Raw genomic sequence first — 144,179 nt, 5'->3', positions numbered from 1 at the left:
TGGCCATGGAGGCAGTAAGTCACCGGAGTGAGGAAAACACGGTGAGTGTTCAGAATAGACTGACATCTCTGGAGGAGCAATGGTCAGCTATTGAACAGAGAAACCAAACCTTCATGGAAGTCCTTCTGAATAGGACTTCCAGTGCAGATATGGGTCCCCATGGCCCCCCTGATGTGCAGCAAGATGCTCTCAAGCCACTTGCAAGCGCTGAGGGGGACCTGACCTATGAGAGGGAAGTTGGTGGCAGACATCAAGGAAGTGGGAGCTCCTCTCCAAGTGCTCACACTTCCATGCCACTGCAGAGCTCTCGGTCAGAGCCCCACCAGAGTCCCCAGCCAACTGAGATCGGCGTCTCAACCCCTGCACAGCCGCAGGAGCAGCAGACTGTTGACGAGCCCTCACAGGCTCACAACACCAGAGGACGCCCGCCAAAGATGTCGAGGCAGGAGCAGCAACAAAGTGAGCAAGGGGCCTCCACATCTGCTGAAGCCACAGGGGAAGCACCACGTAGGAGCACGCGTAAAAGAAAGATAATGCACAAGTAGTCACAAGGGTAGTCACTTGGGTGTAATTTTGTGTTTATTTTTAACATGCCATCAGTTGCAGATTGTCATAAAAAATACTGATGGGAAACTGTTGCAGTTGTGGCGTCTGTTATTTCGCAAATGGGACTTCCACATTGAGGGCTTAGGGTGACTTGTAATTGTCAGTATGGTGGTCAGAGTAATAGGAATCCGTAGGCTCTTGGCCATTGTCGATGTTCTGATAAGAAGCTGCGAGGCAAAAGTGTTTCATTGTGCAGGCTAAGCAAATCTGGCCAAGTGCCTCCCTTGTATCCCGGGCAGCAATGTGGTCGCACGCTGTCGCCTTCTGGCCTGTGCAGCTTCAGGTGGGTGAGCAGCAGCTTGGCACTCCTGTTGATGCTGCTGCTGTTGGTGGTGCTGTTGTTCATGGTTCTGCTGCTGCCACGGCTGGTCTTTGTCTGAATCTGATGTCCAGGAGGAAAGGAAATAAATGGTTCCCATGCTTCTGGTATATGCCTCAGTTGAGGAAGCGCTCAGTCAAGGTGGGGAGAGGGGTTTCCCAGGAGGTCACACTGGAGATGGGTGTCAGGCTCCAAACTTCCAGAACAGTGGGGTCGATTTTCCTGGAGCCATCAGGCGGGGTTTCAGGCGTGTGGGGGGGAAAATCCCGAATTCGGGGGTCCCGACACCATCCCGCCCAAAACCCCACTCCATGCAAGTTTCGGAGGCGATGGGTACCCGCCCTGCAGTGGGACCCGCCGACCCCAGGCGGGAGGGGATTAGTGCCAATTAACTGCCTGTTAACAGGTAGTTAACAGGCAGTTTTTAGCCTAATCCCTATTTTGAGGGGTGTCATGTGGGATTCCCGACGGCTCCAAACCACGCCAGGCTAGAGCAGGCGGGCCGTCGGGTTGAAGGAGTTGGAGGGGTCGCGATGTCGGTGTTCAGGTGAGTGATGGGTGCATGAGTGCAAAGGTAAGTGTGTTTGGTGTGTCTAAAGTGTGTAAAGAACTTTTACTTACCTGTACATACCTTACAGCCTTTTTTCCTGTAGGCGTCGGGAGCGCATCACTCAGCCGGCACTTAAAGCTGAATGGCTGCGATCTGTGAAAAGTGACAGCCTTCAGCTTTGATTGCTGCTGAGAGTTCTAACTGAGTCTGTGCAGAAGGACTCATGTCAGAACTCAGACTGTCAGTGTTTGGCAGCTTCAAACAGCTATGAAACACTGATATTTCATCTGTCAAGAACTCTTGACAGATGACATTTCAGTCTGTGACGTCACCTGTTGCCGGGTGGCCCTTAATTGGCCTGCTGAGCCCGCTGGGTGGGCTCAACAAGGTCAATCAAGGGAAAATCGCGCGGGTTGGCTGGACGTCGATGTAGGCGGGTCTAAAACCCGAAAGTTGTTGTCCCGCCTTCTTTCCAACAGCTTCGGGAAAATCGACCCCAATGAGTAGGCCTGTTAAAAGTTCCCCCAGACCTGAGACAACAAAGTTCTGCCACCTGCAAATGAAGATTGCTGAAAACTCCTTTTTAATGGTGGAGCTGCAGCTGTTAGTAAACAATCCACTTGTGCGGCCGCCAGATTTCACTGGCGTGTTTCAGAGGAGGCGTGAAGCGCGTGGGAAAAGTGTTAAAATCAGAAAGGCCTCTCAAAATGGGATTATAGAGGCACTTAACTGGTTGTTAAGGGCCTTAAGGGTCTATCCCGCCTCTTGGAGGTGGGATGGAGACGGGGTCAGAAAATTCGCATGTGGGAAAATTGCTTGGAGGCGGGATGGAGGCGGGATCGGGCCCGCCTGCCAGTTTTTGTGATTTTAACACCTCACACGCCTCCATTCCCACCTCCTCGGGCCTGGTAAAATCGAGCCCATAGAGTACAAAAGTGTGGAAATTATGATGAACCTGTATAAAACACTGGTTCGGTCCCAACTGGAGTATTGTGTCCAATTCTGGGCACCAAACTTTACGAAGGATCTGAATGCCTTGGAGGAGGTGCAGAAAAGATTTACGAGAATGGTTCCAAGAATGAGGGACTTCAGTTACATTAATAGACTGGAGAAGCTGGGGTTGTTCTCCTTGAAGCAGAGAAGATTGAGAGCAGATTTGATAGAGGTGTTCAAAATCGTGAGGGGTCTGGACAGAGTAGATAGAGGGAAACTGTTCCCATTGGCAGAAGGGTCGAGAAACAGAGGACACAGATTTAAGGTGATTGGCAAAAGAACCAAAGGCGATGTAGGAAAAACTTTTTTATGCAGCGAGTGCTTAAGATCTGGAATGCACTGCCTGAAAGGGTGGTGGAGGCAGATTCAATCACAGCTTTCAAAAGGGAGTTGGATAAGTATCTGAAAGAAAGAAATTTGCAGGGCTACGGGGAAAGGGCAGGGGACTAGCTAAAGTGCTCTTGCAGAGAGCCGGCACAGGCTCGACGGGCCAAATGGCCGCCTTCTGTGCTGTAACCATTCTATGATTCTATGTACTCCAAAACACCCCATTACATAACCATGGTATCGCCCTAGCCAGAGCTGTCTCATGAGGTCAGCCTTAGTGTCAGTCTAATGACCATCAGCGACCATTGACTAGAACGTAACACGGTATGAGGGCCCATTTGGCTTCAACAAATTTGCCCAAAGGCAGTGATTATTTTGAAGAACTGAACAGACTTGAGTAACTTCTCTAAAGTTGAAGAGGAGAAGGGAAAAGGAGAAAATATGGAGCTGGAAGTACCTCAGACAACCGCTTCTGAGCTTGACTACCTTTCTGACTCGATGCATAATTCTTTTGATGTATACAATGCAAAGATTTCTTCTTAGAGGTTCAACCACAAGTGCATTCAGGAGCAAAAAAGGATGCTGCTATTAAGTTTATAGCTATCTCCGCAAGCTGTGTATTTGCAATGTTTCAATTACCATTCCCTATGTGCGCAGCTACAATGTCAATCTGGGAAAATTTGTTCCAGATATAATGGGGTTTATCATATTCGCATGTCAATATGGGGTTTCTGTTTACACAGCCACTCACATCCCGTCTTTCAAACACAGACAAAATACAGTAATTTAGGAGAAAAATGTAAACCTATGTCTGAGTACTCTATTGAATATTGACAATTTTAAAGAGGTAACATTGAGGGAAGATTTCTTCTGTTCACTATTTGCAGTGAAATTATAAACAAATGTATAAAGAAACTTTTACAATGTTGCCACAAATAGCAAACAGATTAAATTGTTGGTTTACTTTTCAAACATTGAAGGCAATCAAGTGCCAAAGATTGAGAGCCGCGGGTTGGTAACCCCTGCTTCAATGAATAAGTGGGGCCAAAGTTTGTGCTGTACAGAGTAAAATTCTCAGTTTTAAAAAATAAGACTCCAATAATAGCATTGGAGAAAAGAAGGCAAATACTAGAAGAGGAAAAATAATAATGTAGAGGAAAAGGTATTAGAGTATCACACAGGTCTAATGGGCAAAACGGCTAGCTATGCTGAAATAACTTTGATTCACTATGTGTGTGTGTTGCTGTCAGGTGGGGACAGGATCAGGCAAGGAAAATGTAGGCCTCCCCTGCCCTGGGCTCTCCACCCTCCAATCAACTTATCTGAATTTGGAATATACAAAGAAACTCCCTCACCACAGAAAATACCTTGGCCTAGAAATTCAGTATCGCCACGTTTGGGGCGCTACAGCCAGGCGTTCGCTAAGTTTAGCGCCCGGCACAACTTAGCGCCACCTTCGCCGAAATTGAGTTGCATCGCCCCAAGAGGTTGCTGCTGTGCTAAAGCAGGCGGTGCACGACTATCATAAGGCGCTAAGCCGGCGAGCTGAGGCACTACCACCGAGGGTGGGCGCAGCACAGGTGCAGCGAGTTATCGATTGCAGGCAGACACGCTGGCGCCGGTCAGCTCTTAAAGGGGGAGGGTCGATTTGGTTTGCAGCCATGCCCTGCACACTGCAGACCTGCTTCGACAATGCAATGCCCACGACCATGGAGAAGGCCAGGGAGCAAGCGCAGCGCTTTAGTGAGGCTGCCCTGAAGGTTCTGGTTCGCGCAGTGGAGCGCCGGCAACCTACCCTATTCCCTGACAGTGGCAGGAGGCCGCTGCCCAGCGAATACAGGAAAGCTTGGAGGGAGGTGGCACACAGAGTGACCTCCAGCAGCATGGTCCCTAGGACCCCAACGCAATGCAGGAAGAAGTTCAACGACCTCACTCGGGTTGTCAGGGTGAGTACCCTTTCCAGTATCCTCTTCATTCCTGCATGTGCACCTCACTTTCTGGCCAAAGGGTCCTGAAAGCCCCAATACCCAGCCCTCATCCAACACCTATGGGACGCTCATGAAAATCACATGCACATTCACCACTTTACACACTGTCAGGGCTATTTCACCATGGGAGGCAATGCAGGCAAGATCAGGGCTTGACACTGTACTCCGAGCCCGTCCTTTCTCTTGCAGGGCAAGCTGGCCCACAATAGGAGGCAGCAGCTACGGACCGGGGGAGGCCGTCCTGAACTTAAAGACCTCAGCAACCTGGAGCAGCGAGTGGAGCGGATTATGGGAGGCCGGCTGATTGGCCCCGTCGCCACTGGAGATGCCGACCCCGTTCTGGACAGCAATGGTAAGGTCCTCACCTTTTTGACCTCTTTCTTTCCACTTGTGTCTCACACCAGCATCCTTTGCCACTCTCGAACCAATGCACTGCATTGCAGCACTCATGCCTCCCTCGCTGCCGCCCTGTCCTCACTCTAAAGCAACAATTGTGCCTCCCTGCTTTCAGATGCTGATTCGCCAGGTGAGGAGGCGGGCCCTCAAGCTGGCACTGTGAGTGAATCAGAAGGCGAGGAGGAGGAAGAGGAAGCCGGACCATCAGTGGCACCCTCAGCCGAGGCAGCCCATGGCCATGATGGGGACACGTCTTCCCTGGAGGGGAGCAGGGGGGAAGGGTCTGATGAGGGTGAAGCTCCGGGGCCCAGCGGGCTGCAGCAACGCGGGAGGGGTAGGGAAGCTCGGCGGCCTTCTCCCCGGAGGGTGAGTGTGGCCTCCAGTCCTGCTACAGTGAGCGCAGAGGAGGTGCGGCTCCTTGGTGAAATGGGTGCCCAGGCTGAGCACAGGCACATTGAGCTCATGGCTGCAGTGGCAAGGATGCCTGACTCCATAGAGTCACTGGCAAGGAGTGTGCAGGAATTCGGGGCAGCACAGGCCAGGAGTCTGCAGGAATTAGGGGCAGCACGGGCCAGGAGTCTGCAGGACTTCGGGGCAGCACAGGCCAGGAGTCAGCAGGACGTCGCTGCATCACATGCGGCTTCCAGCCAAGTGCTTAGTCGTGCCATGCATTCACTGGCTGGTCTGATGCAGACACAGATCAGGACCCCATGGGCACTAACTGCTGCCACCCTCGCTGGATCGGGCAAGAATCGCCGGGGCCCTCGCCGCGCCACAGCAGCTCAGCAGTCTGTGCTTCAGCAGATTGCTGCGCATGCTTCAGTGCTGGTCCATGCGAGTGCCAGTGTCTCGGCCGACCAGGGAGTGCCTGTGCTCTGTCACGTTGGCAGCCTTCCTGCTGCCAACACTGTCACTCCTCCACTGCAGCTGCCACCACCTGTAGGACAGACTGCTGCCACCCAAGCAGAGTTGGAGCAGTCAGCAGCCGGGCCCTCCAGGCCCAGAGCTGGTCCAGGCCGTCCCCCAAGGGCATCTGACGACTTACTATCTAACCCTCAGCAGCCTTCCCCCAGCGTTGCTGCAGCCACTGGGGTCCCTTTGAGGAGGAGCTGCAGGGCGGGAAGGGGCCAATCGAGCAAGTGAGGAGGATCACCCTCGCAGGCCAAAAAGTAGGAGGTGTGGCCAAATGTTGTGTTTTTTATGAAGGCCGAGAATATTGTGTTTGTTTTTTATGAAGGCCGAGGATGTTGTGTTTGTTTTTTATGAAGGCCGAGGATGTTGTGTTTGTTTTTTATGAAGGCCGAGGATGTTGTGTTTGTTTTTTATGAAAGCCGAGGATGTTGTGTTTGTTTTTTATGAAGGCCAAGGATGTTGTGTTTGTTTTTTATGAAGGCCGAGGATGTTGTGTTTGTTTTTTATGAAGGCCGAGGATCATGGTCATTTTTGTTTAACTGTTTTGTTCATTTTCTCCAGGTTGTGAGAGCCAGTTATGTGTCTGACTGTTTTTTGGGAGGTTTCTCTGTATTTGTTTGTCATGCGGGAAAGGCACAGAGTTTGTTAAATAAAAAATTGTCCTTATTCAGATTGTCCATGTTTGCACTTTGAACTATTTGTTGCCTTGACCCACCTCAGGGTTTGCGGAGCGGCTCCATCATGTTCTTTCAATGGCACAAGCCATGCCCTGAGAGGGGGCCTAGAACCAACTTGCAAAAAGCCGCTGATGGACGGCCCTTGCACTTTGTGCCTCCCTCCCGTCTTGGTGCTCCTCCTCCTCCTCTGGTGGTGCTCCAATGTCTGCTGGCAGTGGCTGAGTCCTGAGGATAGCCAGGTTGTGCAGCATGCAGCACACTACAACGAAATGGGAGACTCGCTCAGGCGAGTACTGTAGGGCTCCCCCGAAATGGTCCAGACAGCGGAACCGTTGCTTCAGCATGCCGATTGTGTGCTCAATGATGTTCCTGGTCGCTTGATGGCTGTCATTGTATCGTTCTTCAGCAGGGGTGGTGGGCGCACGGAGCGGGGTCATCAGCCAGGTACACAAAGGATAGCCCTTGTCCCGGAGAAGCCAGCCTCCTGGGTGAGCCGGGGTTTCGAAAATGTCTGCCACAGAAGTCTGGCGCAGGATGAAGGCGTCGTGGCTGCTGCCTGGAAAGCGGGCATTGACAGCTAGTACGAGCTGCCTGTGGTCACACACCAACAGCACGTTCAGCGAATGGTAGCCCTTCCAGTTGCGGTAATCCTCGGCATTCTCTAGAGGCGCCTGCAAAGCCACATGCGTGCAGTCAATGGCGCCCTGGACCATGGGGAAGCCCGCTATTCTTGCAAATCCCATTGCACGCTCTTGCTGCTTGTCCAGGGTCATGGGGAAGGAAATGTACTGACGTCTCCTTCTGAAGAGGGCATTCGTGACCTGGCGGATGCAGCAATGCACCACGAACTGTGAGATATTGGCAATGTCCCCAGTAGCGGATTGGAAGGAGCCGGTGGCATAGAAGTTGAGAGCCACTGTCACCTTCACTGCCACCGACAGAGACGTCCTGCTCCTCAGCTGAGGCTGCAGATCTCTCTGAAGCAGGTGGCAGATCTCAGTGACCACCTCCCTTCTGAATCGAAGCCTCCGAATGCACTGCTCCTCAGACATGTTGAGGTAGAAGAAGTGCTGGTGGTATACCCTGGGAGGGTAAGGCCTCCTGAGCCGAAGCCTGTTGGCCCTTCTCCGTCTGGCCATGATTGGCACTCTCTCTCGGCATCTCTGAGCCCTTTCAATGCAATGCAGAAACCCAACGTTTCCACCCATTGCAGCCCCCATTATATGTGGCCACTCAAGGCTATGGCACTGAAAAATAAATCCAACTGCAAAACTCTGGCCTGAAGCCAGAAGTACCTGTGCGAGCGCTGAGTCAAAGCAGAAAGCTCTCTCCCTTTGTCTCTCTCCAAATCTCTCTCTCTCACACAGAAGGAGTGGAACAAAATGGCTACCACAAAGAATGCAGGAAGAGTCCCCTTTAAATAGCGCCCCCCCAGCCCCACAGTGACTGGGAACCGTTCCACTCAACCAGTTGCTGGGAGCGCCAGGCGCAAAGAAGGGGGGCGCCACTGAAGTTCCAGTTCGGGGCGCACCAAGGGCGTTGCACCATGAAATGACGTCAGGATCTGCGCGCGCAGCTGAGCGGGCGCTGCGATTTTGCGCTGCCGCTAATTTTTGACTCAAGTTCGCGAGAGGCGCAGATCGCGCCGCGCCTGACCGCTAGCCGCTTCGTGCCCCACTTCTCACCCTCTTAAAGCGCTAGCAGCTGGCGCTAACAGCTGAATTTCTAGGCCCTTCTAGGAGTCTTTGTCTGTTGCCTATAATTTTAAAAATAACATTTACACTTAAAAATGGAAATAGAGTGCATCCTGAAAAGTAATTAAAATCAGATTGATCTCACCCTGCAGTTTCTTCAACAAATAATTCAACTCCAATTGATGGGATACTCTGTTTATTAGCAACAATTTAAAAGGACACAATGCCATCTTAGCAGCAGAATAATACATTGTGTATTACATGGTAAAACGCTCAAGTTTGAATAAAGCTAGCTTCCATCTGTGTCAGAAGCAGGTAATAATGAAATTCATAACCTACCTTTTCAGTGAATGAATATTAAGAATACGTATTTCTTAAATTTATGTGCAATTATCATTTGTCATCTTCGTCACATCACAATTGTTCTACGCCTTCATTATTTTGTATCACTTCAAAACTGCATTATTTGAATGCAGTATTGTAATATGATGCAACAAATGTCAAAGGAGTTTTATTAAAATTAGAAGAGCATCAGTGATCTTGCTAAACAATAATATACAACTTCATCTGAAAGGTGCTTGATTGATGGAAGGGCTTGCCTTTTGAGGAGGGCTCACATATCTAAATCATTAATCAGATGCCAGAATTGTGTAATAGGTGGAGATAAATTAATTTATGCACCACAAAATATTCATAATTATCTACTGAACCATGGGATAGAGATTTCAAACCTGCTCACATTAATTAATAATAATACATAATTAAGTTTATGAGAGAGAAAAATTTATGTCATGAAAATGTGGAATATGTATGCATAATGATTAAGCATATTAGGACTAATTTTGCAATCCTTCCAAAATGGACCCAGGAACGGCTAGCTGCTAATGTAAAGCTAGCCAAGAGTGTACTGAGCTGACTGCCTGAAAATTTCCATGGTCAGCTCATTTCATTAAATAGTATATGCTCACAGTGCAGCTTTGAACATAAGAACATAAGAAATAGGAGCAATAATAGGCCACTTGGCCCCTTGAGCCTGCTCCGCCATTCAATAAGATCATGGCTGATCTAGGGCTCAAAGCCACTTCCCAGCCCGCTCCCCATAACCCTTCACCCCCTTATCTTGCAAAAATTTGTCTATCTCCACTTTAAATGTATTTAATGACCCAGCCTCCACAGCTCTCTGGGGCAGAGAATTCCACAAATTTACGACCATCTGAGAGATGTAGTTCCTCCTCATCTCAGTTCTAAAAGGGCGACCCTTTATTCTGAGACTGTGCCCCCGAGTTCTAGATTTCCCCATGAAGGGAAACATCCTCTCTGCATCTACTCTGTCAAGCCCCCTCAGTATTATATATATAAATCGGTCGATCTGTCTGTCCTTCTGTCCTTCTGTCTGTCTGTCATCACGTGTGCATCTGGCGGGCTATGCGCTCGAAAGTTACAGGGCGTACCTACGCGTGCGTTACGTCGAAAGAAAGCTTACCTTTCCAAAACGGTCTGAAGCGTATTTACGTTTCGGCCGGGCTAAAATCGCGCCCGCGGTATCCGAAAAACCTTCAACATTCTGCTCATTAGCATCTCATTATCCGCTCATTAGCGACAGAGTGACCTCGAGGTCGACCAATCGTACGCCGGGTTGCTGCCGCGTGCGGCCAGGCCCTCCTACAGTCGAGTGACGGGACGATTGACCAATCCTACACTTTGGTCACCTGACGGTCGACCAATCGGTGCATGTGTGGGCGGGCCTTATCGTTCTGAACTGAGGTGAGCGGCCGCCATCTTTATTCTCACCTTCTGTGTGTTTATTTGTTAGGAGCGATTTTTTTTTAATGTGTAAAACATCAAAACACAATGTCTAAAACGTTAAAACACAATGAAGATGGTGTCCCATCTTCATAACAGCCGTTTAAAAAAAAATAACTTTTGGTGTTTTCAGCAAGAATGCGCGTTCCTTCTCCGTGGCAGCTTTTTAAAAACATTAAAAAACTTTCAAGATGGCCTCCCATCTTCTTAACACCCGTTTATTAAAAAAAAAAAATTTTAAATTTCTGTTGCTTTCACAGACTGCGCGTTCCTTCTCCGTGGCAGCTTTAAAAAAAAAAAAAAATTTTCTCTTGCTTTCACAGACTGCGCGGGTTACCCCGGCAACCGGGCCCGCCGGCCGTCTCTCTCAGCCGCAATCGGTGGACTTCAAGCCGGCTCGGCCGGGGGGGCGGGGCTCGGAGAGCGGGGCTCTCGGGAGTGCGGGGCTCGGAGAGCGCGGCTCTCGGGAGTGCGGGGCGGGGCTGGGCGGCTGGGGCTCGGAGAGCGGGGCACTCGGGAGTGCCGGGCGGGGCGGCGCGGCAGGGTTACCCCAGCAACCGGGCATGGCCGTGGCCATCTCTCAGCCTCAAGACGGCTCACGCCTGTTCTCGGCTCGGGAGTGCGGGGCGGGGCGGCTGGGGCTTGGAGAGCGGGGCTCTCGGGAGTGCGGGGCGGGGCGGGGCGGCGCGGCAGGGTTACCCCGGCAACCGGGCATGGCCGTGGCCGTCTCTCAGCCTCAAGCCGGCTCACGCCTGTTCTCGGGGCTTGGTTCCATTTGCGGCCGCGGGCCACTCGTCCTCTCTCTCTCCTTCCCTCTGTCTCTCTCCCCCTCTCCCCCCCTTCTCTCCCACGCTCCCCCCTTCTCTCCCCTTCTCACCCCCCTTCTCTCCCCCGCTCCCGCCTTCTCTCCCTCCCCCCCTCCTCCCCCTCCCTGCCCCCTCCCTGCCCTTGCCCGCCCTCCCTCCTCCCTTCCCCCCCCGCCCTCCCTTCACCCCCGCCCTCCCTTCCACCCCTGCCCTCCCTTCCCCCCTGCCCTCCCTTCCCCCCCGTCGCGCGCTCTCTTACCCCCCGTCGCTCTCTCTCTTCCCCCCAGTCGCTTTCTATCTTCCCCCCAGTCGCTCTCTCTCTTCCCCCCAGTCGCTCTCTCTCTCTCTTCCAACAACAACATGCCCTCGAAAAAGCCTCGGCACCGCCGGGCACTCCAGCTAGTCTTATATGTTTCGATAAGATCACCTCTCATTCTTCTAAATTCCAATGAGTATAAGCCCAGCCTGCTCAACCTTTCCTCATAAGTCAAACCTCTCATCTCTGGAATTAACCTAGTGAATCATCTCTGAACTGCCTCCAATGCAAGTATATCCTTCCTTAAATAACGAGACCAAAACTGTATGCAGTACTCAAGGTGTGGTCTCACCAATACCTTGTACAGTTGTAGCAGGACTTCCCTGCTTTTATATTCCAACCCCTTGAAATAAAGGCCAACATTCCATTTGCCTTTTTGATTACATGCTGTACCTGCATGCTAACCTTTTGTGTTTCATGCACAAGAACGCCCAGGTCCCTCTAAACTGTAGCCTTACACTGGGAGCTAGCCTAATGGGGAATGTGGAATATCTGACTGGCAGCTCAAATTTAAAGGGATGTCCCCACTTAAAGATAAGTGCCAACAAATGGCGGATTCTTTTAGTCTTTATAACGGTGCCTGGGAAAGAGAGTGTTTGAAGACTAGGGCCTCAAACCCAGCACTAAGCTCATGGTCTACAGAGCAGCAGTGATACCTGCCCTGCTGTATGCCTCGGAGACATGGACCATGTACAGCAGGCACCTCAAAGCACTGGAGAGGTACCACCAATGCTGCCTCCGCAAGAGCCTGCAAATGCATTGGCAGGACAGGCGCACCAACGTCAGCTCAGGCCAACATCCCCAGCATCGAAGCTTTGACCACGCTCAATCAGCTCCAATGGACGGGTCGCATCGTCCGCATGCCCAATACGAGACTCCCAAAACAAGTGCTCTACTCGGAGCTCCGACACGGCAAGAGAACCCCAGCTGGGCAGAGGAAATGCTTCAAGGACACCCTCAAAGCCTCCTTGAAAAAGTGCAACATCCCCACTGACACCTGGGAATCCCTGGCCCAATACCGCACAAAGTGGAGAAGCATCAGGGAAGGCACTGAACACCTCGAGTCTCTTCGCCGGGAGCAAATGGAAGCCCAGCGCAAGCAGCGCAAGGAGCGCATGTCAACCCAAGCACCCCACCCACCCGCCCCTTCAACCACCGTCTGCCCTGCCTGTGACAGAGACTGTTGGTCCCACATTGGACTCATCAGTCACCTGAGAACTCATTGTTAATGTGGAAGCAAGTCATCCTTGGTTCCGAGGGACTGCCTAAGAAGAGAAGAAGAAGCTAAAGGCTCAAAATGGATTATAAATATTTGTCAGCCTTTGCCAAGGCTGGGAAGTGGGAGGAGGGAAGAAGTATAGAAGAAAAGGGTAGTGGACCCACAAATGGAGTTTGTGTGCAATTTATGGATTTATGCAGCAGCACACGGTTTGATAAATGGCAAAGTGAACATACTATGTGAGGTGGGCGTAAGGAGGGCACCCTCACCAGAGAACAGAAATGCACTTTGCTTTCCTGGAATTGGCAACCAGGCCTAATGGTCTGTACAGTACCTCCAAGACCTGTGAATAGAAGCTGGAAAAAAATGCATGCTTTTAAGAAATGTGCCACGGTAACTTTATTGAATCACTCACGAGGTCAAATGCGCAAGATTAAATCATAAACTATTGCCAGTCAACTTGTTCCATATTTACTGCTTGCTTTCACACAACTTCACAGCTCTTTCATTACATCTCATGCATACTTATGTTTCTGCATGGCATACATTCAAGATGTAACACATAATTGATAGCCTTGTCATATCTTCCAAAAACATCATGTATTAAATCATAGAATCATAAAATGGTTACAGCATGGAAGAAGGCCTTTCGGCCCGTCGAACCTGTGCCGGCTCTCTGCAAAAGCACTTCAGCCAGTCCCACTCCCCCGCCCTTTCCCCGTAGCTCTACAAATTTCTTTCCTTCAGCTACTTATCTAACTTCCTTTTGAAAGCCCTGATTGAGTCTGCCTCCACCACTCTTTAAGGCATTGCATTCCAGATCCTAACCACTCGCTGAGTAAAAATGTTTTTCCTCACGTCGCCTTTGGTTCTTCTGCCAATCACCTTAAATCTGGGTCCACTGGTTCTTGACCCTTCTGCCAATGGGAACAGTTTCTCTCTATCTACTCTGTCCAGACCCCTCATGATTTTGAACACCTCTATCAAATCTCCTCTCAATCATCTCTGCTCTAAGGAGAACAACCCCAGCTTCTCCAGTCTATCCACATAACTGAAGTCCCTCATCCCTGGAATCATTATCATAAATCTTTTCTGCACCCTCTCTAAGGCCTTCACATCCTTCCTAAAGTGCGGTGCCCAAAATTGGACACAATACTCCAGTCAAGGCCAATCCAGTGTTTTATACAGGTTCATCATAATTTCCACACTTTTGTACTCTATGGGCAGGATTTTCATTGGGCCGTGGAGGTGGGATTAGAGGCGTGTGGGGGGTTAAAATCCCGAAATCGGGGGGGGGGGCACGAACCCATCCCGCCCCCAACCCGCCTCCATGCCAGTTTCAAAGGAGGCGGGTACCCGACCCGCACTGGGACCCGCCTCCCCGAGGCGGGAAGGGGATTAGTATCAATTAACTGCCTGTTAACAGGTAGTTAACAGGCAGTTTTAGCCTAATCCCTATTTTCATTGGTGAAATGTGGGATTCCCGACGGCTCCAAACCACGCCAAGTTAGCGAGACGGGCTGTCGGGATGAAGGGCTTGGAGGGGGTCGAGATGTCCGGTGTTCAGGTGAGTGATGGGTGCATGAGTGCAGAGGTAAGTGTGTTTGGTGTGTGTAAAGTGTTTAAAGAAGTTTTATTTACATGTACTTACCTTTACAGCCTTTCTTCCTTCAGGTCTCGGGAGTCCCCCAAATCACCGGAACAGAAAGCAGAATGGCCGCGAGCTGTCGAAAGTTCCAGCATTCAGCTTTCTGTTCCGGGGAGATCTCTAAATCATCCTGAGAGGAAGGAATTAACCTGGAGTACAGACTGTCAGTGTTTGACAGCTTCAAACAGCTGTCAAACACTGATATTTCATCTGTCAAAAAGTCTTGACAGATGAAATATCAATCTGTGACGTCACCTGTTGCCGGGTGGCCCTTAATTGGCCTGCTGAGCCCGCTGGGCGGGCTCAACAAGGTCAATCAACTCAAAATCACGTGGGTTGGCTAGAACTCGATGGAGGCGGGACTACAACCCCGAAAGTTGTAGTTCCACCTGCTACTCGCCTCCTCAATGAAAATCCAGCCCTATACCTCTATTCATGAAACTCAGGATCCCGTAAGCTTTGTTAACTGCTTTCTCAACCTGCCCTGCCACCTTCAACGATTTGTGCACATATACCCCTAGATCTCTCTGTTCATGCACCCCCTTTAGGATTGTACCCTTTAGTTTATATTTCCTCTCTTCATTTTTTCTACCAAAATGTATCACTTCATACTTTTCTGCCTTAAATTTCATCTGCCACGTGTCCGCCCATTCCACCAGCCTGTCTATGTCCTCTTGAAGTCTATCACTATCCTCCTCACTGTTCACTATACTTCCAAGTTTTATGTCATCTGCAAATTTTGAAATTGTGCCCTGTACACCCATATCCAAGTCATTGATATATACCAAGAAAAGCAGTGGCCCTAGAACCGAACGCTGGGGAACACCACTGTATACCTTCCCCCAGTCCGAAAAACAACTGTTCACCACTACTCTCTGTTTCCTGTCACTTAGCCAATTCCGTATCCATGCTGCCACTGTCCCTTTTTCTTCCATGGGCTTCAAATTTGCTGGCAAGCCTATTATGTGGCACTTTGTCGAACGCCTTTTGGAAATCCATGTACTCCATGTCAACCACATTGCCCTCATCAACCCTTTCTGTTACCTCATCAAAAAACTCAATCAAGTTGGTTAAACACGATTTGCCTTTAACAAATCCATGCTGGCTTTCCTTAATTAATCCACACTTGTCCAAGTGATTGTTAATTTTGTCCCTGATTATTTTTTCTAAAAGCTTCCCCAGTATCAAGTTTAAACTGACTGGCCTGTAGTTGCTGGGCTTAGCTTTACACCCTTTTTTGAACAATGGTGTAACATTTGCAATTCTCCAGTCCTCTGGCACCACCCCCATTTCTAAGGAGGATTGGAAGATTATGGCCAGTACCTTTGAGATTTCTTCCTTCACTTCCCTCAGCATCCTAGGATGCATCCCATCTAGTCCTGGTAACTTATTTACTTTAGGTACAGACAGCCTTTCTAATACCTCCTCTTTATCAATTTTTATCCCATCCAGTATCTCCTCTACCTCGTCCTTCACTATGTCTATGGCAGCATCTTCTTCCTTGGTGAAGACAGATGCAAAGTACTCATTTAGCACCTCAGCCATACCTTCTGCCTCCATGCGTAGGTCTCCTTTTTGATCCCTAATCGGCCCCACTCTTTCTACCCGTTTACTATTTATATGCCTATAGAAGACTTTTGGATTACCTTTTATGTTAGCTGCCATTCTATTCTCATACCCTCTTTGCCCCTCTTATTTTCTTTTTCACTGCTACTCTGAGCTTTCTATATTTAGCCTGATTCTCAGATGTATTCTCGACCTGACTTCTGTCAGACGCACTCTTTTTCTGCTTCATCTTACTCTCTATCTCTTTCATCATCCAGGGAGCTCTGACTTTAGTTGCCCTACCTTTCCCTCTAGTGGGAATGTACCTCGACTGTACCCGAGCTATTTCTTCTTTAAAGGCAGCCCATTGTTCCATTACAGTTTTGCCTGCCAATCTTTGATTCCAATTTACGTGAGCCAGGTCCATTCTCATCCTACTGAAATTGGCCTTCCTCCAATTAAGTATTTTTACTCTAGATTGCTCCCTGTCCTTTTCCATAGCTAATCTAAACCTTATGATACTGTGATCACAGTTCCCTAAATGTTCCCCTACCGACACTTGCTCCACTTGACCTACCTCATTCCCCAGAACCAGATCCAGCAATGCCTCCTTCCTCGTTGGGCTAAATTGTTATAACGCGACTTAGCTGTAAGATCAGTTACTGACACACAGGCTTTTCTGCAGTTTGAACACATTTGCCACTGTGCATCCACTATCTCAATTTACTTCTAAGATTACTTCTCTTCTTTTATGGCAAGATGATGCAAAATTCAAGGCGACATGTCCCAATTGCAGAAAGGCCCACAAGTCAAATGCCCTTCAGTCTTTGGAGAAAGCCACCCTGATCATTCTGATGTATTAGAGCATGAAGGAAGTAAGAAAAGGTGAACCAGCAGGCAGTCCCCTAAGCTCAGGCCAAGTATCATCCTGCTCATATGTCTTGGCCCTACTCTCATTGATTCCCACACAGACATACACACATCCATATAAACATTGTACACATTGGCCCCGATTTTAACTCTAGGTCAGTTTTCGGCTGGTGAGTTTTGTTTTAAGTTTAAAACTCACCCACTGCAGCTAAACCCAGACTTGGGGTATTTCAACACCCGGGCATCTCACCAGCAGGATTCCAACTGAATTGGCTGACCCAGCCAGAAACACGTAGTTTCGGGCGGGTCTACCAGAGGCCTATTTAAAGCGGGAATGTATGTTTTAAAACAATGTTGCATTCCCTTCAGGCTTCTTTCAAGATGCTGGAAGAGGAATCTTCTCTGAAATGAGCTGCAGGCAAACCCCCAGATTCTCATAAGCCTCCCTGGAGGTGTTTGTGGAAGGGGTGAGGGCAAGGAGGGAACTCCAGTTTCCCAGCTGTGCCAGGAGCATTGTCAAGCACGCTGTCCACCAGAGAAATTTCAGAGGTCATCAGCTATAGGAAAATCAACCCCAGGATCTGCATACAGTGCAGGAAGCACTTCAATTACTTCACTAGAGTAGCAAGGGGAGTACTGCTCTTCATTTATCCTCTCTCTACAACATATGGCAGCAGTCCTTCACACCCTTCCCCAGAACTCTCAACAATTACATTCCCTCTATCACATCTTTCACCACCCAATAAAAGGCCATGCCACACCACTTCTCATTCTCATTACAAACACACATTACCTCTTCCTTGCGCCCTACACACCAGCCACTAGTGCCATTTTTCTCACTTGCTAGCCTTTGCACAATCACCAATTCCTCTCAGGACTCCTTCCTCACTTCATACTCCAGACACTTGCTTCCCGGCATCGCACCATCCTGCTTGCATCTTGCTTCATCTCCCTAGATGTACTACCAGCATAAGCCCCACATATCCACACTCTTATTTTCAGTAGCCACTCACTAATTCTGGCACTATCTTTCTGCAGGACAAAACAGCCGATAATAATCATGAGGAGCAAAACCAGGGGAGGACCTCATGATCCTGAGTGAGCTGAAGTAGCAAACCATGGAAATTTCATAGCCTGCCACAGCAGTGCGCATCAGGCATTTTGTGGCTGGGGACTTCACTGAACAGGGTCTCTGACAATTACTTGTACCCCTTTATAAAGCACTGGAAAAATGCACATTAAGCCAGCTTGACTACATCAAATTATATTGTGATGCATGCCTTCTGCAACTGTGTAACCTCCCAATGCCATCCTAACTCTTTTTTCCTCTTTCCTCCAGGTCCTGCTCAACAGCCAGAGCCGCCACCCGCTACCCCTGAAGAAGACACCTCAGAGGAGGAGAATTCTTCTGAGGAGGCACCATACTCTATCACTCTCAAGCACAGATATTGGCATCACACTTGGGTTAGAGAGTGAAGTAGAGGGGTCTACAAATGGTGATGCACCTAGCACTAGTATGCAGGAGCAGGCACTGGTGGCAGGGACAGCTCAGGAGACAGTTCGCCAGAGGGAAAGGTCCTCCCCCAGCTATGTTAAGGAGGACAGAGTTGAGGTTTTCAGGGGCACTGCAATGAGAAGGAAATGTCTTGCCTCACACAAGCAGCTGCAAGAGGTATTAGAAGTCCTGACAAAGAGTTTCACCACCATGAATGAAAGTGTGGAGGAGTCTGCTCCCAGTCTGAGTGGTGTCATCCCACATGGTATCAGCGTCTGCAGTCTACCTTGGAGTGTGTGCCCACCTCCAGGGATGCTGCAGCCGGGCCCTCACAACAGGTGGAAGCTCAGGCGGCTGCCACGCAGACCCTGGGCTCAAATCTGTGCTCTGCCTTAGATAGACAGACATTGGTGGAGCAAGTGGATAGGGCGTTCAAAGGAGTCATTCACCTTCTGCATGCTACCATTCTGCAGATCAGTGAAAGCACCACACTTTAGGAAGGATGTGAAGGCCTTAGAGAGGGTGCAGAAAAGATTTACAAGAATGGTTCCACGGATGAGGGACTTCAGTTATATGGATAGACTGGAGAAGCTGGGGTTGTTCTCCTTAGAGCAGAGAAGATTGATAGAGGTGAAACACAAAAAGTTAGCATGCAGGTACAGCAAGTAATTAGGAAGGCAAATGGCCTTTATTGCAAGGGGGATGGAGTATAAAAGTAGGGAAGTCTTACTACAACTGTACAGGGCGTTGGTGAGACCACACCTGGAGTACTGTGTACAGTTTTGGTCTCCTTATTTAAGGAGGGATATATTTGCATTGGAGGCAGTTCAGAGAAGGTTCACTAGGTTAATTCCTGAGATGAAGGGGTTGTCTTATGAAGAAAGGTTGAGCAGGTTGGGCCTATACCCATTGGAGTTTAGAAGAATGAGAGGTGATCTTATTGAAACGTATAAGATTCTGAGGGGGATTGACAGGGTGGATGCTGAGAGGATGTTTCCCCTAGTGGGGGTATCTAGAACTAGGGGGCATAGTTTCAGAATAAGGGCGCACCCATTTACAACGGAGATGAGGAGGAATTTCTTCTCTCAGAGTGTCGTGAATCTTTGGAATTCTCTACCCCAGAGAGCTGTGGAGGCTGGGTCATTAAATATATTTAAGGTGGAGATAGACAGATTTTTGAACGATAAGGGAGTGAAGGGTTATGGGGAGCGGGCAGGGAAGTGGAGTTGAGACCAAGAACAGATCAACCATGATCTTATCGAATGGCGGAGCAGGCTCGAGGGGCCAAATGGTCTACTCCTGCTCCTATTTCTTATGTTCAAAATGTTCTAGACAGAGTAGATCGAGAGAAACTGTTCCCATTGGCAGAAGGGTCGTATTAAATCCGTGTGTTAATGGAGACACGGAATGCAGGAGTTGGTTTAACAAGTCTTTACTGAATGGAGACAATCTGGAAACTGAAACTACAGAAGCCTGCTAGGGCCTTTTATACAGGGGTGGTCACTGCCGGTACTGCAGTCTGAGACCAGTTATTCCCTTAAAGGGACATACACAACAGGTCGAAGACACAGATTTAAGGTGATTGGCAGAAGAACCAAAGGCGACATGAGGAAAAACTTTTTTATGCAGCGAGTGGTTATGATCTGGAATGCACTGCCTGAAAGGGTGGTGAAGGCTAATTCAATCGTGGCTTTCAAAAGGGAATTGGATAAGTACCTGAAGGAAAAAATTTGCAAGGCCACGGGGAAAGGGCAGGGTTTGGGACCAGCTGAAGTGCTCTTGCAGAGAGCCGGCACAGGCTCGACGGGCTGAATGGCCTCCTTCTGTGCTGTAACCATTCTATGGTTCTAAAGTGATGAGCCCCAGCCCCGTGGGAATGACAGCAACCAAAAATCTCTCAAGGTATCAGCACGTTTGCTCCCTTCCCACCCGAGTGGGGGGCAGGGAAGATGGCACATTTCTTGCCAACAAAAGGCAAACATTTGGGAATTGGCTGATTGTAGGTCAAGACTCAAAAATAGTGTGGTAAACCACTGTATTGTATATTGCCACCTCTGGGTGGCGCTGTGTATGGAGGCATGCCTCAGCTGACTCCACCCACCACTGTGTGGGTTTCGTTCAGACTTGTTCAGTCACTCACGAAGAAGCATGGTCTCTTCTTAGCTAATAAAAGCCTTATTCATCTCTTCTTTCGACTCATCATCTCTTCTTCGACTCATCACCTTTTATGAAGTAATTGATAAGCGTATCAATTTTATTAGCTAAAAGTTAAATGGCGACACCTGAGGAGCAACAACAGCAACGGATACAGCAGACATTGCTGAGAGCCCTCAGACCACCACGCCTGGACCTCGACCCTCAAGATGTGGGTGCATCAGCCAAGTTTGAACACTGGCTGAGCTGCTTTGAATCCTTCCTCGCAATCTCACAGGTTACAGAGGAGGATCACAAACTGAAAATTTTGACCGCCCAGGTGAGCCATCAAGTATATATGCTAATCCGGGACTCTAATACGTACGTGGCGGCCCTCGAGCTACTAAAAGGGCAATATACGCGCCCAGTGAACACAATTTACGCCCGACACCTCTTGGGATCCCGCAGGCAGCAACCGGGAGAATCGGTAGGGGCATTTGCACGGGCGCTACTGGCACTCTGCAGAGACTGCGATTGTAAAGCGGTAACGGCTGTGGAGCACGCGCAGGGACTCGCCTGTGATGCCTTCGTCAGGGGCCTCCAGTCAGACCACACCCGGCAGAGACTGCTAGAAAGCAAGGAACCCGACCTGAAGACGGCCATTGCCCTTGCGCTCTCGTTAGAGGAGGCCCACCGAAACCTCGAGGCATACCCCCGTAACGGCGCCGAGACATGGCAATCGAAACCGTGGGACACGGGACCGCCGCCCCCGGCACCAACCGCTGCAGCGACCCAACCGAGACAGCAGCCTCCGGTAAGAACTGCTTCGATGCCCAGTAACCAGGCCCAAAAATGCTATTTCTGTGGCCAGTTAAAACATCCCAGAGCGCACTGCCCAGCTAAGACAGCTACCTGCTCGGGCTGCGGGAAGAAAGGCCATTACGCTAACGCCTGCAAGGGGAAGCCAGCCAGCAGCGCAGCGTGCGGGCCGTGGGAGCAGCCATCTTATCCGCCATTTTGTGTACCCCCGGCCGCATGGCATCCGCCGCCATCGTATCCAACGCACTCAACCGCCATTTCGTCACCGGAACCGACCACCGTCTCGGCGGATGACTATAGTGACTCACTAAGCCACATACTGGCCTCCGTGACGCTGGATCAAGCCCTCCCTCACCATCTATCCAGCTCCATGATGGATATTGCGGTAAACGGCCGCGCCACCAGTTGCCTGATCGACAGCGGGAGCACAGAGAGTTTCGTCCACCCCGACACGGTACGTAGCCACTCCCTCACGATTCTGCCAACGCACCATCGCATTTCTATGGCGTCCAAGTCCCAGTCAATGGACATCAGCGGCTACTGTGTGGTGACCCTGTCAGTAGGGGGCACTGAATATCAAAAATTTAAACTGCTAGTCCTGCCCCGTCTTTGCGCTGCCGTCCTGCTAGGGTTGGATTTTCAGTGCCACCTTAAGAGTGTCACACTAGCATACGGTGGACCCCTCCCCCCACTCACAGTCTGCAACCAACAACTTTTAAATCGCCCGCTGCAAACCACCTGCAGCCTTTCCACATTAAAAGTCCCCCCCCCTCCCCTGTTCGCTAACCTCACCCGCGACTGTAAACCCATCGCTACCAAAAGCAGGCGGTACAGTGCCGGGGACAGAGCTTTTGTCAGCTCTGAGGTGGAGCGGCTCTTGAAGGAGGGCATTATCGAAGGTAGCACTAGCCCCTGGCGAGCCCAGGTTGTAGTCGTTAAAACCACTGCAAAACGCCGCATGGTAATCGACTACAGCCAAACCATAAACCGGTACACCCAGCTGGACGCGTACCCCCTCCCTCGCATATCTGATATGGTCAATCAGATTGCGCAATACAAAGTATTCTCCACCATCGACCTTAAGTCAGCGTACCACCAGCTGCCCATCCGCCATGAGGACCGCCAGTATACTGCCTTCGAGGCAAACGGCCGCCTCTACCACTTCCTTAGGGTCCCCTTCGGCGTCACCAACGGGGTTTCGGTCTTCCAAAGGGAGATGGACCGAATGGTTGACCAGAACGCGCTGCGGGCAACCTTCCCCTATTTGGATAACGTCACCATCTGCGGCCACGACCAGCAGGACCACGACGTTAATCTAGCAAATTTCCTCCGTACGGCCCAACGGCTGAACCTAACGTACAATAAGGAAAAATGTATGTTTCACACCAAGCGCCTGGCCATCCTCGGCTGCGTGGTGGAGAACGGAGTCATCGGGCCCGACCCCGACAGAATGCGCCCCCTAATGGAGCTACCCCTTCCCCACTGCCAAAAAGCACTGAAGAGATGCCTGGGGTTTTTCTCCTACTACGCCCAGTGGGTGCCCCTCTATGCAGACAAAGCCAGGCCCCTCATCAAAGCCACCTCCTTCCCCCTGACACCAGAGGCGTGTGCAGCCTTCACTCTTATCAAGAACGATATCGCGAAGGCCGCAATGCACGCGGTGGATGAGTCCATCCCCTTCCAAGTGGAGAGCGATGCCTCCGACTTCGCCCTAGCCGCGACCCTTAACCAGGCGGGCAGACCCGTGGCCTTTTTCTCAAGGACCCTCCAGGGCCCCGAGACGAGACACTCCTCCGTCGAAAAGGAGGCCCAGGCTATTGTAGAAGCGGTGCGTCACTGGAGGCATTACCTGGCCGGGAAACGATTTACCCTGCTCACTGACCAGCGTTCAGTAGCTTTTATGTTTAATAATAAGCAGAGGGGTAAAATCAAGAACGACAAGATCTTGAGGTGGAGAATCGAACTCTCCACCTACAATTATGATATCTTGTATCGGCCAGGGAAACTCAATGAGCCCCCAGATGCCCTATCACGTGGTACATGCGCCAACGCGCAGAGTGATAGGCTGCAGTCCCTCCACAATGACCTCTGCCACCCGGGGGTCACCAGGTTTTTCCATTTTATCAAATCCCGTAACCTGCCCTACTCCATCGAGGAGGTCAGGACCATGACCAAGAGCTGCCAAATCTGCGCCGAGTGCAAACCGCACTTCTATAGGCCGGACAGAGCAAGCCTGATCAAGGCCACCCGCCCCTTCGAACGCCTGAGCGTCGATTTTAAAGGGCCCCTCCCCTCCGCTGACCGCAATGTGTACTTCCTCAACATAGTTGATGAGTACTCCCGTTTCCCCTTTGCCATCCCTTGCCCAGACATGACCAGTACCACGGTCATCAAGTGTCTGAATGACATCTTCGCTCTGTTCGGGTTCCCCAGCTATATACATAGCGACAGGGGCTCATCGTTCATGAGCGACGAACTTCGGCAGTACCTGCTAACAAGAGGTATCGCCACGAGCAGGACCACCAGTTACAACCCCCGGGGGAACGGCCAGGTGGAAAGGGAGAACGCGACGGTTTGGAAGGCAGTCCTCTTAGCACTAAAATCTAAGGGCCTTCCGACCTCCCGCTGGCAGGAGGTCCTCCCTGCAGCGCTCCACTCCATTCGGTCACTGCTTTGTACTGCCACTAATGCGACCCCTCATGAGAAAATGTTCGTTTTCCCCCGGAAGTCTACATCGGGAACCTCGCTACCGGCATGGTTGACTTCTCCTGGGCCCGTCCTACTGCGGAGGCACGTGAGGACGCATAAAACGGACCCCCTGGTCGAGCGGGTGCACCTCCTACACGCCAACCCCCAGTATGCCTGGGTGACATACCCAGACGGGCGGGAGGACACGGTCTCCATACGAGATCTCGCACCCTCGGGTACCCCTGAATTACCACCGTTATCCCCCTTACCACCGTTATCCCCCTTACCACTGTTATCCCCCACCACCCCTCCCAACCCAACCCTTGCAGACGGCATGCCAAAGCCCCAGGAATCTTCGCCAACCACCCAGACACCAGACCCGACGTCGGATGCTGTAACACCACCGCCGCCACCACGACGATCAGGACGTCAGACAAGGCCTCCTGATAGACTTAACTTGTAGTACCCTTCACCCCGCCGGACTTCACATTAAACAAGGGGTGAATGTGGTAAACCACTGTATTGTATATTGCCACCTCTGGGTGGCGCTGTGTATGGAGGCATGCCTCAGCTGACTCCACCCACCACTGTGTGGGTTTCGTTCAGACTTGTTCAGTCACTCACGAAGAAGCATGGTCTCTTCTTAGCTAATAAAAGCCTTATTCATCTCTTCTTTCGACTCATCATCTCTTCTTCGACTCATCACCTTTTATGAAGTAATTGATAAGCGTATCAAATAGGAGTTTTTTTTTTAATGCTATTCACTGAAATGAGAAAAGGGGTCTCTGTGTTTAAAGAGTTCATAACTCCACAGAGTTTTAAAAGTTTGACTGGAGTTCAAAGATAATTCGGGTTCTTTTTAAATGTGAACGATAGTGGAAGAGGGAGACTTTTTAGAAAAGTGAATGGCTGACAGAAGGGCAGAGAGAACCTGTATCGAATGTTGGTTAGACCACATTTAGAGTACTGCGTACAGTTCTGGTCGCCATATTATAAAAAGGATATAGAGGCGCTGGAGAGAGTGCAAAGATTTACAAGGATGATACCAGAAATGCGAGGGTATACATATATCATGGAAAGGATGAACTAATCTGGGTCCCTTTTCTCTTGAAAAAAGGAGGCTGAGGGGTGACCTAATAGAGGTCTTTAAAATTATGAAAAATTTTGATAGCGTGGATACAGAGAGAATGTTTCCACTTGTGGGGAAGAGCATAACGAGAGAACATCAATATAAGATAATCACCAAGAAATCCAACAGGGAATTCAGAAGAAACATTTTTACCCAAAGAGTGGTGAGAATGTGGAACTCGCTCCCACAGGGAGTAGTTGAAGCGAATAGCATTTAAGGCGAGACTAGACAAGCATATGAGGGAGAAGGGAATAGAGGGTTATGCTGATAGATTTAGATGAGGCAAGACGGGAGGAGGCTCGAGTGGAGCATAAACGCTGGCATGGACTGGATGGGCCAGATGGCCTAATTTTGTGCCGTATATCCTAGGTAATGCAATGTAACTGAGCTTCTGACTTAGGGATTTTTTTTAGATAAATTTTTCAAAAGGATGAATAACCAATATAATTGCACCGACCTGCCAGTTATACTAAAGTACAAACAAAGTAACTCTCCCACCCAAAGAAACTAATACTTATTTACACTATCCAACAACAGAAATCTTTCAATTTCCTTTCTGAGAGCCTCTACCCAATAAATAATGAGCTTCATTAAATTAGGTTAAATTATGGTCAAAACCGTAAGTATTGAGGGGGGGCCCAGGGGGAGGAGTTGAGGGGGGATCCCTGGGGGGAGGAGCTGAGGGGTGCCGGGGGGGGGGGGGAGGAGCAGGGGGGGATCCCGGGGGGAGGAGCTGAGGGGTGCCGGGGGCGGGGGGAGGAGCAGGGGGGGATCCCGGGGGGAGGAGCTGAGGGGTGCTGGGGGGGGGGAGGAGCTGAGGGGTGTCGGGCGGGAGGAGCTGAGGGGGATCCCGGGGGGAGGAGCTGAGGGGTGCCGGGGGGGGGGAGGAGCTGAGGGGGGGGGCCCAGGGAGGGGGAGGGGCGGCCGGGGTGGGGCTGAGGGGTGGGCCCGGGGTGGGGCTGAGGGGGGCTTGGGGAGGGGCTGAGGGGGGGCCGGGGAGGGGCTGAGGGGGGGGCCGGGGAGGGGCTGAGGGGGGGCCCGGGGGAGAGGCTGAGGGGGGCCTGGGGAGGGGGAGGGGCTGAGGGGGGGCCGGGGAGGGGCTGAGGGGAGGGCCCGGGGAGTGGCTGAGGGGGGGGCGGGGAGGGGGAGGGGCTGAGGGGGGCCGGGGAGGGGCTGAGGGGGGGGCCCAGGGAGGGGCTGAGGGGGGGCCGGGGAGGGGCTGAGGGGGGGGAGGGGGAGGGGCTGAGGGGGGCCAGGGAGAGGCTGAGGGGGGGGCCGGGGAGGGGCTGAGGGGGGGCCGGGGAGAGGCTGAGGGGGGGGCCGGGGAGGGGCTGAGGGGGGGGCCCGGGGAGGGGGAGGAGCTGAGGGGGGGCCGGGGAGGGGCTGAGGGGGGGTGGGTGCCGAGGAGGGGAGGGAGGGGCTGAGGGGGGCCCGGGGAGGGGGAGGGGCTGAGGGGGGCCGGGGAGGGGCTGAGGGGGGGGCCCGGGGAGGGGGAGGAGCTGAGGGGGGGCCGGGGAGGGGCTGAGGGGGGGTGGGTGCCGAGGAGGGGAGGGAGGGGCTGAGGGGGGCCCGGGGAGGGGGAGGGGCTGAGGGGGGCCGGGGAGGGGCTGAGGGGGGCCCGGGGAGGGGGAGGGGCTGAGGGGGGCCCGAGGAGGGGGAGGGGCTGAGGGGGGCCCGAGGAGGGGAGGGGCTGAGGCGAGGGAGTCCGAGCTGGAGCGGGGATGGCGGCTGTTCGCTGCGTGGCTGCTGGCGCTGAGTTGGACGATTCAGACGACGGCTGGTACCTGGGCTGTGAGGGTTTTGATGACCTCAACATAACGGTGAGGAGAGAAAGAAACACCCATAGAGAGAGAGAAAAACCCAGAGAGAGAGAAACGCCGAGAGAGAGAAAGACCGACCCATAGAGAGAGAGAAAAAGACCCAGAGAGAGAGAGAGAGAGAGAGAAAGACCCAGAGAGAGAGAGAGACCCAGAGAGAGAGAGAGGGAAAGACCCAGAGAGAGAGAGAAAGACCCAGAGAGAGAGAGAGAGAGAGAAAGACCCAGAGAGAGAGAGGGAGGGAAAGACCCAGAGAGAGAGAGAGGGAAAGACCCAGAGAGAGAGAAAGACCCAGAGAGAGAGAGAGGGAAAGACCCAGAGAGAGAGAAAGACCCAGAGAGAGAGAGAGAGAGAGAAAGACCCAGAGAGAGAGAGAGAGAGAAAGACCCAGAGAGAGAGAGAGAGAGAAAGACCCAGAGAGAGAGAGAGAGAGAAAGACCCAGAGAGAGAGAGAGAGAAAGACCCAGAGAGAGAGAGAGAGAGAGAGAAAGACCCAGAGAGAGAGAGAGAGAGAGAAAGACCCAGAGAGAGAGAGAGAGAGAGAGAAAGACCCAGAGAGAGAGAGAGAGAGAGAAAGACCCAGAGAGAGAGAGAGAGAGAGAAAGACCCAGAGAGAGAGAGAGAGAGAGAGAAAGACCCAGAGAGAGAGAGAGAGAGAGAAAGACCCAGAGAGAGAGAGAGAGAGAGAAAGACCCAGAGAGAGAGAGAGAGAGAGAAAGACCCAGAGAGAGAGAGAGAGAGAGAAAGACCCAGAGAGAGAGAGAGAGAGAGAAAGACCCAGAGAGAGAGAGAGAGAGAGAGAGAAAGACCCAGAGAGAGAGAGAGAGAGAGAAAGACCCAGAGAGAGAGAGAGAGAGAGAAAGACCCAGAGAGAGAGAGAGAGAGAGAAGGCCCAGATGTCAGGAAAACAAATACCAGTTTACCCTCAGTGATATCACTATAGGACACACTATGAGCTACACCTACCTTGGTCTAACTATTACAGCATCAGGGAGCTTCAGCATAGCAGTGAATGCACTAAAAGAAAAAGCCCGAAGAGCCCTATGCAATAAAAAGAAAATTCTACAACATCCAAATCCCAATCAAAATCTGGCTCAAAATATTTGACAGCATAATCCTGCCCATTGCACTGTACGGTAGTGAAGTATGGGGCCCGCTAAATCACCAAAGCTACACTAAATGGGAAAAACATACAATAGAAGCCCTACATGCAGAATTCTGCCGAAGCATCCTTCGCACCCAAAGGAAAACGCCAACAAATGCATGCAGAGCCGAACTAGGCAGATACCCACTGATAATAAACATCCAAAAACGAGCACTAAACTTCCTAAATCACCTCAAATCTAGCTCCCCAGACACCCTTCATTTCAAAGCCTTTCAGACCCAAGAGCTAAACCCAGAAAAGAGTCCCCTGAGTCAGCTGCTACGGAAACTAAGTACTCAGCCGGACCCTGACCAGCCCCAGACCAACACAGCCGTCCAAACACCAATCCGAGTGAACCAAATCATTAAAAAATGCAAAGAAACCTACCTGGAACATTGGAACAAAATAACCGAAAGCCAAAGCAGATTAGAATGTTACCGGGCCCTAAAAAGAGAATATAAACTGGCAGACTACCTCACGACCATCAGAGACACAAAACAGAGACAGACCCTCACCAGGTACAGACTAAGCGACCACCAACTGGAAATTGAAAAAGGCAGATACAAGAAATCCTGGCAGCCTAGAGAGAATAGAATATGCGATCAATGTCTGGCTGGCGAGGTTGAAACAGAAATGCATTTCCTCCTAAAATGCGAAAAATTCAACACATCAAGAAACATATTATTCAACAAGCTAAGCCAAACAACCCCAGATTTCAAGGAATTGGATGATCTGTCAAAATTGAGATTAGTCCTAGGAGAAGGAGACAGACCATACCTTGGGGCCAAATATGTAACAACATGTCACAACCTGAGGACTGTTTAAAATTAAGACTGTTTAAAATTAATATTGAACGTACCAAATGAAGTACAAAGACTGTTTAAAATTAATATTGTTTAAAAGTAATATTGTATGTACCCAACAAATGTCAAATCGATTGACACCTACAGAATGTTGGAAAACTGTACCTTTTTGCTATGTAAGCTTTGGCAATATGGTTCTCTGTAAACTTTCATGCCAATAAAGCATTTTAATTGGAATTGGAATTGGAGAGAAAGACCCAGAGAGAGAGAGAGAGAAAGACCCAGAGAGAGAGAGAGAGAAAGACCCAGAGAGAGAGAGAGAGAAAGACCCAGAGAGAGAGAGAGAGAAAGACCCAGAGAGAGAGAGAGAGAGAAAGACCCAGAGAGAGAGAGAGAAAGACCCAGAGAGAGAGAGAGAGAAAGACCCAGAGAGAGAGAGAGAAAGACCCAGAGAGAGAGAGAGAGAGAAAGACCCAGAGAGAGAGAGAGAGAGAAAGACCCAGAGAGAGAGAGAGAGAAAGACCCAGAGAGAGAGAGAGAGAAAGACCCAGAGAGAGAGAGAGAGAAAGACCCAGAGAGAGAGAGAGAGAGAAAGACCCAGAGAGAGAGAGAGAAAGACCCAGAGAGAGAGAGAGAGAAGACCCAGAGAGAGAGAGAGAAAGACCCAGAGAGAGAGAGAGAAAGACCCAGAGAGAGAGAGAGAGAGAGAGAAAGACCCAGAGAGAGAGAGAGAGAGAGAAAGACCCAGAGAGAGAGAGAGAGAGAAAGACCCAGAGAGAGAGAGAGAGAAAGACCCAGAGAGAGAGAGAGAGAGAGAGAAAGACCCAGAGAGAGAGAGAAAGACCCAGAGAGAGAGAGAAAGACCCAGAGAGAGAGAGAAAGACCCAGAGAGAGAGAGAAAGACCCAGAGAGAGAGAGAAAGACCCAGAGAGAGAGAGAAAGACCCAGAGAGAGAGAGAGAGAGAGAAAGACCCAGAGAGAGAGAGAGAGAAAGACCCAGAGAGAGAGAGAGAGAAAGACCCAGAGAGAGAGAGAGAGAAAGACCCAGAGAGAGAGAGAGAGAAAGACCCAGAGAGAGAGAGAGAGAAAGACCCAGAGAGAGAGAGAGAGAAAGACCCAGAGAGAGAGAGAGAGAAAGACCCAGAGAGAGAGAAAGACCCAGAGATTATTAATATTGTTATCTTATCAGTATTATTACTATTATTAGATAGCTATATGTGCATGCCTCATGAAATTTATACTAAATCATCATTTAGCATTATAGAAAATAGTGTTTCCACACTCATCCCACAAAATAGGTCCATTTTATTTCGTTTTTTTTTAACTATATAAATGCGTTCTTTCCACATAAGCTGCTGGAATATCCAGGGCCTCCGCTCCTCAACTTTTGGGATGAAGAGTACTTCCTAAAAGCTATAAAAGACATTGATATAATTGTGTTAACAGAAACATGGTGCCAAAAGGACGTGCCGACCCACTGTCCTCCAATGTACCATGAAATCATTGTGCCCTCAGTAAAGAACACTAAAACATGCAAGGGCAGAACCTCCGGGGGAATATTGGTGTGGTATAAGGGAGAACTGGACAAACACATCTCACCGGTAAAACAGGGAAAATCACACGTATGGCTAAAACTAGATAAAAATATAGGAATATCAAAAAAAGATGTTTACTTATGTGCGATCTACATACCTCCAATAGAATCGCCATATTTCGAAGAGGAGTTCTTTGATACTCTCCACATGGAAATCAGCCATTTCCAGGCCCAAGGAAAGGTGATAATATGTGGGGACCTAAATGCAAGGACCGGTTGTGAACCTGACTTCATAGACCCACAGGGAAACAACCATGTGTTTGGCCAGACCCCTCTAGATGTCACACCAGCCATCGCAAATCGGAACAACCTTGATCGTGAAATAAATAAAAGCGGTAGGGAGGTAGTGCAACTCTGCCGAGCCTTAGGCCTGTACATAGTTAACGGTAGGTTCAGAGGGGACTCCCTAGGGAGGCTCACATACTCCTCAACTCTTGGGTCTAGTGTGGTGGACTATACAATCACTGACCTGGACCCCTGCGATATCAACTCATTCACTGTCAGGCAGCAATCCCCCCTCTCAGACCATAACCAAATAAATATGTACCTTAAACTTTCTGCCCAAACTACAGACACAAAAAAGGAACCCAGTAAGCTCCATAAAATAAACCAGACATACAGATGGGCCCCAGACAGTGGAGAAAAATTCATCACAGCACTAAAGTCACCTGATCTCACAAGTAAAATATCAAAATTTAAAGAAAACCCATACGAGATCACCAGAGATGGTGTAAACATGGCCATAGAGGATATAAATATGATCTTCCATGAGGCAGCTGTAAAAGCCGACCTTGTGAAACAGAAGAGGAAGCGTCACAAAAGACAAAATAAAAATAAGAAATGGTTTGACCACGAATGCAAAAATGCCAGAAAAGACCTGAGAAAAATATCAAACCAAAAGCATCGCCAACCAAACAATCCGGACCTACGTACTAGATACAATGAAACCCTCAAAAGATATAAACACACCATTAGGAACAAAACACAAAACTATACCCACAAAATACTCGAAGAAATTGAAAACTCCACCAATCCAAAACAATTCTGGGAAATGTGGAATAACCTGAGTACAACACAATTACAAGCATTACCAATCCAAGATGGCGACATCTGGAGAACACATTTTGAAAACCTCTACAAAGACATCCCAATAAACGAAACAAACCCAAGTCAACATCAGGTCACAGAAAAACTCCACACATTAGAAGCAACAATTAAAGACAACCAAAACCCTCTAGACTCCCCAATCACATGGAAAGAACTGGCCACAAAAACAAAATCTCTCCACCTAAAGAAAGCCTGTGGCCCAGACAACATCAAAAATGAAATGCTCAAGTTCAGCAATATGGAGATGCAGGGTGCGGTACTCAAATTATTCAACATCATATTACGTTCAGGCTGTTTTCCCGATATCTGGTGCCAAGGACTAATCTCCCCCATATATAAAAGTGGAAACAAATCAGACCCAAATAACTACCGCGGCATCTGTGTCAACAGTTGTCTAGGGAAGTTATTCTGCAGTATTCTAAATAGTAGATTACTTGATTTTCTTAACAAACATAATATCCTCAGAAAAAACCAAATAGGCTTTCTTCCAAAACACCGCACCGCCGACCATATCTATACCCTTCACACCCTCATTGAAAAACATATACACCAAACAAAAAATGGGAAAATATTCGCCTGTTTCATCGACTTCAAGAAAGCCTTTGACTCTATATGGCACGAAGGGCTCTATTATAAACTTCTTCAGTGTGGAATAGGGGGCAAAGTCTATGACCTTATTAAATCAATGTATCTGAAAAACAAATGCGGGGTCAAAATTGGAGACAAACGCACCGATTTCTTCACCCAGAGAAGAGGCATCCGGCAGGGCTGCAATTTGAGCCCGACCCTGTTCAACATATACATAAATGAATTAGCAGACATGCTGGAGCAAAGCGAGTCACCAGGTCTCCGTCTCCTGGATGGAGAAGTGAAATCCCTGTTCTATGCGGACGACCTGGTTCTGCTGTCTCCCACAGAACAGGGATTACAGCAACAACTAGACCTACTCGACAAATACTGCCAAAATTGGGCTCTAACAGTAAATCTAAAAAAAACCAACATCATGATTTTTCAAAAAAGGCCCAGATGTCAGGAAAACAAATACCAGTTTACCCTCAGTGATACCACTATAGGACACACTATGAGCTACACCTACCTTGGTCTAACTATTACAGCATCAGGGAGCTTCAACATAGCAGTGAATGCACTAAAAGAAAAAGCCCGAAGAACCCTATATGCAATAAAAAGAAAATTCTACAACATCCAAATCCCAATCAAAATCTGGCTCAAAATATTTGACAGCATAATCCTGCCCATTGCACTGTACGGTAGTGAAGTATGGGGCCCGCTAAATCACCAAAGCTACACTAAATGGGAAAAACACACAATAGAAGCCCTACATGCAGAATTCTGCCGAAGCATCCTTCGCATCCAAAGAAAAACGCCAACAAATGCATGCAGAGCCGAACTAGGCAGATACCCACTGATAATAAACATCCAAAAACGAGCACTAAACTTCCTAAATCACCTCAAATCTAGCTCCCCAGACACCCTTCATTTCAAAGCCTTTCAGACCCAAGAGCTAAACCCAGAAAAGAGTCCCCTGAGTCAGCTGCTACTGAAACTAAGCACTCAGCTGGACCCTGACCAGCCCCAGACCAACACAGCCGTCCAAACACCAATCCGAGTGAACCAAATCATTAAACAATGCAAAGAAACCTACCTGGAACATTGGAACAAAATAACCGAAAGCCAAAGCAGATTAGAATGTTACCGGGCCCTAAAAAGAGAATATAAACTGGCAGACTACCTCACGACCATCAGAGACACAAAACAGAGACAGACCCTCACCAGGTACAGACTAAGCGACCACCAACTGGAAATTGAAAAAGGCAGATACAAGAAATCCTGGCAGCCTAGAGAGAATAGAATATGCGATCAATGTCTGGCCGGCGAGGTTGAAACAGAAATGCATTTCCTCCTAAAATGCGAAAAATTCAACACATCAAGAAACATATTATTCAACAAGCTAAGCCAAACAACCCCAGATTTCAAGGAATTGGATGACCTGTCAAAATTGAGATTAGTCCTAGGAGAAGGAGACAGACCATACCTTGGGGCCAAATATGTAACAACATGTCACAACCTGAGGACTGTTTAAAATTAAGACTGTTTAAAATTAATATTGAACGTACCAAATGAAGTACAAAGACTGTTTAAAATTAATATTGTTTAAAAGTAATATTGTATGTACCCAACAAATGTCAAACCGATTGACACCTACAGAATGTTGGAAAACTGTACCTTTTTGCTATGTAAGCTTTGGCAATATGGTTCTCTGTAAACTTTCATGCCAATAAAGCATTTGAATTGAATTGAATTGAATTGAGAGAGAAAGACCCAGAGAGAGAGAGAGAGAAAGACCCAGAGAGAGAGAGAGAGAAAGACCCAGAGAGAGAGAGAGAGAGAGAGAGAGAAAGACACAGAGAGAGAGAGAGAGAGAGAAAGACACAGAGAGAGAGAAAGAGCAGGAATAATCTCCTGCACCCAACAGAGAGAAATACCTGAACCCAGACAGAAAGTGGGGAGAGAGAGCCCCAATCACAGATAATACCACTACCCTGACACAGTGAGATAAATACCCTGATTAGATGGTAAGGAGAGGAAATGCCCCAACCAACACAGGGAGAGAAAAATGCCCCAGCTTACTTAAGAAGACGAGAGAAAAATCCCAACCCAGACGCAGGCAGTGAGGGAAATATCCCCACCCAACAGGGAGGGAGGGAGAAATACCAGACACAACCCCCGTACAGTAAAGGAGGAGGCAGACAATTTCCACCTACTCCAACCCCCTCACATTGAGAGACAGGTACTACACCCTGCAATTCCTGCACTGCATGTAGTACAACACTACTGTAAGACGCACATTGTACACGCCAACATTCACACTGAGGAGGGAGAAATCGATATCCATGCTGACCCCCTCAGAGTGAGACGACAGACAGGTACCACACATCTCAATCTTCATACAGTGAGGAGGAGGAAGACACAGTGACCAACCCCTCACCCCCCCAACCCACTTACAGGAGGGAGAAACAGCTCACTCGCCTCAACACGTGCTGAGTTATCACCTTGCAGTCTCCCACTGGGTGGAGGGAGATACACAGCGATCACTCCGACACCCAACGCAAAGTGCTCACTCCCTCACCAAACACACAGCAAGGAAAGAAATACTATCGTTCCCAGTGCAGTGAAGTAGCCTTGCAGGACAGTAACAGCTTAATTAATCCAAATTATGATATAAAAATAGTCACGTGCATATTTATTAATGGTGCCCATGTTTTAAGGGAAGTGCCTGTAGATGTTCTGGTGACCTTGTGCTTACCTAGACATAAGAGGGGAAAGAGATAACGAAACCACCCCCTCCCCCTAACACACAACCATACATAGAAAGAGCACCACCTCAAACACAATACACACACATATTGAAGCCCATACACACACAAGACAAGGGAAATAAACACATTTGGAGACACCTCCCAGACACAAACTTCCGACACATCAAAGAGAAATTAACACACCCCTAAAATGCATAGAAAGAGAAGAGAAAATTACTGATATTCTTTGAAGTAAGACATTAAACCAAGATGTTTAACTAGCTGCCCATTCAGTTAGATGTTGATCCATTGTATTATTCAAAGAATGGAATTCTCCTGGTGTCCTGACCAACATTTCTCCCTCAACCAATACTAAAAGGAATGAGGATGCTCATTTCATTCATCTGTTTTTAGGGCATTGTTAGTGCAGGATTGCTCCATTTGCCTACATAATAATGAGCAAATGCTTAAAGTGTTGTCTGACATTCCTCTATTCTAATTGAAGCATTAACCTGTTTTAAGCACCACTCCATTAAAATAAAAGTATTATCATTTATCCATTGATATAGTAGTAATTTCTATCTAATAATTCATTGTGTGACATGCTTTGAGATATTTAAATGTGAAAGTTACTATATAAAAGTAATGGGCTATATTTTCCGATCGGAGGCTTCCTGCGTGCGGAGGCATCCGATTTGGAAAAATCTACTAACTTACCTGAAGGCTCCCGAGGTGCGTATACTTCCGCTCCTGGGCCTCTCGAAATGTGGAGGTTTGCAAGCGTTCCTGGGATCACGTGGGCCATGGGGAGCCAATAGGAGAAAGGAATCTCCCTTCATACACTTGACAGACAGACCTGTCAAATATATGAATGGAGATCACCTCAAAAACACAGTAAAACATTAAATACATTTTTTTTAAATCTTTTTTTTAAATAAGTTCAAATTACAATAAATTAAATATTTTAAACAAAAATTAAATTTTTTGAAAACAATAATTAAAAAATTTACGTGGCTAAAAATAAACTTACCTTTTTAAAAGTATTTTTAAATGATAAATGAGTGAAAACTTTTTAAAAACTTTTTTTTAACTCTTATGCAGGCCTGACACCTGCTTTTACCAGGCGTAAGATTTCTACGGGTTTTCAGCGGGCGGAGATTCTGCAGAAAGTGGAACTCCCCCTCCCCCCCCCCCGCAGAGGCCCTTCTCCAGGGCAGGCGTCCGATTTGTCGAGCATTCTTGACTGATCGGCATTTCCGATGTCCCTACGGGTCTGTACACAGCTCGTACACACCCGTAGGCATCGGAAAATACGGCCCATTGTATTTTTAGTTAACCAGCATCATTTATTGATTATAGTTAACAAAAAACACATTTGTTGGTAGCTGCTTCACTGTGGTGACAGCACCCTTTTAACATGAGGTCGTTCAAAAATTGTGTATCTCGAACTGTATCAGCTAAATTCTCCTGGTGTCCTGACCAACATTCCTCCATCAACCAGGACTGAAAGGAGTTGTCAGCTGTGGCTCAGTGGGTAGCACTCTCGCCTGAGTCAGACGGTTATGGGTTCAAGTCCCACTCCAGAGACTTGAACACCCAGTGCTGAGGGAGCGCTGCACTATCGGAGGTGCCGTCTTTCGTATGAGATGTTGAACCGAGACCCTGTCTGCTGTGCGCAATTGGCTGCCATGTGTCCTACATTACAACGCTACACTTCAAAAGTACTTCATTGGCTGTAAAGTGTTTTAGGGCATTCTGAGGTCATGAAAGGCGCTCTATAAATGCAAGTCTTTTTTAAATTATCTCTCTCGCTGTTGTATAGATACTTTCCCTCCAGTCAATTCTTCTGATATTCTAAAAATAGTCAAATGTAGAATGGATCATTCAATACAACAGAAAACGTTGCAAAAGGTGTAATTTATTTAGTTGATTTGTGGATGAGGAAGACTGTGATGGAAAAAAGAATCCCACTTTGATTTTAAAGGAGCTTGACTGATTTAATATATTTCCACTGCAGTATTTTCTAACTATAATTTGGAAAAAATATTTTTAATCCTTGTGCTGAATGGTGCCAAAGAACACAAAGTAATGTTTAATAAATTTAGATTTAATATTACATGAATGTTTCATTTAGATACCTCCCGTTGTTGCCCTTCTCTCGGCACCAAAACTGTTCTGGCTAAATGACATCCTCTGGCTATAGTGCATTATCTCGCGTGTCCTCCTCATTCTGCAGCATTTAACATGGTTGACTACACCATCTTCCTCCATCGCCTCTCTTTCACAGTTCAGCTACACAGGACTATTTCCACCTGGTTCCACTCCTACCTTTGTGAATACAACCAGCATAACTTCAACAATGGCTTATTTTCCTGCACAATCACCTCTGGAGGTCCTCGAGGTTAATCCATGGGCCTTTTCTCTTCCTCATATACATGCTGCCCCTGGATGACATTGTCCCAGACACGAGGTCAACAACCACATGTATGCTGATGACAGCCAGCTTTACCTTTATCCCTTGAACTCATGACCAATTCTGTGATATTGCATCACGTTATGACTGAGTCAAAATATCCTCCAACTGAATATCAGGGAGACCAAAGCCATTGTCTTCAGTCCCTCCCTAAACTCCACTGCTGTGCCACTGACTATATTGTACTCTCCCCGGACACTTGCTCAAGCAGAACCAGACAATGTGAAATCTTGGCATTCTGGTCAATCCAGAGCTGAATGTCAAAAGCCACGTCTTTCCCATTAACGAGACTGCTTAAGCCCATCACCACCACGTTGCCTGCCTCAGCCCTTCTGCTGCTGAAACCGTTACTCAGGATTTTGTCACCTTTAGTCTCAATTTCTCCAGTGTCTCTTTGCTGGCCTCCCATCCGCCACAATCCATAAATTCCAACTTGTCATAAAGTGTGTATACATAAATAATATGGAACAGGACTGGAAGTGGAATTCAGTTTTTCCACAGAACCTGGTAGACTGTTCCAACAGGTGGCAGTGAAGTACAGAAAAGAGACAACTAAAGTTCATGTGGGGTGGGCATGCAACAGTTTATTTTCATTGCAAACTTATCTAGTGTTCTTGTATGTACCAATACTGATTAGAAGATACAGTATGCCACAAATTGGATACAAATCATGTGCTTTTGTAAAATATTCTATTTATTCACCTTAGAAATGATGCAAAAATAGGTAAAGGTAAAAAAGATGGGTTTAATGATATGTATTGGTGTTGTGTTGATTTATGGTTTGGGCATTCTTTTCAAAAAAGTTTAATGACATATGGTAATATGATTCTCGAGGAACAGCACCTCATCTTTCGATTAGGCACTCTACAGTCCTCTGGACTCAACATAGAATTCAACAATTTCAGATCATAACCTCGGCCCCATCACATATATATATATTTTTTTTATCCACACTTTTGTTTTTTCTTCCCTCCCTTCAGCTGTCCTTCATTCTGCCAGTGCAATTCACACCCCATCTAGAGCCATTCTTTGTTCCTTAACCTGCCCCATTTCCACCTCCCCTTGCCTTGAATATCTCTTAATGTCTCTTAATCTCTCCTTTCTATCCTATCACTGACCTTCCCTTTTGTTCATTCATCCCCTCCCCCTTTTCCCAGCCCCCAAACTTGCTTTCCATTTCCTGCTTTTTTCCCAGTTCTGACGAAAGGTCACAGACCTGAAACGTTGACTCTGTTTCTCTCTCCACGGATGCTGCCTGGCCACGTGCTAGTCAGAGTAGAAATAGAAGGATACGTCAGATGAATACGTGGCTAGAGGAATGATGCCGGAGGAGGGATTCAAGTTCCTGGGACATTGGAACCGGTTCTGGGGGAGGTGGGACCAGTTCAAACCGGACGGTTTGCACCTGGGCAGGGCTGGAACCGATGTCCTAGGAGGAGTGTTTGCTAGTGCTGTGGGGGAGGGTTTAAACTAAAATGGCAGGGGGTTGGGAACCTGAGCAGGGAGACAGAGGAAAGGGAAACAAGGATAAAAGCAAAAGATAGGAAGGAGAAAAACAAAAGTGGCAGTCAGAGAAATCAACGGTTTAAATCAAACGTGGCCACAGTAAATAATAATTCTAATCGGTCTAAGAGCGTTAAAAAAACAAGCTTGAAGGCTCTGTGTCTTAATGCGAGGAGCATTTGTAATAAGGTGGATGAATTGGCTGCGCAAATAGAGGTAAACGAATATGATTTGGTTGGGATTATGGAAACGTGGCTCAAGGATGGCCAAGACTGGGAACTCAACATCCAGGGGTATTCGATATTCAGGAAAGATAGGCAAAAAGGAAAGGGAGGTGGGGTAACATTACTGGTTAAAGAAGGGATTAACACAATTGTAATGAAGGATATTAGCTCTGATGATGTGGAATCTGTATGGGTAGAATTGAGAAATACTAAGGGGAAAAAAACGTTAGTGGGAGTGGTATATAGACCTCCAAACAGTAAAGCGGAGGTTGGGGATGGCATTAAAAGGGAAATTAAAGAAGCGTGCAATAAGGGCACAGCAGTCATCATGGGTGACTTTAATCTACATAAAGATTGGGCTAACCAAATTAGTAACAATACTGTGGAGGAGGAATTCCTGGAGTGTTTACGGGATGGTTTCCTGGACCAATATGTCGAGGAACCAACCAGAGATCAGGCCATCTTAGACTGGGTATTATGTAACAAGAAAGGATTAATTAGCAATCTTGTTGTACGAGGCCCCTTGGGTCGGAGCGATCATAATATGATTGAATTCTTCATTAAGATGGAGAATGAAGTAGTTGACTCGGAGACTAGGGTCCTCAATTTAAATAAAGGAAACTTCAATGGTCTGAGGAGCGAGTTGGGTAGGATTGATTGGGGAATGGCACTCAAAGGGTTGACGGTGGATAGGCAATGGCAAACATTCAAAGACTGAATGGATGAGCTACAGAATTTGTTCATCCCAGTTTGGCATAAAAATAAAACAAAAAAGGTGACTCAACCGTGGCTAACAAGGGAAATTAGGGATAGCATAAGATCCAAGGAGAGGACATATAAATTGGCCAGAAAAAGCAATAATCCTGAAGATTGGGAGCAGTTTAGGATTCAACAAAGGAGGACAAAGGGATTAATTAAGAAAGGGAAAATAGAGTATGAGAGTAAGCTTGCAGGGAACATAAAAACTGACTGTAAAAGCTTTTATAGATATGTGAAGAGAAAAGGATTGGTGAAGTCAAGCATAGGTCCCTTGCAGTCAGAATCAGGGGAATTTATAATGGGGAACAAAGAAATGGCAAACCAACTAAATACATATTTTGGTTCTGTCTTCACAAAGGAGGACACAAATAACCTCCCAGAGATGCTGGGGAACATAGGGCCTGATGAAAGGGTGGAACTGAAAGACATCAGTATTTGTAGGGAAATGGTGTTAGGAAAATTGATGGGACTGAAGGCTGATAAATCCCCAGGGCCTGATAATCTACATCCCAGAGTACTTAAGGAAGTGGCCCTAGAAATAGTAGATGCATTGCTGGTCATTGTCCAGAACTCGATAGACTCTGGAACAGTACCCATGGATTGGAGGATAGCTAATGTTACCCCACTATTCAAAAAAGGTGGTAGAGAAAAAGCGGGGAATTATAGGTAAGCCTGACATCGGTAGTGGGGAAAATGCTAGAGTCCATTGTAAAAGATGTCATAGCAGAGCACTTGGAAAGCAGTGACAGGATTGGACAAAGTCAACATGGATTTACAAAAGGTAAATCATGCTTGACTAATCTACTGGAATTTTTTGAGGATGTAACTGGTAAAATAGATAAGGGAGAACCAGTGGATGTGGTGTATTTGGACTTTCAGAAGGCTTTCGATAAGGTCCCACAAATGAGATTAGCGTGCAAAATTAAGGCACATGGGATTGGGGGCAAGGTATTGACTTGGATAGAGAACTGGTTGGCGGACAGAAAGCAAAGAGTTGGAATAAACGGGTCGTTTTCCGAGTGGCAGGCAGTGACTAGTGGGGTACCGCAAGGATCGGTCCTAGGACCCCAGCTGTTCACAATATATATTAATGATCTGGACGAGGGAGTTGAATGTAATATCTCCAAATTTGCAGACGACACAAAGCTGGGTGGGAGGGTATGCTGTGAGGAGGATGTCGTGAAACTCCAGTACGATTTGGACAGGTTGGGTGATTGGGCAGAAACATGGCAAATGCACTATAATGTGGATAAATGTGAGGTTATCCACTTTGGTGGCAAAAACAGGAAGGCAGATTATTATTTGAATGGCAATAGATTGGGAGAAGGGGAAGTGCAAAGAGACCTGGGTGTCCTTGTGCACCAGTCGCTGAAGGTAAGCATGCAGGTGCAGCAGGCGGTTAAGAAGGCAAATGGTATGTTGGCCTTCGTAGCAAGAGGGTTCAAGTACAGGAACAAGGATGTCTTGCTACAGTTGTACAAGGCCTTGGTGAGACCGCACCTTGAGTATTGTGTGCAGTTTTGGTCGCCTTATCTGAGGAAGGACGTTCGTGCCATGGAAGAAGTGCAGCGAAGATTCAGCAGGCTGATACCTGGGATGGCAGGAATGATGTATGAGGAGAGATTGTGTCAATTGGGCTTATACTCACTGGAGTTTAGAAGTTTGAGAGGGGATCTCATCGAAACCTATAAAATTCTGTCAGGCCTGGACAGACTAGACGTAGGAAGGATGTTTCTGATGGCCGGGGAGTCCAGAACCAGGGGTCATAATGTAAGGATAAGGGGTAAGCCATTTAGGACTGAAATGAGGAGGAATTTCTTCACCCAGAGAGTGGTGAACTTGTGGAATTCTCTGCCACAGAGGGCGGTGGAGGCCAGTTCATTAAATATATTCAAGAAGGAGTTGGATATATTTCTTGAGGCTAAAGGGATCAAGGGATATGGGGAGAAGGCAGGGACAGGGTACTGAATTTGGATGATCAGCCATGATCTCATTGAATGGCGGAGCAGGCTCGAAGGGCCGAATGGCCTACTCCTGCTCCTATCTTCTATGTTTCCTGTTGTTAATATGATTCTCTACTGTTTCGTAGATAAGCAAGTAGGAGATACGTTTTATACTTGTAAAAAAAAATGCATAACTAAGGGTTACTTTAATTCAACAGCAAGGGAGGGTCAATTAAATCATCAATGATTGTGTGGTAATGTCTCAGTCTTCAAATGGGGAAATAATCTATTTACAGGCCACATTAATTTGTCTATATAAAATCCTGCTGAAATCAAATAGGTAATGGAGATCCTGATTTTTCTGTCCTTGGATATTTAACATCCATGTGTGTCAATGTAAAATTTTATATATATATATAATATACAAGCAAACATACACGTGTGTATATATGTGTGTGTATGTATATTTATCTTAATTTTCAATTAGCAGCTTTTACAGCTATCTATTCCAGTTCGCCACTATTCATGTCCGTTACCAGATTTTCCTGTCCTAATAATTCTTTGACTTTCAATCTTTTTTTTGGATGAAATAATTAGTAAACATGAGATAGCATAAACCATTATTGCTGTTGGTTTACAACTTTAGAAAAGGAGTGCCAAATATTTTCAGTGATCCATTGACAGGTTTTCAGGTATGTAAAATGGAAATCACAATAGTTTTCAGAAATTAATTTGTACAGATCTAGTTCACAGGATCACGCACGTGAGAATAAATGTTTATTTTTATTTGGATAAATAAAGTTTATGTAAATTTAACTCATCCAAATAGTTTGGTGCAGAAATAAGCAGGATAGGTTATAGAAATACTATATATTTTGAGGGTGTGCAATCTGCTGAGGGTACTCACTTTTACTGGGTCCTACAGTCATGATCTAATCTAGTTTGGAAGTTTTGTGTGCTGCACTCATCAATTGAAACATGACTGTTTTCCCCACCCCTGACCCCTGTGCAGCTCCTTGCATTGCAATAATCCTGTACTGGTTGGCAGGCAGCCAATACACTGAAGTGACTGGTTGCCAGCCACAGCCGCTAACTGGAGCCAATAAGGGAATGCTACCAAAAATGAAGGTAACAGTATTGGATAAATAGTACTTCATATACTGATGTAGAACTACAAGAAGGCAGTCATATTATACATAACCAAGTAACTCAATCTTGTACTTATTTGAGCTGAGAAATAGTAGCTTCGAAGATTTGAAGTTGTGCATTCTAGCGGCCCAGTTCCCTCCTTTGTGGGAGTGCAATAATTAGTCATCTGTGATTTAAAGTGAGTAATGCATGTGCTCGAAATACAAACGTTAAATAATTCCAAGGCAGTGGAGATGCAGTTTTCAATGTTACTCATTACAATTGGACGCTAACATAGTGTGTTGACAGAAGTAAGAATATAATGGCAATTTGCTGCTGTTAGTCTACTATTGATGTTGTGACATTTTTCTACATTATAAATGCTAATTGTTTTATGTTTGTCCTAATTGAAAGAAGTATATTAATTATGCATTGTTAAAGTTTTATCCCTTTTTATTTTTAATTGCAATCTTTCTGATGGGAATGAAAATTGAGCGGGGGTATATAACAGGTGGCTGATCTACCGCCAGCTTTCTGTTTGCACCCAAAGTGAAAATGACCCCCTTGAACTCTCTCTGCAGATTTGTGAAGTGTTGGCTAAATTTGAGTGTTACTACAAAAGGATTATAGCAGAAAAAGCAGTATGACAGATGTCAGGTTGAGAATACAAGTGAGAACCAGGCTGAATATAGAAAGTTCAGAGGGGAAGTGAAAAAGGAAATAAGAGGGGCAAAGAGAGAGTATGAGAATACATTGGCAGCTAACATAAAAGGGAATCCAAAAGTCTTCTATAGGCATATAAATAGTAAATGGGTAGTCAGAGAAGGGGTGGGGCCGATTTGGGACCAAAAAGGAGACCTAAGCATGGAGGCAGAGGGCATGGCTGAGGTACTAAATGAGTACTTTGCATCTGTCTTTACCAAGGAAGAAGATGCTGCCAAAGTCATAGTGAAAGAGGAGGTACAGGAAACTTTGTGTTATCCGGCACCGACGGGACCGAGCTGTTGCCGTCCCATCAAAACTGCCGGACAAACCAGCGCTAATGTTGAAACATACGGAGATTTTGAGCTCCGTATCTGGCAACAAACCCTGTTGCTTAGCAACAGCTTCTAAACAGTCGGCGTACCTTGCAAGCGTCTCTGTAGCTTAGCAACAGCTTCAGCGAGACCTTGCAGAACATGACTGGTTGGAAAAAAAAGCAACGAAAAGAAAAAAAACCTAACGAAACGGCTCCTGGTTTTTGCCGGTGGCTCGAGCATTCCGGACAGTTAACTTCCGGATAAACCAAAGTTTCCTGTAGTTGAGATACTGGATGGGATAAAAAATTGATGAGGAGGAGGTACTACAAAGACTGGCTGTACTTAAAGTAGATAAGTCACCAGGACCGGATGGGATGCATCCTAGGATGCTGAGGGAAGTAAAGGTGGAAATTGCAGAGATACTGGCCATAATCTTCCAATCCTCCTTGGACACAGGGGTGGTGCCAGAGGACTGGAGAATTGCAAATGTTACACCCTTGTTTAGAAAAGGGTGTAAGGATAAACCCAGCAACTACAGGCCAGTCAGTTTAACCTCGGTTGTGGGAAGCTTTTAGAAACAAAAGTCCGGGACAAAATTAACAGTCACTTAGACAAGTATTGGGTAATTAAGGAAAGCCAGCATGATTTGTTAAAGGCAAATCGTGTTTAATGAACTTGATTGAGTTTTTTGATGAGGTAACAGAGAGGGTTGATGAGGACAATGCGGTTGATGTGGTGTACATGGACTTCCAAAAGGCACTTGATAAAGTGCCACATAATAGGTTTGCCAGCAAAGTTAAAGCCCATGGAATAAAAGGGACAGTGGCAGCATGGATATGAAATTGGCTAAGTGACAGGAAACAGAGAGTAGTGGTGAACAGATGTTTTTCGCTTTGGAGGAAGGTATACAGTGGTGTTCCCCAGGGGTCAGTACTAGGACCAGTACTTTTCTTGATATATATTAATGACTTAGACTTGGGAGGACAGGGCACAATTTCAAAATTTGCAGATAACACAAAACTTGGAAGTATAGTGAACAGTGAGGAGGGTAGTGATAGTCTTCAAGAAGATATAGACAGGCTGGCGGAATGGGTGGACACGTGGCAGATGAAATTTAACACAAAAGTGCGAAGTGATACATTTTGGTAGGAAGAATGAGGAGGGGCAATATAAACTAAAGGGTACAATTCTAAAGGGGGTGCATGAATAGAGAGATCTGGGGGTATATGTGCACAAGTCATTGAAGGTGGCAGGGCAGGTTGAGAAAGTGGTTAAAAAAGTTTACGGGATCCTTCACTTTATAAATAGAGGCATAGGGCTGGATTTTGCCAGCCCTTTGGAGGCGGGACTGCTGGGAAAATAGCTGAATTTGGGGGCGGGTGCCCAACCCGCCCCCAACCCATCTCCATGCCATCTTGCCAGGAGGCAGGTAGCCGACCCATAGGTAGTTAACAGGCAGTTTTTTGGCTAATTCCTATTTTGAGCCCTGAAGTGTGGGCTTCCCGATGTCTCCGAACCTCGCCAGGGTCAGCGAGGCGGGCCGTCGGCCTGCGGGGGTCAGAGGGGTCGAGATATCCGGTGTGCAGGTGAGTAATGGGTGCATGTGTGCAGAGGTAAGTGTGTGAGGTGTGTGTAAAGTGTTTTAATAAGTTTTACTTACCTTTACTTCTTCCTGCAGACTTCTTCCCTTCAGGTCTCGGGCGTCCCTCAGCTCACCGGCACAGAAAGCAGAATGGCCGCTGAACTGTCAAAAGCTGCAGCCTTCTGCTTTCTGGTCAGGAAGGCTTTCTAATTGAGTCTTGAGTAAAGACACAACTTAAGAGGACAGATTGTCAGTGTTTGACAGCTTCACAGAGCTGTCAAACGATGACATTTCATCTGTCAAAAGCTCTTGACAGATGAAACGGCACTCGCTGATGTCACCTGTAACTGGCTTTCCCTTAATTGGCCTGCTAATCCGGCTGGGCTGGCTTAACAAGGTCAATCAAGGGAAAATAGCGTGGGTTGGCCACAAGTTGATGGAGGCGGGACTAAAACCCAACAAGTGGGAGTCCCGCCTCCAAAAGCTCCCCATTGACAAAATCCAGCCCATAGAGTACAAAAGCAAGGAAGTTATGATGAACCTTTATAAAACACTGGTTCGGCCACAACTGGAGTATTGTGTCCAATTCTGGGCACCGCACTTTAGGAAGGATGTGAAGGCCTTGGAGAGGGTGCAGAAAAGGTTTACAAGAATGGTTCCAGGGATGGGGGACTTCAGTTATGTGGATAGACTGGAGAAGCTGGGCTTGTTCTCCTCAGAACAGAGACGGTTGAGAGGAGATTTGATCGAGGTGTTCAAAATCATGAGGGGTCTAGACAGTGTAGATAGAGAGAAACTGTTCCCATTGGTGGAAGGGTCGTGAACCAGAGGACACAGGTTTAAGGTGATTGGCAGAAGAACCAAAGGCGACATGAGGAAAAACTTTTACACAGCGCGTGGTTATGATCTGGAATGCACTGCCTGAAAGGGTGGTGGAGGTGGCAGATTCTATTGTGGCTATCAAAAGGGAATTGGATAAGCACCTGATGGAAAAAAATTTGCAGGACTACAGGGAAAGGGCGGGGGAGTGGGACTAGCTGAAGTGCTCGTGCAGAGAGCCGGCACGGGCTTGACGGGCCGAATGGCCTCCTTCCGTGCTGTAACCATTCTATAATTCTATATGCATAACATGATGCAAGTTTTGTGTGAGTGCGAAATGATTTTGACTTAGCATTGACTGTAAATGTCGGTGAATGTTATGCATCATCAGCATGAAGCAGTAGCTTATATCTAAAAATCTTCTTGTAGTGGTAGTACTGAAATTTAGCCATCAGTCCAATCTGACAGATCTACAAGGAGAGTCCAAGTCTCCTCTATTCACCTGACTCAGTGAAGTGGTGTGAGACTCCTTGGAAGGGGTAGTCTTCCACTACTTCAGTTGGGCACAACACAGAGGGTACATCCAATGCAGTGCCAGAGCTGCTTGGACCCTTTGGATGGTTTGCCTAATCATCATTTAAATATTTGGAGAGTGGAGATTCTCTTCGCTCTGCTTTCTGACCATTTACATTATTAACTATTAGGAAAGAACTCTCACGTGCCTGTACCCCGACCACCGGCAGGAACCTGTAGTTACAACTTGAGAAGTTTACAAAAGCAGTTCCATTTTAAATGTGGACATAGGAATTTATAATGGTCATGTTAAATTAAGTGCCGAATGTACGACTTTAAAATGGGGACTGGATTACATTTGTATGATCTAGTATAACTGGCCTCCGTCCTCTAACCCCACTTCACCTGAGGGCTACGCTTAATCTTGGCTGCCCGTGTGCCACTCCACGGGAGATGGACTAGTAATTATTAAAAGTTTACAAATAACTTACGCATCAAAAATAACAAGAATTCTGCATGTGGACATCTCTCCCAGCACCATCGTGGGTGTCTGAATAGATTCTTAATTTGTAAAATTTAAGATTGAATTAAAAAAGGATCCTATTCAATGTGAATTATTCAACCACAAAGGCTATAAAACATGTGTCACATGAACTTGACGAGCTGCTTTGTCAAAATGACATTCTACAAAAGACTTTGTGGAAAAGCAGCTTCTTTAAAAATTGTGCTTCAATGAATACCAGCAGAATATTATTTTCAACTCATGATATCAGGACTGACAAAGAAAAATTACATTTGTTTTATTGCTCTTCAGCCATGATGAATCGGAGCAACAGAAATGTTGAGTGAGCAATTAGCCTTAACTTACAACCTGGTCTCCATGAATGCTGCTCTAAGCTGTCTGAAGGTATTGGACAATGAGCTCCAGGGCTGAGATTCGCAGATTATTCTTTGTCCTTTCTCAGAGGAGGTGTCCATTTATCACTGTGCACCTTTCCTTATCATCCTGGATGAAGTCAGGAGGAGGGTGATCTTGCATCTTATCACCTTGTTGGCAGTCCAATGCACTATACGATTTTAACATTTAAAAATTCATGTCCTTTTTTCCTCACTGCTTCTCCCTCCTGGAAAGGCTACTATCCAGCCATTTAGGCAAAGACTAGGAAGAACCTTGTGTTGCAATTGTTTTCTTTTACTGCTTCCCCACCTCAATTAAAATATATAAATTGTGGCTCGAGATAAGTTAGGGATCTGATTGGCTGAGAAATATTGTAAACCCAAATATAAACATAAGGTCAGTATTTCAAAATCATTCTTTTATTGTTCTGCATCAGAGCTGCTGATGCAAGGTCAGAAGAATTGTTCAAAGCAATATATAAAATATATATTGGAACAATTTTATGTTTACATAAATACCCACAGTCTAATGCCAGAAATAATATGGCTACCTAACCTTAAGGTTAAGTCTCTGCTATGGTATTCAGCTTTATCGTGTCCCAAACTGCTTTTTGATGTGGTAAGGACCTACAACATATGTACACTTCTACACTTGTTATTGCCTAATTTTAATAGAATTGAAGCTAATATAGCAGACTAGGCTAGATGGATGGAAGATTGCTTTTCACAAGTTCCAAAGCCAAAAGCCTCCAATCCCCCACATTTGTAAAATTAAATAATAAACTTGGGATTTATTAAATTCTCAGAAGTAGGTTCTACTGATGGCTTAGCTAGCTAAACCAATAATTAACTGAGCTATATGTACCAGCTTGAATGGACATGTTTGATCTCCGTTCTGTGCTGAGTAAGGGCACTGCAATTTACCACCTCTAGGTCAGGGAGAGGAAAATCAGCCAGAGTTCCTGGGACCAACCACCATTGCTAGGAAATGTGCACGTGGCGGTCAGGTGAGACCCAGGCTTGGCTGGCTGTGGGCCCAAACTGGCTGATTGTCCGATAGCCTGTCGCCGCTTATTGTCTTGGCATACCTGAGGAATTGAGGGTGTCTACCGCTGTGGAACCATGCACCAGCAAGAACCAAGCTTTCAAGAGAGGAGAAAATTAATGGTAAAAAGGAGGATGAAGATTTTTGAAAAGAGATTTATATAATTTCAGCATTTCATTTTGGGCTTTGCAGGTTACCAGTTATTTGAGACCATCCTTGTTTGTTTAGTTGTCTGCGTAATGAGTGAATCGCTGCTGCAGAGTGCGATGCTTGTGTGGCAGATAAACTGCTTTAATAGCTGGTTGTTAAAATTTACAATTAGGATGAATGAATTGTTAACCAGTGAAGATCATGTTTTTTTTATCAAAGATGACGCTTGCCGTACAGCACTTTTACTGTTCTTTGTTTAAGGACCTGAAATGTTAATCTTTGTTATAACTCTTGCACCACTCATTGGCTTCATCTATCAATCTTGTGGGTTATCTTTCTATAACTGCCTAATTGAGATTCTGGCTCTCTGGCACCAGAAAACCAATTTCTAGTGTTCACTGTGCTAAATCTAGCTTCCTTATCCCGGCGACAGACTTGTAGATCCAAAGGAAATCAACCGGCCTACAAGTCTACCAGGATAAGGGAGCCAGATTTAAGAATGTAACCGCCAGGGCTGGCTCACAGATATTGGTACCTAGCACCCAAATTACAGGAAACTTTGTGTTATTCGGAGGCTAAATGTCCGGCAAGCTCGAGCCACCGGCAAAAATCAGGAGCAGTTTTGTTAGGTTTTTTTTCTTCTCGTGGCTTTTTTTTTCAACAGTCGGGCTCTGCAAAGTCTCCCTGAAGCTGTTGCTAAGCTACAGAGACGCTTCCAAGGTACGGCTGACTGTTTAGAAGCTGTTGCTAAGCAACAGTGTTTGTTGCCAGATATGGAGCTGAAAAGCTCCGTATGCTTCAACATTAACGCTGGTGTGTCCGGCAGTTTTGAGGGAACGGCAACAGCTCGGTCCCGTCGGTGCCAGATAGCACAAAGTTTCCTGTAAGATGTTTTAATATAAAAGCAGCTTAGTTTAGATTCTATCTCATTGCAGAATGTAGCTTTGTGACTTGTTGGGACAGTTAAACTGCAGTAATTTTTTTAATTGTGTTTGCAGTGCAAAAGAAAACTGAAGCAGAAAAGTTCTAGATGGGAGAGTGCAGTTTATAAAGGATACTTCAAATTTTCATTTCTGTTTTTCTAAATACATTTGTGTCTCAACCTTTAGTGCTTGAAGGGATTTTTTATATATACAGTGGTACATGCAGTTCACTTACTGCTACTCAATGAGCTGGCAAATTAGACTACTAACTACTTGTTTTATATTTGCTTGATGTTCTTGGCATTTGAAAGAAACGTCTATTGCAGGTGCATGTTTGTAGTCAACCATCTCATCGTTTCTATGCATAGTAGTTAAGATCAAAACCTCTTGATAATTTTGTCTTTACAATTTCTGAAAGTGTTCTGTGCCAGACTCTAGTAGTTTAGGCCTACTCGTAGATAGTCATAGATTTCTACAGCACAGAAAGAGGCCCATCGTGTCCGCGCCGGCCATCAAGCCCTGTCTATTCTAATCCCATTTTCCAGCACTTGGTCCGTAGCCTTGTATGCTATGGCGTTTCAAGTGCTCATCTAAATGCTTCTTCAATGTTGTGAGGGTTCCTGCCTCTACCGCCCTTGCAGGCAGTGAGTTCCAGATTCCAACCACCCTCTGGGTGAAAAAGTTTTTCCTCAAATCCCCTCTAAACCTCCTGCCCCTTACCTTCAAACTATGCCCCCTGGTTATTGACCCGTCTACTAAGGGGAAAAGTTCACAGAAACATAGAAGATAGGAGCAGGAGTAGGTCTTTCAGCTCCTCGAGCCTGCTCCGCCATTCAATGCGATCATGGCTGATCATCCAAGTTCAGTACCCGGTCCCTGCATTCTCCCCATATCCCTTGATCCCTTTAGCCTTAAGAAATATATCCAACTCCTTCTTGAATATATTTAATGTATTGGCCTCTACTGCCTTCTGTGGTAGAGAATTCCACAGGTTCACCACTCTCTGGGTGAAGAAATTCCTCCTCATTTCTGTCCTAAAAGGCCTACCCCTTATCCTTAGACTGTGACCCCTGGTCCTGGACTCCCCAACCATCGGGAACATCCTCCCTGCATCTAGTCTGTCCAGTCCTGCCAGAATTTTATAACTTTCAATGAGATCCCCTCTCATTCTTCTAAACTCCAGCGAGTACAAGCCCAGTCGACCCAATCTCTCCTCATACGTCATTCCTGCCATCCCAGGTATCAGTCTGGTGAATCTTCGCTGAACTCCTTCCATGGCAAGAATATCCTTCCTCAGATAAGGCGACCAAAGCTGCACACAATACTCAAGATGTGGTCTCACCAAGGCCCTGTACAACTGCAGCAAGACATCCTTGTTCCTGTACTCAAACCCTCTCGCTGTGAAGGCCAACATACCATTTGCCTTCTTAACCGCCTGCTGCACCTGCATGCTTACCTTCAGCGACTGGTGCACAAGGACACCCAGGTCTCGTTGCACTTCCCCTTCTCCCAATCTATTGCCATTCAGATAATAATCTGCCTTCCTGTTTTTGCCACCAAGGTGGATAACCTCACATTTATCCACGTTATATTGCATCTGCCATGCTTCTGCCCAATCACCCAACCTGTCCAAATCATCCTGTAGTTTCTCGGCATCCTCCTCACAGCACACACGACCACCCAGCTTTGTGTCGTCTGCAAATTTGGAGATATTACATCTAGTTCCCTTGTCTAGATCATTAATATATATTGTGAATAGCTGGGGTCCAAGGACCGATCCCTGCGGTACCCCACTAGTCACTGCCTGCCACTCGGAAAAAGACCCGTTTATTCCAACTCTTTGCTTTCTATCTGCCAACCAGTTCTCTATCCAAGTCAATACTTTGCCCCCAATCCCATGTGCCTTAACTTTACACGCTATTCTCTTATGTGGGACCTTATCGAAAGCCTTCTGAAAGTCCAAATACACCACATCCACTGGTTCTCCCTTATCTATTTTACTAGTTACATCCTCAAAAAATTCCAGTAGATTAGTCAAGCACGATTTACCTTTTGTAAATCCATGTTGACTTTGTCCGATACTGTCACTGTTTTCCAAGTGCTCTGCTATTACAACTTTTATAGCATTTTCCCCACTACCGATGTCAGGCTTACTGGTCTGTAATTCCCCGTTTTCTCTCTACCACCTTTTTTGAATAGTGGGGTAACATTAGCTACCCTCCAATCCATGGGTACTGTTCCAGATTCCATCGAATGTTGGAAGATGATCAGCAATGCATCTACTATTTCTAGGGCCACTTCCTTAAGTACCCTAGGATGTAGATTATCAGGCCCTGGGGATTTATCGGCCTTAAATCCCATCAATTTCCTTAACACCATTTCCCTACAAATACTGATTTCTTTCAGTTCCTCCCTTTCATCAGACCCTATGTTCCCCGACATCTCTGGGAGGTTATTTCTGTCCTCCTTTGTGAAGACAGAACCAAAATATGTATTTAATTGGTCTGCCATTTCTTTGTTCCCCATTATAAATTTCCCTGATTCTGACTGCAAGGGACCTACGCTTGACTTCACCAATCTTTTTCTCTTCACATATCTATAAAAGCTTTTACAGTCAGTTTTTATGTTCCCTGCAAGCTTACTCTCATATTCTATTTTCCCTTTCTTAATTAATCCCTTTGTTGAATCCTAAACTGCTCCCAATCCTCTGGATTACTGCTTTTTCTGGCCAATTTATATGCCCTCTCCTTGGATCTTATGCTATCCCTAATTTCCCTCGTTAGCCACGGTTGAGTCACCTTTTCTGTTTTATTTTTATGCCAAACTGGGATGAACAAATTCTGTAGTTCATCCATGCGGTCTTTGAATGTTTGCCATTGCCTATCCACCGTTAACCCTTTGAGTGACATTCCCCAATCAATCCTACCCAACTCGTGCCTCAGACCATCGTAGTTTCCTTTATTTAAATTCAGGACCCTAGTCTCTGAGTCAACTACTTCATTCTCCATCTTAATGAAGAATTCGAGCATATTATGATCGCTCCGACCCAAGGGGCCTCGTACAACAAGATTGCTATTCATCCTTTCTCGTTACATAATACCCAGTCTAAGATGGCCTGATCTCTGGTTGGTTCCTCGACATATTGGTCCAGGAAACCATCCCGTAAACACTCCAGGAATTCCTCCTCCACAGTATTGTTAGTAATTTGGTTAGCCCAATCTATATGTAGATTAAAGTCACCCATGATGACTGCTGTGCCCTTATCTACCCTATCTATGCCCCTCATAATTTTGTACACCTCAATCAGGTCCCCCCTCAGCCTTCTCTGCTCTAAGGAAAACAACCCCAGCCTGTCCAGTCTCTCTTCATAGCTGAAGCCTCCAGCCCAGGTAACATCCTGGTGAATCTCCTCTGCACCCTCTCCAATGCAATCACATCCCCCCTTTCGTGTGGTGACCAGAACTACACACACTATTCCAGCTGTGCCTAACTGACGTTTTGTACAGCTCCATCATAACCTCCCTGCTCTTATATTTTATGCCTCGGCTAATGAAGGCAAGTATCCCATGTGCCTTTTTAACCACCTTATCTACCTGTCCTGCTACCTTCAGGAATCTATGTACATGCACACATAGGTCCCTCTGATAGCGAGAGGATTCGAGTACAGGAACAAGGATGTCTTGCTGCAGTTGTACAGGGCCTTGGTGAGACCACACCTTGAGTATTGTGTGCAGTTTTGGTCGCCTTATCTGAGGAAGGAGGTTCTTGCCATGGAGGGAGGGCAGCGAAGATTCACCAGACTGATACCTGGGGTGGCAGGAATGACGTATGAGGAGAGATTGGGTCGATTGGGCTTATACTCGCTGGAGTTTAGAAGAATGAGAGGGGATCTCATTAAAACTTACAAAATTCTAACAGGACTAGACAGACTAGATGCAGGAAGGATGTTCCCGATGGTCGGGGAGTCCAGAACCAGGGGTCACAGTCTAAAGATAGGGGTAAGCCATTTAGGACAGAGATGAGGAAGAATTTGTTCACCCAGAGAGTGGTGAACCTGTGGAATTCTCTATCACAGAAGGCAGTTGAGGCCAATTCATTAAATATATTCAAGAAGGAGTTAGATATATTTCTTAAGGCTAAAGGGATCAATGGATATGGGGAGAAGGCCAGGGACAGGGTACTGAGTTTGGATCATCAGCCATGATCGCATTGAATGGCGGAGCAGGCTCGAGGGGCCGAATGGCCTACTCCTGCTCCTATCTTCTATGTTTCTATCCTCTGTCCTTCCTAGGATCCTACCATTCATTGTGTATTCCCTTGCCTTGTTTGTCCTCCCAAAATGCATCACCTCACACTTTTCAGGGTTAAATTCCATTTACCACTGTTCTGCCCATCTAACCATCCTGTCTATATCGTCCTGTAGCCTGAGGCTTCCCTCCTCTCTATTTACCACTCCACCAATTTTCGTGTCATCTGCGAACTTACTGATCATACCTCCTACATTCATATCTAAATCATTAATGTACACTACAAACAGCAAAGGACCCAGCACTGATCCCTGCGGTACATCACTGGACACAGGCTTCCAGTCACAAAAACAACCATTGACCATCACCCTCTGCCTCCTGCCACTAAGCCAATTCTGGATCCAATGTGCCAAATTGCCTTGGACCCCATGGGCTCTTACCTTCTTGACCAGTCTCCATGCGGGACTTTGTCAAAAGCCTTACTGAAGTCCATGTAGACTACATCAACTGCACTACCCTCATCCACACACCTAGCCACCCCCTCTAAAAATTCAATCAGATTGGTTAGACATGATCTCCCCCTGACAAAGCCATGCTGACTATCCTTGATTAATCCTTGCCTCTCCAAGTGGAGACTAATTCTGTCCCTCAGAATTTTTTCCAATAATTTCCCTACCACTGATGCTAGACTCACTGGCCTGTAATTCCATGGTTTATCCCTACTACCCTTCTTGAATAATGGTACTACGTTAGCTGTCCTCCAGTCCTCTGGCACCTCCACTATGGCCAGAGAGGTTCTGAAAATATGTGTCAGAGCCCCTGCAATCTCCTCCCTTGCCTCACACAGCAGCCTGGGATACATCTCGTGTGGGCCTGGGGATTTATCCACTTTTAAGCCCGCTAAAACCGCTAGTACCTCCTCCCTCTCAATACTAATTTGTTCAAGTATTTCACAATCCCCCTGCCTGATTTCTATGCCTACATCATCCTTCTCCATAGTGAACACAGATGCAAAATACTCATTTAAAACCTCACCCACATCTTCCGGCTCTACACACAGATTGCCACTTTGGGCCCTACTCTTTCCCTGATTATCCTCTTGCCCTTAATATACTTATAAAACACCTTGGGATTTTCCTTTATTTTGCCCGCCAGTGTTTTTTCATGCCCCCTCTTCGCTCTCCTCATTTCTTTTTTAAGTACCCACCTGCACTTTCTATACTCCTCTAGGGCCTCCACTGTTTTTAGTCCTTTGTATCTGCCAAAAGCCTCCCTTATTATCCTAATCCATTCTTGTATATCCCTTGACATCCAGGGTTCCTTGGGCTTGTTGGTCCCACCCTTGACCTTTACGGGAACATGTTGGCGTTGTACTCTCTCTATTTCCTTTCTGAAAGACTCCCACTGCTCTGATGTGGATTTTCCTACAAGTAGCTTATCCCAATCCACTTTGGCCAGATCCTGCCTTATCATATTAAAGTCGACCTTCCCCCAATTTAGAACCTTTTTTCCGGTCCATCTTTGTTCTTATCCTTGACTACCTTAAATCTCACCGAATTATGGTCACTGTCACCAAAATGCTCTCCTACTGACACTTCTACCACTTGCCTGGCTACATTCCCTAGAATTAGGTCCAGTACCGCCCCCTCTCTTGTAGGACTTTCTCCATGCTGGCTCAAAAAGCTCTCCTGGATGCACTTAAAGAATTCCGCACCCTCTAAGCCTTTCACACTCTGACTATCCCAGTTAATATTGGGGAAGTTGAAATCCCCTACTATTATTACCTCATTATTTCTACACTTCTCTGAGATTTGCCACATATCTGTTCCCCTATCTCCCCCTGACTGTTTGGGGGCCTATAGTACACTCCCAGCAAAGTGCTTGCCCCCTTTTTGTTTTTAAGTTCTACCCATAAGTAGTTTCATAAAGACTACACCCAGTTGTTGTCTTATTTGTGTACACGGTGTTCATGAGCATACTAAAGTAATGTTAACATGAGAAGTACTAGCAAATCTTATGATGAATAATTGTACATTTTATGTTTATCTGCTGGTTTATGAAATATTGTATTTAATTATATTTACCCACGTCTTCCAATTATAGTTGAGTTGTTTTGGTGACATCCACTTTTTTTTATTTTACTAGTCATGCTACAGTAGTTTGTAGTTGCCTTTTTGTTTTGCTTGTTCCACATATGTACTCATGCCAAACTTTATAGAGAAATTACTGGAGGCCTTACCTTTTGTGTTAGTGCAATCAAGAAAAAAGACAGATTACAATGGTCTATTTGATCTTTCAGCTATGAACATAGTTGTTATGGTATGGCAAGTAGTACAAAAATGGATGACTTTTCCCATCATATACCCTAGCAAGATTTTGGCATTTGACTTTGCATTATACAGAAAAAAAATACACTCCGTTAGATGATTTTGTGCATAAGCAGCCATTTTGCAGAAAGCATTGACTAACTTTACAGTAAATTATGAAAACTCTCACTCCTCAAATTCTCGACAGCGTTGGATATTGCTGCAGTGTTAAAAGTAACATTACCATTTTTTTTGCTGGAAGCAGTAATTTTCATTTATGCTGAGCATTGCAGAGCAACATTTCTGGGAGTGGGGGAGAATAATACTGGTGGGGCTGGCGTGTCTCCAGCTTTCTGCTGACTAGATCGAATGTGTAAAATTAATTAAGATATTTCAAGCAATCTTAGGTTGTCATAATCATTGAAGATTAAATTCCCTGGCTTTGATTAAGGTCTTCATAACTTAAATCAATTTTTTTAAATGATAAATTCTAATTGATAACATGGTTAATGCTTTGCTAATGTTTAGGCTTTGGGAGAAATTAAAGTGGGTATTATTTGACAAAAGGGAAGGGCACTCCACCTTCTCTCCTGTGATTCCCACAGCAGCTGGCAGCATGACAGTAAATGTGTGGTACTGATGCCACATAAGGGTGTACAGTGGAGGTCACTATCTTCACTTTGGCAATTTGGGAGTGGGGACCAGAATTTGTAAATTAGCACTGTTTATAAAGCAAATGAGTATTTAGAAATGAAAACGGTGTCAAATTTATCAATCATCCCTGGGTACACTTTGCAGTTATCGACATAATGCTTACACTTTTATTAAATGTTACTGTTACACTCAGTAACAATATTGCAAGATGGAAAAGTAGCATCACTGGTGGTGAGTCAAGATTTGAGGACATTTATTTAATTGGCAAAAGTGGGTGCTTTATACCTTCTCTTCCCACCCCCACCCCTGCCCCCGTTTCATTCCATTGGTGAAAGGTTAAACAACGGAATACAAGCAGAAAAACATTGACCGGAATTGGCAGTAGTAATAACGGCAAGGCTGTCGGTGCACTCCGTTATTACTGTGTAAAACTGACAGCATTTTCTGGCATCTGTACATGCGGAAATCCGGAAGTTGCTGTTGGTGTTACCCTGCTCCTCTACAGGATGTGCTGTTGCAGTCTTTGCAGATGGAATCATTAGAAATCACTTATTTGTCGTGAACTTCAACTTTTTATGCACTATTCTCGCTGTAAGGACCAATGCCTTGTCAGTCAGCAGTAACTGAGCTTTTAATGCTGTATTAAGTCATAATTACTGCTGAATAACCTCTCTGGCCCTGAAAAACTAATTTTACAAGTGTAGAGCCTCATTCCCTCAGAAGAACATTTAAAAATTGCAGATCTTTAATAAAATATTTTAAAGTCTTTCTGATATTTACATTTCTCCCTTAACCCCGTGTGTACGTCCCAATCTTTATTTTGCTTTCTGTGCAATGATTTAAATGTGGTTTATATTCCCTTTTTACTTTCTGCTTTGCTGTCTGTGAGAATTCTTCAATCTGATTGGCTGATCAGCCTGCCTGCCCTGTTGCTGGATGCCACAGATCCCCTGTAGAAGTTGCCAAATTGAAACTGATGTCGGAAAAGAGGAAATCAGCCCACTATGTGCTGCTTTTTTTTTTGAAGCCAACAGCGAACGCCATCCCTTCACCGCTGACCACAAAATCTGGGCTAGTGGCTTACTTGTTTCTTTAATCATATTAATGAACAGTGTTTACTTGTTCACTCCTCAATACTACTTTCCTCCTCTATATGCTTAGCAGTTGTCATTCTGTTTTTTTTCAGCCAGTGAAGACATATCAAGTAAAAACGGACTCAAGAGACAAAACTTCAGTACTTGAGCTATCAAAAAATGATAAAGAGGCAGGCACTTTGAAAGAAGCTTTAGCATCACAAAAGGCACATTTGGTTGAACAAATTCTAAATTCTGGTAAGGAAACAGCTCTGTATTTCTGATTCTACTGATTTGTTTTTTATGTGCTGTTATCCTGCTGTGCATGCTAGCCTCAAGATAGTGAAAGAAACGCTTTTTGACTGTTCCTGGAAAATAGTGTTTTCCCCGCCCAGTGCAACAGCAACATGCATATATACCTTTAACATAGGAAAGTATCCCAAGGCACCAACGAAGGAGATATTAGATGGGGTTGTCAAAGAGGTGGACTTTAAGGAGAATCTTAAAGCAAGCCACGATGGAGCCTCAGCTCACACTGCAGCCATGGAAGCTCAGATGGCTGCCATCTTGGCTGCGGGAGGCAGTGTTGGCAGGAGCCTCCAGAGCGTCATATCACTTCTATGGTTTTCACGTCGAACCATGGTAGCATTGAGACACAGTTCCACAAGAGTGGCCTTGGCTCCATGAGAGGGGCACCTACTGTCTTCTCTCAGGATGATGGTATGCCTGCTCCCCCACCACCCACTCCATCGGTGCCTTTGTTAGCGCCACACAGCTAATAGGCCAGACTGCCCCGGCCCACGCAGAGATGCTGCAGTCTGCAGACAAGCCCTAAAGTCCCATAGCTGCTCAGTGTCGCCAATCATGGTCATCTGAAGTGTCCTCAGCGTGGTCTTCAATAGGCCTTTATATTTGTATTAATGTAGTTGGAGACCATGTTACCTTAGACCAGCAGATTTGCTTCTCAAAAGGCAAGGCTGAGTTTCAGAATGCAAGAAGTATTAGTCTTGGCTATTTCTGATATTTTAGTTAGTTACGCTTTTTAACGAGGCACAATGGATGTGGAAGCAAGAAGTAAATTATGTAGTTCGGAATTCCTACATAATTCTGAAACGACTACAACTGGACGGGATTTGTATGAAGACGACCGTCACTGTCTGTCACTCAAATGGCCTGCAAAAAGAAAGACCATTCAGAGAAACTCGAGCAACATTTTGTCTGTTTCACTCTTTTATAGACAGGTTGAAGACATTTGTATTATTTGTGCCACTTCAACAGCTGCTACATTTTACTACTAGTGTAAAAGACTATACGCATGAATAACCCTGTTTGGGAATTCAGTCTGATATGAAATTGTCTGGTGTAATGGATATTAATCTTCCTCAGAAGTGACATGGGTGTGTAGTGGAAGCCTACATGCAAGTCCGAGACAATAAACAGTTCCATTGTTCTCTCGGGGCGTGCTATTTGAGATCACTTTGTGCAATAGGTCATGCTTTGAATCATGGGGAGCAAGAGAGCTTGCCTGTGGTTGCTGACCTTTGTATAGTGCATGAGACTAACATCTGGTAAGAGCTTTTGAAATATAATCCTACAATACCAAATAGGCAAAGTGTCCTGTCTGTTTAGAGGGTGGCAATAAAAAAATGTAAAACTGAAGAAATTGGAACTTTTCTGTTTTTTAATCAAATATGTCTGCCTAGTGTTTCTAAAATGTTTAAGCTTAAATAAAAATATTTTAAACCAGGACTTTTAATTAATATTTCTCTCCATACTTGCATAACGGTACTATCCTTCCAGGTTTTGTTCTTTCTGCTGCTATTTAAGTTCCATCTCAGAAACAAATACGCGAAATGCACCTGTTCTAATCACTTAAAATAAATTACTATAAATTAAAAAATGTTAAATTTAAATTTGTAACGTGTATTTGTTAAATAAATTGTTTTGAAGATAACATTTAACATAGGATTTTTTCCTGAGGTAACTTTTACAACCTAAGTTAATGCATAACATTGTTTTGGTCTTTTTAAACAAAAATAAATTGAAATGACCTTGAATGTCTTCTAATAATGGCTTCTCTTGGGGCTGGTCGTTCTTTCTCCATTGATGGACAGTAGGGTGGGGCTAACAAATGGCATATTCTGCCATGCTCTATGATTGTCCAGTCTTGTTGTCAGTCATAAAAAAATTGTTGGGTATCACAAGCACCGCTGCACGCTGGAAGTTGTAGCCTATAACCTTGTTGAGTCCCTTCAGTTAGCAGTATTAGCTCTGGGAAACCCCTTGAATGTCTAAATAGCAGCAGGCTTGTCATCAAAAAAAGTATTAGTGGAACTTCAGACATAGAAAATGCTACTGCAAAGATAAATTCAGTCATTTTCTTCAAATGCTTTTGTTTAAAGGCATTTGCTATGCCTTTATTGTGTCACAAAACTCATTCCCAGAAGTTATTCCTCTGATTTGATGAGAAACTAAATATTTGGAATGATTAGCTTGGTTCCCCTCCTTTTTTTTGTTGGTAGATTTTACTGACTACTCATGCTTAATTTGTTTTTTTTAATATATACTTAGCAGTTTTTCTGTCTGCTTTTCTGGTGTCTGACCTGTACATCTCCTACCTCTTCAGCTGTGGTTGTTTCTATTTTATAAAAATGGAATTTGGTCTAGTTAGCAAGAAATTTGTATATATGCAGATGTAATGTCTGAAAGGTGCTGGACCAAACTCGCTCGAGAAAAATCTATCTTATAGTCTTGTGTCACACTTAACCACTACACTAGAGTACAGGACTTATGTTACTGGACTAGTAATCCAGAGAATCCAGTGAGTTCTAACCCCACCGTGGCAGTTTGAGAATTTGAATTCAGTTTTTTTTTAAATCTATCCGGTACCAGTAAAAGTGACCATGTCAGATTATTGTAAAAGCCCAAGTGGTTCACCAATGCCCTTTAGGGAAGGAAACTTGCTGTCTTTGCCTGCTCTGGCCTATACCACTCTTAAGTGGCCTGACGAGCCATTCAGTTGTATCAGGGTTGTACAGTATTTATCAAAAACAAGCATCCTGAATGACTAGTCAGACCTACCATTAAAAAATACTTAAGGAACATAAGAAGAAATGACGAAAGAATTGAATTACTCTGTCTATGTTGGTCATAGTAAGGCCCTTCCCTCTCCAATTTGATTCCAGATTCAGTTACAAAATCGATCTCTTCTGGAAAAAGGCAGCAATCCTTTTTAGGACTTAATGGTAACTTGAAAACTGTTTCATGAGGTAATTTTTGTTTATGGCAATTAATGTTAAAGACTGTATAAATTGGCAGATTCACTAATATTTAGTGCTTAAAGGCAGGGACTAGCTAACAATGGGGAAAGCATTGTGGGAGGACAAGTTACTGCTCAAAAAAGATCATGGATAGGTCAGGGAAAGAAGGCTAAAAGGTAGGAATGCAGTGGGAGGCACCTAAAAGGAGCCACAGGCAGTTTGGATCAGATTCTCTTGGAGCCCCTCCCCCTTAAGGTTGCTAGATTCTGTTCCACTACCAGACTTCCACAAGCCCCCTTTACTGCCTGACTCTCTCCTCCCTTCCCTTCCCAGTGCTCCTTGATCACAGATCTAAGCCCATTGCTTCCAGACTCTCTGCCCCCACTTCTTCCCATTACTCTCCGATCCCAAGGCTGTAGCCAATGATGATAAATCATTGTCCCTGATAATACTACTAAGCATGCACCTGTACTTATAATAAAAAAAACACCCCTGGCTAACCGTGAAAAACACCATTGTACATCAGCTTTATAAATAAAAATTATATAAATTCTGCATGATGCTCTTTTGAATAAAGGGTAACATTTCCACACTTCCTTTGTCTCACATCCGACGTGAGCTTTGGTGGAATTAAACGATTACCCATGAAATGAGGAGAGCCTCATTCTTGGTGAATAATATCCCTCTCCTGTTGGGTTGGGACATATCCGTGTTTAGATTTGTCGTAGGTGTTGTGTACCTTTCTTGTTAATTATGTTGTACAAATACACGCAGAGGTAAGTATAAGACAGGTTGAAGATTGAGACACCAGTTGGTGGCAGCAGAGTTCTCATTAACAGTCTGTTGGTCCCATGTTGAAGCATTAGTAATCAAATTCATGCTGGTTAACACTTAAGTATCCTTTTCCGATGCCTATAGAGCTTATTTTAAAAATCTTGTCCAGCATTCATTTACAACATTTTAATCAAAACTTTTCAGAAGTTTTCCTTTTTACATATAATAGCTGAATTTAAAAACTGAAATAAGTGACTGTAAATTATTCTGACAAAGTTCTGTAATTAAAGAGCTATTTGTATAAAACATGGTGAATAAAGTTGAGTGCATTTATTTATTGTGTTACAAATGGGCTTTGTGGACCTTTCTACTATTGCATTTTTCATGCAGTCTGTTGAGTGTAATTTGAATATTTCTGGTGGTACAAATCAGACCAAACGGGCTTTGCTTAAACATGTAAATAATTTTAACTGACATTTTGTTTTCAATAATACAGCAAGAAAGTACTGATCGTGCCAAATTTGAAAAGTGTACTGCTGCTTCACAGCTATAGCCTTTTTTCTTCCTCCTACTCCAAAACAACAGAAAAGGATTAAATGCTTGACACTATGTACAAATTTCCATCCCAGTTAAAAATAGGAATGAGTATTGATCCAGGACAGATAGCTCGGTTAATTTGACCTTACTTGACTCTGTTTTAAACTGGATTGAAATCAAGGGGTCGAGTTTCCGCTTGTTTACGTGTAATGTCTGCACAATCCAGGCGGAATCAGCCGAACAACAACTTGCATTTATATAAGCACCTTTTAATATAGTAAAATATCCCAAGGTGCTTCATGTGAGCGATTATCAAATAAAATTTGACACAAGCCACATAAGGAGATATTAGGACATTAGGACAGGATCAAAGAGAGAGGTTTTAAGAAGCGTCTTAAAGGAAGAGCGAGTGGTGGTGAGTTTTAGGGAGAGAATTCCAGAGTTTAGGGCGTAGACAGCGGAAGGCATGGCCACCAGTGGTGGAGCGAAGAAAATCAGGGATGTGCAAGACACCAGAATTGGAAGAGTGTAGAGATCTGAGGGTTGTCGGCAGAGATCGCGCTAAGGTGCAGAAGGCAGTGCAGCTTATGGGGGACATTGGTTGTCGGGCTGGAAGAAGTTACAGAGATGGGGAAGGGTGAGGCCATGGAGGAATTCGAAAATAAGGATGAGAATTTTTAATAAAAACAGAAAATGCTGGAAATACTTAGCAGGCCAGGCAGCATCTGTGAAGAGAGATAAAGTGTTAACGTTTCAGATCAATGACCTTTCGTCAGAACCAACCTCTACCTTGCGGCAACTGAACTCTCTGACAACTCCTCCTACCTCCCCCTGGACCATGACCCCACTACCGAACATCAAGGCATCGTTTCCAAGATACTCACTGACTGCATCTCCTCTGGAGATTTTCCCTCCACGGCCGCCAACCTCGTAGTCTCCCAACCCCGCACTGCCCATTTCTACCTCCTTTCCAAGATCCACAAACAGGACTGCCCTGGCAGACCCATTGTTTCATCCTGTTCTTGCCCCACGGATCTGATTTCTTCCTATCTTGACTTTTTTTTCTCCCCTTGTCCAGTCTCTTCCGATGCCCTCTGCCACTTTAACAGTTTCTAGTTTCCTGGCCCTAACTGTCTCCTTTTCACCATGGACGTCCAATCCCTCTACATTTCCATCCCCCACCAGGACAGCCTGAGGGTGCTCCGCTTCTTCCTTGAACAGATGCCCAACCAGTCCCTATCCATCACCACCACCCTCCTCCTCCTGGCTGAACTTGTTCTCACATTGAACAATGCCTCTTTTAACTCCACTCACTCCCTCCAATAAAAGGTGTTGCTACGGGAGCCCACATAGGTCCTATTGATGCCTGCCTTTTTGTCCTACTCGGGTCCCCTCCCTCACCCCTTTTTCCAGTACATTGATGACTGTATCGGTGCTGTTCCTGCTCTCACTCTGAACTGGAAAATTTCATTCACTTCGCTTCCAATTTCCACCTTTCCCTCGATTTCACATGGTCTGTCTCTGACCCTTCCCTTCCCTTCCTCAACTTCTCTGTCTCCATTTCTGGGGATAGGCTATCGACCAATATCCACTATAAGCCCGCTGACTTCCACAGCTACCTTGCCTACACTTCCTCGAACCCCGCTTCCTGTAACGACTCTATTCCATTCTCCCAATTTCTCCTTCTCCGTCGCATCTGTTCTGACGATGCCACCTTCCATACCAGTGCTTCCGACATGTCTTCCTTTTTTCCTCAACCGAGGATTCCCCTCCATCGTGGTTGACAGGGCCCTCAATTGTGTCTGGCCCATTTCCTGCACTTCTGCCCTTACCCCTTCTCCTCCCTCCCAAAACCATGATAGGGTTCCCCTTGTCCTCAGCTTCCACTCCACGAGCCTCCACATTCAACGGATCATCCTCCGCCATCTCCAGCGAGATCCCACCACCAAACCCATCTTCCCTTCCCCTCCCTTTTCAACATTCCGAAGGGATCGTTCCCTCTGCGACACCCTGGTCCACTCCTCAATCACCCCCTCCCCTTCCCACGGCACCTTTCCGTGCAAGCGCAGGAGGTGCAATGTCCTTTTACTTCCTTTCATCCCACCGTCCACGGCCCCAAACACTCCTTCCAGGTGAAACAGAGATTTACGTGTACTTCTTTCAATTTAGTATAGCTTCCGGTTGCCTGTCACTTTACTTCTCTGCCCCACTCCCACTCTGACCTCTCTGTCCTTGGCCTCCTACACTGTTCCAATGAAGCGCAACATAAGCTCGAGGAACAGCACCTCATCTTTCGATTATGCACTTTACAGCCTTCTGGACTCGACCTTGAATTCAACAATTTCAGATCATAACCTCTGCCCCCACTTTTTCAGACGGCCGCTGTTGTTGATTTTGCTATTCCCATTTACGCCTCCTCTAGACCTACATTTTGTTTTTTTACTTGTCCCATTACCATCTCCTTTTACCTCGTACCATCATCCCTTTTGTCTTTTAATCTCTCCTGCCTTCCACTCTATCACAGACCTTCCCTTTTGTTCTTTCCTCCCCCCCCCGCACTTGTTTAAAATCTGTTACATCTCTAACTTTTTCCAGTTCTGACGAAACGTCATCAACTTTAAATGTTAACTCTGTTTCTCCCTCCACAGATGCTATCTGACCTGAGTATTTCCAGCATTTTCTGTTTTTATTTCAGATTTCCAGCATCCGCAGTATTTTGCTTTTGTATGAGAATTTTAAAATCGAGGTGTTGCCGGACCAAGAGACAGTGTAGGTCAGTGAGCACAGGGCTGATGTGTGAACGAGACTTGGTACGAGTTAGGATACGGGCGGCAGAGATTTGGATGAGCTCAAGTTTATGGCGGGTGGAAGGTGGGAGGCCAGCCAGGAGTGTGTTGGAATAGCTGAGTCGAGAGGTAACAGAGGCATGGATGAGGGTTTCAGCAGCAGATGAACAGAGGCAGGGGCGGAGAAGGGCGATCTTACGCAGGTAGAAGTAGGCAGTCTTGGTGATAGAAAAGGTAAGGGGTTGGAAGCTGACCTCAGGATCAAATAGGATATTGGATAGACAGCGATGGAACCAAGCAAGGGCAGTCCCACCCAGCTGGACAATGGAGGAGAGGCGTTGGAGGGAGATGGTGTGGTCAACCATGTGAAAGGCTGTAAACAGGGTGAGGAGGAATAGTTTACAACGGTCGCAGTCACACAAGATGTCATTTGTGACTTTGATGAGGACCGTTTTAGTGTTATGGCAGGGGCAGAAACCTGATTGAAGGTGTTCAAACATGGAGTTGCGAAAAAGACGAGCACGGATTTGGGCGGCGACAACGCGTTAAAGGACTTTGGAGAGGAACCAGCGCAAAAGATTGAGAATTTTAAACACAAGTGAGTTATGACCAAAACCACTTGCGCTTGTGTTTGCCGCGATCTTTTATGCTAGTTCAAGATTCCATTTTTCCCGAATCAGGCCTCGCCCACAAACTGGCCATGTCCCCAGGTCGAAAGTGCGAGAGTCCACCGATTGCTCAGCTTCGGGAAGGCTCTTCAAGTTGTGCCCATTTTCTTAGGCACACGGGCACTAGTAGGCATGTTTTAAGTTTTTTTCATATCAAAACCAAATATTTAATTTAAGCAACCAACTAGTTATACCAATGAAACAATTAAATGGCTCAGTATAATTTTTTAAGTAATTTTCAACGATTTTATATCGGGTTACTCACAGGTGGAAGACTAGACACCTTTATTAAAATGTTTATTTTTAGTGATAACCCATTTTGAGCTGTATTAATAAAACCGCACCAGGTTATCACTCTTAAATACATCAAGGAATACTTTTCAATGGAAAGACAGGAAAAAGAAACATTTACATTCTATTACGCTGCCCGATTGCGCTGGTTCATGGAAGATTTTACGTTGGTGATTATGCAAATGAATTTGTGGAAACTTGAAGCCTAACCTAACCAGCACAATTTCAAACACAAAGCGGAAACTCTACCCCAAGTCTTGTTTAAGCTAGGTTTTGTTTTCAATTTGTAATTAATTTCTATGAGGAAATAGTTATTTTGCTAGTTCAAGTTTTGGCTGTATGATTTCATTTGATTTGCATCTGAGTAAAACAAACCGAATATCCAAACTGGTTACAACTGGATGTTAAGATGAAGTTCTCCATGGAAGGCGCTAATAAATGAAATGTGTTTATTTTTAATTAATTCTAGGATTGACCAGGACTTTTTGAGTATCAGTTGTTTCCCGTTGACGAAAGTAGCACAGCTTTTAAAAAGCCCTTTGTCGTCTCATTGGGAAATGTTTTGGGAAATCTCAGTTCCCGGAACATCCTGCTCTGAGAACTGCTCGAATGTTGCTGTGTTGGCTTTTGGGGATATTTGGAGCTCCAGCTCCAACTTGTATGTGAGATTTTTGATTCTTTTTTTAAATTATTTTCTGTGACAGATGGGATCAGTGATGTGGTGATGCCATTGTCTTACTAATAACATAATTGTGTATTTTTGATTACCAATTGAGTAAATATTTTACAAGGCAAAGACGTTGTTCTCGGTGCCCTTTTGCAAATTAAATAGGTTGAAGCTCGTCGCTATTTCATTTCAGCACATCTGCTTAATGTAATTTTAATATGTGAGGCTAGACCAATGACTATTTTGAAATATGTAGATATTGGGAAGATCCTGTTAAACGTAATAGTGCATGCTTGGTTGATGGCCATTATGAGCAAAGTTTTTCATTGATGTTGGTTTGCAGATTTGTAAAATATCTCTACAGGACACATGTAATCCCTCCAGCATGAATAAATGTTTCTTGGGACATAAATAAATATTGGGCATACAGGATATTAAAATAATTTTAGTCCTTTATTTTAGTCCTTTTAGAATATAAACTTTCGATCCATTTTTAAACCTGATACTCTAACCTGCATCTTTTACTACAGGTGTAGATGTGGAAACACGTTTTGGCTTTGGTTGGACACCATTGATGTATGCTGCAAATATAGCTAACTTTGAAATCACTCATCTTCTTCTCAATAGAGGTGCTAATGCAAGTTTTGTAAAAGGTAAGGTATTTTTTATTAACTGCGGATTATATAGGTACGCAGTCAATTAATATGACTAGAATGAAAGAACCGAAATAATTAAATACAATTTAAGTGTATGCACCAGCGTATGTCCGGCTGCAGAAAATAGAACTAGATTTTCTCTATCTCCGATCTAGTTTCTTTTCTTTCCAGTTTTGAAGAAGGGTCCAACCCGAAACGTCAACTCAAATTTCTCTCCACGGATGTTGCCTGACCTGCTGAGTTTTTCCAGCATTTTCTGTTGTTATACTAGATTTTCAGTGGTGGAAATCAGTTGTGTTCTCATTGAGGGTGAGGGGTAAGGTGTCTAATGTTGGTGCTTAGTTTTGTATGAAACGGCAGATTCTGAAAAGCTGGATTTTTTGAGCAGTGTGCTTGTGTTGTTAATGATTCAGTTTGTCAACCAAAAAGATGACTGCATGAATAACAGTGCTACCGAAGTAGTGTTTTCTTCAAACAAGCCTTGAAGAGAAAACATTTTGCAATCAAATCTGCTGTATATTTGGTTGTGCTGGTTACATTGGATTAAATAGAAAGCAATCATGATGTCAGATAGAAAGAGAGTAAATGGGGAAATGGCAAAAGTTGACTGAAAGGAATGTGCTGTTTTATAGGATTCTGTTTCAAACAAAAACAGCTGTTAATCTGTGGGGCAATAAAACCTAACTACTTTGGATGAATAGAGAATACATCAGTAGTGCATTTATGAAAAATAAATTGAATACAATCAGGTTACAGATCACAATTCCTTTTGCCAAATCATGTGGTTCTATTTTAGTATAATCAGATTCTACATGTTAATGTACAGAAGTTGGAAGAAAAGGTATCAGGTCATTGAATGAAATAACTCGATACGCCTGAAAAGAAACTGCTTAATTCTATTCTTTAATCATTCTGGAAAGCATCAGGAACCTTAGGGAAGAGGCAGAGATATACAAGAAACTCCACAGGAAAAGGGAGATTGCAAACAGGAGCGATGATTGGATATTGTGAAAGTAGAGGTAACAAAGAAAGGCTCTTTTAGAACCAAAACTACCTGCTGCTGGGAGGGGTTGTAGTCAAGTCGAAATCTGAGCCATTTCTTACAATAGCATTCTGGGACAACTGAATCCGAAGGAGTCCTAAATCTTGAGAGGTGTCAGATGCATTAATACTGACTCTTTATTCACCAGGATCTTTAAGCTCCAATTAAGTAAAAAATGTTAGTGCATTTAAACAAAACAGTCACTCATCGCTGCTGCAGCGGGAATCATCCCGAGTAAAGAAAGAAAGACTTGCAAGTAAATGGGTTGTTGGAACGAGTAAGCTTTTGATGTAAAAACATGGTGGCATGGAGTAGCATATAAAGTGAATGTTCTTCAAAGGTTGCTTGCAATGGAAGAGCTCAACCCTTTTACTGGAGCCTTAGGAACTAAGGAAGTGTTTTTAATTGAGTCAAAGGAACTTCCTGTCTATGAAGTGAATTTGACTTTCGAACATTCTAATAAAATTAGATTTTGAAGTAATATGGCAGAAGAACGTGCAAGAGCCCTCGATTAGAGAAGGTTGCCTCAGTTTACGAATAAAATATTTAGACCTTGAATGTGTTAAACTGTCAGTCCTACTGCCCAGCATTTCAATCGATTTCTAAAGCACCTGATACTCTGCCTAAGAGGACCCCAGCTTAGAAGAGTCCCCACCTCCCACCACTGTGCCAGTGCGACATTTTCCATTTCTCACAGCTGTGGTTCTTGTGGCCTCCCTGGGTAAGATCATCAATTTAGTGCCAGTTTTGTGCTTTATCTAATGGAAATGGGATCAAAACAACCCTAAAAGATAAAAAGAGACTTTCATCCTGTTAGTCTGGATTAGGTTTTACTTCAGGTCTCAGAATTGAAAGGATAATTTGCTATCCACATTGTTCCTCTGTATTTCAAGGGAATGCAATTGTTATTAAATCCAAAATACATCAATTTTTTTAAGCTGTGACATTTAACTCCCACACAATAGAAGGCTTTTGCAATCATTATTTTCAAACTGGGAAAAAATTGAACACAGATGACAGCATATTTAGGGAGTATCATTCCAATGGTCTTCATGGTTCATTTGCTTCTTGTGTGGTTTAAAATGATGTTGTAAGCAAAGGAACAGACGTCATTTCAGTGTATTAGTAACCGGTGTGTAAACCAAGCAAGCAAACTACATCCGAGAGGAAAAATCAAAGGAATTAATCCATGCATTTGTATATTTTTGCATATTAATAGACCATTCTTTTTATACATATCCCACTATCTGAGCTGCTTTTTAAAAAAAAATCAACCAGCTAAAAGGAATTGAGAACAATTTTGACATCCTTTTCTTCTGTTACCTGTTAATTTAAAAGCAGTAGTTTTGTGTAAATACTGTTGATGGTATCATCGGAGAAATGCTTAGAGGCAATTGAACTCAAAGGTACAGGGAAACTGAATTAACGCATTCACAACTGAAGCAGAAGTACTCTGATTAATTAAATTATCAAGTGACATTAACTCAGTTTACTGGTGGGATCGCTAAATTCCTCAAATTTACAACCCATATGATGTCACAGTCAATGCACAGAGGACTGGAAGAGATAGTTAGAGTTAGAAATAATGCAGAAGTAGGTGGGTTCATAGAAAATACAAAGAGGTGTAAGTTAGATTTGAAGTGCTTGTGTAAATGCACGAAGTGTGGTTAATAAGGTTGGTGAGCTGCAGGCGCAAATCGCCACGTGGGAATATGATGTAGGGGTGATAACTGAGACCTGGCTCAAAAAAAGGGAGGATTGGATGCTTAATATTCCTGGGTACAAGGTACTCAGGAAAGATAAGGAAGGAAAAAATGGAGGAGGGGCAGCAGTTTTGATTAAGGAAAATATTGCAGTGCTAGAAAGAGAGAATGTCTTTTGAGGGCTCGAAGGCAGAATTTATTTGGTTGGAGTTCAGAAACAATAAAGGAGCTATTACGCTACTTGGTGTATTTTATAGGCCACCAAATATTGGAAAGGAGATAGAGGAGCATATTTTCAAAGAAATTACTGAGAGGTGCAAGAACTATAGAGTAGTGATAATGGGAAACTTTAACTACCCCAATATTGAATGAGGCAGTGATTGTGTTAAGGGCAGAGAAGGGGAGGAAATTCTGAAATGTGTTCAGGAGAATTTTCTTGATCGTGTTTCCTGCCCAACGAAGGAGGAGGTATTGCTAGATCTAGTCCTGGAGAATGAAGTGGGTCAAGCAGAGATTGTCACAGTGGGGAAGCATCCCGGGATTAGTGATCATAGTATCGTAAGGTTTAGATTAGTTATGTGGAAGGAGAAGGAGCAATCTAGAATAAAATTACTTAACTGGAAGAGGGCCAATTTCAGTGAATTGAGGAGGGATCTGGCCTGGGTAAATTGGAGTCAAAGACTGGCAGGCAGAAATGTAATGGAGCAATGGGCGGCCTTTAAAGAGAAGATGGTTCGGGTACAGTCTAGGTACATTCCTACAAGGGGGAAGGGGGAAGGGGAGGGAAACCAAAGCCAGAGCTCCCTGGATGACAAAGGAGTTAGAGTAGATGAAGCAGAAAAGGGGTGCATGTGACAGATGTCAACTTGATAATACAGGAAACTTTCTGGTATCTGGCACGGACGGGACCGACGTGGTGCCGGTTCATCAACAATTCCGGATAACCGAACGCTATAGTAAAAGATATACGGAGCTCAGAGCTCCGTATGAAGCAACAAACCCTGTTGCTTACTTCAAAACAATCGGCACAAGTTGCAAGCGTCTCTGTAGCTTAGCAACAGCTTCAGCTACACCCTTGCACAGCAACAAATGGAGTAATAAAAGTAATAAAAGTTATCTGAACCGACTCCTGAATTTTGCCGGTGGATAGAGCGTTCCGGTTATTTAGGGGCCGGTTAATCGAAAGTTTCCTGTACATGGGAGAATCAAGCTGAACATAAAAGGTACAGAGGAGAAGGGAAATAAGAGGGGCAAAGCGACGGTACGAGAATAGATTGGCGGCTAACATAAAAAGGAATCCAAAGGTCTTCTATATGCATATTAACAGTAAAAGGGCTGTCAGAGGAGTGGTGGGGCCGATTAGGATCCAAAATGGAGAACTATTGGTGGAGGCAGAAAGAATGGCTGAGGTACTAAATGAGTACTTTGCATCCGTGTTTACCAAGGAAGAGGACTTTGCCAAAGCTATGGTAAGCGAGGAGGTTGCTGGGATACTGGATGAGATAAAAATAGATAAAGAGGAGGTACTGGAAAGGCTGGCGGTAATTAAAGTGGATAAGTCACCCGGACTGGATGGGACGCATCCTAGGTTACTGTGTGAAGTAAGGGTAGGAATTGCGGAGGTGCTGGCCACAACCTTCCAATCGTCCTTAGATACAGGGGTGGTGCCAGAGGACTGGAGGTTGCAAATATTACACCTTGTTCAAAAAAAATGGGAGAAGGATAAATTATAGGTCAGTCAATTTAACGTCGATGATGGGATGCTTTTAAAAACAATAATCTGGGAGAAAATTAACAGCCAATTGGACAAGTATGGATGAATAAAGGAGATGCAGCATGGATTTGATAAGGGTTTAGTCATGTTTGACTAAATTGATTGAATTTTTTGATTAGGTAACAGAGAGGGTGGATGAGGACAGTGCAGTTGGTGTGTATATGGACTTTCAAAAGGCGTTTGATAAAGTACCACATATTAGGCTTGTCAGCAAAATGGGATAAAAGGGGCAGTAGCAGCATGGATACAAAATTGGCTAGGATGGAAAACAGAGAGTTGTGGTGAATGGCTGTTTTTCAGACTGGAGGGAGGTATACAGTGGTGTTCCCCAAGGTTTAAGACTAGGACCACTGCTGTTTTTAATGTACATGAATGATGTGGATTTGGGGGTACAGGGCACAATTTCAAAATTTGCGGATGATACGAAACTTGACTTCAAGAAGGCATTGACAGGCTGGTGGAATGGGCAGGCACATGGTAGATGAAATTCAATGCAGAGAAGTGTGAGGTGATATATTTTTGTCGGAAAATTGAGGAGAGTCCATACATTCTAAATGGTACAATTTTAAAGGGGTGTGAGAACAGAGTGTCCTGGGGGTACTTGTGTACAAATCTTTGAACATAAGAAATGAGAGCAGGAGTAGGCCATACGGCCCATCGAGCCTGCTCCACCATTCAATAAAATCATGGCTGATCATCGACCTCAATTCCACTTTCCCGCCCGATCTCCATATCCCTTGATTCCCCTAGAGTCCAAAAATCTATCTATCTCAACCTTGAATATCCTCAAAGACTCAGCATTCACAGCCCTCTGAGGCAGAGAATTCCAAAGATTCACAACCCACTGAGTGAAGAAATTCCTCCTCATCTCAGTCTTAAATGGCCTACCCCTTATCCTGAGACTATGCCCCCTAGTTCTAGACACTCCAGCCAGGGGAAACAACCTCTCAGCATTTACCCTGTCAATCCCCTTCAGAATCTTGTATGTTTCAATGAGACCACCACTCATTCTTCTGAACTCCAGAGATTATAGGCCGATTCTACACAATCTCTCATCATAGGCAGCCCTCCCATCCCAGGAGAACCTTTGTTGCACCACCTCCAAGGCAAGTATATCCTTCCTTAGATAAGGAGACCAAAACTATGCACATTACTCCAGGTGTGGTCTCACCAAGGCCCTGTACAATTGTAGCAAGACTTCCTTACTCTTATACTCCAACCCCCTTGCAATAAAGGCCAACATGCCATTTGCCTTCCTTATTGCTTGCTGTACCTGCATGCTAGCTTTCTGTGTTTCTTGCACAAGGACACCCAAATCTCTCTCAACACCAACATTTGAAAGTTTCTCACCATTTAAAAAAGATTCTGTTTTTCTATTCTTCCTACCAAAGTGAGTAACCTCAGATTTCCCTACATTATACTCCATCTGCCACCTTACTGCCCACTCACTTAGTCTATCTATATCCCTTTGCAGACTCTGTGGGCTGGATTTTGGTGTAGGAGGCGGGACTACAACTTTCCGGGTTGTAGTCCCGCCTCCATCGAGTTGTGGCCAACCCACGCGATATTCACTTGATTGACCTTGTTGAGCCCGCCCAGCGGGCTCAGCAGGCCAATTGAGGGCCACCCAGCAACAGGAGACATCACAAATTGACGTTTCATCTGTCAAAAGCTTTTGACAGATGAAATATCAGCGTTTGACAGCTGTTTGAAGCTGTCAAACACTGACAATCTGTACTCCAAGTTCATTCCTTCCTCTCAGGCTGATTTAGAGATCTCTCCAGAACAGAAAGCTGAATGCTGCAACTTTTGATAGCTCGCGGCCATTCTGCTTTCTGTGCCAGTGAGATGAGGGACTCCCGAGACCTGAAGGAAGGAAGGCTGTAAAGGTAAGTAAAACTTCTTTAAACACTTTACACACACCAAACACACTTACCTCTGCACTCATGCACCCATCACTCACCTGAACACCGGACATCTCAAACCCTCCAAGCCCTTCAGCCCGACGGTCCGCCTCGCTAACTTGGCGTGGTTTGGAGCCGTCGAGAATCCCACACTTCAGCAATAAAAATAGGGATTAGGCTAAAATCTGCCTGGGGAGGCGGGTCCCAGCACAGGTCGGTTAGCCGCCTCCTTTGAAACTGGCATGGAGGCGGGTTGGGTTCGTGCCCCCGGATTTCGAGATTTTAGCCCCCCACACGCCTCCAATCCCGCCTCCACGGCCCAATGAAAATCCTGCCCTTTGTGTTCTCCTCACAGCTTACTGTCCCACCTAGCTTTGTATCAACAAACTTGGATACATTGCACTCAGTCCCTTCATCTAGGTCATTAATATAGATTGTAAATAGCTGAGGCCCCAACACTGATCCTTGCGGCACCCCACTAGTTACAGCCTGCCAACCTGAAAAAGATCTGTTTATCCCTACTCTCTGTTTTCTGTCCGTTAACCAATCCTCTATCCATGCTACTATATTGCTATTTCTTCAGCCACCTCTTTTAGAACCCTAGGATGTAGGTTGTCAGGTCCAGGGGATTTGTCAGCTTTTAGTCCCATTTGTTTCTCTAGTACTTATTCTCTACTTATATTAATTATGTTAAGTTCCTCACCCTCATTAGACCCTTGGTTCCCCACCATTTTTGGTATGCCTTTTGTGTCTTCTACTGTGAAGACAGATACAAAATATTTGTTTAATGTTTCTGCCATTTCCTTATTTCCCCATAATAATTTCTCCTGTCTCAGTCTCTAAGGGGCCAATGTTTATGTTTGCTACTCTTTTCCTTTTTACATACTTGTAGAAACTCTTACAATCTGCTTTTATATTTCCTGCTAGTTTTCGCTCATTCTATTTTTTCCCTTATCAATTTTTTGGTCAACCTTTACTGGTTTCTGAAATTCTCCCAATCCTCAGGCTTACTATTATTCTTTGCAACATTATAAGCTTCTTCTTTCAATCTAATGCTATTCTTAACTTCTTTAGTTAGCCACGGTTGAATCATTTTTCTCGTGGAGTTTTTGTTTCTCAATGGAATGTATTTTTGTTGAGAATTATGAAATATTTCTTTAAATGCTAGCCACTGCTTATCTACCTTTTAATCTATTTTTCCAATCTACCTTAGCCAACTCGCCCCTCATATTCGCTAAGTGACAGGAAACAGAGAGTAGTGGTGAAAAGTTGTTTATCGGACTGGAGGAAGGTACATAGTGGTGGTCCCCAGGGGTCAGTACTAGGACCACTGCTTTTCTTGATATATATATTAATAACTTGGACTTGGGTGTACAGGGCAAAATTTGCAGATGACACAAAACTTGGAAATATAGTGAACAGTGAGGAGGATAGTGATAGACTTCAAGAAGACGTAGACAGGCAGGTGGTATATGGTAGGAAGAATGAGGAGAGGCAATATAAACTAAAGGGTACAATTCTAAAGGGGGTGCATGAACAGAAAGACCTGGGGGTATATGTGCACAAATTGTTGAAGGTGGCAGGGCAGGTTGAGAAAGCGGTTAAAAAAGGGATCCTGGGCTTCATAAATAGAGGCATAGAGTACAAAAGCAAGGAAGTTATGATGAACCTTTATAAAACACTGGTTCGGCCTCAACTTGGAGTATTGTGTCAAATTCTGGGCACTGCACTTTAGGAAGGATGTGAAGGCCTTAGAGATGGTACAGAAAAGATTTACAAGAATGGTTCCAAGGATGAGGGACTTCAGTTACGTGGATAGACTGAAGAAGCTGGGGGTTGTTCTATTTAGAGCAGAGAAGGTTGAGAGGAGATTTGATAGAGGTGTTCAAAATCATGAGGGGTCTAGACAGAGTAGATAGAGAGAAACTGTTCCCATTGGCGGAAGAGTCGAGAACCAGAGGACACAGATTTAAGGTGATTGGCAGAAGAACAAAGGCGACATGAGGAAAAGGTTTCTTATGCAGCGCGTGGTTAGGATCTGGAATGCACTGCCTGAAAGGGTGGTGGAGGCAGATTAAATCGTGGCTTTCAAAAGGGAATTGGATAAGTACCTGAAGGAAAAAAATGTGCAGGGGGAAAGGGCGGGCACGGGCTCGATGGGCCGAATAGCCTCCTTCTGTGCTGTAACCATTCTATGATTCTAGATAGTGTAAATATGTTTTCAATGGCTGAAAGGTTGATAACGAGAAGAGACAGATATAAGATGATTGGCAAAAGAATCAGAGGTGACATGAAGAGAAACCTTCACAGGAGTGTTATCAAAATTTTTTTAACACTGAGCCATATAAGGAGATGCTAGTGCAGATGACCAAAAGCTTGGTCGAAGAGGTAGGTTTTTAGGATGAAAATTTAAGGCAGATGAAATTCAACACAGAAAAGTGTGAGGTGAAACATTTTGGTAGGAAGAATGAGTGTGAACTGATAATTATCCATAGATTAGATCTGACTGTACAGGTGTTTCAGATCAGTGTAGTTTAAGGATCCACTTCAGTCACCTACTAAACAACAACTTGCATTTATATAGCACCTTTAGAAAAACTTCCCAAGGCGCTTCGCAGCAGTTTATTGGAAAGCCTTTATAAAATATCAAAATAGTTACTAGTGTTTTGATCATAAATCAATGCCTGCCCATCTTAAAAGGAAATTTTGCTTTGTAAGTTGTTGCAAAGGAGCATCATAGAGAATTGAGAGATTCCTGGAAACCACAACATGTGCAGCGGGATGTTTAGGAGAAATTTATAAAAGACTACAAAAGCAGTCATTGTAGGTTGAACTTTAATAGACTTTATATACTTTGTTGCCTAATTCTGATATTTCATTTTGATAAATGTTATAATTTTAGCATACTTTATATGTACTTGTGTATAAACTGACCTGTGTGTAAAATGACCACCCCCCTCCCCCTGCCTTTCCAAAATTTCACCTAAAAGTGTGACTTGCATAAGATGGGGGTCAACAGTCTATCCACTGAGATTGTCACTTGCATGCCAGCTGCTGTGATAAATACTGTTTTTTTTTTTACATAGAATTTACAGCACAGAAACAGACCATTTGGCTCAAATGGTCTATACTCCACATGAGCCTCCTCCCACCCTAGTTCATCTAACCTTATCAGCATATCCTTCTATTCCTTTCTCCCTCATGTGCTTATCTAGCTTCCCCTTAAATGCATCTATGCTATTTGCCTCAACTACTCCATGTGATGTTTTCTTTTTTTCGTATTTCACTCAGTCCATCTTATTTGTTGTTTTCCCTCTTCTCCAATGCTGAGATATTTAAATAGCAAGTCTCCCCCTCAACGTCTGTTCTGTTTCTTCTGATTCCACTCAGCAAAAGGTTGAGGAGGAAAGTTGCCTTTTAAATGCCACGTACTGCACAAGTGAAGTATGGCAGCTGACTGCAGTAGCTGGTAGGAGAGCTCTGGCACAGTGCTGCTGCTGTTTTCTTTTATTCGTTTATGGGATGTGGGAATCGCTGGCAAGGCCAGCATTTATTGCCCATCCGTAATTGACCTTGAGAAGGTGGTGGTGAGCTGCCGCTTTGAACCGCTGCAGTCCGTGTGGTGAAGGTACGCCCACAGTGCTGTTAGGGAGGGAGTTCCAGGATTTTGACCCAGTGACGATGAAGGTTCATTGTCTTTGTGATTACTTTGCTGGGAGGGATACGTGAGGAAAGATATGACTTGTGTGTAAGATGCCCCACCAATCTTTAACCCCAAACCTCAACCTCGCCATCTCGAGTGACCTCACCCCTTCCAAGGTTGTGATCATGAGGATCACTAACCGCCTCCCCTTTCCCCTTACCACTGACATTTCCCTTGCCATTTCTCAACCCCACCACCCTTACCATCCACCCTTTTCTCCCAACTCGCTCACTAATTCAATATCTAAAAGATCTAGGGATGATGCCATCGCCACTGTACTGCACACTGCCTCATCACACCTGGATAAGAGGAACACCTATGTGAGAATGTTGTTCATTGATTATAGTTCAGCATTCAATACCATTATCCCCTCCAAGCTTGTCAACAAGCTCAGTGAGCTAGGACTTAACACCTCCCTATGCAACTGGATCCTGGACTTCCTGACGGACAGACCCCAGGTGGTGAAAATAGGCAGTAACACCTCCTCAACACTGATCCTGAACACGGGAGCTCCCCAGGGTTGTGTGCTCAGCCCCCTTCTGTACTCCCTGTTTACTCACGATTGCGTGGCCACGCACAACTCCATCATCAAGTTTGCTGATGACACTACCGTTGTAGGCCTGATCACAAATGGTGACGAGACAGGCTACAGGGAGGAGGTAAGAGCTCTAGCAGAATGGTGCAAGTACAACAACCTCTCCCTCAACATCAGCAAAACAAAGGAGATGATCGTGAACTACAGGAAGCGGCAGGGGGAGGGACACATCCCAATCTACATCGAAGGGGCTGAGGTGGAGAGGGTCAGCAGCTTCAAATTCCTGGGTGTATTCATTACGGAGGACTTAACGTGGTCACATCACATCGACGTCGTAACAAAGAAGGCATGCCAACGCCTGTTCTTCCTCAGGAGACTGAAGAAATTTGGAATGGCCCCCCAGATTCTCACCAACTTCTACCGGTGCACCATCGAGAGTATCCTGTCCGGCTGCATCACTACCTGGTATGGCAACTGCACCGCCACAGACCGCAAGGCTCTACAGATGGTGGTGAAAGCTGCACAACATACTATAGGAATTAAACTACCTGCTGCCCAGGATATCTACCCCGAGAGGTGCCGGGGGAAGGCCCTGAGAATCATTAAAGACGTGAGCCACCCCAGCCACAACCTCTTCGCCCTGCTCCCGTCCGGTAAGAGATACCGAAGCATACGGTCTCGTACCAACAGGTTTCGAAACAGCTTCTACCCCCAGGCCATAAGACTCATGAACGTATAATTTATTATTATTTATTACTGTTGTTTTATTTATTACTGTATTTCTATTAGTATTTTATCATTGTTATGCCATATTTATTCCAATGTTGGGAGGACTCGTAAAAATCAACATTTCATTGTGCAGTGCACACGTCTGCTGCATATATGACAAATAAAATTGAATTGAATTGTATTGTATCAAACTCCCAACTTCCTCTCCTCTAGGCTTCTATCTTATGATACCTCTGCTGCTGTTGACCAACCCACAAAATCACTCAATGTCTCCTATTCTTACTATGGTCATTATCTTGGCTCGTTTAAGTTCTGTGGCAACAAACTTGTGTGTGCCTGGCCCACAAGTGTCTCACTCATTCATTGCAGATCTGTCTTGACCACATTAATTACTATCCAGGCCTCATTTTTTCCATGATGAACCACCTCTTCAAACCCCTTCCTTCTCTCCCCACAACCCATATTTTCTCCTACGGTACCAAATCTTGATCTCTAAGTTTGAGACTACCCCTGCAGCTGTCGATGCTGCCGCCTTCCCTCTCCCCATTCTCAGTCCCCTGTGATCCCCTGCCATTCTGCAGTTTCCTCTTCCAACTTGCCTGCCCACCCCACCCCCAAGCTCATCCCTTCCATGAGACCCACCTCATGCTCCCTCAATCCCCTTCTAATTCAGCTAAACACTCAACTATTCTCCCTACCTCCATGCTTGATTATATCCTCATAACTAACCTCTCTGTGACTGTGACCGTGACCATGGTGTTTTATCTCTCCTTGCTCACCTTGACCTTTTTTTTGGCATTTGCGGTTGACCATGCCATTCTCCTTCATCCCTTTTCCTCTATTATCCAGCTACCTGGGGTTGCTCTTTCATGCTTCTACTCCTACCTGTCTCAATGTAGCAAGCAAATCTTGAGCAATAGCTTCTTTTTCCATCTACCCAATCCATCCAGCACGTTCAACTTCAGAGTTCCCCCAAGGATCCATCCTTGCCAGCTCCTCTTCCTCATTTACATGCTATTCGTAGGTGACATCATCACAGGCATGAGGCCAACTTGCATATGTGTGCATATATCTACTTCTCTTGATCAATTAGCCTAGCTTTGTCCTGTCTGCAGACAGCATTTGCACAGCTGAATCAAGCCATATGAAAATTGGGTGACCTGCTAAATCTAGGGCTGAACTTAAGTTCCTACATCAATATCCTCGTCAATTCCTTCCATGGCCTCATTCCACTATTTTACCTAGAATTACATGGAATATACAGCACAGAAACAGGCCATTGGGCCCAACCAGTCTATGACTGCATTTATGCTCCACTCGAGCCTCCTCCTCTATCTGCATAACCCCTTCTCCCTCATATGCTTATCTAGCTTCCCCTTAATTGCATCTATACTATTCGCCTCAACTACTCCCTGTGGTAGCGAGTTCCGCATTCTCACAACTCTCTCGGTAAAGAAGTTTCTTCTGAATTCCCTATTTGATTTCTTAGTGACTATCTTATATTGATGGCCTCTAGTTTTGCTCTTCCCGACAAGTGGAGACACTGCGGGCTTGATTTTGTTACTGGGGCAGGCTGGGGTTGTGTAATCCGCTTTTCGTGTTAGCCACCCGATTCTAAATCGATGTGGGAGAATGATGCGATCTTAACTTAAGTGGGCAATTGAGTTCCAATGTGTGGGAACCCATGGCTCAATTAGTTCTTTCAGTCTGAAACTCGCCTCTGATGATGTCATCATTGCTGCTGCATTTAAGGTCTGCAAGGAGCCTTGCTTCTTCTGCAGACTGCCAACCTTTTGGCCTTTCATGTTAGAGGGACCTGGAGGCAGAATGACCAGCGAGAGACCTAGGTCTGCTCCCAGGTTGGATGACGTTGCCCTGCAAACTTCAGTGGAGGGAGCAAGAACCAATAAAGAGGTGCTCTTCCCTTCTTCAGGGAGGAAGAAACCTCCCCAGCAGACCAAGGCTGTGTGGATCCAGGTGGCCCAGGAGGTCAACTCTTTGTCGATAACCCGCAGAACCTGGCTTCAGTGCAGGAAGAGGTTTCATGACCTTCTGCGCACTGGAAAAGTGAGTATGACTTTCCCATCACCCTCAATCTGATCCCCATTGCCTCTCCGCACCAGCACTCAGCTTTAGCAATCTCTTCCTTCACATCCCACTTGACACTGACATCCATTCACCCTTACCCATTCCCCCTCTCTCTATGGTCACATTCATCTAACTATTCGACTATGCAGCCCTCACACTCCCTATCTCTGTGATGCTATGAAAACAACTTGCAACACACAGGGAGGGCCCTTGGTCTTGCCACCTCACTCCATCTTTGTCTCCTTCTAAGCATCTATGCTATTGATTCTCTACACTCACTCCTTCATTCTCACTCAAACTCCACTTGTCTCCTTCATTGCAGGAAAAGAGAGCTCACAATAAGAGGGAAAGAGTGAGGACAGGAGGAGTGCCACCCTCAGTAGCCCAGCTCACCCCCTGGGAGGATGCGGTCCTGCAGATCGTGGGAGTGGAGGACGATGCGCAAGTGGGGGACGGACAGACAGGTGCATCACAGCAAGCTGGTGACAGAATAGTTTTCCATCTCTCTCATTGACATTGCATGAGTCACTGATAATGATTCTGAAGCTCTAACAGATGGACTTATGATCATCTGCAATATGCAATGTGCATGTAACTTTGGCATCACATCTCTGACTCTTTCCTTTACTCCCCCACAGGACCATCGCAAGCACCCATCCCCACTAGCCAGGAGGAAGAGCCTGAGCATCCAGACTCCTCAGAGGAAGCTGCAACCTCTGAGGGCGCAGCGTCAGCAGAATTCAGCGCACCCAGCACCAGCGCAGACACTCACACCTCGGTGGGACCTTCGTGAGATAGAGTAGTGTTGTCACCTGGTGTATCACAGCTCACAAGTGAGCATCAGCAGATGGTGGAGACAGGGACAGCAGTGGAGAGTCCTCGTCGGAGGGCGCAGGACTCTGCCAGCTCAGCTCAGCTGCATGTCGACCCTCTGCCTCTGGGTCCATCCACAAGATCAGCGGTGCTGGAACTCCAGGAACAGATGCAGGAGTCTCTGGCAGGTTTTGTCTCCAGGGTCGCTGCGAGCGTGGAGCGAATGGAGGAGTCCATTGCGAACATGAGCAGAGCCTTTGTGGAGTCATTGGCATCACCATGGAAAGGATGGCAACCTTCACGGAGGTGATAAGTTGCCAGAGTGCAGAAAACATGGTGAGTGTTCTGAATAGAATGACATTTCTGGAGGAGCGATGATCATCTATTGAACAGGGAAACCAGACCTTCATGGAAGTCCTTCTGAGTAGGATTGCCAGTGCAGATACAGGTCCCCATGGCCCCCCCTGATGTGCAGCAAGGTGCTATCAAGCCACTTGCAAGGGGGACCTGACCCATGAGAGGGATGTTGGTGGCAGACAGCAAGGAAGTGGGGGCTCCTCTCCAAGCACTCACACTTCCATGCCACTGCAGAGGCCTCGGTCAGAGCCCCACCAGAGTTCACACCCAACTGAGATCGGCGTCTCAACCCCTGCACAGCCGCAGGAGCAGCAGACTGTTGGCGAGCCCTCACAGGTTCGCAACCCCAGAGGACGCCCACCAAAGGTGTCGAGACAGGAGCAGCAAGAAAGTGAGCAAGGGGCCTCCACATCTGCTGAAGCCACAGGGGAAGCACCACGTAGGAGCACGCGTAAGAGAAAGATAATGCACAAATAGTCACAAGGGTAGTCACTTGGGTGAAATTTGGTATTGTAAATAAAAAATCTGAAGGCTACTGGTACAGTTGTGGCATGTGTCATTTCGCTAATGGGACTTCCACATTGAGTGCTTAGAATTACTTGGTATATGCCTCAGTTAAGGAAGCGCTCAGTGAAGGTGGCGAGAGGGGTTTCCCAGGAGGTCACGCTGGAGATGGGTGTCAGGCTCCAAACTTCCACAGCTGTGGTTATGCCTTCTAAAAGTTCCCCCAGACCTGAGACAAAGTCCTGCCACCTGCAAATGATGGCTGATCAAATATCCTATTTAATGGTGGAGCTGCAGCTTATAGTCGGCAATCCAATTGTGCTCCCACCAGGTTTCACCGTCGTGTTTCAGAGCAGGTGTGCTTCACGTCGGAAAAGAGTTAAAATCACCAAGGCCTTTCAAAATGTGATAATCGAGGCAATTTAGTGCTTGTTAAGGGCCTATCCTGCCTCTTCGTGGGCTTCAATTTCACATTCCATTTCTAACAAACAAAATCACTAATTATTCACAAACCTTTTTATCTCTCCTTTTTACATTTTGTATAGTGAAATTTAAGCTTCTAATGAATTTATTGTGGCGGGCGTGTTAACGTATAATTGACTCTTTCTATAAACGTATCTATCTCAGTGGATTGTGGTGGAGCACAAGGCATGGTGTTGTGAAAAGTGATCAGCTCTGTTTGTAGCCTTGTGCTACTATTCCTTCTGTTCTGTCACTATAATTCATTAGGAAAAAGGGAAATTCTATGCCTGTACCCTTGTACTGTAATACATGTTCTATTGGTGTAAGTCAACCTATTTTACAACATTGTCCACTGCTGTAGATTTATTTTTTTAGTTTTGTGCAAGGCCAGAAGAAGTAATTTTGAGATAACAACAGAAAATGCTGGAAATACTCAGCAGGCCAGGCAGCATCCGTGGAGAGAGAAACAGAGTTAACGTTTCAGGTCTGGGACCCTTCATCAGAACTGGAAAAAGCTGGAGATGTAACAGATATTAAGCAGGTGCAGAGACAGGGTGGGGGGTTAGGAGGGGAGGAAGGAATAGAAAGAACACCCTGTGCTTTTGTAAGAGGCAGGAAAGATAAAATGTTGCAAATGGGAATGGCAAAAATTTTGAGAATAGCTTTTTAATGATTTTGAGCTGAATTTCTGTTAGAAATCTGGTTATATATTTGAAATTAGTGCAAGATCTCATATAGCTAAGTATATTTTCAGGCTTTTGGTTATTGTCAAATGTGAACGTGACAATGAGCATTGGAAAAGGTGGGACAAGGTTGCTGCAAGTCGAACAAAGCTAAGTCAAATTGGAAACGGCCCCAGACCAAAAATGTGCAAACTCTGTTGCTGTTTAATTTTCTGACTGGCTATGACGTAGGTTCACGTAAAATCTCAGATCTACTTTGATCCATTGTATATGTTTTCACTTGTAAATCCTGCTTTTTAAATTGACCACATCTGTGAACACCAGTGGACTGTACGAAGACATTCATTCATCTCGTTTGCAGTTACTGAGCTGATGAGCATTGCATGTAGTGAACAGATGGTTAAGAGAGTGTGTCCAAGAGGGTAATTGGTGCTCGAGGCTTCAAAAGGAAACAATTATTGTGCGTGCTTCAAAATTCCAGCTTAACTATTTTATAAAATAACCGTGCCCAATTCATGCATTTACTGTGAGAATACTGACAAAAATTTACATGGAGTGTTGATTTTATTTTATAGAATAAAAGGCAACTGAAAGCTAGATGCTTTTTGTAGTGAAACTGAAAGAATATTTCCTACAAAAAATGACAACCTATTTTACAACTTTGTGCATTCTATTTATTACATTTTGCTGAACCACCAATACTTTCTGTTAAACAACAAATCTATTAAACAGTTTTAATAGTTTTGATTGTTATAAAGTAAATTGTATCACTGTTTATTATCCATAATGCTTTTAGATCTGACCAACCAATTTGCTGATTGTGATAGGTCACTATTTAAATTACCGACATAACAAAATGATGTATGTTGAATTTGTTTGGTATCTTAAATCACTTCATTTCATCTCACTTAAACTGTTTTAATTTTGCAACACATCAAAATCACACTTAACCAATAAAATGCAGCATTATATGTTTTATTGCCTGAAAATCTGAAGTACAAAGTACATACTGATAAAATTGAATTTTCTGTCATAAAAATTCAATCATTAATTTACATTGGTGCAAACAATAGGTGGAACTACCTTAATTAGCTGCTGTGTAGGTAATTTTCACATTTGCATCAAATTGTTTCACAATATTCCTTTCAGTTTTTACGTTTTAGATGTTTGTACTTCCTCTAGGTATTTTGCAGTAATACATTTTGCCTTTTTTAAATCTGTAGATCAGTATTCGGTGCTGATGGCTGCCTGTGCGAGCAGTGAGTCCGAGGAAAAAGTGGTGAAATGTGTAGAGCTGCTGTTATCCAGAAATGCAAATCCAAATACTTTCAGCAGGTACGAACATTTACTGTATAACTGTAAACCGCATTTGTGAAACGGGACCAAGAGCAGTTTTCAATCCTCTCAAGACTCATATCCTTTCCTAATAACAAAACCCAGAGTGGTTTGGTCAGAGGTCTAGAAGCAAATTTCTAGATGGCTGGAGCAGAGAGAATTAAGATGACAAAAACAGGGGAAATAAAACTGCAGGATAAAGTTTTACACATTTGCGCTCTACAATTCTACATTCTTGCAAAGCCTTTAATAAATAATATCATGCTGTGGTAGTTGCAGCAGATAATGCACTCTAGTTTCAGCTTCAAGACCCAAGGTTCAAATATCAGCCTCATCTTGACTGTGTGTCAGAGAGAGCTCTCGAGGAGCCTTCCCCTCCTGGGATGTTGGCCAGGGAGCACCATTCAGAGCCTCCCTGCAGATGTCCATGGGTAGGAATTCACTGCCTTTCTGATCAAAGATGCAGTGCAAATGCAGAGAAATGTTTTTGGCTGAAGGGGAGGCGGGGAAGAACAGCCCATAGCATGCAGGAGTTATTAAAGCATTTGTTTGAAATCAATGAGTTAGGTAGTGAGGTCATAAAAGTCCTACATATTCAGTTGTTGCCAGGAAGCGGGGTTGAGGCCATGACACTGGAAGAAACCGTTTGAACCATTAGACTCTGTGTCAGGGCCATAAAGTAATGAAATTATCCCTACATTCTGTTGGAGTTTAATCTTGTAGTCCACACATACAGCTCTAATCAATTGCTTTGCACAGATGACCCATCCGGAATAATTATGTTCCAGCATATTTGACTCTCTATTTAATTTTGCAACCTTCAACCCTGCCCTTAAACAGATACTTATCCAGTCCTTTTTAAATGAGTCAATGGACTTAGTCTGCACTGTTATCTGCTATTCTATGGGAGCTCAAATTCATTCAATCTCTAATTTTGAGGTTTGCTAATTTTGCATACATGTTTCTATATTCCTTACCCTTGCTTTCTGAAACCAGCCGTATTAATGTACTCCTGCACTGTTCATTATCGACATATCTCCCTTTTTGTAAAATTGTTTTAGCTCTCTAAAAGGAGGGTTATAGGAGATATGACTTCTGAAGTGATACTAATTAGCTTTCAAATTTATGTTTTAAATCTGCTACAAAAACAAAACTTGCCTGTTTATATTTTGAATGTCTTTTAATTTACAAAGCTCAGCGAGGACCTCTGGTGGTAGAAATATTTAATACATTATAGTACTTTATGGACCTCAGGATTTGAACACTTTAAGCCAAAACTGTTTTGGACCACGATTACCCTCTTTCACCCACCTTGCCTTACAAATAAAAGTTTTTGCCACCCTGAATTTGATGTGTTTGTGGTATTTAGGTGCCTTTGAACCAGTGCTGTTTGTGCACATACAAAATCAAATCTGGCAGTACCATTGCCATTATAGTTTACCTCCTGATCACTGCTTTTGTAAATTATTTGGGTACCTTTTTTCACTTATACAAAATCTTCAGATTTGCTTCAAGATAAGTTGACTGCAGAGCTGCTGTTAATGAAGAATACTGGGAGTAATATCTGATGGAAGGTCATTAAACATGATCTTGATTGTACAGATTACAAGGAAAGAACTTCTAATAAAATACAGTACAGGAAACTTCGCGATATCCGGCACGATGCTGATCTATGAAAACTTCCGGACAGACCAGCGCTAATGTTGAAGGATACAGAGGTTTTCATCTCCGTATCTGACAACAAACACTGTTGCTTAGCAACAGCTTGTAAACAGTCGGCCCGTACCTTGGAAGCGTCTCTGTAGCTTAGCAACAGCTTCAGAGAGGCTTTCCAGAGACTGACTTTAAAAAAAATGCTAGGAGAAGAAAAAAAACCTAACAAAACGGCTGCTGATTTCTGCCGTTAGATCGAGGTTTCCGGACATACAACATCCGGATAAACCAAAGTTTCCTGTACATGATAAAGGAACTGTTACAAGCTGTGTTATACTGAATATGACAGGGATGTTAGCTGTTTTCCTAGGCCAAAGGAATATCATTTCTAGGCAAATACTCCTATGGGCAAGCAAATGAAGCTTATAAAAGGAAAAGAACAACTTATATTTCAGAATCATCCTTGTAGCTGGTCTCTGAACACTTTCCACTGTCTTATCCAACGTATTAGTCATTTTGAAGTTATTGTACTCAAAATTGCTCACAGATTTATAAATGATACCATACAAATGAATTGCATGAGGTTAAAATAAACTGTTTAAAATCAAATCCCCCAAAGTGCCAAATTAACTTATAAAATTCTAACAGGACTACACAGACTAGATGCAGGAAGGATGTTCCCAATGCCAGGGGAGTCCAGAACCAGGGGTCACAGTCTAAAGATAAGGCCTTTTAGGACAGAGGTGAGGAGGAATTTCTTCACCCAGAGAGTGGTGAATCTGTGGAATTCTCTACCACAAAAGGCAGTTGAGGCCAATTCATTAAATTTATTCAAGAAGGAGTTAGATATATTTCTTAAGGCTAAAGGGATCAAGGGATATGGGGAGAAAGCAGGGACAGGGTACTGAATTTGGATGATCAGCCATGATCTCATTAAACGGCTGAGCAAGCTCGAGGGGCCGAATGGTCTACTCCTGCTCCTATCTTCTATGACTCGGGTACTCAGTACTTTAACCAGCTGAGCCACCAACAATTTTACCTTGTGTGTCACTTAAACATGAGCTCACTCTATTGGTTACAGAACAGTCTGTGGTTTCATTTTAGTTCTAATTTGTATAACTGTAACCATAATTTTGTTCACAAGAGGGTGCTGCCTATCCAAAAATTAATTACAGAATTAATATTTTCTTTTGTAAATCTTTGAGAGCAAATTGTCTAGCATGAGTAAATAAATTTAGTTTGATTAAAGGAAACATTAAGATTAGTATAATGCCTCGAGACTGGGAACCAATGAAGCAATCATTTTTGTTGGAAAACCAATATAAATTTGATGGAGATGACTTTTTCCTATTCATTTGGATCTTAGTTTTCTTTGCCTGCTGTATGTTGTATTAATCTACTGTACAGTACCATATTATTGGTTAGTCACCATCAGGAGATCATATATGTTAGTTGGGTCCATAAAAGAACAAATTGTACATGTTCTGTGGGGAGAACCGATTTTCTGGACTGTGGTCATTCTATTTTTTCTTGCATTCAAACATTTGGTGAATTATGCCTGCGTATTATTCATTTGATACCTTTGTTCTGCTAATGTGCCATTTTTCACTGGAGCTTCAACTGTTAAGTGTTTAAAGCAAGTATTTAACTGCACTGCTGCTGTTTAGCCACCATATGTAAAACTTTTGTCATGCACTGTACAACTTCTCCAGTAAATACTATGGTTGAATCATTGTTACTGAGTGATTAGCAATGGTTCATTAAGAGTTTCATATAATTCACATATAAAAAGGTATTTATTTATGTAGATGCAGTTCTATATTAAATTTGTGTTTTTCTGAAATGCATCTGTGGTGATTTTCATGGTTTTTTAAAGAAGTATTTTGATTGCAGGTTTAACTGTCATTCTCCCTTTCAGTAATCAGATGACCCCACTGATGTACGCAGCTAGAGAAGGACACACTCAGAGTATTACGCTGCTGGTGGCTCATGGAGCAGAAATAAATATCCAGGATGAAAAAGGCTACACAGTATGCAACTTTGGTCAAGTTACATTGTTTGCATTAACATTTGAAAAATACCTCCTGCTTGAAAGTAGCTCAACTATAGATGTAATTTTTCAGTTACCTCATAGTAAATACATTTCGCTTAGGGAAGAGAGGGTGTGGATAAGTCATCATAGAATCATAGAAAGTTACAACACGGAAGGAGGCCATTTCGGCCCATCGTGTCCACGCCGGCCAACAAAGCTATCCAGCCTTATCCCACTTCCCAGCTCTTGGTCCATAGCCCTGCAGGTTAGAGCATCCCAAGTGCACATCCATGTACTTTTTAAATGTGGTTAGGGTTCCTGCCTCTACCACCCTTTCAGGCAGTCAGTTCCAGACCCCCACAACCCTCTGGGTGATGAAATTTCCCCTCAAATCCCCTCTAAACCTTCCCCCAGTTACTTTAAATCTGTGCCCCCTGGTTTGTGACCCCTCTGCTAAGGAAAATAGGTCCTTTCTATCCACTTTATCTATGCCCCTCATAATTTTATACACCTCAATAAGGTCTCCCCTCAGCCTCCTCTGTTCCAAGGAAAACAGACCCAGCCTATCCAGTCTTTCCTCATAGCTAAGATTCTCTACTCCCAGCAACATCCTTGTAAATCTCCTCTGTACCCTCTCTAGTGCAATCACATCTTTCCTGTAATGTGGTGACCAGAACTGCACGCAGTACTCTAGCTGAGGCCTAACTAGTGTTTTATACAGTTGAAGCATAACCCCCTGCTCTTGTATTCTATGACACGGCTAATAAAGGCAAGCATTCCGTATGCCTTCTTAACCACCTTATCTACTTGGCTTGCTACCTTCAGGGATCTGTGGACATGCACTCCAAGGTCCCTTTGTTCCTCTACACTACTCAGTGTCCTACCATTTAATGTGTATTCCCTTTCCTTGTTAGTCCTCCCCAAATGCATTACCTCACACTCATGGCTAGAACATTACCAGGATAAGGAAACTTGTATTCTGTGGATTGATTTTACAGTCATTCACAAAAGTTTGGATCATATTTTATTGTTGAGTTGTAACTGATTACCTAATAGGAATTTTTAGTTAATTTGTGAAAGTATTATAGGTATGATGATATCTGCAGTGATTTTATCTAAAGATTATAATGACTTGCAAATTTTATGAAGCCTCTAAATAGACTTTTCTTCTCCATAACACTTAGGCACTGACATGGGCATCAGGTCAAGGCCACAAAAGTACAGTGCTGAAGTTAATTGAGTTAGGAGCTGATAAAACACTGAAGATCAAATCTGGAGAGATGGCAGCGGATATTGCTGAGAAAAATCAGCATTCACAGGTAAACACCAAAAATGCGCGCATACAAAAAGGGGTTGGATTTGTAGTTTTTAACTATTTTTCAGAACAAATTAGGGTATCAAGATTGTGTTGGCCGACTATACTGGTGAAGTAGCAGTACTTTTAGCTCTCTATATAGTATTTCACACTGGATTATACGAACCAATTGAAGAATAAGGACGTTTCGAGAAGGACAATACTCAATCCTTAAACATCTGAAAGTCACTTTGTGCTGCCAAATATCAGAATCGAACCAAATCCAATCCCCCAGTATAAGAAAGAACTGACCACAAGTGCAGTGGCTGCCCAATTTGAGCCAGTGATGCCTGACCCTTGGTGCTCAGCACCAATGATTAGGACCTCTGGTAGGAGGTTACCTAGTGCAGCTGGATAAGTCAGTAAGTGAATGGGCTAGGATTACCACTGATGCTTAGGTTCGAGAAACCATAACTAAAGCACTTAATTTACTTTTGCAATATATTTCAATGTATTTTGTAATTGCCTATGCTTAACAGAAGGTGTGTAATCTGTAAACTAGTGCAGCAGGCTTTATTTTTAACCAAAAAAATATTTATTACAAATTTTAATAAGACACTTTAAATTTAAAACTGGTTGTGTGGAATTGCAGACCACTAATGGCAAACAACGTGTAATAAAGATCACTGTTCTGATTCACTGTAATTAAACAAAAAACGCCTTTTATTTTTTCTCCCTCCAGTTAGCATCATTACTCACGGTGACTTCAAATGCACCTTTATTGGGAAAACTCCAGAACATGTCTAAAGAGGAGGCGATTTTCAAATACTTTATAAATCATCCTAACACAGGAACGAACAACCAAGTAAGGTAATAAACAATGTTCAGAATCTTGTAGAATTTTTGGTAGTATTGTTTTGATTTATATTACTTCATTCATAAGGATTTGTCAAATTATGTCTTTTCCGGTCATACTTGGTTTAACCATTTTAACAATTGTATCTGACTAAATATCGGTCCGTTTAAAACATAGCTACAAGAAATTGATGCACAGAAATACTACTAAATGATAACTACTGTATATGGAGAGAAATAATCTCTTATTTCACTTTAATTTCCATGGAATAATGAATGAAGAATTAGTTACATGAAAGCATACTTTCTCGTTGATTTTAAGTTAGTTTGCTGAGTTTTAAACTTGTACAAAAAACCAAAGTACGTATGTAAATTTTCCTATTGTTGTTTTGTGCTACACTATGTACTTATTAATTTTCTCTTGTTTCTGTCCATGAAAAGTGGTCAATATTATTATAGCAAGATTACCAGAAATGAAGAACAGTAAGGATGTATAGTATTGTCACGCATGTAATAGCAAGATGTTTAACAAGAGTTCAAACAGTTTGCTTATTGCGCTCGAAAATTGAAATAGTTCCAATAATCCTGATAGACACCCAATGTTTGCCTATAATAATCAGATATAATATATATATTTTTTAAATTGTATCACTTTTTGATGTACATAGGACCCCATGTCATTATTTTGGAAAAGGATTTCAGAAATGTAATTGATAAGAATGGTGATTTTTTTTTGTAACGGATTTTTAATGTTTTAACCATGTTTTTTCCTGATGTATATTAAAAGATTTCTTCAATTTCCATAGTTCGATTTCAACTTTTGGTGATATAGAACTGTTTCTACATGGGCTTGAACTCGAACACCTTCAGAAGTTATTTGAGGTGCGTTTGTTCATTTTCTTGATAACTGAAAATATGATTTCTTTTAACATTGACAGGTAGTTGTATAGCCACAGAGTTATCGATTAACATGTTTTGTATTGCTGCCTTGCTTTCTTGATTTTACCTTTTTTGAAGATTTTAGATGAACGTCAAACCATTTATATACTCTTGAGTACAGGCAAGCCTCATTTCTAAAACGTGGGACAAAAAAGTTTTGTTATGAAGGCTACCTTTTCAAAGCTCGAGGCCTTTTACAAATTACACAATAGAACTCCATCTGAGACCAATACAGAAGTTGATTTGTAAAAGATTGCAATTGATTCTTTAATCATACAGATGTGTCTAATTGATATAGTTTGTTAGGATATCTTTAAAGATAGAATTGAGGTTTAAATAATTATGGATAGGTTAGCAATGAATTGTTCTATAATATAGTTGTATGTTAATGTCTCTCCACTCCAAGTTAGTAAAAGAGAGCCTCTGTATAAAATATACTGACTTTTTAAAATGTCTTCTATTATCACTTTCTGAAGGAGAATGATGTATCTTTCAGAGGACTTCTGACAATGGGGAAAGAAGACCTTGAAAAGGTTTGCTCACAACAGTTTTTTTTACAGTTTTTAATTAAAGAACAATAGTCATATGCCTTCAACAATACAGAAATAAAGAAAATGTTGATTTCTCCTTATCTCCATTGCAATTATAATTATTTTGCTTTTGACATAAATTACAATTTCTTCAGTTAAGAGTTCTGTGATCTTTTAAATAATCTTCCTAATAAAGTATTTTAACATTTGCCAATTTGAACACAATGCTCTCTGGGATAGGGGGACATTTCCTCTAACATTTGAATGATTGGTGTGCGTGCTACTATGGGCACATCTATGGTACCCACCATAGCAGGAAACCCAGACATTCTGGCACTGCTGAGCCATTCTGGTTCCTGGTCTAATTCACGGGCCTTGTATTGTGTTGGCAACGGTCTTCCACCAGGAGTGCACCATTCAAGGACCGCACAAACTCAGGTCAATTTGTCCTAACTGGAAGAAGTGCAATTATGTAGCTTTTCATTGTTTAGGCCATGAATCACTTAATTCATTTGTGATACCATCCTATTATGACGTTACTGTTATAAAGAGGAGTAGCTATGATCAGTATAATCAAAATGGCTGCTGTGCGTTTTTTTTTGCTGTGGGATGTTTGTAGGAAAGCCACGTATAATAGTTGGGTGAAGAGTTGCAAAAATTTTCTTTTAATCAAAAGCGTAAAGGAATGGGTTATCGCCAATGTTCCCCCCTATTTTGGGGGGGCGCGCGGCCCCTTTAAGAGGCTGCACAGCCCATTCACAGTTTTGCTCATGCGTGAAATTCACCATTGGAAAAGCTGGTCCCGGGCTGTGCAGGACCGGCAGAGAACTGACCGGTCACGCAGCTAAAAGGGAATGTTGATTATAGCTTTAGAGAAGGTGATACAGGATCTTACTAGGGTAGACAAAAGTGAGGGGATTATCGAGGGCGAGTGAAAAGTAGTAGGCTCGGTGAGTGTCATCACAGATCAGTGAAATGGCCTGGATAGCATTAAACGTCAAAAGGAAATCATCAGGGATCAGAGTTGAAGGCTGTTAGGACCAAGGATAGCATGAACAACTTGCCCTGTCCCCAGTTGGGCGATGTACCATGTGGTCGCCCATGTCTCCCCCTTTGAACAGTTAAGAGACACAAGGCTATTCCTTAGTAACAGTGTAAAGGGCAAGCAGAGCGAGGAATTCCTGAAATGTGTGCAAGAGAACTTTTTTGATCAATGTATTGCCAGCCCAACGAGGAAGGAGACCGTGCTGGATCTAGTTCTGGGGAATGAAGTGGGGCAAGTGGAGAATGTTTCAGTGAGAGAATATTTGGGGAACAATGATCAGAATATCATCAGGTTTAGAATAGTTATGGAAAAGGACACGGTGCAATCAAGCAGAAAAATACTTAACTGGAGGAGGGCTAACTTCAGTGAGTTGAAAAAGGATCTGGCCCAGATGGATTGGAATCAAAAATTGGTAGGTAAAACAGTAATTGAACAATGGGAGGCCTTCAAACAGCAGATGGTTCAGGTACAAATTAGACACATTCCCATGAGGGGGAAAGGAAGGGCATCCAAAACTAGAGCTCCCTGGATGACTAAAGCTATAGAGGTTAATATAAGACAGAAAAAGGAGGCTTATGACAATTGTAAGGTTCATAATACAGTGGAGAACCAAACCGAATATAAAAAGTACTGTACAGAGAAGACCTAAAGAAGGGAAGAGGTGTGGCAAAGAGAGTATGAGAATAGATTAGCGGCTAACATAAAAGGGAACTCAAAAGCTTTTTATATAAACAACTAGTAAAAGGGTAGTCAAAGGAAGGGTAGGACCGATTAGGGACCAAAAGGAGTTCTTGTAGATGCAGGGGGCATGGCTGAGGTACTAAATGAGTACTTTGCATCTGTCTTCACTAGAGAAGAGGATGCTGCCAATGTAGCAGTAAAGGAGGAGGCAGTAGCGATATTGGATAGGATAAAAATAGATAAAGAGGATGAATAAAAGATTGGCAGTCCTCAAAGTAGAAAAGCCGCCTGGACCGGATAGGATGCATCCTAGGTTACTGAGGGAAGCAAGGCTGAAAATGGCAGAGGCTCTGGCCCCAATCTTCCAATCCTCCTTGGGTAGGGGTGTGGTGCCAGAGGACTGGAGGATTGCAAATGTTTCACCCTTGTTTAAAAAGAGGGAAGAGAGATAAACTCAGCAACATAGGCCAGTCAGCCCAACGTCGGTGGTGGGGAAACTTTTAGAGATAACAATCCGGGTCAAAATTAATTGGCATTTCGTAACGTATGGGCTAATAAATGAAAGTCAGCACGGATTTGTTAAAGGCAAATCGTGTTTGACTAACTTGATCGAGTTAATTGATGAAGTAACCGAGAGGGTTGGTGAGGGTAGAACGGTTGATGTGTGTATGAACTTTGAAAAGGCGTTTGACAAAGTACCACATAATATACTTGTTAGCAAAATTAAAACCCATGGGATTAAAGGGACAGTGGGAGGATGGATACAAAATTGGATAAGAGACAGAAAGCAGAGTAGTGGTGAACAGTTGTTTTTCAGACTGGAGTGAGGTATGTACTGGTGTTTCCCAGGGCTCGATATTAGGACCACTGCTCTTTTTTTGGTATATATTAATGACCTGGACTTGGGTATACAAGGGATAATTTCAAAGTTTGCAGATGATACGAAACTCGGAAATGCAGTGAACAGTGAGGAGGATAGTAACAAACTTCAGGAGGATAGAGACCGACTGGTGAAATGGGCAGACACATGGCAGATGAAATATAATGAAGAGAAGTGTCAAGTGATATATTTTGGTAGGAAGAATAAGGAGGGGCACTATGAATTAAATGGTACAATTTTAAAGGGGGTGCAGGAGCAGAGACCTGGGGGTGTATGTGCACAAATCTTTGAAGATGGCAGGACAAGTTGCGAAGGCTGTTATTAAAAAAAAACATATGGGATCCTGGGCTGGATTTTGATACTGGAGGCGTGCAGGAGGCGGGACTACAATTTTTGGGGTTGTAGTCCCGCCTCCATCGAGTTGTGGCCAACCCACTCGATTTTCACTTGATTGACCTTGTTGAGCCCGCCCAGGGGGCTCAGCAGGCCAATTAAGGGCCACCTGGCAACAGGTGATGTCACAGAGTGACATTTCATCTGTCAAGAGCTTTTGACAGATGAAATATCAGCATTTGACAGCTCTTTGAAGCTGTCAAACACTAACAATCTGTACACTAAGTTAATTCCTTCCTCTCAGGCTGATTTAGAGATCTCTCCAGAACAGAAAGCAGAATGCTGCAGATTTTGACAGCTCGCGGCCATTCTGCTTTCTGTACTGGTGAGATGAGGGACTCCCGAGACCTGAAGGAAGGAAGGCTGTAAAGGTAAGTAAAACTTCTTTAAACACTTTATACACACACCAAACACACTTACCTCTGCACTCATGCACCCATCACTCACCTGAACACTGGACATCTCGAACCCTCCAAACCCGACGGCCCACCTCGCTAACTTGGCGTGGTTTGGAGCCATCGGGAATCCCACACTTAAGGAATAAAAATATGGATTAGGCTAAAAACTGACTGTTAACTACCTGTTAACAGGCAGTTAATTGGCACTAATCCCCTTCCCGCTTCGGGAGGCGGGTCCCAGCACAGGTTGGGTATCTGCCTCCTTTGAAACTGGCATGGAGGCGGGATGGGTTCGTGCCCCCCGATTTCGCGATTTTAAACCCCTACACGCCTCCAATCCCGCCTCCACGGCCCAATGAAAATCCTGCCCATAGAGTACAAAAGCAAGAAAGTTACGTTAAACCTTTATAAAACACTGGTTAGGCCTCAGCTGGAGTATTGTGTTCAATTCTGGGCACCACACTTTAGGAAGGATGTCCAGGCCTTAGGGTGCAGAAGAGATTTACTAAAATGGTACCAGGGATGAGGGACTTCAATTATGTAGAGAGACTGGAGAAGCTGGGGATGTTCTCCTTAAAGCAGAGAAGGTTAAGAGAAGTTGGATAGAGGTGTTCAAAATCATGAATGGTTTTGATAGTTAATAAGGGGAAACTGTTTCCAGTGGCACAAGGGTCGATAACCAGAGGACACCGATTTAAGGTGATTGGCCAAAGAACCAGAGGCGACATGAAACATTTTTTACAGTGAGTTGTGATCTGGAATGCACTGCCTGAAAGGGTGGTGGAAGCTGATTCAATAGTAACATTCAAAAGAGAATTGAACAAATACTGAAGGGGGAAAAAAATTACAAGTCTATGGGGAAGGAGCAGGGGAGTGGGATGAATTGGGTAGCTCCACCAAAGAGCCGACGTAGGCACGATGAGCTGAAAGGCCTCCTCCTGTGCTGTATCATTGAGGTTCATCCTGAGTGAGGTGTGGTGCAGGCCTGCTTCCCGAAAAGCCCCTGTTCCCTGTGTGACTGAACACCCTTCCAGGATTTCTTTCATTCCGCAAGGTGAGGGATGAGCGTTCTGTCTGGCTTTCCAGGGGTACTTAGCCAGCGCAACTTTTACTATCTAGGCTTCCCTGGACTGTGAAACCCCTAGAATTATGCAGCATGCCACTTGCTGTTGCTCTGACCACCTCCACTGTGCTCAGAACTAACCCAGCAAACACTCTGCCTGAAATTGCCTTACCCCATTGAATTTCTTCAGGTGTGGGGAGCCATAGAACTCATACAACTTGGTCAGCAACTTCTGCAGCTGCCTATGCTGAACCATTAAGGCTGGTGCTGCATGGCATCACCCTGATCTCCTTGCCTATAATCCCTTCTGTATCGATATCATTCTCTATTAGTAAATCAAATGGTATGGATGAATAAACTCGCACTTCTGTGATCTCTATAACCTAAATATTCCAGCCAAACTCTGGCCATGGGTACTTCAGTGGCCATTCACAGTCCCTGATGTGGGAAACTTTTGCCAGTCACGTAATGATGGTCTTTCACCAAGCTGCCATGTACTGTTGTGAAAAAGCAGCCAATGTCTCGCAACTCCCTTACTTGTGTCCCACTCACCGTGGTCGGGTGGAAGTAAGGTGCCAACTTACCGTGGTCACCGCATAACTGACCATCTCGTACCTTACAAGCTCACATGGCCTCTCAACTTATGTTGCAGGATTTCTAAAAGACGAGTAGTGGTTCATCTTGTGGCCTGACTCACCACATTTAAAATACTTGACCTCATTGTCTTTAGAAATCTGACTTCTGCTTGGCTTCCCTCGTTGGCCTTGCCTGAGGCAAGGTGTATGGCCTGGTGCAGAACTACCACCTGTTGCACGTCGAATTAATGGATGTTGTTTACATCTCTATTCTAAACAGTGTCGTTCATGTTAGTTTTTAAGTCTCAGAGCACATATATCAAAATGTCAAACAAAGCCATCTATACCTGTGACTGCTCCCTATTTTAAAAGTTGTTTTGCGGTATTGATTGGGTTTGCTTCCATCTTTGTCCTACTAATGGAATTTGTCAGGTGGTAGAGTAACTACATATATTGGAAAGGTAATACCAAGTCACACAGACCAAGAGGATCCCAAGTTTGATCCCCAAGTTATTCCATTTCTGTAGGGACACTGCCGTTGTCCTCGACAGCTTTGGATTAGGGAGAGGAAACTGCTAGAACTTGCGTTCCTGAAGGCCACCCAGTGACCACTCTGAGCATTGGATGAAGATGCTTTGGGCTCGGCTGTGATGACCCCAAGTTTGTAACTGCGAAGGCTCACACATACGAAGAATGATTACTTGAGCAAGATGAGATGTAGACTAACGCCGTAGAACTTTACTCCAAAGGCGACCTCTTACCTTATCCAATTTGTATTTTAACCTCCAAGGTGTTAGATCCACACCTGAGCCATTTAACTAGAGGCTGCTGTACGGTAGACTTCGTTTTCAGTTAACCACATTACATATCTCATTAAGGTCATCTCTTATGGATGAATATAGGCTCACTTTCCTTCATGACATTTGGAAACTTTGATAACTTTTATTTAAACTGTAAAGATGCTGGAAGAAGTTAATGTAAAGATATGTGTACTGGCCACGCTAGACGTGCTCCTATCTAGTTATCCAGCAAGTTAAACACTTATCCAAAATAATTCTTCGTGAAGCCGTTTGCTGTTTTGAAGCTTTACTTGAACAAATTTGTGAAACTGTAAACAAAGACAAAGTATGTTTTGTACATAAACTGAGTACTATACATTCGATATTACATAAGATATATATTTACAACAGTAGAATAGATTAATTGTATAACTAACTAACATTTGGACTAACTTCTGTAACTATCAAATATTAACCTTTTATAAACATAGTGTTATCAAAATACTACTCTGACAACGTTGCTATTCTAACAAACAAAGATACTCACAGATAGTGCGCTTGGCCTAACATATGAAATCAGATTACATTAGATTGTGAGACCCTCATGGAATCCTCCATTACTGCCAGGTTCTTCCTGGAATTCTACTTCCTGGGTTACACAGGAAGAAAGGTACGAAGGTCAAATGACCTCACACAGGAAGAAAGGAACAAAGGTCAAATGACCTCTGTTTCATACAAACACACTGCTAACACAACCAACACCAGAGGGTGCTACTGCATGTAAAAATGTCCAGAATGTCACTGCAATACGATAGCTGCCACCAGAGGGTCCAGAACACTCCCCGTCTGGGGTCGTTAACGACTCCATATAGTCCGAACTCTACTTGTCACTGGAGTCCTCTGGTGACAAAAGAAGAACCACCTCGGAGACAGTCCGTCGGTTTCGATGATAGGATGCAGCTTCCGTAGACTGCTGTGAGGGGGTAGGTTGCGTTCTGCTACGCACAGTTCCAATTTGGGTATGGTGAGGTCTGGCTGGGGCGCCAACTTGCCTCTATCTAAGACGAAGCCGATTTTGCTTTGTCCTTCTTGAGTGGTGACCTTCAGATAAGCCACACTTACAATGGCCTTAGCGGATGCGTCTGCAAAGACGCAAAGCTCTTTGAATTGGGCATTTAAGGGAGAGAAAGACGAATAGCAGCGAGGTATTCGGATCTCCTGTAAGTCTTGGAGTGAGTCTCTCCATCTGTCCCACTCTGCTTCCATCTCTTCAGGGAGAGGTGAATCCCACTCTTCAGCGCATGTGGAGAATTCCCTGAGGAGCAGCCTGCCTTGTATGGTGACAGGGGCTAAGAAACCGAGAGGGTCGTATAGGCTGTTGACTGTAGAGAGCACTCTACGTGTGAAGGGTTTCTTGACGTCTAAGACTTGGAACATGAACGTGTTTGTTGCTATGTTCCACGACACCCCTAGGCTACGCTGTAAGGGGAGGTCATCAGTGAAGAGGTCTAGGTCTTTGATGTCCTTAGCACGATCTTCAGGGGGGAATGCCTCCATCACTGCTGGTCTGTTAGAGGCTATCTTATGCAGCCTGAGGTTGGATAGTGCAAGTAGTTCCTGGGCTTGTCTGAGGGTACTGATGGCCTCTGCTTCGGTCGGGAATTACTTCAGTGCGTCGTCGACATAGAACTCTCGTTCGATGAACCCTCTCACATCACTGCCAAAGTCGTCGTCTTCTTCCTTGGCAGCCCTCCTTAGTCCGTATATGGCGACAGCAGGGGACGGGCTATTCCCGAAGACATGGACACGCATTCTGTAGTCCACAATGTCTCCGTTGGGGTAGTTGTCCCGATACCACAGGAAGCGGAGGAAGTCTCTGTGGTCTTCTCTCACCACGAAGCAATGAAACATGTGCTGGATATCAGCAGTGATGGCGACGGGCTCTTTCCTGAATCTCATGAGTACCCCCAAGAGGCTGTTGTTGAGATCGGGCCCTGTGAGGAGTACGTCGTTGAGAGAGACTCCCTGATATGGTGCACTGGAGTCAAACACCACGCGGATCTGTTCCGGCTTTTCGGGGTGATAGACTCCGAAGGAAGGGAGGTACCAACACTCTTGGCCTTCTTGGAGCGGAGGAGCTATCTCTGCATGATCGTTGACAAGCATTTTCTTGACAAATTCTAGGAAGTGTGCTTTCATCTCTGGCTTCTTCTCTAGTGTGCGACGTCCTATAGGGTACACATTAACGAGGCATATTTTGGAGCATGCTCTTGCGCTCGCTCACTCCTCCACACACCTCAGTGCACCTGGATGTAATCTCCGGACCGGCAGCTCCCTCTCTCTCCCCGCTCTGAAGCGGGAGGAGGCAACTCTGACTCCCAAGGAGCTGGGCCTAGGTGTAGTGTTGAAACGTGCCGATCACTTTTGCCTTCCGTGCATTTTGCATATACCTTGCAGTTCTTGGCGAGATGGCTCAGGGAAGAGCAGCACTTGAAACATATAGAGTTCTCTTTAGGATATTGTTTCCAATCTTCCAGGGACATCTCCCTGAAGCCTCTGCACCACTTTAATGGATGGGGCTTGTTGTGGATAGGGCATTGTTTGCTCATATCCTCAGGTGTCTTCTGAATCTTTGTGTGCTCAGTTGAGGACACTTGCATTTTGTGGACAGATATTGGTGTCTTTCCATGTCTGTCGAACTTGTCTCTTCTGGCAAGTGCTGGGTGGGAGGAGAAGAAGTTGAAGCTGGGGTCGTTCCTAGCTTTGGCTTCTTTACGGATGAATTTAACGAACGCAGAGAATGGTGGGAACGCCACGTTGTGCTTTAGCTTGAACTTTGATCCAAACGTTATCCACTTCTGCAGGTTAAATGGAAGCTTCTCAATGATGGGACTTACCCCTCTGGAAGTGTCTAAGTACGATAGACCGGGTAGGTAGCTGTCCTGCTTTGCGGCTTCGAGTTCCGACAGCAGATCTCCAAGGTCGCAGAGCTTCTGGGGTTCCTTACTCGTCAACCTCGGAAAGTTCTCCAACCTGTCAAAGAGAGCCCTTTCAATGGCTTCGGGCGAGCCGTAACTTTCTTCTCACTGATATCTTTTCACTGATATCTTTTCACTGTACTGTCCGCGCTAGACGTGCTCCTATCTAGTTATCCAGCAAGTTAAACACTTATCCAAAATAATTCTTTGTAAAGCCGTTTGCTGTTTTGAAGCTTTACTTGAACAAATTTGTGAAACTGTAAACAAAGACAAAGTATGTTTTGTACATAAACTGAGTACTATACATTCGATATTACATAAGATATAATATATTTACAACAGTAGAATAGATTAATTGTATAACTAACTAACATTTGGACTAACTTCTGTAACTATCAAATATTAACCTTTTATAAACATAGTGTTATCAAAATACTACTCTGACAACGTTGCTATTATGCTAACAAATAAAGATACTCACAGATATTGCGCTTGGCCTAACATATGAAATCAGATTACATTGGATTGTGAGACCCTCATGGAATCCTCCATTACTGCCAGGTTCTTCCTGGAATTCTACTTCCTGGGTTACATAGGAAGAAAGGAACAAAGGTCAAATGACCTCACACAGGAAGAAAGGAACAAAGGTCAAATGACCTCTTTCATACAAACACACTGCTAACACAATAACCAACACCAGAGGGTGCTACTGCATGTAAAAATGTCCAGAATGTCACTGCAATATGATAGCTGCCACCAGAGGGTCCAGAACAATATGTGTGACTTGTTGCTGCTGCGCTATGTTTTGTTTTATTTCCCCTTTTAAAAAAATCTCTGGAAATCATGCTGCTAATATTTTAATTGCATAAAATATCTTTGGAAAGCAGTCAGTCGCTCATAGCTGCTTAGTTAAATATACAGCGCAAAGGGATGGGGAAGGGGGCTGCTGGAGTATTTGTCTCGGTATTAGATGCCCTGCCTCAGTGCATCCAGTTTCCCCACTTACATAGGGTATGCAGCACAGAAACAGGCCATTTGGCCCAAACAGTCCATGCCGGCGTTTATGCTCCACACGAGCCTCCTCCCATCTTTCCTCCTCTAAATCTATCAGCGTAACCCTCTATTCCCTTCTCCCTCATATGCTTGTCTAGCCTCCCCTTAAATGCCTCTCTACGATTCGCTTCAACCACTCCCTATGCTAGTGAGTTCTACATTCTCACCACTCTCTGGGTAAAGAAGTTTCTTCTGAATTCCCTATTGGATTTCTTGGTGACTATCTTATATTGATGGCCTCTAGTTATGCTCTTCCCCACAAGTGGAAACATTCTCTCTGTATCCACTTTATCAAAACCTTTCATAATTTTAGGTTCTGGGAAGTGATGAGCCTAATCAACAAGCTAGAGAACTCGCAATTTATATTAAAAATTAGTTCTGTATAAAAAAACAGCTAAAATACAGTGCACACTGCTTGTAATGACTGATCCATGCAGACCTGGTTTGTTTGGTTTACCCAATGTCCTTTGTGACTGGACAAATCAGGTCAGCCATGGAACTAGACGTTTAGGGCATAATATAATAATTGCTTCAATGCTGTCTTCAGAGAAAGAACCTAATGACACACAATGTGCTCTAACCACTTCCTGGCTGCCTTCTGACTCAAACCTGGGCACAAACCAGGCACACCGATTGCTTCCTGGCTATCACCCAGCTCAAGCCATCAGAGAAAATATGATCCGATAAACATGCTAAACTGTTTGCCCGGACAACAAACAAACAGAAGGGAAGTATAAGGCTTTTAACCATTTGGATTAGGCAGACGCATTTTGTCCAGTTCACTTGATTGTCCGGACAAGCAATGTAAGTTGAGTGCACTATAAAAGGAGAAAAATATTTTTATAAAGAATACCACGGAAGGAAGTCTATTATAAAGCCTCCTCATGGAGTGATTCTATAGATATTAACTGAAAGCAAAAACAAAGATTTCAATCCATTACTTTTTTAAGCTTGCATATCTTTTTACATTTGAGCAGTTCTCTAATGTTTTCTAAAATCATGCAACACACTTTTCAGTACTTATTGATGTACCTCGTGCTCACTTTTTAACTTTGATGGTATCCTTCGCTATGGGCCTTGACCCTTCATCCCGGTTTCTTTTGTGGAAGTCAACTTGCACTGCTGTATATGTACTTGTATAATAGCTTAATCCAGGGCATAACACGAGGACCCCCTTGTGATGTGGACTGAATATTTGTGTCTTTCGCATGTGTGCGTTTTCAATCTCTCCAAAGGCAGAACAAGCTTGGTACGAATCGTTGGAGCATTTTTATTTTAGGTCACGTAAATGTACAGAACAACAGCCATGATTAGATTCACTTTTTAAACTATCTTTCATTGTCCACAGTACACTCATTCAGATGTCCCATGTGAATTCTAATCTACATCTCCTTGCCCTGCTGCCCTGAGAATTTAATGCCTAGAGAACAATGTTTAGCTCAGTACAGGTAGACTATCCCTTATCCGAAAACCTTGGGACCAGCTGTGTTTCGGAATTCGGAATTTTTTCGGATTTCAGAATGTATTATGAGACTGGGAAACTCTGAACATTAAATTAATTTGGTAATTAGTATTTGTATTTAATATAAATTTTAAAAGTTCAGGCTACCTCTTGCGACTGTTCCGTGTCTCATTCCCCTTCCTGCTTCTCTGTGCTGCCGCTCCCAGCCTGTTTACAGCTCCCCCTGCTCCGTATCTGAATTCCTTGACTTAGCGGGGGTTTGGGGCTCGACTGCCGCCGCCAGTTGTGGGAAAGCCGGTATCGGCTGACTCCTACGCTAAGCTGGCCCGCAAATCAGGTCAGAAAAGAGGCAGCGTCATGTTTGGCGCCACTCGGGTCATGTCGTGTGCACGACTTACGCTCCACAAAAAAACATCATGTCGTGCGCACGACTTACGCTCCACGAAAAAGCTTGAGGTTTTCGGTTTTCAGAAGTGCGGATAAAGGATAGTCTACCTGTAGTAGCATTTTTAACACATATTCTATTGAGGTCCTGGACTTAATGGGATCCTGGGCTTTATAAATAGAAGCATAGAATACAAAAGCCAGGAAGTTATGTTATGCTAAACCTATATAAAACACTCGTTCGGCCCCAGCTGGAGTATTGTGTCCAATTCTGGGCACCACACTTTAGGAAGGACATGAAGGCTTTGGCGAGGGTACAGAAAGATTTATTAGAATGGCTCCCGGGATGAGGGATTACAGTTACGTTGATAAACTGGAGAAGCTGGGGTTGTTCTCCTTGGAGCAGAGAAGGCTATGAGGAGATTTGATAGAGGTGTTTAAAATCATGAAGGGTTTAGATCGAGTAAATAAAGAGAAACTGTTTCCAATGGCTGAAGGGTCGATAACCAGAGGGTACAGATTTAAGGTGATTGGCAAAAGAACCAGAGGTGCCATGAGGGAAGACTTTTTTACACAATGAGTGGTTAGGGTTTGGAATGCACTGCCTGATAAGGTGATGGGTACAGATTCAGTGGTAGCCTTCAAAAGGGAATTGGATAAATACTTGAAGGAGAAAAAATTGCAGAGTTATGGGGAAAGAGCAGGGGAGTGGGACTAACTGGATTGCTCGTCGAAAGAGCCGGCGCAGACTCCATGGGCCGAATGGCCTCCTGTGCTGTACTATTCTATGATTCTATTTATACAACAACATCTACATATTCAATTCTGGCAGATTGCTCTCCATGAGCATAACTGGCTCACATCTGGTTTAGCCATCCATCACCAAATCTGGCTAGACTGCCCATTACATCAGCGTCATCCACGAGAGCAAAGTAACCCCCTGCTTTTTACCATTACAACTGTCTCATGAAACTACTCTCCTCTTCCCCCTCTACCCTCATTCCAACAACAATTAAAGCAGTTCATGGACTTCTTTGTCACACAGATTGAGGCCATCCGTTCAGTTGCTTCTGCTAGTTTTGCCCTCACTGTTTGCCCCTTACCCACCAAGCCAATGGCAGTTGTTTTGAAAGGAAAGGGACAATACCTGAGGAGAGGGAGACATTTACAAAGTAAGCTAGCATGGGGGCCAGGAAGGGAAGTTGGATGTGTTATGTTCATTAATAACTAGACATTCTTATGAACACAGCTAGCTTCTAGCTAGTCATTTATTCAGTACACGTTCTCTAGGTACAGTATCTGTAGAGATGCAGCATGTGTGCTCCTGTGTGCAGGCTGCCATCTTGACTGTTGCCTTGTGGGTAGCCTAGTGCCTCATGGGTAATGTAGTCTTAATATCTATACAGCTGGGTAGTGTAGTCTTATATACATACAGCTATATACAGCTCTACGCAGCTCTACGGCTCCACCTAGTGTCCACTATAGAATGACGTTATTGATCACTACATCCCCCTTTCTTTGAGGTTTAACAAAATCAATATCAATCAACTTTCAAGAAAACAATAAAGATAATATCAGTAACACTTTTGTTAGTGCTCTATAAACATAAACATTTTCAAAACAGTCAACACATTTTCAAAGCTTTACATTGTACTCAAAGATTAAGTCTATCAGGCTTTTTTACTTCACGTGTGGATCTTCTCAACACGGGTAAGTCTGATGTGTCTTCATGAGATTGTTCTGGCGGTGAATGACAAGATGCAGTTGCGGCATTGTCATCAATCTGCTCTTGTATAGATCGAGGTCTCCTTGCGATCTTTGCTTGGAGAGGGTTTCAGTGTTTCCTTCACTCTTCATGCCATAACTTTCAATGTAGTCAATGCACTCTCGAAAAACTGCTGGCAGCTGGATCCCATCATACAGCATAGTCCTCTCAGCAGCCTCGGCTAATGGAACACCAAAGATTGGCCTGAGGGAAGAAGGAGTATCCACCGGAACTGCTTCCTGCTCTGGTGCAGGCTTCTTCTTTTTCTTTTCTCTTTCCACTGCTTAACAACATCTGCTGCGGTTATATCTTTGGACTTTTTCTCCTTGTGTTTTTCCTCTTTGTGCTTTTCTTCCTTTGGCTTCTCTTTGACCTTAGTCTTTTTCTTTCTTCTTGGAGAAACTAGGCTTTTTGAAGACATGGATACCCTTTGGCCTTTTCATCCTTGATGGGCTCTCTGCTTCATCACCTGAGTCATCTGGTCTGCTTATGGCACAGTTTATACGGTAGACTCTCTTGACCAGTTCTAAGTCTTCACAAGCTTTGTCACCCAGTAGTGAATCAAGCTTTTCAGCCACAACAGAAAACCTGAGATGATGCACTTTGTCTTTGACTGTCACTTTAAGTCTGCATACACCTAAGCTATCTATTTTCTGTCCATTATAGTCCTTCAGTAGTACTGACTTTTTCTGTATTTTGGGCTTTTCTTTCATATTGTTAATGTCACTCATACTGATTAAGTTTGCTTTTGCCCCAGTGTCTAGTTTCAAGGTAACTAATGCTCCATTTACCTGCAGTGGGATCATCCATTTGTCCTCTTTTACTGCATTAACTTTATGTTCAGCATTGTCCATTTCTGAGGGCTGCACATTTTCTGTATCCTTTTTGATATTGTCACATGACACCATTCCTACAAAAAATGTCTCACTTAAATCAGTGTCCTCAATTACATTAACTCGTTGCCCTTTCTTAGTTTTTACTTTTGAAAAGCATTGTTTGGCAAAGTGATTCTTTCCATTACACTTTGTGCACATTTTTCCAAACGCTGGGCATTGTTTTAACTGGTGTTTGTAACCACAGCGTTTACAATTAAAAATTTCATCCCCCGATTGCTTTTCATTTCTGTTCTTCCCCTGATAGGACACAGCACCGACAGCAGCATTATCACTCATTACAATCGCATCATTATTGATTTCACTGAAAGTCTTCGCGTGCTTTCGAGCTAGCTCGCTGGCTTGGCATATTTTCACCGCATTTTCCAAATTTAGTTCGGTTTCTCTCAACAGACGTTCCCTGACTTTTTTATCATGAATACCAAACACAATCTGGTCGCGAATCATGGATGCTTTGAGCTCAGAGAAATTACATGTCTGTGCTTTCAGTTTCAGATCAGTTATAAAGCTATCAAAAGTCTCATTTTGTTGCTGTGTCTGAGAACGGAAGATGTATCTTTCATACGTCTCATTCTTTTTGGGAGAACAATGTGCATCAAATTTCTGTAGCACATCATCTAATTTGTCTCTGTTCTCCGCTGGATTAAATACAAATGTATTAAATACCTCTATGGCCTGTGGGCCTGCAACCATAAGCAGCAACGCTATCTTCCTTGCGTCTGGCTTCGTACCGAATCCGATGGCTGCAATGTAGAGTTCGAATTGCTGTTTAAAAGTCTGCCAATTGTAGTCGATTTTTTCTGAGAGTTTCAAACGCTATGGTGGCTTCAAATTCTCCATGTCGCTTTTCACAATTTTCAGCAGATCTTCACCACCCTGGTACCATCTTATGTTCATTAATAACTAGACATTCTTATTATGAACACAGCTAGCTTCTAGCTAGTCATTTATTCAGTACACGTTCTCTAGGTACAGTATCTGTAGAGATGCAGCATGTGTGCTCCTGTGTGCAGGCTGCCATCTTGACTGTTGCCTTGTGGGTAGCCTAGTGCCTCATGGGTAATGTAGTCTTAATATCTATACAGCTGGGTAGTGTAGTCTTATACATACAGCTATATACAGCTCTACGGCTCCACCTAGTGTCCACTATAGAATGACATGTTATTGATCACTACAGGATGGTCAGCAGTTTAGTGAGAATGGGGTCATGGGTGACATGAGCTTGGAGAGGGCATGGCAGGGGGGGGGGGGGAGGAGATGGGAAAGAAGCTATAAAGAGCCATGGGTTCAGGGCTTGGGCCAGGGGAACCTGGGGTAGGTTTAACTTGGAGGGCAAGGAAGGGAGGGAAGCAGCTGATCAGATGGTCTCAATCTAGGTGACAAGCCATGAGCTCCTCGCACTTCTTGTTGCAAAGATGAAGGTGGAGGGATAGGAAGAGGGTTGAAGGAGATGGTTGGTAATGGAAGAAAAGAAGATGGCGCTTATTTTTCGTCTCTTGGAAGAGTGGGTGGTTTTGCAGAGGAGAATGAGACCCAAGAGCACTTGATATGATCGAGCCACAACTGGTGATTGATGGCTAAGCAAATTGTGCACCAGATATACTGAAGGCTGCACCCCTTGGACTTGAAGGAGTGAAGATGGGGGCCATACTAGGGCAGCGACTGGGAAGGAAGACAGTAAAAGTTTTGCTGTGGACAAGAGCATCAAAGGTGGAGGTGCAGGAGTGGTTGAGCAAATCGGTGACTGCAGAAATATTGTTGCGAGTAGATGGGCAAAAGTTCGGCAGTTAGAAGTTTGGAAGTGCATTTGCAAGTGAATGGGGGGGGGGGGAGAATTTTTTGCAGCGGACACGAGGAACTTAGTTGGAAGGGAGTAGGGGAATATGGGTGGTGAGGGATATAAGGAAGTGGTCAGAGATGGCCTTGTCGATTTTATTTTCATTTTAATTTTTTTATTCATTCCTGGGATGTGGGCGTCACTGGCAAGGCCAGCATTTATTGCCCATCCCTAGTTGCCCTTGAGAAGGTGGTGGTGAGACACTGCCTTGAACTGCTGCAGTCCGTGTGGTGAAAGTACTCCCACAGTTCTGTTAGGTAGGGAGTTCCTGGATTTTGACCCAGTGAAGAAACTACAATATATGTCCAAGTCAGGATGGTGTGTAACTTAGAGGGGGGGGTGTTCCCATGCGCTTGCTGTCCTCCTCCTTCTAGCTAGTGGAGATCTAGCAAGGGGCTGCCTTGAATATGGGTAGAAGAGTCTATATGAAGGGAGAGGTTTAGAGAGAACAGGAAGACAGTGATTTCAGAGGAGAGAGGGAAAGCAGAGCCGAGATGAAAATTGAAATCACCAAGGATGAATCAGTCCCTCAGTGCAGACGCTGCAGGAGAAAAGGAGGATGAGTATCTCTGAGAAACCCGGGGTGAGAATCAAGATTCCTAACTATTTCAGTTTTAAGTGGGTACTCTAGGTTTGTTTGCTTCTATCACCATTGACAATTTATGAATTATAAGTGCAAACTAACAAAATATGCCTATAAGGATATTATTCTGAATAAAGGTAATCACAAAATCATGTATATATGAATGGGTTTACACACAATCGAAGCGTTCACTATTGCCCTGAGGGATTCTAATGAAATGTAAAAATACACCAGCGGAGGATGCAATCACAACTGCTCTACACTCGGCACTGAATCACTTAGATGGTAAGGAGACCTACATCAGAATGCTGTTCATAGACTACAGCTCAGCATTCAACACTATCGTCCCCAACAAGCTGGCCACCAAACTCCAAACTCTTGGCCTGAACACCTGCCTCTGCAACTGGACCCTGGACTTCCTAACAAACAGACCCCAGTCTGTCAAATTAGGTAACCACACCTTCCGCCCCCCCCCCCGACCCTGAACACGGGGGCCCCACAAGGATGTGTGCTGAGCCCCCTCCTCTACTCCCTCTTCACCCACGACTGTGTGGCTGTTCATGGTTCCAACACCATCATTAAGTTTGCGGATGATACCACGGTAGTAGGCCAGATCACCAACAACGATGAGTCAGCCTACAGGGAGGAGGTCCAGCATCTCGTGAAGTGGTGCGCCGATAACAACCTGGCCCTTAACATCAAGAAAACCAAAGAAATCATTGTGGACTTCAGGAAGTCTAAAGGCGGAAGTCACACCCCCATCCACATCAATGGGGCTGTGGTGGAAAGGGTAGACAGCTTTAAGTTCCTCGGAGTCCACATCACGGAAGACCTCTCCTGGTCCCTCAATACCTCCTCTCTGGTGAAGAAGGCCCAACAGCGCCTATATTTCCTAAGGAGGCTGAAGGGATGTAACCTGTCACCCCTGATCCTCTCTAACTTTTACCGCTGCACAATAGAGAGCATCCTGACAAACTGTATCACAGTATGGTATGGCAGCTGTAGCTACTATGACCGGAAAGCCCTGCAGCGGGTAGTCAAAACTGCCCAACGCATTACCGGCACCCGGCTACCGACCATAGAGCACATATACCAGAAACGCTGTCTACGGAGGTCACGGTCCATCATCAAAGACCCTACCCACCCCAGCCACAGTCTGTTCACCCTCCTGCCATCTGGGAGACGCTACAGATGCATTCGCACCCGTACGACCAGATTTAGGAACAGCTTCTTTCCCAGGGCTGTCATTCTACTGAACTCCACAAATAAACTCTAAAGCCTGCACATCTGCCAATGCACTTTATTATGGTTATGTTTATGTTAATACACTACAAGCCAAATGTATGTTGAATGTTTAAATGTCTTAATCTAAATGTACACTCTCGGGAGCCGCAAGCCTACATTTCGTTGTACTGCACTTGTGCACTAACAATGACAATAAAAGTTGATTTGATTTGTGGTTAATGGTAAATTTGTAGAGAACTATGAGCACATGAATTGCTATTTTCTAAACTTATTGTGGTCTGAGCATAAATTATAGACATTTAAATTTTTCTGCAGATTGGAATTACTGATCCGAACGATCAAAGGAAAATTCTGGAAGCAGTTTGTGAAATGCAGCCAGAAGAGCTACAAGTTGCCCAGTCACCTACACTGAACACACTTGATTGCAGGTAATAAAAAATAAAGTGAAGTGAGTAACTACTTTAAGCAGATAAAGCAGATGCTTTTCTAACAGCACAGTGGCTGTTAAAAAGCGCCATAGTGAGTACCTAAATTCCTTTATATTTTGCAGCAGTCTTGCAGTTTTTCATTAATTTAACATCAATCTCTATACCACTGTTGCTTTAAGAAGGTAACGGTGTAATAGTGAACAAGTGCTGCACTGTTGGAGATACTAGGGTCGATTTTCCCGAAGCTGTCGGGAAGAAGGCGGGACTACAACTTTTGGGTTTTAGTCCCGCCTACATCGACGTCCGGCCAATCGACGCGATTTTCCCTTGATTAGCCCGTGCAGCGGGCTCAGCAGGCCAATTAAGGGCCACCCGGCAACAGGTGATGTCACAGACTGCAATTACATCTGTCAAGAGTTCTTGACAGATGAAATATCAGTGTTTCACAGCTGTTTGAAGCTGCCAAGCACTGACAGTCTGAGTTCTAACATGAGTCCTTCTGCACAGACTCAGTTAGAACTCTCAGCAGCACTCAAAGCTGAAGGCTGTCACTTTTCACAAATCGCAGCCATTCAGCTTTAAGTGCCGGCTAAGTGATGCGCTCCCGATGCCTACAGGAAGAAAGGCTGTTAAGGTAAGTACAGGTAAGTAAAAGTTCTTTACACATTTTAGACACACCAAACACACTTACCTTTGCACTCATGCACCCATCACTCACCTGAACACCGACATCGCGACTCCTTCAACCCGATGGCCCGCCTGCTCTAACCTGGCGTGGTTTGGAGCCGTCGGGAATCCCACACGACACCCCTCAAAATAGGGATTAGGCTAAAAACTGCCTGTTAACTACCTGTTAACAGGCAGTTAATTGGCACTAATCCCTTCCCACCTGGGGTCGGCGGGTCCCAGTGCGGGGCAGGTACCCGCCTCCTCTGAAACTTGTGTGGAGCGGGGTTTTGGGCGGGATGGTGTCGGGACCCCCGAATTCGGGATTCCCCCCCCCACACACACACGCCTGAAGCCCCGCCTGACGGCTCCAGGAAAATCGACCCCACTGTCTTTTAGATAAAACACTGAACTGTCTGCATATTCAGACAGACTTAAAAGATTCCATGGCACACTATTGGAAAAAGGGTTTCCCCAGTGAACTGGTGAACATTTCTCCCTCAACCAATATCGCCACAAAAAAATCAGCTTTTGCTGTTTGTGGGGCAATTGGTTGCCATGGTTTGCTACATAACACCAGTGCACTTCAAAAGTAATTCATTGGTTGTGAAGCACCTTTGAGACATCCCAAGGAAGTGATGCTATATCAGTAAGTTCATTTTTTTAAATTCAGGGGAGTAACAGTAAAGTTATATGGAGTAGCCCAGCCACCTTTAGTTAAAATTATTGATTAGACCTGGTTGATATAAAGAGGATATAGGTATCCTTTTTACCAGAGAGATGGGAGATATGTGTCCCAAATATGAAGTGCTTTGGGATGTCCTGAGATATGAAAAGCGCTACTTAAATTTAAGTTATTTCTCTCTCTTGATCTACCAGTTTCGCCCTCCCTATTATGTACTACTTGAGTAGAAGGCAATTCTATGTGGAGGGTATTAAATGATGATTACCTCCTCCCTAGATGAGGCTATCCTCTATACACTGAACTCCCACCCACGGTATTTTCTCTGATCCTTGATCATCTTTTCTTGAAGAAAGGAGCAATAGTATTTCCCTTTTGACTGAGTATAGCTAATAAGAATGTGATTTCTCTTGAGCTGTAAAAGTCACTTTAAAGCTTAAAAACAAAAATGGGCACCATTTTTTTTTCTCCCTTAAATAACAATTGCAAAGGCTTTCTGACCAAAGTACTTCGATCTTGCAGATAAAATTACTTGTTGGCAGTGGATTAAAGTAGTACGTTGACTTACTATATGTTCTAGAAGTCAAGAAAGCCATTTTGGAAAATTGCTTTTTGGGACAAAGTGAAGCAACTTGCAGGGAGAATGTGGGGAACAAGCAAATTATAATCCAGCAATGAGAATTTGTTTGAAAGGCACATGAAATAAAACTAAAATTATTCTCATTTGGAAGTTTCTCCCAATAAGACCCTTAATCATTTTAAAGTGAAAGTTAAAGTGAAGAATTTGATCTAACTGTGGTATTTGTATTCCTAGATATTAAAGACTAAAGTTTCCATATCCATTTAAATGTAAGATTGTTATTGTCACCAGGAGAATTATTTTGCAGTGAAAACCTCTGTCTCCATTCACGTTATGTCCTAAGAGTTCATGAAACTGCTGGGGGTCATTCATCAGTAACAGATTATTGTCAGTGTGTAGATGTAGTTTGTAAAGTGTTCACATTATTGATGCTCTTCAAGCAAATATCGCAATTAATTACGTGCCATGGAAGACCTTGCAGTAAGCAGACAGGCGTTGAAACCTTTAATTCCCTCTGCCTCTCTGCAAATATGCCTAGGTTCACAGAACGTCCCTGAGATTGTCAGAAAGTTTGGATTTAGGTTATGGATGACAGTGGGAATGAGATCAACTATTATCCTGTCTCCCAAAATAAGCTGTGATTTAATTAATCCAATGTGAGTTAGCTACCTCACCTTTGACAAAATGCTTTTGAAATCAGTGTTTTGAATGAAAACATTTTGCTAAGATAATGTTTATAATAATTTGCAATGTAAATTGTGGGCACAAGACCCAGTTTGTTCAGTTTGTACCTGTAGAGTGTGCTTGAGATCCGATATTTTTGTTTTCCTGAAATGCTCCAAAAGGAGATATTTCTTGATGTTTAGATTTCTTAATTATCAAATATTTATCACCTACATTCCATGTCGAAGTTACAAAAAAGATGTTAAAACTTATTCTATTCTTTGATAAATGAAGTAAATATTTGAAAGGAGGGAGGAAAACATTTTATATGAATTTTAAATACAAATTGTATGAGCAAACTCTGACCTTTATTAATGTTAAACTAGGTGTCAGAATAAAGCAGTCCAAACAAATCCAGCTGGAGTTGGTGTTTGAGTTACTAAGTATATCAAACACGCTGAAGCAAGGGACTGAATGTCGATGTTTTATGGGGAAAAATTGTTAGAGACGCACTATTTCAGGAATCTGACCTTGCAATCTGTTTCTGGGATGTGTTTATATACACTTTTTAGTAAGATCTGGCTTTCCATCTATCATGGGTTTTGCCATGGTACATGTAAAGTAGTCATTCAGTGGTAGAAAAATATTATGGAAATGGTCATTTGTTAGTGGGGGGGGGGGGGAGAGCTGTATTCTGACGGGGTGTTTCAGAAGTCATGTAACTTCAAATGTGTATGTTAATTAATCTTCACATTGTCAGCTCAGAAATTCATCCAAACCAATCCCCTGGTCTCACCAACCATCACAAGAAAATGAAAACATCAAAACTAGAAAAACAAAGTAATCTGCAAGTTTATCATTATTTCTAATTAATTTTAGAAGGGGGCACTAATGGTGAAAATGTTTCTGTAAAGATTATTTTAATACATTTGCATTGCTTTTTGTCTTTTAATTTTGGCTGTAATATAAACAAGAGAGTCCTTTGGATAGATGGAAACAAGAATACTAGTCACTCATTTTATCCAAATAATAGTGAAACCTTGGCCTATAAGTAATGTATCAATTATGAGTTACATGAAGTCTGTCGTTCTAGGAGTACACTGGATTCCAGTATGCTCCCAAAACTATATGACACTTTATATTTTTACCTATTTAAAGTTTTAAAGCAAAGCCATTTTTGACAAAATACATTATGAAGCTTGTTATTATCTGATGAATGGAAGAAAAAATTGTTTTCTGGAGTCTATGATAGGATAAACATTGCAAATTAAGAGGAATATTGGACAGCTGTAGACATGCCTCCCTGTGCAGCTTTTTTAAATTTTCTACTGTGTGTATACTTTCAAGTGCAAGATCTAAAATCATGGATAGTAACTGTTGTTGGCCCTTTTAGTAGTTAAGACATTTTTGATGTAACCAAATTGAGTAACTATGAATTGGAACCTACCTGAGTGAAGCATCAATGCAGTCTGCTCCACTAATGTTAAGTGAACATTTCTGCCAACGGAATTTGTAAATCTGAAATTATCTTTTATAAGCATTTATTTATGCAAACTGAATAATTTTAGGTGTTCATCTCCCATCAAGTGATTTCCCCCCCAATATCACTGCTATGGCTACAGCTTGAATTGTGCACAGTTGTAATCTGTTGCCTGGCTTCTTTTGATTCTAAATTGAAAGAAATGCCAATACGAAGTGGACTACATTTTAGAATATTTTCCATTTCAATTAAAATGAGCAGAGAATTGCATAGCAATAATTTCTAACAATTTGTGATATGAATAAAACTTTATGAAAATAGGGTATTTATCCAAAAAGTATAGAATTGCAATGGCAACTTTATCAGTTTTCATAATCCCGGGCTGTAGTACAAGTAGATTCTTTTCTAGTACTACATCTGCTCAGTGATGCATCAGGAAATTACATTGTAAATAGCAACATCACAGGTGGTCCATTATATTAATATTTCTCTTTTTTTCCCTTATCCTCCCCCAGTTTTCTTCCCCTTCCCCTCTCACAGACTGTTAACTGGGTTATAGATTCATGGGTTTTGGCAGTTCTGTGGTATCTCAATCAAGTGGCTATTCTTGTGCAAGCCTATGTATGGTATTTAATCACAGGGACATCATAGGAAGGCCAAATTCTGTCTTCACCAGACCTCCACAAATGCATATTTTTCAAACAGAGCTCTGGATAGTAATCAATAGTAGGAAGCCTGCCTGACTTCCCCCCCCCCCCCCCACCCCTCCATAGCCCTAAGACCAATTGTAATGTCCCCTCTGCTGCCTTAGCTTAGGTCAGCTAATCGAACAGGCCAGCAATCAAAGCTGGGACTTTCCTGATCTTAATGGCACATTACTGCATCACATAGTACATTTACCCACTGAACTATTGGAAGAAACAAACTTAAAACTATAAACTATACTGAATTAAGCTTTTCATCTGCCTGGTTTAAGAAATGAAAAAAAATCATACACTCTAGTTCCTATTGTGTAGACCCACGTTAGCACCAGATAGTCAGGTCTTCAACCTCTTCCAGATGAAGCTCCAAACAGGTTATGTATACAGAACAGAGTATATTTAATACTGAGTAGCATTGATAAGTTAACAACTGGAACAGCATTTCGCCTTTTGTGTCTCCCTTTCTCCTTTTGGGTTTTGACTTAGATACTCAACTTATATTTTCCTCCCCGGGGTGGGGGAACCACAACTCCAACTTCCCAGAGTCCAGTCTCTCAGGATCATTGCATTCCTCCTTGATGTCCTGTCTATATATGATACATCAGATATCCATGCAACAATTCTGTCAAACAAATGAACGTACAGTATTTAAGGTCAAATCATTGAAGAAACATATATACATAGAATACTATAATTATAACCAGTTTCTTGGTGATTGCTCAACAGTTACCCTAGAACCTTTAACCTTTTTGAATGTAATTTATTTCACCATTTACCTAGATAAAGAGACTACTTTCTGCCTGTTTCGCCTCTGTGAAGCGTTCTGGGATATTGTTCTATGTTAATGGCACTATATAAATGTAACTTGTTCGTAAGTTAAGAGGTCCCGACTAGACCCAACTAGCAGGTAGAAAAGTGCTGGGCTTTATGTTTCTCCTCACTGACTAAAGTTACTTTTTGTTCAGATGCCATTTGTGAAGATCCATATAAGCACCAGATGATGGGGTGTTCAATTTCTTCCAAGCAAAACTCAAAAGCATTGTTATGTATACAGAAATTATTTGTTTCATTGTTACCAGTTGATATTATACACAGTAATCAACTTTAGCTGTTTTTCTCTCTCTCCCCACGTCCTGCCAGAGAACCTTCTGAGTTTTACTTTATTTACACTCAACTGCCTCTTCCCCAGTGATGGGAAGAGGTATAATTCCATCTTCAACAACAGCAACTTGCATTTATATAGCGCCTTTAACATGGTAAAATGTCCCAAGGTGCTTCACAGGTGTGTAATCAGATAAAAATTGATACGGAGCCAAAGGAGACATTAGGACAGATGACCAATAGCTTGGTCAAAGAGTTAGGTTTTAAGGAGCATCTTAAAGGAGGAGAGAGAGGTGGAGAGGTTTAGGGATGCCATTCCAGAGCTTAGGGCCTGGGCAGCTTTTTTTATTCGTTCATGGGTTGTGGGCGTTTCTGGCAAGGCCATCATTTATTGCCCATCCCTAATTGGCCTTGAGAAGGTGGTCTTCTTGAACCGCTGCAGTCCATGAGGTGAAGGTACTCCCACAGTGCTGTTAGGGAGTGAGTTCCAGGATTTTGACCCAGCGAAGGAACGGCGATATATTTCCAAGTCAGGATGGTGTGTGACTTGAAGGGGAACTTGGAGATGATGGTGTTCCCATGCGCCTGCTGCCCTTGTCCTTCTAGGTGGTAAATGTCGTGGGTTTGGGAGGTGCTGTCGAAGAAGCTTCGGCGAGTTGCTGCAGTGCATCTTGTAGATGGTACACACTGCAGCCACGGTATGCCAGTGATGGAGGGAGTGAATGTTGAAGGTGGTGGATGGCGTGCCAGTCAAGTGGGCTGCTTTGTCCTGGATGGATGAAGTAGTACATTTTGGGGAAAAGAACAGAAAATGGAAATATACTAAACAAAGTTCTCTGAAATAGAGAGATCTAGGAATGGAGGTCTTTAAAACTTGGAGTGCAGGTACAAAAAAGTCGTAAAAAGGGCAAATAGTATTCTGGGTTTTATATGTGTGAGGTTTAATACAAAATCAAGGAGGCAATGAAACATCTGTACAAGGCATTGGTTAGTTTGGTTGGAATATTGTGTGTAGTTTTGGACATTCCATTCTAGAAAGATTACCTGAACTATGAAAAAGGTGCAACACAGATTTACTAAGATGATACCAGGGATAAGAAGATATAGGCCCAGAAATTCGGGTCTCCACGGGTGAGTACGCACGGGGTACTCACCTGTAGGCCCGATGGAAATGCTGGTTTCCTGCATGCACTGCGCATGCGCGGGAAACCGACACTTCCGTTCCTCTGAACGAAGAGATTCCGAGGTCAAACGCGTGCGCGGGGGAGGCTGCGCGTGCGGATTGAACTTTGTTTTTTTTTACAGGTTTTCCCGGGAGGGTAAGCCTGCAGAATTTAGAAATATAAAAAGCAGGCGTAAGGCCTGCTTTTTACAAGGTAAGTGGTGAATTAATTAAAATTAAAACATTTTTTCCACAGGTTTATTATTTTTAAACACTTTAAAGCAAGGTAAGTTGATTTTTAGCCTTAAAATAGTTATTTCATGTAATTTATAGTTTATTTTTAAAATGTGATGTTTTGTTATAATTTATTTGAAGATTTAGTGCTATTTTGGGGCCGTAGTATTTATAAGTCTTGACAGCACTTCCTGTCAGACTTATGAATGGAGCATTCCCTGCTCCGATTGGCTGCCCATGGCCCACGTGATCCCAGGGGACGCATCGAACTAACTGCGCCCCTGGGGTACGCAAGCACTGCGCGCCGGCAGCTGGACCAGGCCCCGGATCGGAATTCCACGGGAGCCCACAGCTCAACGGCCGGCGCGCAAGCTAAGTGCAGATCGGGAGCTTGCACCCGCGGGAAGCCCCCGACCCGAATTTCTGGGCCATTGTGAAAATGAGACACAATTCACTGGACGTAAAATGTTAAAGAGAAGCTAATAGGTGTGTTCAATAGTATGCAAGAGTTGGAGAGGGAATAAGGAAAGATTAGTTCCACTGAATTAAGTGAAAGAAAAGCAAGATCCTACAAACAGCAATGAGTTGTGAGAATCGGTTTTGGATGGTGGTTGTTCAGGGGGGAGTGTTAGCCAGCATAAAGGGAGAGCTCTCCGCTCCTGTGTGAGTAGTGCCGTGGGATTATTAACATACCTGAACCAGAAGACCTTTAATACCTCATCTGAAGCACGGTGCCTCTGACAATACAGCACTCTCTTGGTACTGCACTGAAGTGTCAGTCTAAATGATGAGCAAAATCCAAGAGTGCGACTGGAGCACATGGCCTTCTGATTTAGAGATGAGACTGAGCCAAGCTGACATACTGTTCAATGAAAGGATAACGAGCGGTACAAAGTCGGGATTAGCGGTAGAAAGAATTTTTGTGCAGGCACAATTACTAGAGTATGGAATGTTTTACCATGATTATTTAAGAAAGAAAGAGACGGATACTTGAAGAAAAATATTAAAGGATATGTGGAAAGAGCAGTGAAATCGGATTGGCACAAGTACACTGTACTAAATGGGCGCCTTCTGTGTGGAAATGTCTATGATTCTGTAATCTAGGGTGTCTGGCAGTTCTGCATTTAAGTTACCAGAACTAATCTGTATCCACCACTAGGTGGGCACATTTACTTAGTATAGACTGGAAGATGCACCCACACTATAGGGAGAATTCACTGACAAGAATTTGAACAATAGTCAAATTTGGAAGCGAGGGATAGTTTAAAAGCAAGTGGGTTATTCGCTGAACAGGATATAACTATACTGGTGATAAAAATTAGGCCTCCCAAATTCTTACAATTTTGCTTCCAAACCCATTTGCAGTAAATGTGCTTAAAAATCCATTAGAGAAGTTATTCCAATGCGTATGAGCTTATGGCTTCCAGATATAGGGGTGTAAATTATTTTCTCCAAACCAAAACTGAAATAACCTGTCCATAAAAATGTGAATTACAGTCAGATTGGTTTATGCTTGCTATTAATTTTGTAACACAGTCTGCTATCTAGAGTTTAACAGGAAAATGTCAGTATACAAAAAGCAAGGCTAAAATAAACTGACTCGGACAATATTCCACCTGTAACCCTACCCTTCTTTATACCAACTGTGGTAACTTAGCTGATTGAAGCTACAAGATACCATCTGTTTATTTACTCAATAACACCTTAAAGTTTGCCTGATTTTTAAAAAAAAATATCTCTAGAATCTTCAAATGCAGAAGATATCTAGTTTCCATATCTGAACTAGGTCATATGGGAGATTAGTTTGTCACAGATTTGTTGCTTATAGTATTATTTCACCTAGTGAATATCAGCATTAGCTTATCCCATGGGCAAACACTGATCTTGGTTAGAAACTAAAGAATACTGAAGCTCATTGCAGTTAAACCATTTAGGATTGATGGATTGCCGTTTGCTTTCACAAACACTTTTTCCTAGGACCATTAGGATGATTAGTCTACAAAACAGTTCCCCAAACAGCAAATATTAAATATCTGAATGACATTAAGCCCAGTACTGCACAGCCCTTACTGTGAAAGTTGTTTAATGATTTGGTTAAAATATATACTGTTGGACTAGTGATGAATTAGAACGGTTTCATTTGCTTTGTCAGTGACTAATTGCATTTTCTTGCATTGCTTGAAGTTCTGCCATGTATTCACTGCTGTTGCAGTTTCCAAACCACAGTCTGAAAATTGTTTTTTTAACAAAAATGGATGAAACCAGGATTTTAATACATGAAATACTTTTTAAAATGTTTTTCTTTCAAAATATTTACATTTTTTCATGCATTTCCAAAAATGTTAAAAAAATATTATTGGTATGTATTTGGTTTCAGTGCAGCTCTCAAGGATTCTTTGTAGAGATTTAGGCATGTTATAGACAGAGATATAAAAATAAAACAAAGCTGTACATTTCTGAAGTTCAATGCATCTGAAGACTTTTCCATAATGATTTGGAAACAGCATAATCAATTTAATTTCTACGTTGACCACTTCAATCCCTTGTTAAATTTCATGCAGATTATGGTTGTGGCAATGCTTAAAATAATAAACATTTTGTTAACTGTTACAGCTATCCATCAGAACTTGCTATGTAATTATAACAAATAGTATAGTGCAGATGGATCAGTGAAAAGGATCAAGCTTTCAAAAATAGCTGATAATCTTTCAGAAACCATATCTAAAAGTGTTTTTTATTTTGTTGTTCGTGGCCTGTCTCTATTTTGAAACAGCATTCTCAATAGAACAATGTTAGAGATCGAGAACTTAAAGCCAACTTTGCCCTTCGCCATTTGTGAACACTAACTGATGACTCAAAGAAGTGTTACTCTGGGGAAAAAAATGAAATGTTGATTGACTTTCCACCCTCTCCAAAATGTTGCTAAATCAGGAGTTCCCCTATCTTAGAAGTGCCTGATTGAGCATTACAAACTGACAATGTGATGAAAAAGTGGGTAGTTCAAGTTACGGTAAACCATCAGTCTCCGGATCACAACCTTTTGATGGAGTATGCAGTCAGTTTCAGGTCAAGAATCTGATGTGAAACTGACTGCTTTTATCGTCAAGACTGCAATCCCAAGATTGTTTCCTGTACCTGAACTAGAATAAATGATTTTAAAATGTAGAATTCACAAACTGATTTAGTGCAGACAGATTAAGTGGTTTGTATTTAGAAATGAGTTCCATTTATATATGCAATATAGTTCACTGCTCCTTAAAGTTAAGTAGTGAAGGATTAGTGCTTAATTTTCCACTATCGGTATGTGTGTCTCAATAATAATGTTCTGTTTAGTTATGTGATGCATTAAAATGTTTCATTGTAAACTGAATTTCATTATATTTAAGAGAACTATCAGCATTTTCCAATGCAATACCAAAGATCAGTCTCTCCACAGTTTATTCTACATGTACTTATTGTTTCCCCTTTATCCTAATTGAGAAATTAGGCGAAGGGTCAAAGCACATGATACAGAGTTCCCTAACCAAGATTGAAAAGAGACAAGATCAAATGAATCAAGAAAGCATGGTTGGGTGATGACAAGCTTGGATTTCAGAAGGGAATAAATTGTAGGAGGAAGGGAAGACTGAGGGAGATAATTTCCATTACTTTGAGTTCCTGGAAAAGAATGAGTTAAAGAAAGAGACTATCTGAGGAATATTGACTTCAACGTGATTATTTTCAAAGGGGTCGGCCATTTAGGACTGAGATGAGGAGAAATGTCTTCACTCGGAGGGTTGTGAATCTTTGGAATTCTCTACCCCAGAGAGCTGTGGAGGCTGAGTTGTTGAGTATATTCAAGACTCAGATCGATAGATTTTGGGGCATTAAGGGGATCAAAGGATATGGAGATAGGGTGGGAAAGTAGAGTTGATGTAAAAGTTCAATATTCAAATACACAGCGAAATAGCCATAACAAAGCAGTCTCATTGGCTGAGAATTCATTGCCAATACCTGTGAGAAAGGCAGTTTGGCTACTCATCTTTGTTTAGAGCAATGTCTCTGAACCTTAAACAATAACGCGTTGTTTTAAAATGCCAGCATATTCAAAGGGAAATTGCACGTTCACTGAGCTAACCAGCTGTGGTTTAAAATTTTCAGCTCAAACATTGTGATGCTGAAACAAAAGAAATTGCAATAATATAATTAGATGGAGTAGTTTTAATGCCATAATATTAACCCTAGTTAAAACGTGAAAAATAGATCCAACCAGGAAGGCTGCTACTGGAAGCATTATCTTACTGGTGGCCATGAAGTCTGATCTCACCTAAATGAGAGAAAGCATCACCATATGTTATGGGTTAATAATACCTACTGTCTAAATAAATCAGATTTAGTCATTTTTAATATACCCATGTGTGCTGCCTTCAACTTTTGCCAAGCTTTTAACTTTAGAAGTACCAAACAGACTTTAAGAAATGATACTGGGGCACCATCAGGCAAATTGATTTTCCATAGTCTAATGTGTGCTCCAGCATCCCCATTTTAGCAACTAATAGTTGCCATTTGTATTCTGTACAGATTATTAGAACTGGTGAGCAGTTTTTGTGTTGCTCACTCAAAAATAAAGCCTACTAAAACAGAACTCACTCAGGGTTCGCTACAAAACAAACTTCACATTTCTCTGAATTTACATGCGAATCAAAAGTCTGGTTTGTAAATTAAATGGCATCTCAAGATGTTTTGATATCCCTATAGTGTCTGTTACTTTTAATATGTGGGTGTTGCATAGTCAACAGCACTAGCAAGTATGAACATACTAGTTTCCTCACAGCCCAGTGGCAATGGAGACTTATTTTTTCACTTTGTGAGTACGAATAATGCACTGGGCCAGTCTAAAAGGAGGAAAGAGAAGTGGAGAGATTTAGGGGGGGAATTTCAGAGCTTAGGACCTAGGCAGCTGAAGGCATGACCGCCAATGGTGGAGCATTTAAAATCAGGGATGTTCAAATGACCAGAATAGGCAGAGCGCAGAGGTCTAGGGAGATTATAGAGCTGGAGGAGATTAGAGATAAGGAAGGGCGAGGCCATGGAGGTTTTTGTAAACAAGAATGACAATTTCAAAAACGAGGCATTGCTTAACTGGGAGCCAGTGTAGGTCAGCGAGCACAGGGGAGATGGATGAGCGGGTTCTTAGTGCAAGTTAGCAAACAGGCGGCAGAGTTTTGGATGACCTCATGTTTATGGAGGCCGGCCAGGAGTGCATTGGAATAGTCAAGTCTAGAGGTGATGAGGGTTTCAGCAGCAGACAAGTTGTGGTAAGGGCAGAGACGAGCGATATTATGAAGGTGGAAATGGGCAGTCTTAGTGATAGAATGGATATGAGGTAAGAAGCTCAATTTGTGATCAAATGACACCAAGGTTGCAAACAGACTTGGTCAGCCTTAGACAGTTGCTAGGGAGAGAGATCGAATCGGTGGAAAGGGAATGGAGTTTGTGGCGTGAACCAAAGACAATGGGCTGGATTTTGCGACGGGGGCAGGTTGGAGGTGGGAAACCCACATTCGGGCTTGTTGTCCTGCCTCCATGGAGATGTGGCCAACCCACTGGATTTTCCTCTGATTGACCTTGTTGAGCCCGCCCTGTGGGCTCAGCAGGCCAATTAAGGGGCACCCGGCAACAGGTGACATCAGAGATTGACATTTCATCTGTCAAAAGCTTTTGGCAGATGAAATATCAGTGTTTAACAGCTGTTTGAAGCTGTCAAGCACTGAAAAACTGCTAATTCAGCCTCAGTCCTTTCTCAGGATAACTTTAAAATCATTTTGCTGCAGAAACCAAGAAGCTGATTTTTTTTTAAAAATCGGAGCTTCTGTGGTTCTTGCAGCCGACTCCGGACACCGGAATGCAGGACTCCTGTAAAGGTAAGTAAAAGTAAGTTAAACTTATTTAAACACTTGCAAAACACTTACCTTTGCACTCCTGCACCCCTCACTCACCTGAACACTGGGCATCTCGACCCCTCCAAGACCTCAGACCCACGTCCCGCCTCTCAAACTTTTCGTGGTATGGAGCTGTCGGGAAGCCCACAAACCAGCAATAAAAATCGCGAATAGGCAAAAAACTACCTGTTAACTACCTGTTAACAGGCAGTTTAATTGCCTTTAATCCCTTCCCGCCTCTGGGAGTCGGGTTCCAGCACTTGTCGGCAACCCGACTCCTATGAAATTGACATGGGGTCGGGACCCCCGGATCTCCGATTTTTATCGCCCGCACGCCTCCAACCCGACTCCAGGGGCTTAGGAAAATCCAGCCCAATGGCTTTGGTCTTCCTGATATTTAATTGGAGGAAATTTCTACTCGTCCAGTGCTGGATGTCGGACAAGCAGTCTGATCGAGACACGGTGGAGGCTTCGAGAGAGGTGGAGGAGAGGTAGAGCTGGGTGTCATCAGCTTACATATGAAAACTCAAGTCGTGTTGCCGGATGATGTCACTGAGGGGCAGCATGTAGATGAGAATTAAAAGGAAGCCAAGGATAGATCCTTGGGGGACACCAGAGGTGACAGTGCAGGATCGGGAAGAGAAACCATTGCAGGTGATTCTATGGTTACAGCTGGAAAGATAGGAATGAAACCAGGCGAGTGCAGTCCCAGCCAGTTGGATGACGGTGGAGAGGCGTTGGAGCAGAATTTTGCAGTCAACAATGTCAAAGGCTGCAGACAGGTCCAGAAGGACGAGAAGGGATAGATTACCTTTGTCGCAGTCAGTTAGTTTACTATAGAATCATAGAAGTTTATGGCTCAGAAGGAGGCTGTTCAGCCCATTGTGTCTGTGCCGGCTGAGAAAGAGCTATCCAGCCTAATCCCACTTTCCAGTTCTTGGTCCGTCGCCTTGTAGGTTTTGGCACATCAAGTGCATATCCATGTACAGGAAACTTTTTTTTTATCCGGGACCGACGTGCCGGTTCATCAAAAATTCCGGATAACCGAAAGCTATAGTAAAAGATACGGAGAGCCAAGAGCTCCGTATAAAGCAACAAACCCTGTTGCTTAGCAACAAACCCTGTTGCTTAGCAACAGGTTCAGAACAATGGCCACAAGTTCCAAGCGTCTCTGTAGCTTAGCAACAGCTGCAGCCACACCCTTGCACAGCAACAGATCGAGGAAGGCAAGTACAATATGAAGTAAAACTTACCTGAACCTACTGAATTTTGCCGGTTAACCGAGATTTCCGGTTATTTAGGTGCCGGTAAATCGAAAGTTTCCTGTACTTTTAAAATGCGATGAGGGTGTCTGCCTCTATCACCCTTTCAGGCAGTGAGTTCCAGACCCCCAGCACCCTCTGGATGAAAACATTTCTCCTCAACTCCCCTCTAATCCTTCTACCAATTACTTAAATCTATACCCCGTGGTTATTGACCTCTCTGCTAAGGGAAATAAGTCCTCCTTATCCACTCTATCTAGGCCCCTCATAATTTTATACACCTTAATTAAATCTCCCTCCGCCTCCTCTGTTCCAAAGAAAACAACCCCAGCCTATCTAATCTTTCCTCATAGTTAAAAATCTCCAGTCCTGGCAACATCCTTGTAAATCTCCTCTGTATCCTCTCTAGTGCAGTCACATCTTTCCTGTAATGTGGTGACCAGAACTGTATGCAGTACTCTAGCTGAGGCCTAACTAGTGTTTTATACAGTTTTAGCATAACCTCCCTGCTCTTGTAGTCTGTGCCTCAGCTAATAAAGGAAAGTAACCACCTTATCTACCTGTCCTGCCACCTTCGGGGATCTGTGGACTTGCACTACAAGGTCCCTCTGTTCCCCTACACTTCTCAGTATCCTACCATTTATTGTGTATTCCCTTGCCTTGTTAGCCCTCCCCAAATGCATTACCTCACACTTCTCCAGATTGAATTCCATTTGCCCATGGGCCTTTACTTTTCTGACCAGTCTGCCATGTGGGATCTTGTCAAAAGCCTTGCTAAAATCCATGTAGACTACATCAAACATGCTACCCTCATCAACCCTCCTTGTTACCTCCTCAACAAATTCAATCAAGTTAGTCAGGCACGACCTTTCCTTAACAAATCCATGCTGACTGTCCTTGTTTAATCCGTGCCTTTCTAAATGACGATTTATACTGTCCCTCAGAATTTTTTCCAATAATTTGTCCAGCACCAAGGTTAAGTTGGCTGGCCTGTAATTACTCGGTCTATCCCTTTCTCCCTTTTAAACAACAGTACAACGTTAGCTTTCCTCCGGCACCACGCCTGTAGTCAGGGAGGATTGGAAAATGATGGCCAGAGCCTTTGCTATTTCCTTCCTTGCTTCTCTTAATAGCCTGGGATACATTTCATCCAGGTCTGGTGATTTATCTACTTTCATAGATGCTAAACCCCTTAATATTTCCTCTCTATGTTTATTTCATCTAATGTTTCACACTCCTCCTTAACTACAATATCTGCATCGTCCCTCTCTTTTGTGAAGACAGACGCAAAGTATGCATAAAGAACCATGCCCACGTCTTCCATCTCCACACACAGGTTACCTTTTTGGTCTCAAATAGGCTCTACTCTTTCTTTAGTTATCCTCTTGCTCTTTATGTATTTATAAAACACCTTTGAGTTTTCCTTGATTTTATTTGCCAATATTTTTTCATGCCCTCTCTTTGCTTTCCTAATTTCCTTTTTAATTTCACCCCTGCACTTTCTATACTAGTCCACAGTAGTAAAGTCTTAACTGAAAATACTGATTTTCATACAGCCTGAAATTGATTGTTGTCTGTTGGTTTACGTTTTAGGTAATTTGTGTAATTTCTTTTTCAAGCAGTGAAGAACTTACCCAATTTTTGATAAAACTGAAGAAGCACTGCAGTCACCTGATGGCAACGGTTCAGAATGTGGCAAACCAATTAGCAACCAACTCAGAACTGGTATGTTTCAAAGTAAATGTTCCTTTCTCCATTACCCCTGCAAGGCTTACCTTATTTTGATAATTCACAAAATTGAACTGCCCTACTTCCTCAATTAGACACACCTTTTGAAATACCTTGGCTAATCTTAAAATACTTAAATGTTTTAATTTTTAGGAAACATCTCAGACTTTATGGTCACTGACATTAAATGAATGCTGAAAAAGTAAATATTCTGCTACCATACTAGGATTTTTTCAGCCAATTTTCTTCTTTTACCCCTCTTCTCCTGAAGATGGTAAGTGACTCCTGCTGATTTATAGTTCCATGAACATCAGCAGCCCATGGTATCTTGCCAAAGTAATCATTCCTCGTGCATGAGCTTAGATATTCAATGTCCGCAGGATATTCCACCATAGAGGCCATCGCAGAAAAGCCCAATTTTATCCTTGCCTACCGTCAGCACATGAAATTTCAACAAAGGGTACTGAACAGGACTGCTGACTTTTTTCCTTCCCCTCCCCACGTTTTGTTTCACTGACGTCAACCAATTCAGTACCGATTAGAGATTATACCAGTAACCTTGCTGGTCTGTACGGCTTACTTCATCCATACTTGGTGCTTTAATCAACTGGGCTCTCTATTTTTATCTCTTCCTCCCCCCCCCCGATCTCCTACATTTAGGTTCCTTAGTGCCACACAGCTTCCTCCAACTGAGAGGATAAGTAACTACTGAGCAGCTAGGTGGAATGTAAAAACCACAGTGACTTACCTTAAGATTGTTCTTTTCCCTCCTTCTGAGGAAGTGCTTCTGTAAGGCTTCCCTCTGACTGGATGGAGAACTGAGTATGTACAGAGATGAACTTATTGGTCTGGCAACTCAATCATTACATAAAAATGATGGCAGCACCTGGCAGTTTGCAGCAAGTTCATTTGTAGAAATCAGTACAAAATGTGAGTCCTGTAATCAGAGATTTTGTTGCAAAATAGCTCATCTTAAATGTTTCTTTGAGGAAAGCTTCCATTGTACTGGAGTGACATCAGGCTGGTTGACATTCAATCTGAAGAATAATAGATAAAGATTTGATTTTTTTTCAATGGTTATCTTTCACTAATATCTTCAATTCACATCTACGTTCGTCTACCCATTTTCAGAGAGTACTGGATTTGGACCCTGGCCAAAAATCTGCTTTGGCCTGTGTTGACTTGGTTAAATGTATTCAGGACCTGGATAAAGAAGTGGAGAGGTTGAGGAATCTTCTGCTGAAGGTAAAGGAAGGTGAACCGACACTGTTGTACAGATTTAAGTTAGTAGATTTTAGTAGTTCTAATAAAACGTATACATGTTTTTGAAGTAGAAGCTTCCCTATAGCCCTGTATAAGACTGTAGATGAATCAGATATAACCTGGATAACACTAGAGTGGTGACAAAGAGATAGTGAGGGTGGGAGAGGTCAAGGCTGTATGTTAACACCACATCAGTCATTTGGGAACTAACAACATATCGACAGGCACTTGTCAGAAAGTGTCACTTGAAAGTAATTGACTGTTGGAGTGGGAATAAATTTAGAGAGACTCAGCAAATGGAGTATTAGTGTCAGCAAAGAATCTGTTACTGAATGAAGCCATGTGGAGATCTAGTAGTGAATATCTGAAAAGAGCCCAGCAAAGCATTACTGTTTAGAGTTTTAATATATAATCTTGCATGTTTAAAACAACATGGCACTTAATGGAGCAATACCTGATAAAACAGAGTGTTCTGTGAAATGTTTTATTCGATATGCCTCTTTTAATCCAGAAATTAATTGTTTTGCTCGAAAACCACGTTGACTTAACCATACAAGCTTTCTTTGTTTAGTTGAAAGTTATGCTTTTATTACAGTACTTAAAAGAAAACATAAGTTAGTTGAGTAGAACTTAAGATCACCTGTACGAGATGGAAAATATCAGCCACATTTGCTGATACCACCTCCACTATTTAAAATTAATTGACTAACTAAATGAGTTGAGCAGTGCTGGGAAATGCATTGTGAATGATTTTTTTTTTTACCATAATCACACCAGTTTTCAACTGTAAAATTAAGATCAGTCAGTAATTATCCTGGATCAGCCCTCATACAGTAGTGACATTAAAGAGTTTGTGTGGAGCTCTGTCAGATTGAAGATGGTAGAGATGAAAATTGTTTGAAATGATCCAAGGTTGAATCCTGTTCTCTCCTCTCACTTCTGAAAACAATGGCTCCACTTAGGATCCAACGTTTAACAACAATATAGCGACCCCTTTAGAAAGATAAGATAATGTAGACCACTAAAGCACCCAGCAGCCTTCAGTTCCACTGCCCCAGCACAGTACCAACAGGAATCCAGAGCTATGGGCAGCCACAGTTATTGGCTTACCAGTAGGGGAAAACACATCTTGAATCCAATGGGAAGAAATAAATATCAATGTTTGAGTTAGATCAAGGCCATGGATTGGTTATAGCATTTCAAAGGAGCATGCTCCAAATTCAAGGTTGCTGTTCCTTTAGTGGTTGTGCCATGTTACATGTTCTCAATACATCTCTTACCCTTCCATGTTTCAGTTCAAAGTGAGGAGAGGTATGTGTTCTATTACCACTGCTTTCTAGACGCTAGGAGGAAGATCTACTTACAACTACTGAAGTCTGAACAAATCTTTTGAAACAGTCATTCTAGCTATAACTATTCAGGCAATATATTCTAAGAGCTGAATATCCATCATCTTCAAGGATACCTTTGAAGGAGGAGCACACCACTTTCAAGAGGTGAACTTGAATTGACAGTGCAAAGAACCAACACGAGGGAAAAACCTACTTGACCTCATCCTCACCAATCTACCTGCTGCAGATGCATCTGTCCATGACAGTATTGGTACCAGTGACCACGCACAGTCCTTGTGGAGACAAAGTCCCGTCTTCACACTGAGGACACCCTCCATCGTGTTGTGTGGCACTACCACCGTGCTAAATGGGATAGATTCAGAACAGATCTAGCAGCTCAAAACTGGGCATCCATAAGGTGCTGTGGGGCAGCAGCAGCAGAATTGTATTCCACCACAATCTGTAACCTCATGGCCTGGCATATCCCTCACTCTACCATTACCAGCAAGCTAGGGAACCAACCCTGGTTCAATGAGGAGTGTAGAAGAGCATGCCAGGAGCAGCACCAGGCGTACCTAAAAATGAGGTGCCAACCTGGGGAAGCTGCAACACAGGACTACATGCATGCTAAAAAGCAGAAGCAGCATGCTATAGACAGGGCTAAGTGATCCCACAAACAACGGATCAGATCAAAGCTCTGCAGTCCTGCCCCATCCAGTCGTGAATGGTGGTGGACCATTAAACAACTAACGGGAGGAGGAGGCTCCATGAATATCCCTATTCTCAATGATGGCGGAGCCCAGCACTCATTTGCAATTATCTTTAGCCAGAAGTGCCGAGTGAATGATCCATCTCTGCCTCCTCCTGAGGTCCCCACCAACACAGAAGCCAGTCTTCAGCCAATTCGATTCACTCCACGTGATATCAAGAAACAGTTGAGCGCACTGGATACAGCAAAGGCTATGGGCTCAAGACAACATCCCGGCTGTCGCGCTGAAGACTTGTGCTCCAGAACTAGCCGTGCCTCTAGCCAAGTTGTTCCAGTACAGCTAGAACACTGGCATCTATCCAACAATGTGGAAAACTGCCCAGGTATGTCCTGTCCACAAAAAGCAGGACAAATCCAATCTGGCCAATTACCATCCCATCAGTCTACTCTCAATCATCAGTAAAGGTGTCGTCAACAGTGCTATCAAGCAGCACTTACTCGCCAATAACCTGCTCACCGATGCTCAGTTTGGGGTCCACCAGGACCACTCGGTTCCAAAGCTCATTACAGCCTTGCTCCAAACATGGATGAAAGAGCTGAATTCCAGAGGTGAGGTGAGAATGACGACCCCTTGACATCAAGGCAGGCAGCATTTGACCAAGGAGCCCTAGTAAAATTGAAGTCAATGGCAATCGGGGGGAAAACTCTCCACTGGCTGGAGTCACACCTAGCGCAAAGGAAGATGGTTGTGGTTGTTGGAGGCCAATCATCTCAGCCCCAGGACATGGCTGCAGGAGTTCCTCAAGGCATAGATACATAGAAGATAGGAGCAGGAGTAGGCCATTCAGCCCCTCGAGCCTGTTCCGCCATTTAATAAGATCATGGCTCATCATCCAAATTCATTACCCTGTCCCTGCTTTCTTCCCATATTCCTTGGTCCCTTTAGTTTTAACTAAATCCTGGTAACTCCTTCTTGAATATATTTAATGAATTAGCCTCAACTGCTAACCAGAGGTCCTGAAAGGAATCACTGGAGGCCAGTCCAATAATGGAAATGGTAAGCTTTTTGAATGACTTAATAGAAGATAGCAGCAGGAGTAGGCCATTCGGCCCCTCGAGCCTGCTCCGCCATTCAATGCGATCATGGCTGATCATCCAAATTCAGTACCCTGTCCCTGCTTTCTCCCCATATCCCTTGATCCCCTTAGCCTTAAGAAATATATCTAACTCCTTCTTGAATATATTCAATGAATTGGCCTCAAGTGTCTTCTCTGGCAGAGAATTCCACAGGTTCACCACTCTCTGGGTGAAGAAATTCCTCCTCATCTCAGTCCTAAATGGCTTACCCCTTAACCTTAGACTGTGACCCCTGGTTCTGGACTCCCCCGCCATCGGGAACATCCATCCTGCATCTGGTCTGTCTAGTCCTGTTAGAATTTTATAAGTTTCAATGAGATCCCCTCTCATTCTTCTAAACTCTAGTGAATATAAGCCTAATCGACCCAATCACTCATCATACGTCATTCCTGCCACCCCAGGTATCAGTCTGGTGAATCTTCACTGCACTCTCTCTATGGCAAGAACATCCTTCCTCAGATAAGGTGACCAAAACTGCACACAATACTCAAGGTGTGGTTTCAGCAAGGCCCTGTACAACTGCAACAAGACATCCTTGCTACTGTACTCGAATCCTCTCGCTATGAAGGCCAACATACCATTTGCCTTCTTAACCGCCTGCTGCACCTGCATGATACCTTCAGCGTCTGGTGCAAAAGGACACCCAGGTCTCGTTGCACTTCCCCTTTTCCCAATCTATTGTCGTTTTGATAATCTGTCTTCCTGTTTTTGCTACTGAAGTGGATAACCTCGCATTTATCCACATTATACTGCATTTGCATTGCATCTGCCCAACACCCAACCTATCCAAATCATACTGGAGTTTCTCTGCATCCTCCTCACAGCACACACGCCCACCCAGCTTTGTGTTGTCTGCAAACTTGGAGATATTACATCTAGTTCCCTCGTCTAAATCATTTATATATATATATATATTGTGAATAGCTGGGGTCCTAGCACCGATCCCAGCAGTACCCCACTAGTCACTGCCTGCCACTCGGAAAAAGACCCGTTTATTCCAACTCTTTGCTTCCTGTCTGCTAACCAGTTCTCTATCCAAGAACAGTACCTTACCCCCAATCCCGTGTACTTTAACTTTGCACGCTAATCTCTTATGCGGGACCTTATCGAAAGCCTTCTGAAAGTCCAAGTACACCACATCCACTGGTTCTCCCTTATCTATTCTACCAGTTACATCCTCAAAAAATTCCAGTAGATTAGTCAAGCATGATTTACCTTTTGTAAATCCATGTTGACTTTGTCCGATCCTGTCACTGTTTTCCAAGTGCTCTGCTATTACACCTTTTATAATGGACTCTAGCATTTTCCCCACTACCGATATCAGGCTTACCGGTCTATAATTCCCCGTTTTCTCTCTACCACCTTTTTTAAATAGTGGGGTTACATTAGCTGTCCTCCAATCCATGGGAACTGTTCCAGAGTCCATAGAATTTTGGAAGATGACCAGCAATGCATCTACTATTTCTAGGGCCACTTCCTTAAGTATCCTAGGATGTAGATTATCAGGCCCTTGGGATTTATCGGCCTTCAATCCCGTCAATTTCCCTAACACCATTTCCCTACAAATACTGATTTCATTCAATTCCTCCCTCTCATTAGACCCTATGTTCCCCGACATCTCTGGGAGGTTATTTGTGTCCTCCTTTGTGAAGACAGAACCAAAGTATGTATTTAATTGGTCTGCCATTTCTTTGTTCCCCATTATAAATTCCCCTGATTCTGACTGCAAGGGACCTATGCTTGACTTCACCAATCTTTTTCCCTTCACATATCTATAGAAGCTTTTACAGTCAGTTTTTATGTTCCCTGCAAGCTTACTCTCATAATCTATTTTCCCCCTCTTAATTAATCCCTTTGTCCTCCTTTGCTGAATCCTAAACTGCTCCCAATCCCCAGGTTTGCTGCTAGACAGTGTCCTAGCTGCTTCATCAATGACCTTCCCCCCATCATAAGGTCAGAAGTGGGGATGTTCGCTGATGATTGCACATTGTTCAGTTTCATTCGCAACTCCTCAGATAATGAAGCAATCCATGCCCGCATGCAGCAAGGCCTGGATGACATTCAGGCTTGGGCTGATGTGTGACGCGAATGTTACTTGCCACTTAAGTGCCGGGCAATGACTATCCCCAACAAGAGAGAGTCCTTGACATTCAACGGCATTACCATCACCGAATCCCCCACCATCAACATCCTGGGGGTCACCATTGACCAGAAATTTAACTGACTCCCCAAAGCCTTTCTGCCATTTACAAGGCGCAAGTCAGGAGTGTGATGGAATACTCTCCACTTGCCTGGTTGAGTGCAGCTCCAACAACACTCGAAGCTCGGCACCATCCAGGACAAAGCAGCCTGCTTGATTGGCACCCCATCCACCACCTTAAACGTTCATTCCCTCCACCACCGGCGCACCGTGGCTGCAGTGTGTACCATCTACAAGATGCTCTGCAGCAAGTCACCAAGGCTTCTTCGACAGCACCTCCCAAACTTGCAACCTCTACCACCTAGAAGGACAAGGGTAGCAGGTGCACGGGAACACCATCACCTCCAAGTTCCCCTTCAAGCCATACAACATCCTGACTTGGAAATATATTGCTGTTCCTTCATCGTCACTGGATCAAAATCCTGGAACTCCCTATCTAACAGCACTGTGGGAGTACCTTCACCACAAGGACTGCAGTGGCTCAAGAAGGCGGCGGCTCACCCCACCTTCTTGAGGGCAATTAGGGAAGGGCAATAAAAGCTGGGCAATAAAAGCTGGCCTTGCCAGCGACGCCCACATCCCAGGAACAATTTTTTTTTAAAAGCTCCTTCAGCTTCACCTCTTCCTGGGCTACTTTGCGTTAGCATAGGGTTACAGAACATCTGCAAAGTAGCAACATGAGTTAATCAGCACACCTTAGCATTATAGCATTGACTAAGGTTTTCAATTTCTATGAGAACTGGCTTCTTTGCTTATAGAATTAATAAATTGGTTCTTCTACCAAAGGTATGGTGGCTTGAGTAGTTAAAACAGAACTCTAAAATTGTACTGCAGTATTTTTCAAAATTTTGATAACTGATTCAAACAGGAATTTATGTTGGATACCTTAATTGGGAGTGAAGTACAATAAGATGTGCTGTTACTGAAAGTGGTACAGGAAACTAGTGAAGGTAAAATTTGCCATTTGGAGAAGGCACAATTTCCAATAAGTATTAGAATCTTTTATCCATCAACATTCTTAAATGATGGAGAGATTTTTTTGTGTGTAGTTGGGATCTGGATCTGGAGTTTATGTTGATTTGAATAATCACCTGTTAATATAGTATGATCTATTGCAGTTACCTGCTGAATTTTAAAGCAACAGGATTCTATTTCATTTATTTTCACTACTTTATGGATCTGCAAATGACTATATGGAACACATTTATGATACAGCAGTTATATTCATGAAATGAATTCAATAAAAAAAAACTTTGTGGATTGAGCTACATACATGAAATAACTTATGCTGATTTGATCTTAATCTTAGCATTCAGGATTTTTTAAAAGTGTTGCATCTGTGCATTTTTCACAAATACCATGTGATCACACTTTTCCGTTTTAGTTACAGAATAACCAAGAGCGTGCTCCCAATCGCATGCCACCATCGCAAGTTTACTTTCATCACAATCGATTCCTAAAGAAGGTAGCAATTGGCCTGTTCGGAACTGGATTTATTTTTCTCCTCATAAAACTACGTATTCTGAGAAATTAGCTGGAAATAGAGGTTTTATTTATTTAAAAACTATTTGACACTTGTTAGCGTCACTCTGATGACAAAAAAGAACAATGCTTGTATTTTTCAACAACTACATTGTATGTGAGTTTTTGTTTTAAGTTAAGTACAGGAGACTTTGGTTTATCCGGAGGTTGTATGTCCGGAAACCTCGATCTACCGGCAGAAAACAGGAGCCGTTTTGTTAGGTTTTTTTTCTTCTCGTGGCTTTTTTTTCCAACAGTCAGGCTTTAGAAAGTCTCTCTGAAGCTGTTGCTAAGCTACAGAGATGCTTCCAAGGTACGGGCTGACTGTTTGAAGCTGTTGCTAAGCAACAGTGTTTGTTGTCAGATACGGAGATGAAAACCTCCGTATGCTTCAACATTAACGCTGGTATGTCCGGCAGTTTTGATAGATCGGCAACAGCTCGGTTCCGTCGGTGCCGGATACAACAAAGTTTCCTGTACACTGGTACAGGTTAGAAAAACACTTTAGTCATTATTACTGCAGTATCTATGGGATGAAAACATGGTTGTGAATGTTGCTATAACTGATTACAAGATTATTCTTGCATAAAACACCTGCTAGAGTATGCATAATATATTTTCTTGCAGTGGAGGTTTCAAACTTTCCCTTGTGTGAGCTCCCCGCCCCCTGCAAATATTGAGTCACTCCTGGGACTCGCTGTCCTAACTTCCGAATGAAAAACAGTGTTATCTATCCAGAAGAAAACTGTTATCATTCAGAAAATATTTTTATTAGCATACAGCAACAGAAATTATGTACTAGTAAGTCAACAGGACGTCTGATGGTAGACTGACGGATTTCTGATCACCATGCAGACATCCTAGAGTCTGGGGACTGAGTTTGAAAACCGTTGATATGGTAGAACTAACAGGCCTTTAATCTGATAGTTTGGTCTACAGTCAATAACTACTTTAGGCAGGCATGTCAAATTTGATGCATAATGTTACTAAAAGGTTGTAAAAATGCCAACGCCTGATATTCAGCTATCTCGTTAATAATCAGGTATTATTCAGCCTAGCGGGGTAGAATGTAAACATGGTAATTAGATTGTGTTTACTTTCCAGCTATGTAAGATTAAAAAACATAAAAATAACTTTCAGAAGGATAGCTTCCAATGTATAAGGGAAAACACATTTGGGTCCAATTGAAATTGTTTTTATCTTTACCATCAAAGATATTTTTCTTAAATAATGTGACTTAAATTTCAAATGCTTGGTTATAGAATATAAAAAGCTATTTCACGGTTATATTGATATAAATAAATAGTTGAAAACATGTTCAAATATCATAGGCTTTCTGATTTCTTGTGTATGATGTTTCCTGAATCTCAGCCTTCACTCTGAACTTGGCACTGTATTGTATGTTTAAAAATATGTTGTGAGCTTATCCTCACTTGAAGTGAAAGCTTTATGCTGGAGCAGCTTTGAACACAAAATCTCAGCGAATGGTCTTCCATCAAATCTAGATTAAAGTCACATCATTATTTTCAGGTCTTCTCCACTTACGATGGGATTACCCTAAATGTAGAACTCCAGATAAACAGCCAGAGTTAAACATATATCACTGTCAGAAATACAGTTTTTACAATATCACTGCAACAAAAAAACTTTCAATTTGACTTCTTGGCATAACACAATCCACCCTAAAATTGTTGTGTTGCTAAGTTACTAAATACTTCCAAATTCCAATATGTAACCATTTCTTGTTATGTTGAGTAGCACCTTTAAAAATAGAGCTTTTAAACATTAAAATAGAGCTTTTCCAAATTTCTGAACACAAGTGGTGTTTCTTTTCTTCTACCAGAACTTTCCATTCATTGGTTGGTTCTTTCTTTCAGAATTGTGAAAGACAAACCAATCAGATGGAGCAGCCAAATCTGCAGCAATTTCTAGAGTCTGCATCAGAGACCACAATGCTGTCCAGCTTACCCATGAATGATTCTTTTAATGTCTTTTTTCTTCTGGAATACTACAGGAATGAAAGAGAAGGAACTTCAGTTAGGGAAGTATCTTTTTTCGCAATTTGGAGTATAGCCCTGGCGCAGTTCAGAATCAAAAGGAAAAACACAAGTCAAGCTCAAAGTCAATGAATCAAATGAAAGCATTCACCTTAATGTTAGATCTAATGAAAAGTATACTGCTTGCAATACGCCAGTTCTGATCACTCTCACACAGAAATCTGGTGGGCAACATGTAGCTCCATATCCTGACTTCTGCAATAGGTACACCAGAATACATTGCTCTTCTACTAAGTGCAAGCATGAATCCCAACCATGATTTGCACCAACTCTTCAGCAACACTGGTACTGTGGACAATACCTGCTGTTTAAATCAACCTGTTTCTCTAGACTGTGGAATATCACCCACAGCATGATGTGCTTTTTTTTTTCGATTACCATGCTTAGACTTGGAAGATTCTGAATTCTTGCATCTGTGGAAGGTAAGAACTAAGAATGAACTCCAGAGCTGAGAGATGCAAGTGTAATCTTAGGGTCAGTAACATTCCTTTGCTGCCTTTGAGAGTCTTGGTTGACCATGACCTAAGTATGGGCAGAGCTATTGCCAAAGGATTCACACGAGCATGATGATGACTTTCTCCAATTCAAAAATGTTAGGGTTCCTCAGATTCCTTATGTATCAAGCCATATCAGCTGCCCCTCATGGCTCAACTGGTTTAGGCAGTGAGTAGCTGAATAATACAACGAATATACATTCCATTGAGAAATAAAAAATCCACTGGAAAAGTGATCCAACCGTGGCTAACTAAAGAAGTTAAGGATAGTATTAGATTAAAAGAAAATGCTTATAATGTTGCGAAGAATAGTAGTAAGCCTGATGATTGGACGAGCTTTAGAAACCAGCAAAGGATGACCAAAAAATTGATGATAAGGGAGAAAATGGAATATAAAAGTAAATTAGCAAGAAATATAAGAACAGATTGTAAGAGCTTCTACAAGTATGTAAAAAGGAAGAGACTGGCAAAAGCAAGCGTTGGTCCCTTAAAGGCTGAGACAGGAGAACTTATTTTGGGGAACAAGGAAATGGCAGTGACCTTAAATAAATATTTTGTATCTGTCTTCACAGTAGAAGACACAAAATGTATATCAAAAATAGTGGGGAGTGGCTAATGAGAGTGAGGAACTTAAAGTAATTAATATCAGTAGAGGGAAAACGTACTTGGGGAAACTAATGGGACTAAAAGCCAACAAATCCCCATGACCTGATGAACTACATCCTAGGGTTGTAAAAGAGGTGGCTGCAGAGATAGTGGATGCACTGGTAGCAAATGTAACCCCACTATTCAAGAAAGGAGGGAGAGAGAAAACAGGGAACTTACAGGCAGTTAGCCTCACATCGGTCATCGGGAAAATGCTGGAATCCATTATTAAGGAAGTGGTAACAGGACACTTAGAAAATCATAATATGATTAGGTAGAGTCAACATGGTTTTATGAAAGGAAAATCGTGTTTTTTGTGGATGTAACTAGCAGGGTAGATAAAGGGGAACCAGTGGATGTAGTATATTTGGATTTCCAAAAGGCATTCAATAAGATGCCACATAATAGGTTGTTACACAAGATAAAGGCTCATGGGATTGGAGGTAATATATTAGCATGGATAGAGGATTGGTTAATGGCCAGAAAGCAGAGAGTTGGGATAAATGGGTCATTTTCAGATTGGCAGGCTGTAACTAGTGGGGTGCCGCAAGGATCGGTGCTTGGGCCTCAGCTATTTACAATCTTTATTAATGACTTAGCTGAAAGGACAGAGTGTAATGTATCCAAGTTTGCTGATGATGCAAAGCTAAGTGGGAAAGTAAGCTGTGAGGAGGACACAGAAAGCCTGCAAAGGGATATAGACAGGTTAAGTGAGTGGGCAATAAAGTGGCAGATGGAGTATAATGTGGGGAAATGTGAGGTTATTCACTTTGGTAGGAAGAATAGAAAAATAATATTTTTTAAATGGTGAGAAACTATTAAATGTTGGTGTTCAGAGAGATTTAGGTGTCCTTGTACAGGAAACACAAAGTTAGCAGGCAGGTACAGCAAGCAATTAGGAAGGCAAATGGCATGTTGGCCTTTATTACTAGGGGGTTAGAGTACAAGAGTAAGGAAGTCTTGCTACAATTGTACAGGGCTTTGGTGAGACCACACCTGGAGTACTGTGCAGTTTTGGTCTCCCTATCTAAGGAAGGATATACTTGCCTTAGAGGCAGTTCAATGAAGGTTCACTAGACTAATCCCTGGGATGAGAGGGTTGCCCTATGAGGAGAGATGGAGTAGATTAGGCCTATACTCACTGGACTTTAGAAGAATGAGAGGAGATCTCATTGAAACATACAAAATTCTTATAGGGCTTGACAGGGTAGATGCAGGGAGGATGCTTCCCCAGGCTGGGGAGTCTCGAACCAGGGGTCACAGTCTCAGAATAAGGGGTCGGCCATTTAGGACTGAGATGAGAAATTTCTTCACTCAGAGGGTGGTGAATCTTTGGGATTCTCTACCCCAGAGGGCTGTGGAGACTCAGTCGTTGACTATATTTAAGACAGAGATCGATAGAATTTGGGGATATTAAGGGAATCAAGGGATATGGGGATAGTGCAGGAAAGTGTAGTTGAGGTAGAAGATCAGCCATGATCTTATTGAATGGCGGAGCAGGCTCGAGGGGCCGAATAGCCTTCTCCTATTTCTTATGTTCTTATGAAACATATAAGATTCTGAGGGGGATTGACAGGATAGATGCTGAGCAATTCAGTGGTTTCTCTCAAAAAATTATATTATCTTTAAAATCTAATTTTTGCAATGTGCAAAACAGAAATAGTTCTGCGCATGTTTTGTCGCATCATATTACAGCATGAAATACGGCATTCCCTTCCAAACACAAATACTAAACACTAACATATTGCGAGAGTATTGTCTCCACATCTAAAGCCTCACATTGTAACTTACTAGGATTAGCAAAATTGAACAGTGGCTGAGTTTCACTTTGACATAACTTCACTTAAGATCACTAAATGATAGAGCAGGTTAACTATGAAAATGTGAAATTAAAGGGTAAAACTGAAGGCGAGACAGCGGAAGGATTGAAAATGGTAGATACCGTCCACTTGATTCAGCATCCCAATGCAGAATGGGGTTCTATTCCCAGTGTGTGAACTTTCTTGTTCCTACATACATTACCATGGGTCATTTCTTCTGCTCGGCATATAAGAACATAAGAAATAGGAGCAGGAGTAGGCCATTCGGCCCCTCGTGCCTGCTCCGCCATTCAATAAGATCTTGGCTGATCTGATCTTGGCCTCAACTCCACTTTCCTGCCCGCTCCCCATAACCCTTGATTCCCCTGTTTTTCAAAAATCTGTCTATCTCCGCCTTGAATATATTCGAGAGGAAACATCCTCCCTGCATCTACCCTGTCAAGCCCCCTCAATGTTTCAATAAGATCACCTCTCATTCTTCTAAACTCTAATGAGTATAGGCCCAACCTGCTCAACCTTTCCTCATAAGACAACCCCTACAACTCAGGAATCAACCTAGTGAACCTTCTCTGAACTGCCTCCAATGCAAGTATATCCTTCCTTAAATAAGGAGACCAAAACTGTACGCACTATAGGTGTGGTCTCGCCAACGCCCTGTACAGTTGTAGCAAGACTTCCATACTTTTATACTCCATCCCCCTTGCAATAAAGGCCAACATTCCATTTGCCTTCCTAATTACTTGTTATACCTGCATGCTAACTTGTGCTTCATGTATGAGGACACCCAGATCCCTCTGTACCACAGTGTTCTGTAGTCTCCTTTTAAATAATATTTTGCTTTTTTATTCTTCCTACTAAAGTGGATAACCTCGCATTTTCCCACGTTAAACTCCATCTGCCAAACTTTTGCCCACTCACTTAACCTATCTGTATCCCTTTGCAGACTCTGTGTACTCCTCACAACTTGCTTTCCCACCTATCTTTGTATCGTCAGCAAATTTGGCAACAATACACATGGTCCCTTCATCCAAGTCATTAATATAGATTGTAAATAGTTGAGGCCCCAGCACTGATCCCTGTGGCACCCCACTAGTTACAGTTTGCCAACCTGAAAATGACCCATTTATTCCGACTCTGTTTTCTGTCAGTTAGCCAATCCTGTATCCAATCTAATATATTATCCCCAACACCATGAGCTCTTGTGCAGTAACCTTTAATGTGGCACCTTATCGAATGCCTTCTGAAAATCCAAATACGCTACATCTACTCGTTCCCCTTTATCCACCCTGCTCGTTACATCCTCAAAGGACTCTAGTAAATTTGTCAAACGTGTATTGTGACTCTTCCATCAAATACCCATTGTACTGCATCTTGGGTAACTGCGATGGGTAAAGACACCTACCCATGGGATTTCCACTTCCGCTCAATAACTCCATAGGGGTATAATATGAGGAAATGTGAGGTTATTCACTTTGGTAGGAAGAATAGAAGAATATTTTTTTAAATGGTGAGGAACTATTAAATGTTGGTGCTCAGAGAAATTTAGGTGTCCTCGTACAGGAAACAGAAAGTTAGCATGCAGGTACAGCAAGCAATTAGGAAGACAAATGGCATGTTGGCCTTTATTGCAAGGGGATTGGAGTACAAGAGTAAGGAAGTCTTACTACAATTGTACAGGGCTTTGGGGTGACCACACCTGGAGTACTGTGCACAGTTTTGGTCTCCTTATCTGAGAAAGGACATACATACCTTAGAAGGTGCAATGAAAGTTCACCAGATTGATCCCTGGGATAAGAGGGTTGACCTATGAGGAGTGATTGAGTAGATTGGGCCTATACTCGCTGCAGTTTAGAAGAATGAGAGGTGATCTCATTGGAACATATAAGATTCTGAGGGGGAATTGACAGGGTAGGTGTTGAGAGATTGTTTCCCCTGGCTGGAGAGTCTGGAACTAGGGGGCATGGTCTCCGATAAGGGATCTGCCATTTAAGACTGAGATGAGGAGGAATTTCTTTACTCAGAGGGTTGTGAATCTTTGGAATTCTCTACCCCAAAAGGCTGTGGATGCTGAGTTGTTGAGAATATTCAAGGCTGATAGAGATATTTTTGGACTCTTGGGGAATCAAGGGATATAGGGATTGGGCGGGAAAATGGAGTTGACATGATCTTGTTGAGTGACGGAGCAGGCTCGAGGGGCTGTATGGCCTACTCCTGCTCCTAATTCTTATGTTCTCCCTGTTAAATGGAGACACAAAATGGTGTATTTCCATGGAAAGGGACAATCAGTAAAACTACAGCTATCTGCAAATTGACAGGTCTTTCAATACATACAATAGGCCGGATATTCCAGTCCCTATGGGTGAGTACGTGCTGTGTACTCACCCGTAGGGGCATCGGAAATGCCGGTTTCAGGCATGCGCTGGAAACCGGCATTTCCAATCTGTCAAGAAAGCTCTTGACAGATCCTCCGGCTGTCCTGGAGCAGGGGCTCTGCGGGTGGAGAGTTACGTTTTTTGGAGACCCTCCGCCCGCAGAAAACACTAACAATTCTTGCGCCTGGTAGAAGCAGGCGCAAGGCCTGCTTTTACCAGGATAAGTTGAAAAAGTTAAAAAAAAAAGTTTAATGTTCCACTGATTTATCATTTAAAAATACTTTCAGAAATCACAGAAATCCCACAGTGCAGATAGAGGCCATTTCGGCCCATCGAGCCTGCACCGACACACATCCCACCCAATCCCCGTAACCACTACATATTCCACACTATCCCCGTAACCCCACGTATTTAATCCCCCTAACACTAAGGGTCAATTTATCATAGCCAATCAACCTAACCCGCACATCTTTGGACTGTGGGAGGAAACCGGAGCACCCGGAGGAAACCCACGCAAACACCCCATTAAAAACTTTAATTATTTTTTTCAAAAATTTAAATTTTTGTTTAAATTTATGTAATTTATAGTCATTTTAAAAATATGATTTTGTTTTAAATTTATTTGAAGTTTTACTATGTTTTGGGGGTGATTTCTATTCATATATTTGACAGGTCTTCCTGTCAAATCTATGAATGGAGATTCCCTTCTCTGATTGGCTCCCCATGGCCCACGTGATCCCAGGGACGCTGTGAACTGCCTGCGCCTCCAATACGTGGGCCCTGCACACCGGCAGTTTGGAGAGGCCCAGCAACGGAACTCTGCGCCTCCCGCGAGCCCTCCGGTCTTGGCGCAGATTTTTCCAGATCTCAGCCCTGCGAACGGAATTTCTGGGCCAGTATATTGAGCGGTATTTTATGTTGAAAGTACCTCCTAACCTTATTTTTAATACTGTATGCACAAGATTTTATGGGACGTTTTACTATGTTAAAGGCGCTATGCAAAAGCAAGTTGTTATTGCTATAGGTCAACCAGAAGTGTCTTCGTATATAATCAGAAAATGCTGGAAATACTCAGCAAGTCAGGCAACATCTGTGGAGAGAGAAATAGTTAACGTTTCAGGTCGGTGACCATTTGTCAGAACTGGAAAATGTTACAGATGTAGCAGGTTTTAAGCAAGTACAGGGAAGGGGAGGAAAGAACAGAAGGTTAGGTCTGTGATAGGGTGGAAGCAGGACTGATTAAATGACAAAAGGGGTGATGGTGCAAGGCAAAAGGGGGTAATGGGACAAGTAAAGAAACAAAGGATGGGTCCAAAGGAGCAGTAAATGGCAGCAACAACAACTTATATTTATATTGTTGGAGCTTTTGTGCACAGGCGTGTTCGGGTCAGTCAGCTTTGCCTCTGACTACCTTCCCTGAGCGGTTCGAATCGCTCGCCCCCTGGGTTCTGGACACCGGAC

At 43.8% G+C, this 144,179-nt stretch overlaps 1 protein-coding gene across 3 annotated transcripts; it reads left to right on the top strand.

The window, feature by feature from the left end:
• The first annotated feature begins 26,635 nt into the window (after nt 1-26,635).
• On the top strand, nt 26,636-136,739 carry asz1 (ankyrin repeat, SAM and basic leucine zipper domain containing 1). Of its 3 annotated transcripts, none has more exons than XM_086009185.1 (13): nt 26,636-26,753; nt 58,087-58,231; nt 67,487-67,609; nt 85,133-85,244; nt 88,816-88,927; nt 90,114-90,248; nt 90,966-91,093; nt 91,885-91,960; nt 92,494-92,550; nt 110,877-110,989; nt 127,064-127,166; nt 128,301-128,414; nt 135,194-136,739. In XM_086009185.1, the coding sequence occupies exons 1-13, from the start codon at nt 26,655-26,657 to the stop codon at nt 135,341-135,343; spliced, it is 1,467 nt and encodes a 488-aa protein (XP_085865311.1). In that variant the 5' UTR covers nt 26,636-26,654; the 3' UTR covers nt 135,344-136,739. The 3 variants fall into 3 exon arrangements, with proteins under 3 accessions (XP_085865311.1, XP_085865310.1, XP_085865312.1); XM_086009184.1 differs by having other exon boundaries at nt 127,061-127,166; nt 135,194-136,738; XM_086009186.1 differs by lacking the exon at nt 26,636-26,753 and adding an exon at nt 61,159-61,242 and having other exon boundaries at nt 58,148-58,231; nt 127,061-127,166; nt 135,194-136,737.
• Nucleotides 136,740-144,179: the final 7,440 nt, after the last annotated feature.

The sequence above is a fragment of the Somniosus microcephalus genome, chromosome 16 (assembly GCF_052327205.1).
Source record: "Somniosus microcephalus isolate GS21.2 chromosome 16, FLI_Smic_1.0, whole genome shotgun sequence".
NCBI classification, from domain to species: Eukaryota; Metazoa; Chordata; class Chondrichthyes; order Squaliformes; family Somniosidae; genus Somniosus; species Somniosus microcephalus.
The sequence above is the reverse complement of the archived record's forward strand: the minus strand, read 5'-3'. Positions and strand labels throughout refer to the sequence as shown.

What these genes read in the sequence shown, in the direction of transcription:
- asz1 (XM_086009184.1), top strand. Translation starts at nt 26,655, where the DNA reads ATGGCGGCTGTTCGCTGCGTGGCTGCTGGCGCTGAGTTGGACGATTCA. An exon ending in TGAACAAATTCTAAATTCTG is followed by an intron (nt 58,232 to 67,486) that starts GTAAGGAAACAG and finishes CTTTTACTACAG; the next exon opens with GTGTAGATGTGGAAACACGT. An exon ending in AGGATGAAAAAGGCTACACA is followed by an intron (nt 88,928 to 90,113) that starts GTATGCAACTTT and finishes CATAACACTTAG; the next exon opens with GCACTGACATGGGCATCAGG.